This window comes from Telmatherina bonti (assembly GCF_933228915.1).
Source record: "Telmatherina bonti genome assembly, chromosome: 20".
In the NCBI taxonomy this organism is placed as follows: Eukaryota; Metazoa; Chordata; class Actinopteri; order Atheriniformes; family Telmatherinidae; genus Telmatherina; species Telmatherina bonti.
The window spans coordinates 11,979,900-12,124,078 of NC_136618.1; the positions used below are offsets into that span (position 1 = coordinate 11,979,900).

The 144,179-nt window shown below is 40.4% G+C and overlaps 4 protein-coding genes across 5 annotated transcripts in view; 2 read left to right on the forward strand and 2 right to left on the reverse strand.

The window, feature by feature from the left end:
• LOC306770713 (enoyl-CoA hydratase EchA19) overlaps positions 1-14,141 on the forward strand; it is a gene marked incomplete at its 5' end in the record, with an annotated part of 20,463 nt that extends 6,322 nt beyond the window's left edge. Inside the window, 4 exons of the mRNA XM_079259614.1 lie at positions 291-435; positions 10,634-10,783; positions 11,690-11,805; positions 13,295-14,141. Coding sequence (XP_079115740.1) covers positions 291-435; positions 10,634-10,783; positions 11,690-11,805; positions 13,295-13,402 — 519 coding nt within the window. The 3' untranslated portion in view covers positions 13,403-14,141. The remainder of the gene's footprint in view (positions 1-290; positions 436-10,633; positions 10,784-11,689; positions 11,806-13,294) is intronic.
• A 4,484-nt stretch (positions 14,142-18,625) lies between these two features.
• On the forward strand, positions 18,626-80,280 carry bmp6 (bone morphogenetic protein 6). The gene is made up of 7 exons (XM_079259846.1): positions 18,626-19,478; positions 51,874-52,066; positions 63,266-63,414; positions 63,568-63,765; positions 73,721-73,797; positions 76,912-77,022; positions 79,215-80,280. The coding sequence occupies exons 1-7, from the start codon at positions 19,070-19,072 to the stop codon at positions 79,362-79,364; spliced, it is 1,287 nt and encodes a 428-aa protein (XP_079115972.1). The 5' UTR covers positions 18,626-19,069; the 3' UTR covers positions 79,365-80,280.
• A 315-nt stretch (positions 80,281-80,595) lies between these two features.
• On the reverse strand, positions 80,596-90,673 carry txndc5 (thioredoxin domain containing 5). Of its 2 annotated transcripts, none has more exons than XM_079259368.1 (10): positions 90,452-90,673; positions 88,609-88,761; positions 87,474-87,579; positions 87,298-87,394; positions 86,460-86,575; positions 86,134-86,220; positions 84,447-84,605; positions 83,721-83,803; positions 83,410-83,539; positions 80,596-82,188 (listed from the first exon to the last, which is right to left on the reverse strand). In XM_079259368.1, the coding sequence occupies exons 1-10, from the start codon at positions 90,631-90,633 to the stop codon at positions 82,066-82,068; spliced, it is 1,236 nt and encodes a 411-aa protein (XP_079115494.1). In that variant the 5' UTR covers positions 90,634-90,673; the 3' UTR covers positions 80,596-82,065. The 2 variants fall into 2 exon arrangements, with proteins under 2 accessions (XP_079115494.1, XP_079115493.1); XM_079259367.1 differs by having other exon boundaries at positions 80,597-82,188; positions 83,721-83,806.
• Positions 90,674-114,707: 24,034 nt separating this feature from the next.
• bloc1s5 (biogenesis of lysosomal organelles complex-1, subunit 5, muted) lies at positions 114,708-119,575 on the reverse strand. The gene is made up of 5 exons (XM_079260038.1): positions 119,305-119,575; positions 119,044-119,126; positions 117,544-117,673; positions 117,349-117,407; positions 114,708-117,215 (listed from the first exon to the last, which is right to left on the reverse strand). Exons 1-5 carry the CDS (start codon positions 119,321-119,323, stop codon positions 117,042-117,044), a joined length of 465 nt encoding a protein of 154 aa, XP_079116164.1. The 5' UTR covers positions 119,324-119,575; the 3' UTR covers positions 114,708-117,041.
• Between the last annotated feature and the right edge of the window lie 24,604 nt (positions 119,576-144,179).

Here is a 144,179-nt window from a genome sequence, read left to right on the forward strand (position 1 = left end):
CCTCGTGCAGAACACACAGCGCTCTGTTTGCTCAGCCCCAGCCAAAACGTGCATCAATTCTTACTCTTTTGTTTGACAGTCTGAGAAATGAATTAGAAAATGAAATCTGGAACCTTTTAGCAGCTAAAGGCATGAAACAGCATGAGAGAGGTAGATAACATAGCAGCTTGGTTTTGGGAATGTTTGTGCCTTGTTTTCACTGTTTATTTCCTGCACAGTTGATTGTAAGTCATTTGGCTTCGTAAGCGTGCTTGTATGTTTGGATTTACTGATCCAGCAGTTTCCTTCAGGGTCCGTCCCGCTTGCAGCTGTCCAAGCCGCTGATAGCAGCGGTAAGCGGCTTTGCTGTAGCCGGAGGCCTGGAGCTGGCTCTGCTGGCAGACCTGAGGGTGGTGGAGGAGAGCGCTGTCATGGGAGTGTTCTGTCGCAGGTTTGGTAAGTCCTCGCGATGCTGCTGTCATGCATCATGTGGCTCTGCTGAGGACTGTGCAGTAAGACCAAACAACCTGACAAGCTATTAATGATAACTATAATAATAAAGGTTATTTTGGAAGCCATAAAGAGGAGAATAAAGCAAAAAAAAGTCAAACTGTGACACGTGTGTGTGATCAGACCATTTAAACTGACAATAAACGAACGTCTTAAATAAACTACAGCAAAGACAAACTTGATCATTACAGTGTTATGTAACCTACGAGGAGAAGAAATAAGCAATCATAACTCGCCCAGTCAGAGAGAGAGAAAAAACAAACAAACAGAAAAACCTAAACCTTTCCCACGCTGCCTGAAGCGTTCGGTAAAATCAAGCACCAGCCTTACTAAACACATAGCCGGGACTCCTTTCACTGGCCCGACAAGTCACTTAGAGGACTTTTATTTCAAAGAAAGTTGTCTTGACCGTGTCTTCATGTCTAAATGCACAAGCTGCATGAGTTCCTGCCATGTGATTGGCTGGTTTGGTTTACAAGCAACTGAACAGATGTACCTAAGAATGATATGCTTTCGTCCCAATTTGATTCCAATTTTTTTGGGTGCCGATTCGATTTAAATTGCGATTCTCAAAATTCTTTGATATTGCTGATTTTCGTAGATTAAAAACAAAATGAAATGTATAAAACATTTTTTTTGCGAGTAATTTTTCTTGATTTTAGTTGGGAGAAAACAACACAGTTGCCAGACCATCATTCTGCTGCTATAATGCCCAAGATGACAAGTAAGAAGATCAATAAAAACAATAAAAATGACAAAAATTTTACAGTGGATTAATTTTATTTAATTGAAGAAAAAAAAAGATTTAAAAAAACAAAAAAAAAACCAAATCCATTTTAAAATTGCAAAACAAAAAGTCTTGATTATTCAATTTTTCGATTTGATTTTCCCACCCCTACTAACAATGTTGCTGTTGTGTGTATGTTTTGCAAACTCCTAAAATTTTTACAAATAACAATTTATTTATAATACCATTATTTTTCTAACGCTTCTTCTGTATTTTTTCTCAGTTACTAAAAAAAACAAAAACAAAAAAAAACTTGTTTTCTTTGCTTGAAAACATGCATCATCTGTCTCTTAATACCAGGAAGTTGACTGTGTTTCTATTTTTCTGCTTTGTTACTGTGTTCTCTGTTATCACCCAGCCTCCTCTTGTTTATGCTCGAGGATGGAGCCGTGTGGCGATAACGCCGGTGACCGTGACCTTTTGGCATCACGGCTGCAGTCTGCTGGGCAGTCTTGATAAGTAGAAGAGGAAGCGACCAACTGCCAGCTTTCCACTACATGGATTACATATTATTTATGTCACACCAGTTCCTCATAAACAGCATTTTCCTTTTTTGGCGTGTTGCTACATGGTTTGCCCGCTGACTCAGCTACACTTTTAAAATACGAAGCAGTATTTTAGATCTGTAAACACGTTAAGCTGATCCTGATCCCAGAAAGCCATGGTCCCCTTCACTCTGTGTTAAACTGTTGCAGCATCTCTCATTTAGCTCTCACTCCTTAAACCATGCTGCTGGAGCACTTAAAATACAACCATAGTGTTTATAAATGTAGTTTTGTACTATAATTTACTGTCAGTACGAGATTTAGAGGGTAAACATGCAAGGATTATTGTCTCAGGGCTGTAATTTCTCAGGAGAATATGCTGGCAGTGCCCTTGTCTTTCTGTGTGAGTGTTTGCCTTCACGGTGTGATGGCTGCTCACTTTAAGTCTTTAGACTTCATGCTTTTTTTTTTTTCTTTTTTTTTTAAATTAATTTTTAAAAAATATTTTGATATAGTTTTATGTGTCATTGGCCACATTTAAATAAGTTTTAATTCTGCTTTATTTCTGAATAAAAGTTGAATCTGCTTTAAACTGTTAAAATTGACCATGTAAACACTTTATTCTGAATGGAAAAAGTCAATTCAGAATTAAACTATATTTTACATTCAAACTGATTAATTTCTCGATCACGTAAACATTGTTTCCACTCTAACTTAATTCCGATCATTCTGCACATGCTCACTTAGTTGACGCTCAAATTTTCCTTGCAGTGTTCTGCCTCCTATCTTCGGTACTTTATCTTCCTTCTCCTCTTCAGCTGCTGAAAAAAGTGAAGCACTGTGCTTATGTCGAGCTGGTTCTTCAAAATTATAACTAAAATAGAGTCAAAAATGTTACTTATTTGCAGTTTTCCATGTTACGATAAAAAAGACGAGAAGGAGGAAGTAGAAACAAATAAAAACAACCAATAAACTTTGTTAATTTCCGGTAGATGTCTATACATCACATCCACCTTCTGTCCAATCAGAAGGCTTCCTAACCTCTAAATTGCAATAAAGTAACAACGTGTTTCCATGGAAACCTCAGTTTGGATTGACTATTTCTATGTAAACTTTCAGGACAGTAATGTTATTCAGAATGATTAAATTCCAAATTGAAAAACACCATGCAAGTGTTGTCATTGTTAATTTAAGGCACTACCTTTTCATTCTCCATGTTGACCGAAAGGGGAGACAAATCTTCAGCTAAAACACTGACGGAGGAATTCTCTTACTTTCTTTAGTCAAAAAGCTGTTGTGAGCAGGGTTGTCCTGTTGGAGCATAGATGGGACATCTCCGGCAGAACTGACTCCTGAAGTAGATTTTCATTTGTTGGTGTAGTTTAGGCTTTTCTGATATGAACACACTTTTGAACGTGTATAAAATATACCTGCTGAATCGTAACAGGCATGAGGAAACAACCATTTCTTCGTATGACATTAATGCAAAAAAGGCTTATGAGTTAGCAATGAAACATGACTGTAGTGGTTGTTATGGTGCGTTTTGGTAAGACTCAAGGTTTGCTGGTTACCTGCTGTCCCTCCACTGTTTGTTTCCACACTTTGCTCTTTTTGGTGCCATCATGGTGGAATCAAGCGGTTCAACTCAACCACATTACAGCAGGATCTGACTGAATGTTATGCTGCGATCTTGTTAACTGATTAGTAGACATCAGTCAGAACAGCTGCATGCTGAATATAACCAAATCTGTGATGCTGGCTTCCTAGCTTTTCAGTAAAATCACTGTTACCATGGCAGCCGTTGAACCCCCATTACTACTTGATACAGGAGTAATACATTTATCATAAAAACCCAAAGCTTCACTTAGATGTTTTTGACGTAAAGATTTTAAGCAGAGTATTGTGTTTAGCATCATTATATCTTTGCCTGCTTCAGGTTGTCTTTATACTGAAAATGAGAAAGGAGACTTTTAATGGCGTCATTGTGTTCTCAGCACTTAAATATCTGGAGTTGTTTGAATTAAAAACATGTCAGTCTTCACTTAACGCCTCTCATCCAGCGCAGTGTCTGCTCTAAAACCTCTTCCATCAACTCAAAAGTATGATTGGAAGGCAGTAAGAGTCGTCGCTGTGGTTTTTGCACATTAAAGTCGCACATTTCCTCCCAGTAATTAATTCTCAGGCTTTTCATTGCCTCGCATTTCCAGAGCTTGTTTGTCAACACATTTGAGTTGATTCCTCCAGCTGTGGTTTTTAATTCAGATGTTCATTTAGCAGAGTGATAATTACTTTGACTGTTGGTTCATTGGCTAGGGGATTTTCTCCATAGTTAAAAGCTGCACAGCAACATTTTCACCCTTTTCAAGCATCCGTTTGTTGTTAATATGAAGATTAAAGCAAGAGAATGCTGGAAGGATTGATGAGATGGGACAAGTAGACAACATGGCATGCTTATAACTTTAAATGATTGAAAACCAAACTTCTCTTGCCTTTTTGCATCAAATATATTTCTGTGGGATGGACAGTTTATTTAAAGAACCACTACCCCTCAGCCTTTATTTCCTTTAAATGGTTGAATTCTGGTACCGATTTTTTGGGCCGGGCACAGATGGCAGCAGCCCGAGGGAATCCCTGGTGGCTTTGGAGCTGAAAACCTCTCAGAGGCATGCCGTGCTGCTCTGATGTGGGCCACCGGCCACCACAAGGATCTGACAGCTTTCTGGCAAGTGATTGGCTGCCAAAACCTGTGGCTTCCTGTCTGAGGCCCCTCTGCCCTTCCATGGAGGAAATGAGAGGGAGGAGACGTTTGCGTCACAGGAATCTGGTATTAGTGTCAGCTGCTCTTTGAATTTTCAAAGACCTGAATGAAAAACCATGGCGCTTACTTAATTCCCAAATGTTATTTTGGCTCTTTAAACTGGAGAAACAAAAAGCTGAAATTAAAAAAAAAAAAAAGACTTGGCACAGGAAAATGGAACTTAAAATACTACTAATATTTCATTGAAGGAGCTAAATCAGGCATGGAGGATGTTCAGTGTCATGCTTCTGATATTACACCGTAAAAATGGAGACGCTTCCAACAAACACAGCAGTTAACCTGCAGCATCCTGCAGTCAGTTTCTCTTACCTTTGTCTTCCTGCCAGTTCAGCATCATCTATGCAGCTGAATAAAGGATGAAGAGTAAAAGAGACGGCGACAAATCTTAAAGTCGATCCGCAGTCCAGAAACTGACATGAAACCAGCCAATCCAAACACCTGCTGAGTGAGTTTGAACCTGAGCGGCATAGCCCACCAGTTACATCATCCCACTTCAAACTGGCTCCCTCTCTCACGCTGCAGGATTTTTCATCCATGAAGAATGAATGAACAGAGCAGTTGTGCTGCTGAGATGAAAAACAAGCGCGTGCGTTGGAATTATTTATGTTATTACCGATCATATTTGAGATTTTCAGATGAGGCCAGAAGAACCAAACATTTCCATCCTGATAAGATCTGATGGTGTTAACACTGCCATGTAATGCTGCACTTTTTATGAGCTGCTACACCTTCAGTTTTATGGTTCAAGGCCTCATTTTCAGCCTTGGTGGTCCTGGATAATTGTAGAATACCTTCATATTAAATTTAGGGCTAAATACATGAGACCTAGTTCAGTGTGTGACACTCATCTCTGACCCAGCCCAACGGGACTATTTTCCCCAAATCCTCAGTGAGTGTTTCAAAGCAAGCTTCCGATTGAAGGTCTGATCTTTTGCCTCTGTCCGTGTAGTCTGGAGTTATCCGGAAACTGTTAATCCACATCAAACTTAATCGCATTACCCTCATGGGAGGCCATTGTAGTGGGTTTAGCTTTGATGTGGCGAAGATGCCAGCAGCACCAGGAGCAAACAGGAATACCCGAGTGTGTCATGTTTCACAATGTTCTCGGGTTATGAGGAACTGAGGACTGGAGGATGTGTGGTCACGCCTCCTCCCATAGGACTTGTTGCTGAAGCCGTGATAACTTTTATATGTGCATACAGAGCAGATGTGAAAAATGAAGTATTTCTGTAGTGCACAGAGGTGTTCATGGTCCTCTCATGCGAAGTGTCCAGATACTCTGGCCGTAAATTAGTCCATATCATCAGCTAATAGGCTGTAACTATATGCTTTTGTCCCGATTCGATTCGATTTTTTTGGGTACCGATTTGATTAAAATTGCAATTCTTCAATATTACTGATTTTTGTAGACTAAAAACAAAATAAAAAAAATGTACAAAACTTTTTTTGCTGCCATTTTTCTTAATTTTAATTAGGAAAAAACACAACACAGTAGCCAGACCATCATTCTGCTGCTATAATGCCCAAGAAGACAAGTAAAAAAAATCAATAAAAACAATAAAAATTACTAAAATTTTATAATGGATTATTTTTATTTAAAAAAATCGCGATATTTGATTTTTTGTTTCGACCCCCATCAGCTCCCCACCTTCGTGCTTGGCAGTGGCTATGAAGTGTTTGAGCCGATGATCTGGTTGATTTTCTTCAAATCATTTCACTGCAGCCACATCTCCTTCTGGTTGATGGAGCATCATTCACCAACCGTTTTTACAAATAACTTTTTCTTCGTTAATACCGTTTGGGGAAATTAGGCTCAGCATTTCACCGTCTCTGGATTTCCTACCTACAGAGCAGAGGGCTGCCACGTTTCGGTTTGTCTCTGTCTGCTTACAGGGGACTGGAACGCAGCTCTTCTAGACCCAAGCCTACCTCTGTGACCACTAGGCCACAAGCATATCACCCCGTAAATGTAGTTATCTCTGACCGGCACAACTTCTGGATGTATGTAGTCTCCTGCTGCCCAGGAGGAGTCCACTACTCCTTGTTTTTACAGATCCACTTCCTGCTGCTTCAACAAGAAGCAGCAGATAATAGATGGTACATTTATCCAGATCTTCTAATGATTACAACGGCAGTGTTTATTTAAATGGTCATTTAAACCATTAAGTATTTTCTTAGACATGGAGTTTATGCCCTGCCCTCCTGCTTGATAACCCCCCCCGACATGCCTCCAGACTCACCTGGAGGATTTATTTCATCAGATGCACACAAAGGGACGCTGGTTGTGTTTGAACACAGCAGGTGGAAGTTTGCTTAACAACGTAAACTTTCTTCAGTCACTACACCACATGGATGTGCATGTTTACACGCTCACAACACCAGACTGCAGGCTTGTTTTCCAGGTTCAGGAGTAATTAATGGTCTGTGTGTTCATACAGATACTTTTAAATGATTCGAATATGTTATTACCAATATTTTTACTTAAGAAATTAAGCGAACATCTTTATGTCTCATCTCTGTGTCTGCATGTCTCTTCAGCCTTGTGACCTTTTATGTGCATTCATTCATTCGTCATATTAACCGCTTAGTCCGATTAAGGGCTGCGGGGAAGCTGGAGCCAATCCCAGCAGTCTTTGGGCGAAAGGCAAGGTACACCATAGACAGCTCGCCAGTCCCTATCAGGGCCTTTTATCTGCATTTTCAGGCTTTTAACAGTGCAAACCATGGCCAGCTGGTACGTCCTTTTAGCTTTCGGAGAGATTAATATTCATCAATCTAGGAAGAAAAAAATGAATATCTTCATGAATTTGATAGAAGAGTTTCCCAAAAACTGAAGTACAACATGAGAACAAATGTATGAATATTTATAAAAAACAAATGAGGCCAACTATTCCAGAAATATTGTGTTTTGTTCTGATGACACTTTGCAAACTAAAACCAAGCTAATCTTTTGGAGACGAGGGTTTCTCTTCTTCCCTTCCAAATAAGCCGTACTAGTTCAGTCTCTTTCATATCTTGCTGTCACAAACTTTAACATTTAAAAGAGCTCTTGTATAATTTATTTTGACTGAAGAAATCCTAACAGGAAGCATTCAGGTCCAGATAAAATCCCAAACACAATGTTAGCTACGAAGCCAGAGCTTGAAAATACCACATTTTGTGATGCATCAAGAAGGATTCAGGATTCAGCATCTATGTCAGGGTATCTGGCTGTTGTTAGCAGATAAAATGCTCCTCTTTCCTCCTCACTTCTACACATTCACACATCCTGTGTTTCAGGAAGCAAAGTGCCTCTTCTATCTAATAATAGGCTTTGCTGACTCAGGTTTGTCTGTGCAAATAAAATCCTGCATCTGGACAATTAATTTATCAGCAGCACATTCCTTTTCCAAATGTTTGACTAATTATTGAGCAAAGGATGACAACTCCATGTTTTATTAAGCCGAATCTGACTTATCTTGCATCAAGATCGCTGGCAAACACGTCTTTTTACAAAATATAAAAACAGGGATCTCCCCCTGAGTAAAGCTTTTTTTTTAAAAAAAAAAACCCCACACACTTTAAACAAAAAAATCTGAAGGATTCTTTCAGGAACATGCCTCTCCTTCATGTGGGACAAAGTACAGGTCTGTCAAAGAGCACACATCAGAGAGGAGACTATCAGAGGAAGAAGAGGGTGAAGGGGAGGAGGCGCTGGAGACGGGTGCTATGAGGATAAGAAGGAAGATCCTTCCGGTTGCTGATAGCTGCGGTGCCAACAGCAGCACCAAAGACAGACAGACGCGAGGTCAAGCTGCCTCTTTATCTCTTCTTTGAGTCATGCTTTGTCTTCCTGAGATTCGCGTGGTGTTTAGCCGGCCTTGTGTCTCCGCCACTCACTTTTCTTCCCCCCGTCTGTCTTTTCCTGTAATCAATTCCTAGACGTGACAGAGAAAACCTCCTTGCTTTAATTAAGTTTGTTGAGGATTGAGTCACCGGGGACTGTTGCACAGTTATTATTCAGCTGCTGGTGCTTGAGAGAAAAGCCTCTGAAGGAGCTCGGCTACATGTTGAAACTAAATCGCTGCAAGAACATCAATGCACAAGTGAAACAGCGAAGCCATGAATAAATGTATCAGCGTATAGCGAGCTCTGAGCTGTTTGTGGTCGTTTTATTCATACGAAAGCCTGACTCCAGCGTATCCTCTCATGCACACCCCTGTGCAACAATGATCTCTGCTATTTTTAGGTTTGAGTTGGAGCTACAGGAATCCAGCTGTTATTTCTGTCACAGCTGCAAAGTCAGAATTCTTTCCTGTAACGACTGATGACTAAAAAATTGAGTGAAATCGAGTGTTGCAGACAGGAGTAGACAACCCCCCCCCCCCACCCCTCGTCCTCTTTGCAGCTAACCGCAGTCTTCTGTCTGCCACATTGGACTGACTCTCTGCACATGATCCAGGCCTCTGGACTGGTCGCACGTGGATTTGCACTGATATTCCATGTATTTTATTTTAATTTATTTAAATGACATGGAAAAAGAGGGGAGCTTGCAAACCCCCACCGAATAGGAGGGAGAGACAACATGATGATGATGATGATGTGGGGCTGTGAAAACATGTTGGACACATGTGCTCTCAATAAGAAGTGGTCAGATGGAATCAGTGAGTTGGAGGGAAGCTGGGATTGTGGCGTGGAACTGCAGAGCAGAAAGTGTGCCAGTTGCAGCTGGTGTGCTTTAGAAATTAGGATGGATGCCAGAAGCTCAGTGTACCTTGCAATGTACTCTTTCTCCCTCTCTTCCTCCTCTACTTCTAGCTGTCTTGCTGGACAAGGTTAGTGAAGAGTGTGTCCCGTGAGACGGAGAATCAGAAGGGGAATTTTTACATCCTGGTGTACAGAAAGTAGAGATGCAGTTGAGGAATAAAATAGTGCCAAATGGCTCCCCTAACAGATGTAGACGGTGTTATTCCCAATAGAATAATATTTTTCATTTTAATTATTCATAATAAATTCAAATAAAATGAAATAATGAATGATATAGATAAAAATGATAGTGTTTTTCACCATTGAATTCAGTTCGCAACACTTTAATCTTATTCTTATTTTGAGGTGATCATATTCTGGACTTGCAGGAACAGGAATTTCTAAATGTGGCAGAGCTGTGGTATACATTCTACTTTTGTGTCTTAGAGATGACCTGTGTTCATTTGAGGCTTGTTTTAGACTCTCCTGGACAAGTTTAATGAGGTTAAAATGGAAAAAAAAAAAATCCAGAACAAAAAAAAAACGGTCAAAATGCAGTTGGTTTGTCTGAAAAGTTACCAGGCCAGAGAAGTGGCAAACACCCTCCAACCAACAATAAATCCAAAGTATGAACCCACCGTGACATATATGATGCATTTTACAGACATTTGGCATCACTTTATGGTGCAAACTTTGCTCAGACTCAGGATTTTTGCTTTCTGCTCCTTAATGGACACCAGAATAGCAGAAGATTACACTATAAAAAATAGAAAATAAATAGTAAATATCCCAAAAATTTTTACTTTTTTACTTTACAATTTGTTAAAGGGGACAAATAAAGTCCTCAAATTAAAAAAAAAAAAAATCCTCACATTTTTGCATGGGTTGGGTCTTTATGGGTAAAAACAACTTGAGCACAGTGTGTAAAAACCAGGATAAAAAAGGCAAAAATCTACAAAGATGTGAAAACTTTAAAACAGAAAATCTTGTTAAAAAAATTGCTAGTTTGTAAAAAGAGTTAAAATAATAAATTAAAACGTGTCACATAAGGAGATGCGTGTGTGTGGGAAAAGAACTAACAAAGGTATAAAAAGCACAACAGTCCAAAAGGAATCTGCATTTAACACCTTATCCAGAGTTTTCACTGGGAATTTTAAGGAAACCCCGTTTTTCCATCTTCGTTGCACCTATTCTAAAGATTTTTGTCCTGTTTAAGAAGTTGGACATAAAAAGTTTGAAAAAAACAGACGTGATACGAACGTAAAGGAAGTTGCATGAGATATTTTTCACGCACTGCGATGAATTTCAAAATGTTTTGTTTTGTTTTAGGAGTTCCACTGATTGACGGGGGAACAGTGCGTCTCCCGCGCCTCATCGGCCTATCAAGAGCTCTTGACCTGATTCTGACTGGACGGCCAATCGGAGCGCAGGAAGCACTCGCCTACGGGCTGGCCAATAGAGTTGTTCCTGATGGCCAAGGTATACAAGTGTGTTTGGATTAGTTTGTGCCTTATGATATAAAATATCAGATACTTTTGGACCGTTTTTACTCATTTCAGCGCAACAAACGGCTACAAAAATGAGTTAATCAAGTCAATATGGTCTAAACTGGCCGAGTCATGCAGGACAAATTATCTCTTACTGTTAAGACTCATCATGTCGACGCTGAAGCCTGGGATCCCTTTCCATTCAGGAAACTTTCTTTTCCCTTTTGGAAGAAACTCATAAATCATAAATATTGTAAATGTGCTCCAGTGGATCTCTGTATTTGGCTTCAACACTACAGTGACTCTAAAAGTCCCCATTAGCACTGTCTGCCTCTGTAGATTAAGCTCGCACAAATCTCCATGTGCTGTTTCCTTTGTTAGAGCAGTCCAGGAAAGATCCTGCCAAGTTAATGGCTCCATGTGTTCTTCAGAGGTCAATCACTTCTGATTTCCTCTCCTCCCTCCTTAGTTTAATTCTTTTAGGAAGTTCTTCTTCCCACAGTTGGTCCACAGCCTAATTGCCTCTCTGAAGGATGATCACTTAGCCTAAGTTTAACATCAGAGCGAGGGAAAGAAGTAGCAGCTCCTAAACACACAAAGACGGCATCAAAGTATATCATCAGAATGAGGGTTTGTGTTTCCATAGGAGTGATCTGGATGCCGTCCAGGGCTTTTTTGTGGGTCAGGAGGCAGAGTGGTGGAAAGCTTAGAAACCCAGCAGCAGCCATTAAAGAACCAACAATTTTCTACATATAGAAATGGAGACGGTCGTAGGCCAGAAGTGTGTGTGTGTGCGTGTGCGCGTGTATTTTCTGTCTCGTGAGTGACCACGTTTTAGTGTTCAGAGTTTTAAATCTTTCATGTCACTATGTTGACTGGCCTTCTGCTGCGACCACAGCTTTACAGGAGGCTGTGCAGCTGGCAGAGCAGATCAGCGCCTTTCCTCAGCAGTGTCTGCGGGCAGACCGCTCGTCAGCCATGTTCAGCTGCTACGATGCGCCCACTTTCACACAGGTATACGCACCTTTACACTGCCGCATGTCATCTATGTGGTCCCAGCACATCCAGTAAACTGACTGATAGGCCTTTTGACTGAGCTTTGTGTAATATTGCATATTACAATGCATCTGTTTTTATTAAGACGAGGCTGAAGTTAGCTTCCGATTCGAAATATGTGTAAAGGGCAATTCCACTGAATTTTTGGAAAAGTATACCACATTAGACCAGGTCCTGACAAAAAAACTACAACACTTATACTCTTCAAACCAGGACTGAAATATTCTACATACTATGCAGATTCAAGAAAATGCATTTTCTGATTTGTTAAACCTTTAATCTATTTGTGAAAATGTAAATTAGGCTTATTTTGGGACATTTTTTGGCATCTGGACTACATTAGACCAGGTCCTGACAAGTAACTACAAGACTTGACTCATCAAACCTGGACTGAAATATTCTACGTACTATGCAGAGTCATTAAAACATAGTTTTTTGTCTGGACCTGGTCTAATGTAGTCTAGTTTACCAAAAATTCAGTGGAATTGCCCTTTACACATATTTTGAATCGGAAGCTAACTTCAGCCTCGTTTTATTAAGTGCATATTACAATCCATAGATCTCCACTGATTTAATGATTGATCCACCAGCATCACTTCTGAATAAAAGTATTGACCAAATATGGATGCAGACATCAATTGTGAGATGTGCTTAAAAAAGAAAGGATGGGGTCAGTTTCTTTCAACTTTTTATGATTTGATAGAAATGGAAGTCATTTTGATATAATCTAATATCAGAATCAAGTCCAGTCAAAATTTTGTGGCAGGGTTTGTAATATCAAACATCTCATTGTTTTTGAAATCACAATTAACTTTGATTTCCCTCCATCCTTGGCTATTATTGACATTAGTGGACAAATGGCTTCAGACATCTTAAATTTGTTCCAGATGGGTTTATTTCTGTCAACCCTGCCACATGTTTAAGTCCCGGCTGCTTTGCACATGAAGGTGCAGATAACTTGGTATAAATGCGAAAGGATAAATTTTCTACCCAGAAAATTGCACTCGATAGGACTGGTCTAAACATAGTTAACAGCAGACCGATAACTACAGAAATGGCAACGATTAATGTGGCTTAAACTCCTATTTTACTTATCTGACATCAGCTGCTCCATGATCACTGGTTTTTTTTTTTTTTTAATCTGGTAAAATTTCCTGCTTATATGCATGTTTTGGGTGCATAATATACAACACTGCAGACTTTAGATGCCCAACTTTAGTGAGTCTGGAATGAAACGTGCAGGTAGTGTTACAGTGTTACGTAGAAGCCTTTCTGCTTGGCATGTACCGACGCTTTTATGAAACAAACTAATTCTGTGGCTTGTGCTTGTTGTGTTACATTTGTACTTCATGCACCAGAAAAAGAAGCTAAACTGTTTTATCAGAGTTAAACTCCTCCAGACTTGGTTTGCTCAGTTTTATTGGAGTATTTTTCTTGCTCTGTTCAGGCCATGCAGTATGAATTTGAGCATGGAGTTCCTGTCATCCAAGCAGAAGCCATCACTGGAGCATCCAGATTCACTTCTGGAGACGGAAGAGGAGGAAGATTCTCCTAGGATTTACCTTCCAAAGACCTTTAAAAAAAAGTCTGATTTCAGGTGAACTAACACACCTTCCTCTGCTGTAGCAGACTGTGCTTGTAGGAAATGATCTTTACTTTTGAAGATATGTTTGTTCTTTTGTTGTTGCTTTAAAGTTTCCATGTCAGACTTTCTTGTTTTTAACGACATCAGCAGCTTTTCTCATGTTTTTTCTCTTTTAAATGTCATAAATTTTCTCTTTAAAGCTGAGGTAATGTTGGGGAACTAGCAAGATGTGGAAGTGGCACCCTGTCTTGGCTCCTCCCCCTCTCGTTTTGCTCCTTGCGTGATCCGAGGCTTTTTTTTCGCAGCTTTTTCCACCAGTGATTTTCTTGTTTTCGGCTGTTTAGCAGGAGGAGGCAAATAAACCGAGCCGGGTCGGGAAATCCTTCCTGCATTTTTCCAACCATGTTTACCTTCCAAGCTTCTTCTTCACTACTTTGTATTTTCATCCTAAAACGCTGTTTATATGCAGGATGTGGCTATCAGGTACGCGCTGCTGGAGGGGGAGGAGGGGAGCCGGGAGAAGAAGCTTATGAAATATAAGAAATGAACAACTTCAATTCGGCCTGAACGTTTGGATTGGTCAAAGTTTTTACAGATTTACAGTAAACTGAGGCGTCTAACTATATTTCTTATTGTTCATGATGTTCATGATACAGACTACTATCAGGACGAGGAACCACTTCACCCAGAGTAAAATAAAATGTTTCTGAGCAAGATTACCTCCCCCAGCTTGAAGCACTTTGTTACCAGCAGCCTCTCACAAAGACATCATTTGTTTTCTTTTGTTGGATCTGCTGAGAATGGCTTGTTTAAGACAGTTTGACACACAGAAAAACTTTATTTTATTACCAACACTGATTATCAAGGAGTTATTAGCTGAAAACCTTTCAGTATGGAGTGCAATCTGTTCTTATTATATCTGAGGAAACTGGAGAAGTGGAAGATGTGTCTGTAGCAGATGAGAGGTTGACCAAACTCAGCAAAGACCTGACACAAAACCCTGGAGATGCATTTAATCCATCTACTCTTGGCCAAAACCTAAACAGAAATGCTTTCCATGGAGGGGTGCCTGGCAAGAAGCTATTACGAAAGAGAAACATGAGAAAAGGCTGAGGTGATCCAAATGACACAAGAACTGGACTAAAAACCAGTAGCAGCAGATCTTATGGGGTGATGAATCCTCCCCAGAGCCTGGATCTCAGCATCATTGAAGCAGTGACGGATCATCTGGACAGAGAACAGAAACAAAAAGCAGCCAATATCCCACGATGAGTTTTGGAAAGTCCTTCAAAAAGCCTGGGTTGTTCTATTCCTGAGACTACTTAAAGAAATGACAAGAAACTCAAGCTTGTTCGAATCTGTTTCCCCTTCTGATGCTGCTTTTTCAGTCACGTTTGCACATGTAGAGAAAAAATCCCGCCGTTATTTCTTCTTTTCCTGCCAATACATCAAGAAATGAGCGATGGGTCGAGACTTCTGCACATCATTATATAAAAAATTAGAATAAAACTGTTCTACATCTCTGTAAATCCTCTGAGTGGAGTCGTTTTCCATACAAGTCTGCAAACTAATCGGACGCAAAAGGCTTGAATTCTGCATGTCTGCATACATGCGTGTTCATGCATGTGGAAGTTTGTGTGAACTCTGTGACCTTTTAATTGCCTTGAACAAAAAAAAAAAAAAAAAAAAAAGTCTCTTACAGGAAGAACTAAAGCCAAAAAGTACAGAGGGTGGGTGTGTGTTTGCATGTGTGTGACGGTAAAAGAGATACAGATGGACAAAGACCTCATTAGGTCTAAGAGGTGTCCTGTCTAGACAGTGTGATGACAGGACGCAGAGCTTCTGTTTAATGTTTCCTCCCCCCCCTCTGCTTCCAAATCCACCAAACACACACACATCACCTGCTCTTCCTCGGGAGATGTGCACGCACAAATATGCAACGCTGATGAATGTCCAATCAAAATAAAACATTTCATGTGCTTTTTAAGTCGCTGTCGGCGTTTGCGGCTTGTTTATCCTGGTTGTTGTGACAGCGTTTGAGACATCAGGGTAGAGTTTGTTTAATATGTCACATGTCCAAAATTAACGGGCCGTGAAGTGTTTAACGTGGATCTCATGCTGTTTGTTACCAAGGCGGACTCGCACAGTATGAGATGATAGAAATGACCCCTTTCTTCCATGCTTTTTATCTGTGTTCAGCTCTACAACCAGAAAAGCATCTTGAAAATCTTTACTGTTCTGGGGAAAGAATTAATTTCTGCCTGTGGCCCAGCTTTACCTCTGAATCCCTACTATAAATCAGGAGCAAGCTCTCTTTCAAATAGATGGAAAGATGGAGTCCAAGAAGACTGATAAATGGCTTCCATGAGAGGACGGCTTCTGTCAGCCCAGAACAGCGACTTCGGCTCTGGTTTTGTTGTTTTAGAGTCTGTCTGTTCTCTCAAACACACATTTAGTCACTCGCATATTTTACTCTCAAATAAAATATTGTTTCCGCTTCGAATATCTATAAATATCTGCCCTAGAAAATCATTAAACCAAACTTTTTCTTGGCATTGTAGGGATTTTGTTGATGTGAATGGAGATCATATGAGTGGTATTTAGTCTCAGAGCTGCTCTGCAAGGATTGTGTGTGTGTGTGTGTGTGTGTGTGTGTGTGTGTGTGTGTGTGTGTGTGTGTGTGTGTGTGTGTGTGTGTGTGTGTGTGTGTGTGTGTGTGTGTGTGTGTGTGTTGGTGTTGGTGTGTTTTGGTAGTGGTGTTGGTATGTGTAGCTTTGATGCTGCTTCTCACTCTTCACATACAGATAAGATAGGCTCTGGCAGTAGCAGACGCAGGGAGATATGGACACCTTTGGGTCTTATCATCAGGACCATCGCAGTCTGAAGGCAGCAAGAAGACATAACACAGGGTAGGGTGAAAGGAATGATGGGAAGAAAAAAGGCGATAGGGAGGCGAAAATGGGAAAAAAAACAGCTTTCCTTGAAGGATTCTGGAGCATCTTCAGCTCTGGTATTTTAAGTACCAGTTAAATAGTTTTAATAATTAAATATAAAATGTTTCTTTTATTCAAAATAATTTATTTAATTTAATGTAACATAATTTAAGAGTCACTTCAATTGAGTATTTTAATTTAATTTAATTTAACTGCAAATATAAAAGAAAATTGCGGTACAAATAAATATGTTGAAATATATTATTGGAATTATTTTTAATATTGACTGATTTGTGGTGTTAAATACAGGATGTTCAGACCTTAAGATATTTTTTTTTTGTTTGTTTTTATTCATGTATAGGTGTATTAAAGCACCAAATCTCAGCTTTTCTGTGAGCAAAGGTCATGAGTATTCAGACCCTTTAACTCAAAATATAGCAACAAGTAGGTTGTCATGAAACAGGCAAAAAAAAAGCTTTTAAAGAATCAATTTATTTAACAAACAAGGAATGTCTTCAGACTCAAACATGGTTATAAATGCAGCTGTTCCTAACTTGTAACTGGAGAAACGATAATAGATGCAACGTTGGCTGTGGGTTTAGATTCAGTAAAAAAGCATCAAACTCCACCAGAAAACTTGTCACAAAAAAGCAGGATCCTAAACATCAAACCGTGGAGCTGTGCAGATCTACAAACTTTGCCTGGTTGAGTCAGTCATCTGATATCAATCGGCCAAGCTGCATTCCTTCTGCAAAGACAAAGGCCACCGTATGGCATAGCTGAAGGTGTGTTTTTAAAGGCCTGTGGAAGCATGGCAGTGGAAGATAAAGAGCACCTTTTGATCTCCGTGGGCTGACATTTTCAGGCCATCATTAAAGGAATATTTTAGGTTTTTTAAGTGGGTTTGTGACATTTTTATGGGCAGTCATTGTCTCAGGGCTGATGGGTAAGCCAAGCTAATGTAATCTTTGAGTTGTTCCAGTGCAAAACAAAAGGAGGAAGAGTTAGAACAATTCTCCATAGCATTTAACGTCTAAATATCACATGAAAGCATCAGTTTTCAACTATTTATCCGGTTGATACGAATATTTTTGATGATGAAATCAACACGTTCATATAAGAAATAACAGGAATAATGGAATCCACGTCTCTAGCAGGAGAAATATGTAAAAGGAGGGAGATTAGGGCGCCAGAAAGAACTTATAGATGAGAAACTCTCACAATGCTGTAACAGATCTTGTGTAATTATAACAAGGAGTTAGCTATTCTGGTCACACCAACATTTCATAGCAGGAACTTTAAAAAAAAAAACAATGTGCATGACTTAATTTTACTTCATGTCTATGTATCCAGTTACTTTCTAACCTCAACATTTGGTGCACAAGGGCCTGCAAGTCCCATCTGGTTCCTTTAGCATCATTCAATCAGCCTATTCTGTTATTTACAAACAATCTGGCCAATATTACTCTGGTTTGAACACATCTCCAGATGTTCTTTTCGTGGTTTCAGATCATGTTCAGATGTGGTTTTGTGGGTCAGGTCTCAATGCAACCAAATATTACCACAGATATTTGGTAATGTTGATGGTAGGGATTTATCATCCATTGTGCACGTTTGCATCACATTTATTGAGGAGAAAATATCTTGCAAAACGAGGAAGGTGCAGCCACGTCACGATTTGGCTCTCTTCTCCTGAGAGATGCTGAGTGCATTCAGCTTGCTGTTTCCTACTCCATCGTTAGGGGTCGTGCCACAACTGGACATTGCAGCTCAAAGGAAGACATGATGCCCTGAGCTGCTTCTGGAGTCGCGCAGCTTGGCAGTGTTGCAACGGAGAGACAAAAACACAGTGAGACGCAGCTGGAAGCCTCAGACCTGAACTACAAGTCATGTCGATGAAAAGTGATGTGACAGAAACCTAAAACGGAGGCTCAAAGTAGTTTTTACAGAAATGATGGAGTAAATAAATCAACTTGCACATAAAAAGGACTTGGCGCATTGGGTGGGTTGAACCAGACAGGTGGCTCCTCCGTGGTGCGCAAAATATGGAAATATGGACTTAGACTTGGGGGTTTAAAGAGCTCCACCTCTGGCTGAGCGCACGCAGAGTGGGCGGTTTCTGAACTCACACACTCGCAGAGAGAGAGAGAGAGAGAGAGACGTTCCCACGTACACGCGCATTTACGCATATTATGGACTGCAACCTGCTGAATCCTTCTAGACTTTCACGCACAACCTGTTGGAGTCAGATACCACCGCTCAAACTGCTGGAAGACGGGCTTTGTGGAGGGGTCGCACATCGGAGGGTCCATCTGTCCGCTTCAGTAGAATGGCATCTTTCAGAGGAGTCCTTCTGTTGTTGAATGTGGCATTGAACCGTGTCTGCTGAGCGACATGCCTACGCGCTCACAATAAAGTTTCACATGGTGCACTTCATCCTGGAGCGGCACAGCGCGCTGCGACACTCAGAAATGAAAGCAGGGGCGACACTTTTATGCGTGTTTTGCCTCAGGGAGTACCTCAAATGGCTTGAATCGAGACTATTTTTCTGTTTTTGATCAGTGGTTGCATCAGACAGAAGCGCTTTTGGATTGATTTTGGTTGCCGTTACGCGCGTATTGCGCATTTTGCCGTCGGATCTGCGGCTGAAACTCTTTAAGCCAGGCACACTTGGGGACTCCGAAGCGCACAGCGGGACAGCACCATGACCAGCTGCCTTCTCGCCTTGCTCGGATTGTGGTGGAGTGTTTACTACTGCACGCTGGCTGTCGCGGGGAGTAACTTTTCGCTGGATGGAAACAGCGAGGCGCACCCGAGTTTCGTCCACCGGCGGCTGCGGACGCACGAGAAGAGGGAGATGCAGAAGGAGATCCTGTCCATCCTGGGGCTGCCGCACAGACCACGGCCACATTTGTCGCAAGGAAAGTTCAACTCCGCTCCCCTCTTCATGTTGGACTTGTACAACACCATATCCAGCGATGAAAAAATCCAAGTGGAAGGCGTCCTGGACAGATACCGATCCATGCGGACGACCCCGAGCCCTCCTCTCACATCAAATCAAGAATCCGCCTTCCTAAATGACGCAGATATGGTGATGAGTTTCGTTAATTTGGGTGAGTCATTCTGCTTGCTCCAAATGAAATAAAACAACTTTAAAATGTGATAGAGAGACAAAAAGATGAGATTGAATCTAGTTTAAACCACCTGTAGAGCCGCTCCTCAACTTGACCCTGCGTTGGGGACGCCCTGACTGCTGCGCACCATTACGCACATTTGGTATTTTAAATAGTGTTAACAACACAAACTAAACAACTCATTCTTTCCCCTGTGGTTCGACAAGTGAGGTTTGTATTGTTTGGCTAATTCATTGTTACGCGTCCCCTTTCCGGATAGATTTGCCTTCCACAGTTTACTTAAAGGACAGAAATCCTGTGGTTGGACTTGCTGTGCAATCTGCTCCAGTGATTAATGTTGTCGCGGGAAAATAAGCCCAGTATCCTCAGCAAACCATCAACCGCCAACCAATGGTATTTCGTATATGAAGTGTTATTCCTGCTCTTGACCTCCAGTGCACAGAGTTGCGGGTTCTTGCGCGTAAATTGCGTCGCATTGTTTGTGTTTCCCAAGCAGATTAGTCTTTAATTAGCTCCAGCCATGATAAAGAGGGACACTTTAATCACAACGAGTTGGGAACATAAAAGCTCAAAGGCCTTCCTTCCATTAGCAGCCCCGGTGTTTACTGGGAGAGTCTAAACAGAGCGACTGGAGATAAACAGTCGCAGCCTGGTGGACAAGCAGGCTTAAAACCAGACTGATTGTCCTTCTGCTTGGGAACTTGTTGGTCATTCTCATCATCTTTGACAGCAGTGGGACTTTGTTTTTAATTACTTCTGAGACAAGAAGACTTTTAAATGCTTTAACCTTAATAAACCATGATAGTCACTCAGTATCACATGAAGAGAATCCAGTTGGAGGGGTAGAAAACGCTGCTCTGCTTATTGGTCCTTTGAGTGTTGGTGTTGCAAAATGTGATGAAAACCAGATACTCAGAGAGAAGGAAGCTGTCGATTTTTTGGTCTGAAATATCGAAGCCCATCCGCTGGCTTCTGTGGGGGAGTGTGATGGTGGCAGCACGTTGTTTGTGTGTCTGTGGTTTTGTTCTTCCTTTGCTGTGTTAGTTTTGGTTTATACTCCTGTGTTGTTGCACATCTGGCTTCTCCACTTTGATTAATCACGTCCTGTGCATCTTTTGACAATTCCCTCAGATTTCTGCGGTGACCAGGGGGATTAGGTTGCCATCTCCTCCAGCCGTACACAGAGTCCTAACCGCCCTGGAGGAGGGACGGCTTCCTCTGTGAATGTGATTGTAATTAATGTTGGACAGGCCAAGGCTTTCCATCTGCTTTGCAAATAAAGCCGTGCACGACTACTGTGTGTCACTGCCATCCGATTAGTTTTTAATGTGTCTTGTGCTCGATTGGAGCCTTTTCTTTCTTTTTTTTTTTTTTTGTGGAGCAACATGGTCGAAAGAGGCTTGAAACACTTCTGGGTGGTCCTTCCTATTGCTCAAAAGTCTGGATATCATGTGTGGCCGAAGTGAAACTGCAAATTAAAATGAAGATAAATGAGAGAAAGAAACGCGAAGAGGCCTAACAATCTGTCTGAAATGATTAGATAAATACGGAGCAAGATGAACTCACACACACACACACACACACACACACACACACACACACACACACACACACACACACACACACACACACACACACACACACACACACACACACAACAGAGAGCTCCATATTTGGCAAATATTGTCCAGTGCAGGAGGCTTTAACAAGTTAATCCATCCAATCAAAGCAGGAAAAGAATACACCGGCTCCTCTTTTACTGATTTAAAAGCTTGATTCATCTGTCAGTGTGAACATATCCTCCCTGCGTGCAGCTAGATGTACAAATCTCAGACTTTAAACTGACCCACAGCAAAGAAAACAGTGACAGTGATTTAGGTTTAGTTTAAACTGATGTGTTTCACATCCAGCTGAAGCAGAAACACAGACAGACAGCTCATTTTCTGAAGCTATTCTCACGGGGCATCCATAGATTTAAGAGGCTCTGTGTTACATGGAGTCTCAAATGGGGTTTCTGTGGACCATATGCCTCTTTGCCCACCCCCCTTGCATGATTCATGTCGACCTGTTGTTCAGTCATCCGTTCTCCTGTGCTGTCATCACTTTTTCAGAATCACTCATTTAAAAAAAAAAACAAAACAAAAAAAAAACAGGCAAGCAAGTTGTGGAAAACTTAGAATCAGGGGAGCAGAAGCACATTTTCCAGCTCCTTTTTCATCTTCATTCCTAGAATAGCACGTTCATCACTGTTTGCCTTGCGGACGTCCTGGTTTCCACTGAGGTCCGGTGGAGTGACGCTGTGTGAGTCATGCAGCTTTGAACATGTCCTAATGCACACCAGCGTCCTTGGGTCAGTGGCCGCCGTCACTTTTAACAAAGCTTTTGTGCTTGTTTATTGTGCATTTCAACAATGTAATTCCTCTACAAAGGTTTGGATAAATAGTCAGAAAATTGACCTTTTCACCTCTGATCTCAGACCGTCTCTGAATCTCTCATAAGGTCCTCCAGTGTGGTTTAAGTTACCAGTGTCGGGTTGAGTTGCACCCCGTTGGAGCCGATGTTCACTCCATTAATGAGGAGTGACACTGTTGAATAAATATCCAAAGCCACAGTGAGGGCTCCAAGAGAAATCTGCTGTTCCTATCGGGTTTGGTTCTTGTGGTTCTGGTGATTCAAAGATGCACAGAAATGGCTGGTCGCAGAGCAGGATCTTCAAATGTTGTTCTTGTGTCGTCTGCATTTAACTCTGACGAGTTTGCTTCTCTCTTGCACTTCAGACACACAAACAGGTGTGAAGGCCTCTTTACGCTTGGCAGCCTGATCCCGTCTGGTGTGTTTATTTGCTGGAAGGTATGAGGTGGAAGAACATGGGATAATCCAGGAAAATCCAAACAGGGCTTTTGGCTCTTGTTTTAGTTTCCCTGTGTGCTCACAGATTAAATCAAACTTCTCCTCCTGCCTGCATGCCCTTTGCCAGATGCACATGCTTGTTTATTGACAGTAGTGGTGCAGCTGAGTGTGCATGTTGAGGAGACTTACTCACCATCTTGGTACTGTTTGAACACCTCCTGGGGCCATATGCTACGATTTGTTCACACTGAACCAACACAAAGTATCATCCAGCCACACTGTAGATAGACTGCTTCTGTTGATGTGTATTTATATCTTTTCTAATGTCTTGGTAGGATGCATCTCAATCTCAGGTACACCTTTTTAATTGCTTCTTAATGCAAATAGCTAATCAGCCAATCACATGGCAGCAGCTTATTGCATTTAGTCTTAAACAGAGGAGAATGGGAAGACTGCTTCGAGATGATAGAAAGTCAACAGCAGCTGAAATAACCACTGATTCTAGTCATCGTATGCAGATTAGTATCTCTGAACACAAAACACATCTGCTACAGCAGAGACCACACCGAGTGCCACTCCTGTCAGCTTAAACCAGCAAACTGAGGCTACAGGTGACACACACTCACCTGTAGATGGGAAAATGTTGCCTGCTGCCTCTGATTCTCCATTTCAGCTGCAGCATTCAGATTTAGGGTCAGAATTGAGCAGAATCAATGTGAAATTATGAATCTACCCTGCAAGAATATCCACATGACTTCACCTGCCCAGGGACTGTAGACGGAAACCAGCTAAAGCTAAATCTGGTGTGAGGCATCTTTTGATCATGTTTTTACGTTTGCCCCTGACATTCAAACTTAACTAAACTTAACTAAACTAAACTAAACTAAACTAAACTAAACTAAACTAAACTCAACTTCAGGCTGGCTGCGGTGTAATGGTGTGGGAGGTATTTTTTTGGCACATTTTGAGCCCATTAGTATCGTTTGAGCATCATGTAATTACCAAAGCATACATTTTTTTAAGGCATCTTCCAGCAGGATAATTTATCACGTCACAAACCAGATCTATTCAATTCAATTCAACTTTATTTATATAGCATCAAATCACAGCAATGCCATGTCAAGACGCTTTACAGACAGGAAAAAACAAAACATAATGAAAGCCAATTCATAATAGCCTATACAAGGAAACGAACCAACTTTATTGGATCTCAGTCCAATGAAGCACCATTTGGGGTTTGGTGGAACAGGAGATTCTCATCATGGATGTGCAGCAACTGGGGGATATTTTCATGTTAGTATGGAGCAAAAGCTCCATGGGATATTTCCAACATCTCATTGAAGCGATGACACCAAGACTTAAGGCAGTTCTGAAGCCAAAAACTGAGTCCAACCAAGGTGTGCTTAATAAAGTGACTAGTAAGGTATTCAGGGATGATCCTGAATGGCTCTTATATTCATTCAGACTCAGTTTTTCCAGCCTGTGGAAAGTGAAATTGTATGCTATTTGTAGCAAAAAAGCAACTATGCATCACCACTACCGTCATTTTCTCCTTTTTTTCCCCCCTCTCTTCTTTCCTTCTCTGGACACTTCATTGCATGGCTGAAGCTGAGCTGTCACTAACCCTCTTTCCTGAGTCAACAGCCAAGCTTTATACCAACCTACCTCCCACACTTTAAAGACAAACAAGCCAGAAAGCTTGAAGAAGTTGATTTTTTCGGAGATTAGCCGCGTCCAGACACCCCTATGCTTATTCAGAAATGAAGTGCCCTTATTAGACGGCTGTTTTGCTTGTCTTATGATGCCTGGCTGCACCTCTCAGTGCCTAAGCCCAGGTAAGCCACTTCCTTTGCAGTAAAACATATCCCAAAGCCCCAGCCTGATCAAATAATTAGTTTGCTCCAATCAAAGAGCCAATTGTTTGCAGCAAAATGTAGCATTGGAAAAATTTTTCCCTAAATCGACTTGAAACACTTCCTGCAAAGCCTTGGAGACCAGAACAGAGGACCACCCGTCACTTCACCCCAACCCTTAGAATACTCTAAACAGCGTCAGTCAGAAGTTAAGCAAGGAGTTCAAGTCGTACAGCGGAGTAAAGGATCTCCTCGGGGACATAAACTTGGCACTGGAAACCTTCTTGCAATAGTGAGAGAAATGGCATTTACCAACATTAAGACCTCTGTTTGTTTTCTTCTGTTTACAACATAAAATATGCAACTGCTGCCACAAATTCACTTGAACTTGCAGCGATGTTCAAGAATGGCCTAAGATATACAAATAATTCTGCCTATTGAGTTTCAGTCTTTTAAAGCACTTCCCTTTTTCTCATGTTTGGATTGTATTGGATGTCAGGCTCTCTGGCAAAAACACGGCGCTGCCTCGCGAAACAAACAGGCCTGATGTCGGAAACATCTCTGATTAAGCCGATTATGCGTTTTCCAGTCGGACTCATATCTGCCATGAGAGATGAAGTGTTAGAAAAACCATTCTGTTGTCCAGCTTTTTTCTTACTGAGGCTACTTTGCTGTTGTTACAGTGTGTGGCGGGTGAGCGGGACCGCAGTCTGTTATGTGATCAGTTACAGGAAGAACCGATGCGGCTAACGTTTTAGAGCAGGACAGAGATGTGCACACGCGCATTTATAGTTGATCTTATGATCCCAGGAAACTGTAAGAGACAGTTCCTTGTAAAGCTGAAGTCATCTGTGTCACACGCCCTGCTCCAAAAGCCCAACCACGTACGCACATCATTCCTCCTCCTCCAGCGCCCACCCACCCCGATCATATCTCTCCCTCTCACGCCATAACTCTCCAACTTGACGAGATGGCAGACCAGATTGGGGCTAAGTACAGAGATTACACCTTCTGCTGTGCCCCTTTCCATCAATCCTCATGTCTTCGTCAGGCTCAATTCCAGTTCAGAGCGATAGTGGTGTGGGATGAAGGAGTGTGACCAGATAAGGAGGTGAAGTGCAGCACACTCCCTGCTGGTAACGATCCACTGAACAGGGCTGATAACCCTGGAGGAACATCTGATTAGGACCTGCTGCTCCCATTTATCACCTCAGGGTGCAGGCATGGAGGAATTCGCTCTGCTTGCTTTGTGGCAGATGAGGTTGAGCTTCACTTTCTCTCACACATCTAACTTTTTTCCTTTGTTGCACCGGGTCTCATATGGTTACTGTATTTTCTTTAGGATTATTTTTTTATTATTCGGATAGATAACAGCTTTCTGCCTCTGTGGTCTTAAGGTTTGGAGATTGTTGCAAACTCTTGTGTCAGGACATGAGCGCATGGGTTTCTACTTAAAATAAACTGATGGAAAGTGCGCGCCTGCATTTTAACTCCAGCTTTGCTATTTCCTCCTGAACAGGGTTTTAAAGCTGTCTGTCTTCGTGTTGTGTTTAGCTGTCTTTGAGGAGGCCATCCAGAGGAGATCATTAAGAGGGGATCAGTGTTTATGCTTTGTTTGTATCTCTTAGTTTGCATATGTGAAAGGAAGGAGACAGCGCAGCAGAGATGCAAACACGTTGCTCTTTGTTTTAGCATCTGCATTTATCTCCATTTCGGAGTTTTAAACTACAAATTAAACCACATACCTGTTTATTTGAAAGATAAAACCACCTGCTTCCAGATGCATTCAACTCCGTGTGGAGAAAGAAAAGCAGAAATGTTCATCCACATTCTTTACGCCACATTTATAAAGCTGTATGCGTGTTTGCTTCTCTTTCATAAATCTCAATCATTGTAAAGAAATGAGCTCATGCACATGAACCTTATAAGCATGAATGGATGCACTCTCCCTCAATTGGTAATTTCCATATAAAAACATTGTATGTAAGGCGATCAACCTCTACAGTCTGCAGACTTTGCATGGAGATAATTAGGAAGGAGATGCGGATGTACAGATGGATCGTGGAATGTTGGTTGTTTTCTGAAACAACCTTTGGAAGCCCATAAAAAAGCAGTTTTGTGCCAGTAAATCAGAACAATCTCTACTTTCTTGTTCTCCTTTTAAAGCCTCATTAGTGTCATCTTCCACAGCCATCATATCTGTCCGCAGCCTGTTTCACTTTACTCAGAGGTGATGAAAATGGGAATTTTTTTAAATGATAAAATGCAGCTAAAACGTGATAAGACAGCATGATGGAGGACGCTTCAGGTGTTTATGATTTAAAAAAAAAAAAAAAAGTTTTTGTTGATTTAAAGGTGGAGTATGTAAGATTTTCAATATTTTCAAAATAAATTAACTAATTAAATAACTACAATCACAATTAGAAAGTTTTTTGAGCATGTAGGTTCCAGTCTGTTCATATTTGATGCGTTATTAAATTACAAGTTTAATTGATGACAAATGACAAAAAGCACATTTCTTTTACTGGTAGGCAAACATTTAAGAAGGGTCGTTGTCATTAATTAAAATTGTAATTTAATAACACATCAAATATGGACAGACTGGAACCTATATGTTTTAAAAATAACTATCTAATTATGATTGTAGTTATTTTTTAGTTAATTTTTTTTTAAATATTGAAAATCTTACATACTCCACCTTTAAAGCCCACATTTATTCCATATGTTCCATATGACAACCGGCCCACATTGGGTCACAGGACTGTGAGAGGTTGTAGGACAAAGCTGCACCACTTTTTCCTGTAAATGTGAGAATGACAACTGGAAAGAAGTGTTTTTGGCATGTTCCAGTAGGACTGGGTGAAACTGGATCCTCCAACTTTGTTTCACCTGCTTTTCAGAAGCTTACTGGGACAGAAACAGGATAAAGTTAGTTTCTGTTATGCAACGTAGCTCCTCTTCGATGCTCTCCACTTATAAACCTGTTTCCTTCTCAAGAGACTCCTTTGCTGAGCTTGGTGAAGACTCCTGGTGATGGAGTCAGTGTTACACTACAGGGCAAGAACTTTTAGTGTCAACACTGCTGGTATGTCTTTGGAATTTGTGAGTGGATAAAAGGTTGTGAACCTGTGACCTGCTGAACTCCAGCAAGTGTGTCCTTGTGTGCCCAGTAAACGCCATCCATTATCATAATGACCTCAGCGTTTCAAGGCTGACAGGAGTGGCGTAAATGTCATGTTGGATGTTTTCTGCCGTCACATTCTTCTGTGAAAGCACCGGGAAGCCTGGAGGGATTTATCTCAGATCAATAAGGAGGGAGAAAAAGACAGGAGGGGAGAGAGGAAAAGAGAAAGGCACACCCAGCCCAGGTTTGAAGGGTAGGACACTCAGGGGCAGATGTCAGGTGATTTAAAGTCTCTGCTGACCTTGAACGAGCAGAGGCAGGGAGAAATGTGTGTGTGTGTGTGTGTGTGTGTGTGTGTGTGTGTGTGTGTGTGTGTGTGTGTGTGTGTGTGTGTGTGTTTGTTCTGAGGGTTTCACAAACACTTTTTTTTTCTGCAGATGCTTGTCTTCGTGCTTGAATATGTGCAAAACTGTTCCTGCATTGATTTAAAGTCAGATTCATGGAAGGTTTTCTAAAGCATCTCTGAACCTGATCTGAAAACGTCTCCTGCTGCAACATCATCTGCAGACTTCTCAGTTTCTAGCAACTCAAACTGGACATGTTAGAAAACTGGGCTCTCTTTATGTCAGTGATTATCAGACTTTTTCTGCAGTGCTCCATCCATTAGAGGAGTAAACACCAAGGTTTGGCAAGGTAAACCCTGACCTGTTAGACGAAGCTGGATTTTCTTTTATCCAGGTAACTTCCGGGTTAACCCTGCGTTTCTGTACTATGAAGCTCGTTCAACTCTTACCAGGATAAACTTACCTTAAACAGCTCTGTAACTCTGGAGCAGGTTGTGTTTATATTGATCAAGTATCAAAGCACCACCTCCTGACTGATCCGCTCCCCTGGAAAATGACCTGCTCGTAAGAAGAGCGAAATCAAAAGGGTTTTTAGAGTTTGATGCATCCTTTTGATGAAGAAATAAAGCTGTTTTGAAGTATTTTTTTGTGCTCGTTTGATATGATACAGACTGGACTCAAATGCAGACAACAGTTCAGGTGCAAGAAAGTATCTTTTCAGCGTGCTCAGGATAACGCTGAAGACATAAAACCACAGGGAATCTGGTAGAGACACGAGGTGACAAGGGGGATCATATACCTAGACACAAGAGGGAAGCAGGTGAGACATAGTGAGACACATGAGGATGGGACAGATAATTAGAACAGGAGTCAACGTGGGACAAACCATGACTTATTCCCAAGTCCACTCAGCTCTACCAGGGTTGCGTCTGAAAAATGATGTTATTAGTAGCTAAGAGTCACACACGGCTTAACTGCAGATCCATAAATTTATAGAATGCACAACTAATCATGCTGATACGGTGAGAAATTAATATTCCATCACAAAACACGCTCACCCAGTGTGCTGAGCCTCTAAAGAACTGATAGGAGCCGTTTGGGAACCACGGCTTTAGGTAAAAATTAGTGTGTGATACTGATTTTGTAGTTACTCCATTAAAGGTGATGCTTATTCAGTACTCATATAATATTCATTAATGTTTTAATTGTTTTGGCAATGTTACACCTCTACTTGTTTTACAGTAGGAACTTTAACACCTTTGGCAGCTTTTTGCTCAAACCAACACACACTCACAGAGACATCGTGTTATTTGGCTTTGCAACTAGATGGATGACGTTATTTTAAGTTTGTTTACACCACTGTCCTCAATAATAGTCACTTACAAATCACGGTTTAGCTTTTTCCTCATTCCACTCCAAGTTTTATTGCAGTTTTTAAAGCTCTGCAGAACCAAGAAGGAACAGGATTTTTTTAATCAGGACACTCCCCTTTTCCAACATATTGCACCTGTGATATCAATGAATATATTTTTTTATTCAAGGTTTCTGGGATTTTATACAACTTAGAAAATGCTGATGGCTTGTTGACTTTATCTCAGTAATGAATGCATTAGCTTATAAGTGAATGCTAGATAACGCAAACATGTCAAGATATCACATGTGCTCCAGGTAGTTCTCTAGATAACACAAGTATTATCACCAGAAAAACTCAGGCCAAGCCCACACAGACTTGAGGTAAGGTGCATCTGCTAGTTTATATATATACATATATATATATATACATATATATATATATATATGTATATATATATATATGTATATATATATATATATATATATATATATGTATATACATATATATATATATATATATATATATATATATATATATATATATATATATATATATATATATATATATATATATACATATATATATATATATATGTATATATATATATATGTATATATATAAACTAGCAGATGCACCTTACCTCAAGTCTGTGTGGGCTTGGCCTGAGTTTTTATATATATATGTATATACATATATATATATATATATATATATATATATATATATATATATATATATATATGTATATACATATATATATATATATATATATATATATATATATATATATATATATATATATATATATATATATATATATATATATATATATATATATATATATATGTATACATATGTATATACACATGTATATATATGTATACATATATATATGTATATACACATGTATATATATGTATATATATATATATATATGTGTGTGTGTGTGTATATATGTATACATGTATACACCACACACCTGCTGGGGGGAGCTGAATTTGAATGGACAGCTAATTCTCAGCCATTTTAAAAATAGTATTTTTACTTGACATGCCATTGTTACCATTTATCCTTAAAATTTTAAAAAATACAAGCCTTTGAAAACACAATGGCCATTGAGACGTGAGGCAGTAAAACAACAGATGTTTGTTTAACAGTGATACGTTTGTTAGGCTGGAGTTTGCCCACAAGGTTAGGGTCAAGGGTTAGAGAATATATGTGGCTACTTAACATTGACATGTGTGACTTTGCTTCTGTGTGTGAATGTGTGTGTTTGCACTCATTGTTGTAGCACATTGTATGGATTTGGTAGACAGCCAGGACTAACACAAGAGGTCTTCATCACACAGTGCTGTCACAGAGAAAGCCGTACCCCTCGGTCTCTCAGAGGACGTGCCTGAAACAACAACCATGGCTCCGCGGTGAGAAAAAGGCCCCGCGCTAGCGCAAACGGTCCTGACCCTCCAGAGCAAGTAGCCTCCCTTACTGTTGTACAGCTGCTGACAAATTTATGAGCTCTAGTTTGACCGACAGACTGACTTTCCAAGCATGATACTGACAGGAAAACAGTCGGAGGGATGGAGGGAATCTGTAAGATGAGGAGATCAAAGGGGGAGGAGAATCTATGTCTGTTTCTTGTTTTTTTAAACACAGAATATCTAAAGTGTTTTAACATCTATATCATCCCGCCGGAGGCATTTGGGTAAAAGGATCTTATCACTAAGGATGTGCACGGGAAACTCTGCCCAGCCCTTCCTTCTGTACAGACGCTGTCCACACCTCCCAGCAGACGGTCTCCTGGATTCCTTATCTGGCTGACTGTTCAAAAGTCCAGCATGATTCCTGTCCCAGGAGGAAGTGTCCAATATCTTATTTTGGTCTATATTGCTCAGAGTTGTGCTTAAACACGTGCATGTACTGCATATACTATCTGCTGTAGAACCCCACTAGTGGACTGTGGAGCTTTCCATGTAGCGTTTGCAGCGCCAGGGAAGACGGACATCCACATGATTCTCAAGTGAGCACTTTTTCTTATCTTTTATGGCCAATTCTGTATGCAAATAAGCACACGACCTGCATGGTTTCTTTTTTCATTTATACAACCTGCACAATTTCTTCTTGCAAAAGACCTGTGTTGCAAATCCCCATCTAGCCACACACTCACAGCATAAAACTGCAAACCTGTGATAAAACACATAGACTTTCACACTGAATAGATTATATATACGCTGATGTGTGATTATAGACCATCAGATCAGCTTAATCAAAACGCATGCAAATGTCAGGCGTAGACGTGCTTAAAGCAACAGGACAGGTCTAAAACATTCCTAAAACATGTGTTTTTGTCCTGTCAGATACTGATTCTCCATGATAAAACCTCTTGTCCTGTACGGCACTATTAGTTTCAAAAAGACAAAAACAGCAACAGCCATATACCAAACTTGACGTCTCGAGACAGAAGTTAATGAACAGAAACCTCTTTTATTCACTTCATGGTTAATACAAGATTTAATTAATATGCCAACAGGAGCATCTTTGTTGAAGAGTGAGAGAATCCATTCATCTTTAATAAACTTGGGAAGCGACACGTCCTTAAATCAAGACTTGCTGGTTAAAATGAGTAAAACTGGTTGTTGAAAAAAATTGCTGTTAATGGTACATATTTAATCCACTTAAATGTCTTAATTTAATTGTTTTATTTTGATTTGATTTGGAAAATGCTGATCCAAAGTTTTAATGATAAAGTCCGACTATATTACTTTTTATTAAAAAGTACAATTAAGTTACAAAAATGTTATGCTTGAAATTCTTGAAACTCAGAATAGGAGTGAGGTTTAAAGTGGATCCTACTTTAATGTCTACAATAGAAATCTATTCTTTCAAGTTTCACACAGTGTTTTTTCATTATTTTATTATTACATAGTTTTTATTTAATGTGTGACTTAGCTCAGAAATAAGATTATTTTAGCATATTTTAGTCCTTTTTTGTGATTGAAAGCAACAAACTTGTTATATTGTCGTGTATAAATCGCTGGCTACTGAGTCAATTCCACTCACAATGGGAAAATGTGCAATTATTGAATTTATGGCCACTGAAATTATATAATTTTGAATTGTGATCAAATTTGTGATTTACAGCCCAATTGCAGCATTTTATTGGCCCTAAAACTTTAGTATTTTTGTGGAGTCAGGTATCAGTTGTGCAACATAAATCTTTTGTTTCTATCGCTTCTAAAAGACAAAAACAGCAAACGTCAAACTTAAAGCTTCAACACAAGATTTTACCAACCAAAGGCTGATTTCATGGGGCTCTAGAAACCTTTTGTGTCAGGAATCCAGAGTCCTGGCCCTCCAGGGCCACCATCTTGCATGTTTTAGAAGTTTCTCTGCTGCAACATGCCTGTAATTACCTGTAATTAGCAGACTTAAGACCTTTACACGTGGAGACCAATGCAAATAATCAGCATAAAATTGCGCATAATTTGGAGGTGAATTACCGTTTCTGTCCATGCACACCAAGTACGATGCAAAATTGTGAATAAATTATGGAAATTTCAAAACAAGATCACAAGGTGGATTTCACATTAAGCCACAACAACAATGTGCTGCTGCTGCAGAAGAAAAGAGAAAAAGAAGCGCTGGCTTCATCCTGTTCTGGAAAAGAGGAGAACTTGGGGAGTTTCATTGTTTCGTCCAGGAGCTGAAGCTGGACCACGGCCACTTCAGGATGGACTTTAGGACGTCCATGAGGTAGGATCTGCTCTAGCAGCTAGCTCTTTGCTTTAAGATGCAGAGAATAAACATGCTCACCATGGTGACACAGAGTTTGAATGAAATAGCAGCGAAAGCGACACCCGCATAACTCGCAACAGGTGATCGATCAGTCAACACGCCTCTGATTGGTTGATTATTTATCTGATGCGAATATGAAAAAAAATCTACCGCAGTTAAAAAAAAAAAAAAACTTGCAAAATCGATGGACAGAATTTTGTTACTGGTTTGAACGTTTCCATTGACTTTACACTGATCCGATGAAAAATATTGCGGGACGATTTATTTGGATGAAATATTCGAAGTAGGTGTGTAAAACCCTTTATGCAGAACTTAACGTTAAACTCTGCATAAGTCTGAGTTTCAGTCGGGTGTGTTACAGCAGAGGAAACTTGTAAAACCTGCAGGCCCCTGGAGGACCAGGATTTAGGTTCCCTAGTCTATATGGTTAACATGCCCATGTGAGCATGTTAGTGGATGTTTAAGAGCCAAACCACACATGGTTACTTTAGGCAGCTGTCCATTTGTTACTGTTAGTGGTTTGTGAAAAATTAGCCAGGTGTTGGTTGTGATCCACAACTTTTCAACACTGTTGCTTCAGACATATACAGTACATGTACCGTCTACTGACTTAGTTTCCCCCTCAGGTTAGATTTTTCCTATATTAACCCACAATGCGTAACTCTGTATGTGTGCAGCATGTGTTGTACTCAAACTTGGCCCTTCAGTTCTCCAAGCATAAACCTGATTATATGAACTGGTGTGTAGCATCTCCAGCTTCAACTTTGCTACTTTTCATCAACTTATAATGACTCTAAAGTAGAGCTGGGCGATTAATCAGATTTTAATCTCAATTACGATCTGGGTTTTCAACGATCATAAAAATAAAAGGGTGCGATTATTTTTTCCCTTTGCAGTTTCCTCTCCTGCTGTCTTCAGCTGCTAATCGAGCATCGCTGGCATTGCAGCGCTGAACTGTAAACTCCTCCCACAGCCGCTTTGGTTTCATTCAGACACTGTTCTCGCTAAATCTGGCAATTTTTTTTTTTGTTAAAAGCAACTACTGACAACTCTACAAACTTTTATTGGAGTTATTAGAGACTTTTCTGGTGTTTTGGCGACTGACTTGAAGCCACATAATGTTCTGCAGTTACTGTAATGGACGAGCAGTGGGAGCCTCTCCCCATCCTAAAGCACTCCCAGGCGGCCAGTCTCAGTCGACTCCGGCTGCAGGTCAATGTAGAATAACTGCAGTAGGTTGTGGAAGTTCACGACAACATAGTTTATACCATTGTCAGTGTGAACTGGCTGCATTATTTTTGTATACATAGTTCGGCGAGTTAAACACTGTAATATCCCTTCGTTATGGGGCGTTACCATAGCAACGTGTTATCAGCTGGTTCAAATCAGTTGTCTTTTCACAGGCGAATGAGAAAAACGTGCTGTAGCCTGACAGCGGTTGTTTGGCATAAAACGTACATTGAGGTCAACATAAAATAGTTCCTATATAAGCTGTAAAAGTGGATTAAACAACCCGGAACCGTGCATTAGACGGGTATAATGCGCGACACAAAGTTGAGAACACCACGACGCGCAGCGTTGTTTAAAAATACTGAATAATCGTGTTAAATAATCGAGATCTCAATTTCAGTCAAAATAATCGTGACTATAATTTTTGTCATAAAATCGAGCAGCCCTACTCTAAAGTAATTATATTTTGAAAATCTTAAAGATAAATCTTCACACATGATTTTAAAATAAGAATTTTTGATTTTTCCCTTGCTTCCAGTGGAAATTGAAATCATATGGAGAGTGCCAGAGATTTATCCGCTTACATGTTACCAACACTGTGCTGACATTGTAGACAGATGTATTATTAGAAACTTTGATTATTTTTCTCCTGATTTTCCTCAAGACCCACCTGCTTTTTGAATATCCAGGTATCTAGTTACCATCGCTGTTTTTGGAGCTGAGCCTGCGTGTAAAACAAGCAGTGGGTCTAACATGTAAGTCCGCCCAGGGGGGGGGAACTCAAGCCAGCTTACACTGATTTATCAGTGGATCATATGCTCTGCCTCTAAGCCGCTGAAATGTGTTGTGGTCACCGCAGACTTTCCAAAGGGAATCACGCTGAGGCCCAACTGTCTTTCTGACATAGAGAGTGGAGGGGAAAGAAAGCAGAGGTGAAGATAGGGAGATATAGTCTTAGAAAAGGGAAGAAAAGATGTGTGGGGAGGAGAAAATAAGTGTTCACAGAGAAGGAAAACAGCATTACAGAATCGGCCGGCCTTCTACCTCGCGCCTGTGGAATGCAAAGCCACTAGTATTTTGACTTCTCCTTTGGAAACAGCTGTGTTTCCCTTTTTCAAAGATATTTTTTCCTTATTTATCGGATCCCTCAGGAGAGATTCATCTCTCAGCCCTGACACTGGTTTCCTCCTCTAAATCTAGGACCAGACCAGCCTAGCTCTAACACACACACACACATATGCACATGTGCACACCTGCTGCCTAAAAGCAGACATTAACAACTAAAGCAGGTTTCTTTGCTGCCTGTCCTGCTGCTCCCTCAGATCCACATAAAGGCGCACATGCAAAAACACGGACACAAACGACTTAAACTTATCAATAAATAGGCATATAATGGCAGGTATGAGCCTGTGTGAGTCCTCGGATGGCTTCCAGCTAACCTTGACAAGTCAATAAAAAGAGATTCTTGAGGACACTGTGATGACACATAAATAGCATGAGGCCTGGTACAAATTCAAACCCACAGAAATGTTTTGTTAAAACCAGAAGAAGTCATTTAACGCTGAAAATTGGCCATTTTTCTGACAGGGACTGCAATCGTTTGGAAGGCAAACATAGAAGATGAAGATATTCTCACAGAGACGGAACAAAAGTCCACGATAAATTTTCATTTTAATGGTAGCCTAGAAAAGTGGGTTCCTCTCCATTTGGAAATTTAACTACAAGTTAAAAATCTCTTTCTTTTTAAAAATGACAGATTTGTGGCTTAAAGGAGACGGTCATGGACACAGTCGAGCAAGGCAGATGTTATTCCTTGATAATTTACGGCAGTGAAAGAAAACCATGCAGAATAAAGCAGGATTTATTGTTCCGTTTCAGGATTGCTGTTTCTTAGTCTGTTAACTTGTGTTCAAAAGTTGTTTGTTTTTTCTGCCAAATCAGCTTCTGCTCCTTAAGAGATCAAAATGTTGAAGACTGTGCAAATAAACTAGCCTTTCTAAGCCTCAGCGGAAATCTAGTGCTCCACGCACTGCAGGAGTCCATTCAATTATCTCATTTCCCACAAACCAAGTGAGTGGAATTTAAGTGAGCTTTGATTTGCACCGTCTCTGTCTTTCGAGCATCTGGCTCTTCTGTCTACAAAACCAGATCCTGGGGCCGCTGGTCTGAGTGGAAGCGAGGCGTAGGCCATTTTTATCCTGACTAGAGGCTGTTGTGACAGCTGCTCTACTTAAGAAATACATTTTTATTAACGTCCCATAAAGTTTGGGAGAAAAATCGCTGTTGTTTATTTTCCAGCTCATTTGCCTTGATTTTGTGGAATTTCCTTATAAATGTGAAAAAGATGTTGCGTCGTCTTTTGTTGACAGCTCGCTGGCTCAAGCCGATGTCCAGTGAAATGAGCACTTGTTTCTACAGAGACTTTAGGGGAATTCACAACTGCCCATTGATATTGATAAGTCTTCATCTGTGGCCATGTAGACCTTAAAACTTAACAAAAAAGATGCAAATGTTGCATTAATCAAAGATACACATGCAGTCTCGTAGTACATGTAGGTTGTTTCTGCTTTACACATACATTTCCCTTTTCAATAACTCAAACACTGACTTATTGTCGTTTTCTGTCCAAGAATCAGCATGCCAGAACTCTGCAGGACTCTCACATTTTGACTGGAATTTGCAAACAATGATCTGTTATGATCTTGAACAAAATCCTTGCAAAACTGTTTTGGTGAAGAGGGGAAACCTTGAACCTTTGCTCCAGTGCTGAACCTTTCTTCTTAAGTCAGAAAAAGTGAAATAAAGAAACCCTTCTGAGGACCGATCAGCGTGCTCCCAAAAGCGTTTGAGTACAGAAAGGTTACACCTAATGACCGTAAATTCAATTTGAATTACTCCATTATCAAAATATATCTTCACTCTTTTGCCAAAACATGCAGTTAAAGTAGTTTTTGTATTTTATTTGATGTTTTTTTAGTCTTGCTGGATCCCAAGATCTTAAGTAGAAGACATCTTTGTCTCAAAGGGAGTCTGGTTTTCTACAGCTTGACGTTGTGAACAAAATGTTGATATTAATGCTCGCTTTAGTTAACAATTACAAGAAATGAACAGTTGTTGTGCATTATTGGTGTGTCACCAGGTCGCTCTCCACCCTCTCCCTCCTGGCCCGGGTGGAACAAACCAAGTGCTGCCATGGAGCAGAATAGAGAATCTTGTGAGCTTGGATAAAAAGGGTTAAATGAGCTTGTTTATCTGGTTGTAGTTATCAATTCATTCTTCTTGATTACTTTTTTCATGTTTGTGTTGGAGACGATTTAAAATTATACATATTAGGCTCAGTTATGGTATCATTACTAAATTACTTATTCTGATATTTACCTTTAATTCCACTCCTGAGACGATACCTGGGCTTGACCAACCTGGTGTTTCTTTTCCCTTGGTTTCTTATCCTACCAGCTAGGGTAGAGCCAGAAGGGGCACAGACCACACTTAAAATCGAACTTCCTCCATGTTTCCTCCATTCATCCACCCCACCCCACCCCACCCCCCCCAAAAAAAAAAACCCAACAGAAATTCAGAGTAAACTGATCTTTAGTTAGGTAAAACTCAGATGCCCAAGTGCAAGTGAACACAGCTTATAGTGTATATCTACATCAACACAACGTGTTCTTAGCCACAGTGCAACAATTGTATGTCGTCTTCCCAACTGTCTCCATGGTGATACTATTTATCTTTACAAAGTGTTTACATTTTACAAAGGGGATGTCAACGTCATGTAACCATCAGATGTGACAAATAATTGCGTGATGATGAAGAAGCTCTGATAAAACTGCTGATTTGGTTCATTATCAATTAAAGTACAGGTGTGTGTGCAGCAGTGGTTAAAGCCACACAAAGCCATGCCATCATCAGGAAGCAGTACATGACAGAATAAAAGAAAAAAATGGCTGTTTACTTTTTAAAATGTACCTTATTTTATTTATTTATTTATTTTTTTACGTCAGATGGCCACTATAGTTGTAACAATCTGTTAACTATGAAGTAAAAATCTTCTTTTTAAAGGTCTCATTTACACGCTGAACCCTTTTCCCAGTCCTCACCCCCATCTGCCCTCCCACTGAAATCTTCCACCCCTGCTTAGCAAATCTCATGAGAGGTTTTCAGCTGGTTGTTTTACAGCAGACTAAAGACACTTAACACCCCAAAAGCCCAAAATTGCAGCAGCAGAATTAGAAACAACAGGATTGATGGCTTCTGGGGGACACAACAAATATGTCAACATTTTAGTTTTCTTTACAGATGTGTTCATCATCATCATCATCATCAATCTTTATTCCAGACACATCGGTCCATATCAGCAATTTAAAAAAAAAAAAAAAAAAAAAAAAAATTATAAAAACATCATTCTAGCGCTTCTAAAAACTGGAGATATATCTTGTGTCACTTAATTTTGACTCAGTTATAACCATTACAAATACATTTTTTGAGTCCATTAATTGACACGAATTATATATAAAGTTCCTCAACACAGCATTATTTGATACAAGCATGTGGCTTCCACTTTTCCACCTTGGAAGTGTTATCAGAGATGCAAAGTTGTAATTGACACTTTAGTAGATATACACAAGCCAAAAGGGTGAAAGGTCTTAATTACACCACCTCATTTTGTATTGTTTATATGACAGTACAGAGCCTTTCCTTATATACAGTGCATTACATTTCCTTGTGTATGCACTTCACCTTACCTTATGTCGCATCACTTTATAGGATGGTAGATTACTCAGGAAGAAGAGCAGAAGAGGACAGATATTCTCATACCTGCATGGTTTAAATGCCCCCCAGCCTCTGAGTTAAGGGGTCCACATCTTAATCCTGAGTAATAGTGGTTGAAGAAATGGAATAAAATCTCCTACTGACACACAGGTATGACATATCCAGCTACCTGGAGGCCATCTGGAGACTCAACAGAGAGCTAAGTCTGAGGCTGCTACCACTCAGCTGTCAGTACATTGATGGAAAATACTGATACTACACAGCCGAACAGCCATACCTCGGATATCTATCTGTTAGCAAAGCCCCAGCAGAGGAGCAATTACAGCAAATTATCCTCCTACCCTAGAGGTTTGGTGCACACACACACACACACACACACACACACACAAACCCACACACATTGCGCTCTGGCTGAAAATCTTAGAAACGACAAAAGATAGATGTGATTCCAGACTTCATTTTATCATCTTGCATGGAATGCAGCACGGTGGTGATAGAGCCTGGGTGAGTGGGAACAAAAATCAAACACTCTGGAGAAATGTGTGCGTTTGTGTGCATTCTGGGACAGTATGCCTGACATTACGTGTCATGGTTTTGGATTGGTCTTCAGAAAAAACCCAAATGGCTTTTCAAGGATTATATGGAAGATAATGGCTGTAGAAAAATGTGATTATATGGTTCGAATGCGGCCTTTGTTCCTGGGGATGCCTGTCCAGTGAGGTCATTGTGTACTGCAACCTGTGGGAGGTAATAGAAGAGGAGCAGGATGGATGTCCAGCCCATCAATGAATGTGCATTTGTGTGCAGTTGGAATTGTCTGGATCTCATAAAGTGTTGCATTTGCTTCTACTTTTTGCTCTTTGCAAAAGTTTCCCTGTCAAATTTTGTGTCTGTTGAGTTTAGTTCTTGCTCAGTTTCTGTTTTATTGTTTCCTTTAATCTGTTCTCAGGTTGACAAAAGATGCAATGAGGCCAAGATTACAATTATTCAGTTCTGAGATTTATTTTCTGGATTTGCTCACAAATAAGCATTTTTATACAGCCTGCTTTGAATATCATAACATGAAATAAAAAAAAAAAATACAATCCAAAACTAAATGAGTAAATAAAGACATGCCCTTAAAGCTATTCAATTTTGGCAGAATTTCAATCAATCAATCAATCAAACTTTATTTATGAAGCGCTTTTCCAACATAAAATATGCAACTCAAAGCGCTTTACAGTTTAAAATCAGTGTGTGTGTGTGTGTGTGTGTGTGTTTTTTGTTAAATCAGCTAATGGTGCATGTCCAAAACTGTCAGCGTCTTGCTATCCAGTTGCTGGGGTGTGACATGGTGATGTAAGCGAACTGCATCTGTCACATGATGCTCTGACTAATGTCGGGATGCTGGAGGGAAACGGTCCAGGAATGTGCATAATAAATATTAGTGTGCCATCAAAACAAGTTAAAAGCAGAGTTTTAAGGTTAGGAGCTTATTTACTGTTGCTTCAAGCGAAGGATGTCCAGTGTTGCACTTAAGGGCCTGCTTGTTTCATCTGTTTCCATGCTGTAACACACATGATCCAAATTAAATGGATATCCTCCACAGCTTGTTGTCAAATTCTGCCCGAGCACGTTAATGACCCATCACTGAGTCAGGTATGTTGAAGCAGGAAACATCTAAAAGCTGCAGGACGGCAGAGGTCCTTAAGAACTGGAACTGGACATCCCTGCCTTAAGCTAAGTTCACACCACATGATTTTAAAACGACTTTTCGTGTTGAAGGCGTGATCAGGAAACACTAACTCTGGACCTCCTTGGACAGTGTCCTGTGTGAGAGAATATAATGTTGAAAACCTGGGAAAGAAAACATACAGTGAACATGATGGAGTGCATGGCGAGGAAACTTTTTCTTGACAGGAAATGAGTCGAATTGTGGTTGAAATTTGACGAAAATTCCCCAAACCCCCATCTATGTTTCCAACTTACAATATCATGATCGACACGAGTCGAGAGCAACAACCAACCAGGCGAGTAAAACCGGAGCTGCAAAGAGACCAATTGTCTGCATGACAGCTGGATTTGCTTAAAAAAATAGATGATCCAAGGGTTAATTCACACACACACACACACACACACACACACACACACACACACACACACACACACACACACACACACACACACATCTTGCATCGACTTACCTGCTGCAATGACTTCAAAAAGCTCAGTCACAATATAAGTGTAAATATCGAATCAGTCCAATTTAAACTGAGATAAAAACATGCATTTATCCACAAGACAGATAAAGAATATTAAAGTCTGTTACCTTAACGTGTGCCTGACCCGCTGAGCATTAAACATATCTCTTCTGCCTGTCAGGAACACACAACAGTCATCAGTAAACTCTAATGAGCTAAAATCACTCTGCAAACTCCTGCTGGACACACGGCGTAGAGCTGTTGGCTGCTGTTCTCCGTTTGCTAATGGAGCTTGACAGTCTGCAAATGGGCTAGTCTCACTGCCTCATATCCTCTCTATGGACGGATGCTGCAGCCTGGCTCGGAATTCTCATACCGCCAACATCTGCAACTGTGCGCATGTGTGGTGGGAATTAAATGAAAGACCTTCCTCTGTCTTCGATATTTTGGTGCAACTGCGATGTTTTAATACAGACCTGTGCATGCATGGGAGCTGTTTTTGTTAGATGTTTCCATACCTGCGTTGGACATAAACTCTCACTCTTGCCTGTGGCCCTCTGTTGGTCCTGTGGTGCTCAGTGTGTCAGCTTTGATCCAGGGTCAAGGGAGAAGATCAGAGACAGGATAATTCTCCAAAGATGAACTCACACACACACATATATATATATATATATATATATATATATATATATATATATATATATATATATATATATATATATATATATATATATATATATATATACACACACACAAACCCCTTGCTAACAGTTGATGATGACTCCCAGCAGACGTCCAGCCCCTTCATCCATACCTCAGCCCCAGGAGCTGCACTGCTGACTGACTACAAAGAGCTCCTCAGCAGAAGGTAGAAGCAGCTCCTGGTGGCATCACGGCAGTGTGCACGCAAAGATCAAGAGCTGTCTTAGGGTTTTTACTTTTCCAAACTGCATCAATGCCAGAGGTTGAAGAGTTCAAAACAAAAAAAAAAAAAAAAAAAATATGGCTTTGGCTTCTTTAGAAAGACTCGTGTTTACACCGTAAAGTTTTCCACTTAATGAGATGTTTTTTCTTTGATTGGAATTGCAGCAAAAACCAGTTTGGAACTGTGTCGGCTTGCAGAAATTTCCAGAGAAAGTCTGTCGGGCCAAACCATTAATTAGATGGGGACTTTAGAGAAATTAACAATAAATTGAGGGCATGGATATATGTGACCTCTCTTCAGAAACCATCGAGCCTGAGAGAAAAACCAGACAGATTATGGGCTGTAATTACATAAACACAGATGGATTCTTCTCATGCCTTGGACATCCGAAGCATTTTTTATCGGTTAAACCATCCGCAAAACTTTTCAACAACGTTGACAGGTTTTTGGTTGTTGAAGTGTGTGTTTGTTAAAATTTATTCTCACTTTATTTTACTGTTTGCTTTGGTTCCAGTGTCTTTCTTTCACACTCTCCTTTAGCACAATGTTCATGCATAGAAGGGGAAAGTTGTTTAGAGAACTGATTAAAAACAAAGTTTTTGAACTATTTATTGTATGTTGCACATTTAAACCCACTTCAAAGGCTGCTTATCAGGTGAATGTTAGGAATGTAAAGCCATCTGTCTGTAAAACACGGCTGCATGAGTGTTTTACATGTCTTTAACTGTAGGAGGATGAAAAATTAATTTAATTAGTCATCAGATTAACTGACAGATTTAATAAAAGCTCCCTTATGACTCTTGTTATTTGGGTCACATGTTCTCTTTCCTCCATGATTTATCTTGCATCTCTAGAAGAAACTTGCTGGACTGTAAGGGGAAAGAACACAAGATGCAAATTTAATAAGAAAGTATTTATATCCAGTTTGCAGCTGTTCTGTTTAAGGCTCTAAGATGATTTTATGATGATTTCTTCTGTACTTTATGGATCTTTATGGATGATCCTGAACTTCTTTAGCATCCACACTTAAGTTCCACATACCTGTTATCTTTTCACCTACCGTTACACACCTAACTCGCATGCGTTGGAGCAGGAACACACCTAAAACCTACAGGAAAGTGGCCCTCTAGGACCAGAGTTTGAGAATCCTGCCTTCAGATTTGTTCACTGCATCTTTAAGGACTTCTGGTCATTAATGATCTTGTGGTGGCTCTCAGATTGTCCCTTGTCTTTTCCTCTGTCCCACTTTTTAATGGCGGAAAGATTTGTTGCTTATCTCTTCCATCACCGTTTTCCTTTCCCGTTTTTGACTCCTCAAAATTACACTTCTTTGCTTTTTTTTAATGTGGGATTGCGTGAAGTTCTTAAAAAAAGAGATGGAATGGTCTCCCCCTTTCTGTGAGGTCAGCTAGGACTATAAGTGGTTTTACAAACTTTTCAAAAACTAATTTTTATGTTGACTTTTACTCTAAAGAGCGTGACCACTCGGTCTTTTCTGTCTTATCTTATCAATTTTTTTATTTTCTTTTTAGCTGTTTTTCTTTATGCTATTAATGTTGATATATTTTATTTGACCAATACAGCACTTTGGTTACTTTTTGGTGTGTGAAAGTGCTCTACACATAAAGTTTTGATTGATTGATAATGAGACAATTAAAAAGGGACTTGTAGCAAAAGCTTTACAGTACGATGATCGCTTTCACATAAGTTTTTTTTTTTTTTTGTCTTGTTGCTCCACATCAGGGAATATAGGATGGCTTCCAAATCAACTGTGACTCCCAGTTCCACAGGTCTAATCCCAGAGTACCAACTGTAAAAGAGGAGAAAAACACAAATGAGGAGTGTCATAAATATTTGCAAAAGCGGCCAACAGGTCTGACAAAGTCAGTTAATCAGCAGAGAAACATGCTGCATCATCTGGTATGTAAATAACTTATGCAAGAGGAACCTGGTCTTACATATGTAACTTTTTCTCAAACAAAAATGACGGTTTTTTTATGTTAAAGTTGTTTAAATTGAGAAAAAAAAATCTTTTTCCTGTCCCTGTAAAGGGTCTTTCCTTGTCAGACCCCCTCTCTGCTCACAGCTCCGGTTCATAAAAACAGACCTATTTCTTTACAAGCCCACTTCAGAATAATCCTTGAGTCTGTTTGTAATCATTCAGTGATTTCATCTTATCTTGGGCTGCATCTAAGAGCCCCATTAAAGCTGATTTATAGGCTAAAAGATTGAAATTCTGCACAGTTTACTGCAAACTTCTGTTTCTCAGACACGTTTTATGAACATTTCTTGTCAAATAAGAAATGATTTAAGAAGGAACTTGATTTTAAAGCCTCTTTTTGAACAGATGAAATTCTCAAAAACACCTTATAAACCTTTATACTGCGTCATTATCTCTCAGATACATGAAAGATAATAACTCTTTGAATTCATGCTTTCAATAGAGACCATATGGATCCACATGGGAGCAGAAGATACTCAGGATCAGAAGATTTTCAGGCTGCGCTTGTGTGTGTGTGTGTGTGTGTGTGTGTGTGTGTGTGTGTGTGTGTGTGTGTGTGTTGGGGGGGTTGCAGTAATACCTACAGCAGCAGCAGAGCCAGATGTTGCGCAGGTGGAAACGAGAGAACAGCTCCTGTCAAATCGTCCAAGCGAATCTGCAAATCCTCCAACTCACCTTCTTTCTGTCAGCAGCTCCTGCTCCTCCTCTCATTGCAGACCAGACGCTCCTCTTCCTCCTCTTCCCCCATGTTTGTCCCTCTATAATCCTCACTGTGACAACAGATTTTTCTCTTTCTTTGTCTGGTTTTGTCGTTTCATCCGCCTCATTACTTCTCATCGTTCTTTATCTCTTCTCTTTCTTTCTCTCCTGTTTCCTCTCCTTTATTGCCCTCCGTTCAGTTTCAGTCTCTCGTGTCGTTTTTGTTTCTCATACCAGATTAAATCACACACTGTATTTTGGTGAATCATCAGGAAAATTCCCCATCAGTCAGGGTTTTATGGTTAAACTGGGCGTAGGTGTCCAAAATGGCGAGAATGAAAGCTGTTTCAGTGTCCGGACACTCACCAAGTGTTTGTGCCAAATTAACAATATAATCCCTCTCCTCCCATCTTTTGAGTCACTTTCCTGCCTGGATCATCCAAATCACACTCACTTCTCCCTTTTGTGTGTTCCTGTCTCAAACTTAGTGGTGGATTAGCAGAGAATTTATGCTCCCTGCATGGGCTATGTGACTTCCTTTTGATTTTTGATGCAAAACCTCAGCGGATTTCAATCGAGTTTCAAGCTGAGAAGGTGGAGAAGCAGCTGGAATGCTACTTAGCGGCTAACGCTGTGGCTCCCAGGCTGATTCAAAGAGGCTTGCAGTGATAAAAACCCAAAAAAAACAAAACAAAACACCATAATGTGAGATGTGAGACTGCGGCTGTCTCCATATTTCATCAGTTTAATTGTTTGTCTTCACCTGGATGCAGCGGAGAACGACTCCCCTCTCTGAGATTAACCGAATGATTGATTGATGAACAGGCTGGTGAGTTGTTGAGTGAGCGAAGGGGCGCCTGGAGAGTTTGCTTGGATGCGTAATGAGAATAAATGTTTAAAGAAATGTGTGCTGTGAAATTCATTTTAGCCTAATGAAATACATGCGCATATTTTTCACCTCAGTGAAAACGGCTTTCCACTCTAATGGAATCTTCTTTTTTTCTTATTCCTCTTTTACAACCCTTATAAATTTTGAAGAAGTTGTCTGGAAATGCAAAGTTAAAGTTGCCAACTTGCTACTTTTTACTGAAAGGATCACAGTTATGATAAATAACTCTGTTTGTGTCTGTGTAGCTGGATTTTCACAGGATCTACATAATCCCAGTTAAGAGGCCTTCCCGAACAAATGTTTGGACCACTTGGCTTCTTTTGCTGGCAGCTTTTGGGTGGTTTTTAGGCGTGATTGTATGAGACGTCAGCTGTAATTCACAGACTGGTTTTGCTTGTAGCTTTTTATTTATCTGATTGTCTGAGGTTTAGTCGTGTGTTGCGTGACGTAGTGGTAAACCTGGCTTATTAAAGACCAGCCCACATGACACGAATGTGTGTTTGATTTAGGAAAAACATGTTATGTTCATATTGTTTTAAAATGCTCCAATCATGAAATTGATTAAAGTTGCTTCAGGGTTCCCGGGAAGTCGCGAAAAAGGGAAAGCGAGCCAAGGATTGTGCGTAAAGTTGATGAGAAAAGTCGCTTGGGATCAAAAATATCATGAAGTATGCGGTGATTACTTAGTCAAAGGTATGCAATATGGCTACGTACGTTGTTATCTTGTTTCTGTTGAACATAGTTGGAGCATAAACTGCTAATTTGGTAGCTAATAAGCCTACAAAAGGTACAATATCTGAATCCTGCCCGTTGTTTATACTCCAGCTTTAATGTTGTTTTTTATGCTACCTCTGTCCTTTTAAAGAAGAAACATAGTTTTCTGCACATGTGCAGATGTTTATATGCATTAAAACGTCAGATTATTGGGACAAAATCCACGAGCCTGTTTACATCCACACTAAAAATATGATTTCTGAGGTTATCAGATAAATCAAGCGGTCATGGAAACACCAAAATCTCAGATACTTTTTCAAATAACTGTCATTAGTGGATTATGAGAGACTGGATTAACACATTGATTTCTCCCCATTAATCCCAAATCTTTATGCATGTAGACCCATGTATCAGATTCATTTATTCTTTCTACGCGTGTACATGTACAAAAAGAGACTTTGCGCCTGTCTTTTCAGTGTGTTCAAGCAAAAGCACTAAACAAAATAATGTGGCGTATAATGTAAGTAAATATTCACCTATAAACTATTTAGCAGCTTATTACTTCATATCAGCCCTCACAGCACATGTACGTACGCAGAAATAAATTTGATAACGGTCTGCTGAATGTTGACACAGATTTATCAGTTTCAGATGTGCATGTAGACACGTCAGGTCAGGTTATTACAATTATCTGATCATTTCCCGACGTCAGATTTTAATGGTCACATGAACAGGCTGATGCATGAAGACATCAGCCAGTCGGGGAGACATGAAGACAAGTTTATTTGTTTTGCACGATTTAACAACAGAGTGATTAAAAGTTCTTTACTGAAAGATTAAAACATTGGAAAATAAGAATTTAAAATGAAAATGAGAGAAATCAAAATGAAAGAATATTAGATTAAAATCTACTGAAAACATGATTAGTTAAAACAAATCAAACTTAAACCAAACGGTGCAGAATTTGACTTGTAAATAAAAACTAGAGAAATGCTGCTGACAGGAAGGTCTTTCAACTGGTTGGAAATAAACTGAGTGTTTCAGCTGATCTGAGGCTTTCTGGGAGTTTGTTCCAGACATGTGGAGCATAGAAGCTGAAAGCAGCTTCTTCCTGTCTGGTTCTGACTCCAGGAGTTGAGAAAAGACCAGATCCAGATGAGCTAAAGGGCCTGGTAGGTTCATACTGGGTCAAGAGGTCACCTCATGTATTTAGGTCCTAAACCATTCAGAGCTTCATAGACCAGCAACAGAAACTAAAGTCTGTCCTCTGGCGGACAGGCAGCCAGAGTGAAGACCTCAGAACTGGACTGATCCGGTCCAAGTGATGACTCGAGCAGCAGAGTTCTGAATGAGCTGCAGGTGTTTGATTAGATCAAAGGTTCAATCTGGTTCCTCATAATCAGATAACCGCCGTTATCCGATAAAGGATTTTAAAAATTTATTTATTTATTTATTTATTGATTTATTTATTTGATATGGACAACTGTGCTTCATGGATGATGTCACATACCACAGCATTTTAGCCAAGACTAATTTTCAATACCCGTCCCTAGTTGGACTTTTGCACTGAACCAGAACAGTATACACAGTAAATTACATACAAAAGACATGAGATTTAAGATTATAAGATTAATATCAAGATATAATATTAAGCTGTCTACATGATCACTTTAATAATCTCCAGAAATCAGGTTATCATCAGATTTCTGGAGTCCATGTGAAGAACCAAGAATCTAGTTCATGATATGGTTGTAACTAACCAGCTTGGGTTTGTTGAAGCCAAACAGCTCGTATGATGTTATGTAAACACTGTAATGTGTAGTTATCAGAGCAGAAGCAATGACGGATCTGTTCTAAAGGGTCCAGACTGCCGTCACACATCCTCACATGACGTTTTAAGCTTCCAAACTCTTCCATGATTTCATCTGCGTTGCCTTGTAGGAGGTTTCTGGTGGGAAAACTTGCATTTAAACTTTGAAACTAGACAAACATCTTGCATATTCCTTGCATGGCATCAGTCATTTTGCTTTGTTTAACCAGCACTTAGTTCACAGAAAGTACAAGTAACACGTCCTCACACCCACTTGGTTCACCGTGAAAGCGTGTGATGGTTTCGTTTTTTAGTGATTGAGACATCAGGGTGACCAGTACTACACTGGTTCTGTTTAAAAAAATGGCTCCAGCCAGTAAGAAGATGTCTTTTAACAACCCTCAAGATTCATTTCTAAAAATCAGAGATCGTGGGAACTGATTTAACTGCTCAAAAGTCGCTTATAATTGTTGTCAAAAGTGGCTCATTTTTCATTTCCTTCCGATAAAGGCGCAAGAGCCTTTTCCTTCATCTAAAAATCATCACAGCTAACAGAATAAATATGCGATCCATATAAACTCCTCTTGACCTTCTTGTAAGCCCACCGTTTATCAGAGTTTTCGAGCCTAAACGCCACTAGATTGTTAAATGGGGAATATAAAGTTTCAGTCTGTTTGTACTCAGGCCACTGGGTGTGCAGCAAGTGTTGTAAAGTCATTTAGAGTACCATGACCTCCGTCTGAGGCCTCCACACACAGACACACACAAGCTCTGCTGATCTATCTACCCGTCATCGCAGGAGCAGACCTGTTATCACACACAGTCGCTGCAACGTGTGTGTGGGCAGCTTGTGGAGTAAGATGATGAAATGATCACTGTCACATCTGATAGAAGTCTCAGCGACGCTGATGTGAATAACATCTCGTTCTCAATCGGCGGTTTCCTTTGCTTCAGCGGAGAGCGTCTGAAGTGCAGAGAGGCAGAGTTCTCACACATAAACTGAGATGCTTCAGTGGTTCTGATTTGTTTTGAGTTGCAGCAGAGATCCAGCAGAAGCAGAACGGCGTGTATTTTCTCTTCAAGCTCTCTGCTGCGTTACTTGAGTTGGACATTTTGCATGTGTGTGTGGAGGAAGGGGAGCTTTGACCTTCCTGGGTGTGGGTACGAGGTGGGGCTGGCACTTCTGGGAGAGCCTGATTGGTTCCAGCGTTCTCACGTCAACGCAATTTTCTCCTCTGCTGCGGCTCTGGGAGCTAAATGTGTCATGAGTCCATTTAGGGTGGGTCCACAACTCATAAAATTACCAGAAAGGTTTAACAGGCCTGGCTCGGGTTCAAAATGAAATTTTCTCACCTAATTTTTGTCTGTAAGTTTATTTGTAATGAAATACATTGAAACAAAGTAAATCTGTGGCTTCATGTCATCGAGTCAGAGGTGTCTTCGACGGGAGAGAGACTGCCAGCTGTCCTCATGTGAGACAATATTAAATCATAAACATTTTGCATATGCATGTTAAAACTCTTCAAATGACTTAATTTGCCCTGAAAATGCTAATTATCATGCAGCTATAGGTTTTACACTTCTTCCTGCTCCTTTTCGAACATCAAGATTGTTCCCTTGTATATTTATATATGTACATGTATGTATATATGTATGTATATATATATATATATATATATATATATTTTTTTTTTTTGCGTCACATGTGTAACCTCTTGATTTGCTCGTCGTTTTATATTCATGTTTGAATTATAATCTAATTAATGTTCGAAATAAACAACAACAAAGCTATCAGTTTGGCCGTCATACAAGTCTCCATTCAGCAAACTGATGTAAAAAGCCTCATTAGAAAGATGCAAAGTTGTCACTATGCAGGTGTTTTAGCTTCAGGACAAAGTAGCTTCCCCACTTTTTCTAAGCTAACCAGCTCCACTAACAAAACTACACTCAGAGCGACATGTTTTTATGTCAAAGGCAGCTTTGTTCTGCAGAAAAGTACAAACTCCTGTTAAATGTAAAGGAAAACGAAACAGGACGCACCAAACCCAACACTGCCAGTAATGCAGAGAAGTCATATTGAATGTTGATATTTTAAAACCCAGAAGTGTTGCATGTGAATAGTTTTTGTTTTGTTCCCAGCAACAAGTTGGAACACTTACATGCATCACTACCTGCTTTATTAACGCTGAACTTTGAGGAAATTAAGGCACACATGGCTGCAGTTTCGAACAATTTCAGATGTTCAGCCTGGTCAACACGTCCGTTTGCAATTTTCCCATGTTGTAATGTTCCAGCTGTATCCATTATGACAAGTCTGGACTGCAGGCCGGTCGGTTCAGCACCCCGACTCCATACAGAACTGTGCTGTTCTTATGGTGCTTTGGCAATATTGTGCTAAAATAAGAAAAGTCCTCCCTGACAGAGATGATGCCAGATGCTGGTTTGATCCTAAACTCATATCAGCATCAAGCCATCTTTTTGCACTGATAAAAGTCACATGGTTCCTCATTTTAGCGATGGATGCGGTTTTGGTTCCACCTCTAGTTTGATAAGTAGACATCTGGATAAACCTCCAATGGGAAGCAACAAGAAGGTATTCTCATCAAATGCCCAAATTAACTTCTTTCACTAAGGAGGAGGGCAGATTTATGAAAAGTTCCCTCTGAAACGAGCACTTTTTAAACTTCTTGTATCCACCATCTCACTGTTATACCCGCTATCTCCTGACCATTGGTAATAATTAGTCATTATCTCAGCTTATTTATCTCAGGATCTTGTGCATAAGTGAAGCTAAAATGATCAAAAAACAGAAATGCTGACTGAGGCTTTGTCAGAACAACATTTTTACTTTTAAGCCTTTAATTTATTGGAATTTTTCCTGAGAAAAAAGTCCTTCTTTCACCTTCAGCTAATCTTAATCGCGCTGGAGAGGCTGAAGTGGGCGGATGAAAGGGATGGTGGACAGATGTTTGGTATCAGTGTCTGTGAAAATGAGGTGATAGAATAGATCCAGTCCTGGTTCCCAGTCAGTCTGCTTCTGCAGACTGTGGGGAAACCACAGAGAGGACTGGAGATGATGGTGTGTGCGTACTGGTATGTAGGATGAACGAAGCAGTTTTACAAATTAGAGGTACGTGTGCCGGATTTGGATGTTTTTTTTTTTTTTTTTGCTTATATCAGACATGTTTTAGGCTTTTCAGGTCTTTCTGCAGAAAAGCATGTAAAAACATGCAACACTCCCCTCTTTATTCACATCCCCGTCTTGCTCTGTGTGTGTCAACTCTACAAAGCCTTTGCTGTGGGAGACAAACCTCCAGCTGAGACAGGAACCAGTTCCCCAGAGAGCACATTATCATTATGGTGCATATTGCTCTTAAAAGCATAGGAGGGACGACATTTGTTGGTTTTTGTCATTTCTGGCCGTCAGAAGTGGTCACACAACGTCTCTAAGTTTGTTGCTGCTGAAAAAAAAATCATGAGTTTTTTTTCTTTCTGCAAACTGATGATAACAGGGATTTATTTTGGGAATGTGGGCGCCGCAAAACCTATTAGGCTTTATGTATAAATCACATGTTTGACATGCTTGAAAGACTTGTGTGGCTGGCATCAGTGCGATGTCTGTGAAAAGGATATCCGCTCATCATTCGCTCCTGTATATTTACATGAAAACCCTGTTTGTAAATATAGTCAGGTCCTATTTGTAGATCTCGAAAAGCTAAAGACAATAATTTAGCTGGTAATTAGCGGATACGCTTGAGCAGAGACCTAATCAAGCTGTGATGAACGCCGGGATTTAACGTCCCCCTGTGTGTCTGTGTGTATTTCCATCCCACAGTGGAGTACGACAGGGAGCTCTCCCCGCACCGGCGTCACCACAAGGAGTTTAAGTTCAACCTCTCGCAGATCCCAGAGGGCGAGGCCGTCACCGCAGCCGAGTTTCGCCTCTACAAGGAGTGCGTGAGCCAAGCGTTCCGCAACGACACCTTCCTGATCAAAGTCTACCAGGTGGTGAAGGAGCATCCTGACAGGTAAGGTGGAAAAGGCGACTCACTGCTCACCGCTGACCCGCTGTTCCCAACATCAGTACAGATGCTGCACTGCTCACTTTTTCATTATAGGAGTACAAGTTGACTAAATATAAAGTCATGTTTAAAGATGGTTAAATTTGTAAATCACAAGTTTGATCACAATATGATTGATAAGATCAGTGGTTAATAATTCTGCCACATAGCAAGCAGTCCACCAAGGTTTTGGACTTTTTCTGGCTGTGCTTCATGTTTGTTGAACACACTTCTTGAAGAGGTGAGGACAGTAGAAACTGTTAATGATGTTAAAAACAGACTAATTTCCACATTTTAATTGCTGAATTTATTTTAATGGATAAAAGAAAACTAATCTAGCTTTTTAAAGGATTTTATTTAATAATTTATTGTGCATTTAGTTGTACTTTGCTCTGTTTTCATTTTTTATTTATCTGCTATGTTTTATTTTCATCTTTCTTTATTTATTATATTTTTATTTATTATTTAATTTTTATTTTCATTTTTGTTTAATAGATTTTTTTAAATATCATTAATTTGTCTGAAGTTTATCCTGACTGTCAGTGCTTCCTCCTCCAGTTTCACACTGCAGGCTCAGATCATATGGTTCAGTGTGTTTGTGTGTGTGTGTGTGTGTGTGTGTGTCTGTTTGTGTATGAGACAATAATTAATAGATTCTGAACTTTTTGGCTGTTTTTATTTTAATTTTTTACATATTTCTTTAAAAAAAACTTTGATTTACAATACGGAACCAAAGGTTTTATATATTTAAAGTTGTATTGATTGATCGATCAAACACTTACTTGTGGCATTATGGACCAAAACCAAGTGGTACAGATGGCTTAGACAGGTTTACTTCCACTACAAATGATTACTGTATTAATATTTGAAAGATATTTTCAGATTCAATCCGTTTAGCTCATTTATCACAGAATCAATGCATCAGTGTTGATCGATGTATTGTTACATTGGTAATATTTACACGGAAGTATTGATGCTTAATATCTCAGATCAGACGAATAAACAGTGTAGACTAAATACTCATCATCAAACAACCAGTAAAGGTTTGACTTTTGTTGTTTTTTCAAGTTTCTGCTTTTCATGAAACATCACAAGCATAAAAACGGCTCAAATCCACAATAAAACATTAATTTAGCCGGTGAAGTTCTTGCCACCTTTAAATAGATTTTACAGAAATACCTTGAAAAGGAAATGCAGATTAAAAATGTGGCCCATAAAATCCATTTCCAACAGACTTGCAGCTGCAAGTTCGACAATGTCAACACAAAACTGTGCTGTGTGAACACAGAACGGCAAAAATGTTCGTTTCCTCTGCTCGTGTGTAACTTTCATGTTTATAATGTCAAATCCAGCCAAATAACTTCTTTCAGAAATAGCCCCAGTTTTAAATCCTTCCGTCCTCTAAAACAAACGCACCTAATTCATGCCAAACGTTAGAAAAAAATTCAGCAAGATGTCCGAATCATGTTTATGTTTTATAAAACTTTCCCACTGAAAAGAAGCAACGGGCATATCCTTAATATTTTCATCAGCTTGTTTCAGTGACATCGTTCTTTTTTTGTGTTTTTGTGTTTAAACACAGACAACAGTTCCAAGCTAAATCCTTGGGCTGGAAAAACCATCAGCTATATGTTGGTTTAGTATAATTTTCCTGTGTGTCAAAATGTTCATATGGTATCAAGAGCTGCTTATTTACTGCATTCCTTTTATCACTACAATGAGTGGTTTGTGTGCTCCAGCCTGGGGGTTAAACCATTTATTTTGAGAGATATTTGGAGATTAAAGGGCCCAGATATGCCTTATTTCTGTATTATTATCGGTCAGGTTTTGTACCTTGAAGAAAATAACAGCCTGCATTGCTCAATATCAGGTGGAGAAACGTGGTGTGCAGCAGGGATTTGTTGGAAAACAGTATTACTTTTTTTACACTCCAATCCTCATTTGCCTTAAAAAAAAAAATCAGCATTCATGCACATTTTTTTAAGTTTTTCATGCTGGAAAGACCTTGCTTCTTTTTTGTTTTTTTGCAAAACTATACTTTGTAATCGCTCAATCAGCAGGAAGCCTATTAACTTTCCCGTGTGCCCCCCCCCCCCCCCCCCTTCCCGTAAAAACCTGACTCCTGTTCTGGCTCTGAGCTGTAATGATAGAGCGCTTAATTAGCTTGACACCCTTTGTACTTATCATTTGATGAGAGTGGTTTCTCAAACAGCAGGCAAGGAATGTGAGATTACAATGCCAGAAATGTAGCAGGCCTGACGTGAGAAAAGGCAGGCCGCTGCGAAGGCTGACCAGAGCCGATCTGCAGCTTTTTTCTGTCCACAGCGCTGTGAAAAAGTCTTGAGCCACCATTTATTTCTTTATATTTTCATTTTGAGGATCCTGACTTTGTTACAGTCTTAAAACTTCTCCAGACTTTCTGAAGTTCTTTAAAGTTGTCTTCAGACTTTGGCTTCATACTCGTTCATTTCCAGTTACACCAGGAGAATCTACTAGACTCGGTTTCTTTCATGCTTCCCGACTCGAGCAGATGCATTGAGTTCATGTTGAAGATGTTGAGTGTTTGAGCAAACCTCTTTGAGATATGCTCAAACAAATCAGACCTTTTGAATCACGGTGGAGAGACATTTTTTCTTCTCTGATAGAGGCGACGCTGCATCAAGAATTACTGGAGGAGAGACGACGAGATGCACATAAAAAAAGAAAACCTATTGGCTGATGCAGGACAACATCTGTTTCCACCACACCGTACGAGCGGAATCACTTCCTAGCCGTCTATGGTTCATCAGAAGCTTTACAGAGTTCTTCGTTCTGAAAGCGAGCCTTTTGTCTTGGTCTGAGCCGCCTATCGGAAGTCTAAGCGTAGACGTTTTGGTTGTGTTTACCCACAATGCTGTGCGGTCAACACACAATTCCCTTTCTTTTGCAGTCTGCTTCCTATATTTGGTGCATTTCAAGTGGGCCAAGACCTGCAATTATTGCTTAGCCGAGCCAGAATTAGTTTTTGAAGTACCCCAAACAAAGCTGACTTTCGAAGCAAACAGACCCATTGCTGGGTCCCATAAATTGCTGAAGCATATAAAAAGCTCCTAACTCATTGATGTTGCCGGGACACATAAATGTGAAAATTGTATTTCTGTTCCAGCTTTTCTTAAATGTAGCTGTTTCCATTCCATGTTTTGTTATATTCAGGTTTTGTGCAATTCTAGAGGTAATGGAAACGCAGCTACAGAACTATGAAAAATGTCAAACATAGCACACAGTTTGATGGACAGATTTCTTTTTTTTTTTTTTTTTACAGTAAATATGATTTTCAAAGCGCTGTTGACAAGCCCAGCATGGCGGAGAGGGTGTCCGTAAAACTGAACAAGTGGAGGTTCAAAGAAGAAGTGTCAGGGTTTTTTAAAAAGAACTATTTGCAGGAGAAGAATAGGATCTGAAAACGATGTGAAATGGCAATTCTTGCAAAAAGACCTGTGAGATGCATGTTGACCTTCAGATGATCCATCTGAAGGTCAAAACTTAATCAGAAATTATCTCCAAGGCTGACTGTTAAAAAGCTCCTATAAAGGAAGGGAAACAGGGACAAAAGACTCAGGCGTGCCCAATGGCATAAGAACTGGATTAAAAATCATTGGCAACAGGTCTTATGAATCCTTCCCAGAGTCTGAACCTCAACATTATCGAAGCAGTGTGGGATTGGCCTTGTTTCCACCAAGAGCTTTGGAATTGGGATGTGGTGGTTCTAAAACACCCTGATCTCTGTTGCATTTCTGTAGCCAGCTGTACCCTTACCCATTTACAATCCTGACAGTGATAGAGAACTGCGTTACAGTGTAGCATGAAGAATTCTTTAAAACATAAACATACAAACAATGGAGGCGAATGGATTGGGAGGGTAATGGTGGACATCCAGCAGATTGTGTTCCATCTTCTTTGAATGGGGGTTTAAACAACAAAAAATCCCAGTATATTCTAACAGGGCACCCTTCTTGAATTTCCCCTCGGACTTGCATTTCCCCTCAAGGATTAATAAAGTATCTTTGATTTGTTTTGATTACTGCTTTGTTCTTACTGCTTAGTTGCAAGAGAAATTACGATTCTTCCAACCGATAAAAGGATTACAGCTTGTCAAGCTCCACAGTCTCCAAGAGTAGGACCCCAAAAAAGTGGGACTGCTTGAATTGGATATTCTGGCCTTTTACCAGGTTTTGTCTGTGGAAATGCGCAAAAATACATACTGTCCTGTCCTGTACGAAGTCAGAATCCTTGGTGGATACAAAAGGCAGCAAACATCCAAGGAAGAACCAAGGAACTTGTTGGAGAAGTCTGCTAATGAGCTGCTCAGAACAAATATTAACCAGAACGCTGCTACCGAACACACCAGTCCTGTTCTCAGACAACTCCACTGGCTTCCTGTTTAACAGCACATTAATTCACAAACTCTTCTCATCAACGCAGAAGCTCTCCATAATCTTCCTCCATCCTGAACTTTCGGAGTCTCTTCTTCTTTCCAGCTTTCCACTCCATTTGCTCACACGTACATAATGGGATTCAGGGTGCGTTCACATCAGGATAGTCCACTAGACTCGATCCGATTGGGAACTCAACTCCGTTGTAGAGGGGTGTATCCATTCAGACCGAGATGGCATTCATGTTACACTTTGATCAAATGCGCTAAACCTTTACGATAATATATCCCCATTCCCACTAAAGGTGGCGCTTCACAAGTATTTAACAAAAGAGAAAATAAAACGTCGTGAAGAAGAAAACTGCAAGTTAAACAGGGAGACGAGTTTTTGGTTTTTCGTATGCAAGTATGCAGCAGAAACACACTGCAACAATGACCGCAATATGAACAACAGATGAGGCAGAGGACTCTTAACATGATCGTTATGTGTTTACCCACAATGCAATGCTACAACAAATGCAGGAAGTGACTGTTCTTTGTAGTCCAGTTCCTGTATTTGGTCCACTTGAAACGGACTGAGACCTGCGTTTGTAATTGGACTGAGCCCACCTCTTTGGTACGAATCAGGATTTGTTTGGCACATTCACAGCTCCCCAAAAGAAGCGGACTTTCCAAGCAAACTGACTCAGATCTGGATCAAAAAGGTTGACGTGAATATGCCCTAAGGGATTTCAAGTTTATTAGAATTGTGGAAACATTATTAGGAATTTAACTTATCATTACGAATTATTATATAACTGCATAATTTCTCTCAAGATTTCTTACCTTTGTGTTGGTTTTTATAGTTTTTTACACCTACATTTTGAGCATTTTGAAAATGAAAATGTGTGAAACAACCACACCAGCTGTAAGACTGGTCCACTCCCTGACAAGACTTAAAGTTGGTTTATTGTTTGGAGAAAAAAAAAGCAGTTTTGACTCTTGACCTCATTGTTCCAGCTCATTTAAAGAGTCAGCCAATAAGAAGTTTTACAGTTTGCTCTCAGGTGGCTGTGTGAGGATGATTAGGCAGAAACATCAGTGTGCTGGCCTGGCTGTGACAAACACACCAATCCTACGGCAGAGTGAAGCTGTCACAAACACTCTCATTAATGACCAATAAAGAGGGGCTGCAGAGGCATGACTGCAGGGGCATTCTGCGAACACCTGGATGATTGCGAGGCTTTGAAGTCTGTTCTGGAGGAGAGTCCGACCAGCCCGCTGCTGTGTTATTACGCCTGTAATGTGACAGTGGGAGGACAGACCCTCTTATCACTCAAACACTACCTTTTCCTTACATCTCCTCTGTTCTCTTCTCATTAAATAGTCCCACTTTTTCCACTGGTTCGACACATTCCGTCACTTTCAAGCTGACTCATTCACACTAAATATTGTAAATGATATTAACATGCATGAAGCTTTGTGCCAAATTTTAACTTCCTTCCTCCTTTTGGCCCTTTGAGAGGAAGACGTTAAGGTCAGGTCTACAGTGAAGTGGAGTACAGTCTATCCCAGCGTTTTCTGTTAAGTGCAGCGATCCATCTTCCTGTCATTTTGTGATGATACTGTTACCCCGACACAAACCAAGAGTCTCTCCATTTCCTTTGGCTTCCTAAAAAAGTAGACCTGTCATCTCTGTTATCCTGAGAGCCCAATGATCCACTTCACTCCAGCAGTTTATAGCTGTTGAAAAACAAGTAGAGAACATAAATATGTAAAAACATGACAGAACAGCCATCTGTCGGTTTTCATTGTTGCTCGTTCTGAATGCAGCTTTACTTCCACAACAGTTTATGAGCAAAAACCAACATTTCATCCATAAGTTTTGGGGTTTTTTTTGCTTTGTTTTGTATTGTGAGGCCATCTTAAATGAAAACATGACAAATCATGTAGCTCATTTCTTGCACAACACAATTCAACATGCCTTACATAAAAATAATTACAAGCATTGTAGCAGGGTGCAGCAGAAGCATTAAAAAGGACATTAAAAAACATAGAGGTGAAAAATCACATAACATAAAGAAGATGTGCAGAAATCATAAGAAAATTAATTCAATTGATTTACACAATAAATAAATGAGCATTTATCTGTTATTAAAAAAGTTGAAGAGTTATAGACATACTAAGGACAAAGTATTAAATAAAGAGAAAATAATCAAAACAATTATAAATTTGGAAATTGAAAAATGATTATGATTCTTAAAAAAACCCAATATTTCTATTATTTTTATTATTATTATTCCTCCTCCTCCTCCTCCTCCTCCTCCTACTACTACTACTACTACTACTACTACTAATAATAATAATAATAATAATAATAATAATAATTGAAAATGAGAAATATCATGTTGCTCTCAATAGTTTGACACTGTCATTTCCTGTCAGCATCAAGGTGCTTAACTTCATATCATCAGGTAGTTTATTCCCCCAATGTATTCTAGCAGAATGGTGAAGGTAAAAAAGATGTGGAACTGCATTAAAAAAAAGTATTTTAAGAGATTGAATTTCTAAAATTTTGTAAATGTAATAAATAGCAAAGTAAATTTTGTTAGATTTTTAAGAATGGGTATACATTATGTGTTATGCAGCTTAACACACACTAAGACATGATGCTGCCAGTAAACCATCACATTTCATCGCATTTCAAAGAAGTTTCAACATCTTCTGATTTCATAAAAACATGCTGCATATTAACAAATAAGGAAAAATTAGGCTTATTTAAATATTTATGAGATATGCAGGGATGCTGCAGAAAAAGAAGCGTGAACAGAATCATGTGACTTACTTACCTTCAATGGAAATATGGGTAAAAATATATTTATTGAATATGGTTTTAAAAAAAACAACATGAAATCAACAAGAACTCATAAAATCATTTATCAAAAGCTTTTCAGGTCTGTTCACAGGTTGGTCTTCAGTGGCTTCACATGGGAGACTTTTCTGGCATTTCATTTAGAAATCTGCTTTTGGTTCGTTGCCCTTTTTTTTTTTTTTTTTTATCTGATTATTTTTTTATGTGATGATTATATGCCACAAAAAAATGTAGTTATTGTCTCCGGTCTCAGTTTTTCTGCTCCACCAAACTTGTTTGATTTTCTGCTGCATCATCATGGAAACTGCTGCATGGTGGTGGCACAGTGGTTAGCACTGTGGCCTCACAGCAAGAAGGTTACTGGTTGGCTGGGGAGGGGCTTGGTCAGTGGCCTTTCTGTGTGGAGTTTGCATGTTCTCCCCGTGTATGCGTGGGTTCTCTCTGGGTACTCCCGCTTCCTCCCACCATCCAAAGACATGCATGTTAAGTTAATTGGTTACTCTAAATTGCCCATGAGAATGAGTGTGAGCGTGAGTGGTTGTTCGTCTCTATGTGGCCCTGCAATGGACTGGCGAGCTGTCCAGGGTGTACCCTGCCTGTCACCCAAAGACTGCTGGAATAGGCTCCAGCTTCCCCGCGACCCTGAATTGGATTAAGCAGTTCAGAAAATGAACGAATTCCATTTGTGAAATCATCTCTGGAAAACTTGTTCGGATTTTTAAGTTGTTACAGTGTTTAACGCCCGAGAGCTGCTTGTCCTGTGACCTGATGGTCAGCGGTTCGAGTCCTGCTCCCCCATGCTGCTGCAGTCCTGAGGAGGACACGGTCCCAATCCCGGATAGATGCAGAGGGTTGCATCAGCAAGGGCATCCAGTGTAAAATGTGCCAATTCATAGATAGATAGATAGATAAATACTTTATTAATCCCCCGTAGGGGAAATTCAAGTGTCCAGCAGCTGTACATTCACACAAATTCACATTCAGTACAGGTTAAAAAGTTAAAAGTTACGAGCAATAGTAATAAAAAGTGCACATGATCAGACTGAGCTGTTATACAGTCTTATAGCAGCAGGAACGAACGACTTCCTGAACCGTTCCGTTCTACACCGTAGGGAGAGAAGCCTGTCACTGTGGTTGCTCTTCTGAGCAGACAGACATTGGTGTAGTGGGTGCCTGGTGTTACTCAGGATGCCCTGCATGAGAGACCTCATCCTTCTCTCCAGGATCTCTCCCACAGTGTCCACCCTCCTCCCCGTCACAGAAACACATCTCCTGATCAGTTTATCCAGCCTGTTCCTGTCCCTCAGGGTCATATTGCCCCCCCCAACAGATGACCCCGAAAAACACTGCACTGGCTACAACAGACTGATAGAAAATATATAGCATGTCTCTGCTCACATCAATTCACCGTGCGATGATTCGCTGAGGCACTGCAGAGGGACTTTCAGAGGGACGAGCCAAAAGGGGACAACAACTGTGTTTCACATCCTATGGATACTTTAGGACATTATCTGCTATTTATCGTAAGGTTTTATGTAATTTTCCGGACTTTGATTGGATCTTTGCAGCAACTTGACTCTTTTCTCTTTCAGCCATGTTGTAGATCTGCTGCTGTGTTTGGGATCTTTGTCATGTAGCATGAACCACTTTCAGTCAAGCTTCAGCTCTCAGACTCATGGTCTTTTATTGGACTGTGTCAGTATACAGAGGAGTTTGTGGTCCATGCAGTGACTACAAGGTGTCCAGATCCTGTAGATGCAGAACAAAGCAGGTTAAACTGTACAGCACATTTTATGTACAAGACAGCTCAGAGTGCTTTACAGAAAATGCCGAAAGCATTACATCAAGATGCAGAAAAAGCATTAAAAAGTACAGTTAAAAACTTTAAAAGAATAACAGATTAAATAGAAATAGAAATAATTCATTTAGAATAATATAATATACTAAAATTAAAGTCTGAAGAATGAATGATTGATAACAAATCATCATCCCTCCGCCGCCATGCTTGGTAGTTGTTATGCTGTTTGCTTTTCTCCAAACATGCTGCTGCGCTTCATGACCAGTTTGGATGTTTTTCCAGGAGGGTTGTGGTTTGATCGGATGCAGTTTAGCAAACCTAAGCTGTGTTCTTTTAGAGAGAAGAGGTTTTCTCCTGCAGCTCATCTGAACAAAACATACATGTTGATGCTTTTTTTTTTTTTAAATTCTCTTGTCATTAACTTTAACATTTAACATGCTAACTAAACCCTGTTGAATCTGACATGCAGCCCTAATGGGCCACCATCCTGCAGCTTTTCTCTGCAACCCTGCTCCAACACACCTGACTCAAATGACATTTTACAGAACTTCATAGGCTGCTGGGTCCATTCAATGTAAACCAGGTGTGTTGGAACAGAGCTACATCAAAAACTTGCAGGACAGCAGTCCATGAGGACCCACTTTGGACACCCTGCTGTAGATGTATGGATTCCATCTAGATTGGAAATAACTTCATAAGCATTCTTACACTGATGTGCAGCAACATTTGTTTCTCTTAAACCACAGCTGATAACTTTTCTCTTGACATTGTGTTAAAAAACAAGCAAAGGCTGCAGAACAACAAACCGAAGTTAGAGGCACTCACATTGACGATGATCAGTGAACAAAGTGCATCTGATCAGCAAGTCCTGGCTACCACAGACCATCTTAACCCTCTGATGCGTGAATTATTAAAAGGCAATAATGCCTTCTTTTTTTTTTCACATACAATAATTTATTTCTACAGACATGTACAGAGACACATATCTTTCTTTAATATGTTTTACTTTTTATTTAGTTTATTTGATGGATTCTGTAGAAATATGTATAAAATAAAGTGTTGTCATTTTTATAGAATAGAAATATTCTACAAAAATGGACTAGTATTTTCTTGTCCTGTTTATTATTTATGTGAACTTGGTATTGCTATTTACTTGCTATTTATTCAACAAAAGCCGAAATGAAGAAGCAATGAATGAAAAGCTTTGCCCACCCCCACTGCATCCCCGTAGCTTTTAACCCTTTGATGCATCATGTGGACACCTATTTAAAGGCTGTTTTTTAGTATATTCATAAGTCAAAACAAATATAGTGTAAAATTTCATATATATATATATATATATATATATATAATTATAATTATATAATTATAATTATATAATTATATATATATATAAATTTCATATATATATATATATATATATATATATATATATATATATATATATATATATATATATATATATATATATGTATATATATATATATATATATATATATATGAAATTTTACACTATATTTGTTTTGACTTATGAATATACTAAAAAACAGCCTTTAAATAGGTGTCCACATGATGCATCAAAGGGTTAAAAGCTATGGGGATGCAGTGGGGGTGGGCAAAGCTTTTCATTCATTGCTTCTTCATTTCGGCTTTTGTTGAATAAATAGCAACGCTGTGTAGTTATGTTTACCTCATTTTAAAAACTTTTAAGAATCAGGTCATTTTGTTCTAAAATATACATTTTTATATGAGTGAGAGGCTACACAACCCTTTTAATCTGGGGTCTCCAACTCCAGTCCTCGTGAGCCACCATCCTGCAGGTTTTAGTGTTTCCCTGGTACAACCCACTTGATTCAAATGAAAAGTTCTCCAACTACTCGTAGTCATCTTCTGCACCTGCCTGTTAATGCGTTGGGTGTGTTGCAGCAGGGAAACACTGAAACCTGCAGGATGGTAGAGACCTCTGCTTTAGATTCTATATCAGCAATCATAATTCTTTCTTTTTATAATGTAGCTGCAGGTTTCAGCACATTTGTGTCTTTTTGTATCAAAAAGTTGACCTTTGTTTTCTTTTGTTTTGTTGTTTCGCCTGCCATGTTGAAACAGAGAGGCAGACCTGTTCCTGCTGGAGTCCCGCCGCCTGTGGGCTCCAGACGAGGGCTGGCTGGAGTTTGACATCACTGCTACCAGCAACCTGTGGGTGATGAGCCCGCGGCACAACTTGGGTCTACAGATCAGCGTGGAAACCAGCAGCGGTACGGGAATCTCCTCGCTCTGAATGTCATAAATGAATGAAAATAATCATTTAAGGAAGTTAGGTTTTTTTTTTTTTTTTTTTTTTTTTTTTTACAAAAATCCTAGAACAGTAAACAAACTGAGGAAATCCTACTTTGTGCTTTCTGGAGCAGGACGGAGCATCAGCTGTAAGGAGGCCGGCCTCGTCGGGCGAGACGGTGCACTGGAGAAGCAGCCGTTCATGGTGGCATTCTTTAAAGTCAGTGAAGTGCACATCCGCTCAACCCGCTCTGCTAATGGAAAACGTAGGCACCAGAACCGCAACCGGTCCACACAACCGCAGGAGGGATCAAGAGGGCCGGGCCCAGCAGGTCAGTCTGCATGAACACTAAACCTCAACTGACCTCATCACAGTTCGACCGTGAACACAGTCAGACATGAAACCGACCTCGACCTGACCTCACCACATCCAGAACCTGTTGAGATCAGTGGATGTGCAGCGTGTGTTTGAAGTCTGGCTCAACTGATTCTCTTTGAAAGATTTGTCATATTGGACCTGACTCCAGCTGGATTTGTCTGTAATCAGCTCCCGTTAGATGAATCTGTAGCTTCTGGTTGATGTCCAAACTCTGACTTTACTGCAGCTTCTCTGTATGGCATAAGGAAACTATAATATTTCCTATAAAATCTGCATCCTGATCAGGAAATGTAGCATTTTTCAGAGAAAATTTGATGTACGAAGGAGGTTTCTTTGGGGGCTGAGTTTTACAAATAGTGGGAGGATTTGGACATCAATTTAAGCTGACAAGAAGTATGAGATGTAGGATGAATGCATGGTGTTATGTAAATCACTGGTTCTCTAACTGGGAGTCACAAAATAAATTCACGGGTTTGCCAGATGATTGTAAAAAGTTGGGTATTTTTTTACCAGGACTGTCAAAATGAAACCATTGGTACAGATATAAGTCTGTGCAATCAGCTTCTTCATTTAACCACAAGTTAGTACACATGCTAGATTAAAAATCTAAACTTGGCATTGTCTCTACATGAGAAGCTTATTTTGGTTATGTAGGTTTTTTGTCACCAAATCCACAAAAAACCACTTTATCCTTCTTATTTCTAAAGATTCTCAGCCTTTCAAGCCTTATGTTTACAGCAGATGTGTCCAGCTCCAATCCTCGAAAGCCACAATCCTTCAATTTTTCGGTATATCTCTGCTTCAACACTCAAATTACTCAAATGAACGAGTCATTGTGCAGAACGACTTGCTGGATCCATTTCATTTGAGTTGGCTGTGTGAGAGCAGGGATTCACTGAAAACCTTCCGGACGGTGGTCATTGACAATCAACTTTGGACACCCCTGATTTAGAGGATGGCTACAAGCTGACCCATATGATTTATCACACAATTCATCACTCAGTCATCGCGTAGGGGGAGGAGTCACAAACACCAACTTGTTGGTTTGAAGGTCGTGGCTCAAAATTTTTGAGAACCACCGATGTAAAGAGATCAAGACGGAGGAGTTTTAGACATAATATGTGTAAGTTCACTATAAAAGGCATAGAAACACCACAAAACATCCAGCGATTTATGATGAGTTATACTGACGACCTCACCTTTGAACCTCAGTGCTCTTCTTGCTTATTGGATGATGACGAAGTATAATCCCGATGTTATGAACTCTGCAAGCTTTTTAAGAGAAATCAAACCCTAATCCAGCCACCTTTCACCTGCTGTATAACTCTGGCCAGACTTCGTAGTGCTTAAAGCTATAAGCTGCTGCTGTGAGGCAGCATTGTGTGACTGAATGAGCCTGCTGTTTGTGTCGGTTTGATCTTCGTCTAATTTGACGGATGAAGCATCATGTTACCAGTAAGCCTAAGCAGCACCAAATGTGTCGCCTCATAGCATAGCATACCATTCCTGTCTGTAAGGGAAGTTTTATTGGTAGGAATGGTCAGATATGGGTCATCTGATCACAAAGAATGGTATTCATTTCCTGCCATGACATATAAACAGTACAGAGAGAACAAACTTATTTTGCCCAACAACAATCTGAATCAATGCACCTGCTCTGCAGCCATGAAATAAGCAACATGCCAGAATCAGCCATGTGAACTTTTGCAAATTCCAGTATTTGGGTATGTTTCATGCCAACCACAGAGCTGCTAGCTGAAGCTGCACTGGAGAGGCTTAAACATACTCCCCTCAAAATCTTCTCAAATCTCGGGCAGAACTGACTGGCTTTTCGAGGTGTGGTGCCAGAAGCCAGCTTACTGCGCTAACACACAGCCGCAAACAGAACCATGTTGGCCGGTTACCTGGGAAGCCATTTACCTCTGCTTTCCTTCATCTGCTCCGTTTAATGGTTCCACCATCTGCTTGGCATCCAGATGGATTTGCAGGACAGGTTGTGTCTTTGTTAGCTGTGTTTTTCTGTTTGTTCGATGCATCTTCGGCGACTCTGTCAGGAGGTCGCACTGCTGTGAAAACAAGATGTGAAATCCCTGCAGGTTTTGGTTTTTTTTTTTTTTTTGCTTCTTCTCTTCTCTGGGTAATTGCATGAGATGAAAGCTTTGGCAGACACCACGCAGAACAAAGACTCGTCGTTTGTTCTGCTTAGTTTACCTCAAGTTCAGATTTGGCTTCAAGAGCTAAAGTCTCCTACGTATCTGCCCCCTCTGGCTTGAGGTGGCAAAGTGATAACAGCGTTTAACAGCTTATTTACTACGACTCTAAACCACTTTTGTCTTAGTTTGTATCAGGAAGATGAGAAAGCGTTCAGTGCAGCGAATCTGTTAGAAGATCTGCTCCAACAACGGCAATCTGTTAAATATGCACTTTACATAACCCAAAACATCAAGACCTCTCCGCCTCGCCACTCGGGACCACTGGGAGTGTAAATATTTACATCTTACACAGGAAGCAGGGAGGCCCCCCTCGCGACAGCCGTGTGTCCTTGGCCAGCAGAGGACTGCTGGGATTGGATGGGATGGGAGGATCCGTGAGGAATTGAGGAGGGCATATGGTTTCAATACCGCATCACTCACTCCAGAGACCGGGAGGGGGCCGCCATGGCTGGGGGGGTGGGGGGGAGGGAGCATCCGTCTTGTGAAGCGCTCACGAGGAGACGCTGTCCCCTTGGTCTCCACTTGGAGCTGCAGGACGTCACTTCGGTCCACCCGAAGTTAAAGGAGCATTTCACCCAAAACTCACCCTCGCACTTTTTTTCCCGAATAACACGAGATCTGAGGCCGGAAGGCGGCGACATGTTTGTTTTTAATCGCTAATGTGTGCACTAGCTTCCACACGGCGGCTTTTAAAACTTTCTTCAGTGCCAGTTGATTTATGTTTGGTGCTTTCTAAAAATAACTCCCCCTCTTACCCTGGTTACTCTACCTGCAGAGTCCTGACCCCAACGCTGCTTTCGTTTAGTCTTCCGATTCATTTTTGTCACTTTTCATATCTTCATTTGAGATATTTGTTCTTGCTTTGTCATAAAACCCTGAAAGACTTTCACTCGGCTCCCTCTGGCTGTAAATCAGCCTTTTAACTAGGAAATGTTCCCAAATGAAATCCCTGCGAGGTTCTGGCCCATTATTTTCTCATATTCACCATTTCAGCCTGCTGGATTTAAAAATCCTTGTGATATGAAATATCTTCCAGATGATAAAAAATGTCCGCTTGAGCCACATAAAGTTCTGCAACATTTATCCTGAAATAATGATGTGACTGTGAATGCAATAAATCATTTTTGTTTTCCCCCTTTTGCTCTTAAAAGTGCACAATTAGCAGAACGGTTGCCTTTTTTTTTTTTTTTTTTTTTTGGAGCTTTCTTTTAGAGCACAAACACTTATTTTTGGGAGTTATGCGAAGGAGGCTTTGGAATTCTTGACTACGAGTGTGATATTTCCACCCACTCTGGGTGTGTCTGATTTGTGCACAGTGGAAAATGCTCTTGTATACCTCAGCAAAAGAACAATACAACACCTTTAAAGGTAATTTGGGGTTTAGTGATCGAGGAAGGCTGGGGGAGGTAATGGGAGTTGGGTTGGGCCTTGGCTGTGGGGGAGGTTAACAACCATCCGGGGAAGGAATACTGCGTCCCGGCACAGCACTGGCGGCCTGTAATTAGGTCTAGCCAGTCATTAGCTGCACAGCTAAAAGACTGACCAAGCTAACAGTATCGCTCAAAGAATTATAATAACACGGCGCTCAGCCAGCTGTGTTTTTTCATCTGTCGCTCCTCTCCTCCCTCCTCCTCGCTCTCCTCTCTCCTTCTCCACCCGACCTCCTTTTGTTTACCGTTGCAGTAATTAGACATGGCGGAGCTCCCTCGCAGGGTTTAATAACCTCTGTGATGAAAGACAGGAAGAAAGATAAACTTCAGTAGTCGTGGTTGAAGGGAGGGAGAAAAAAAGAAGAGAAACCTCAGAGACAAGAGTGACATTTTCCTTTCATGTCTTCACGGCTGTTGGGACGCTCTCCTTCCTTCTTCGGGGTTGAGGAGGAAGGTTGCGCCTCCAGAAATGGACTTTTCTGGGCCGTCCGTGGGAACTCTGGGAATTTCTGAATGGGGAATTTACAGGAGCAACCTATAAAAACCTTTTTACGCCACTAAATCTGACATCTGAAATGGCAGCGCTTGATTCTTGTATTTTCGGAACATGTGATAAATATATTTTACAGCTTTTTCCTCCTCACAGAGGGGGCTAGTTTTAATGAATGGCAGGTAGTGTAGAGAGGTTAATATCAGTCCAGCGTATCGAAAGTCTCACAGTTGGAGACACAAAGCTCATGTTCAGGGAGAAACCGTTTCCCCTGCTATTGAATAGACAGGGTGGGAACCCCAGCCGCTGCCCCACCTCAGTGAATTCAGTGTGAATTGGGTTTTTTTTTTTAGCGGAGCGTTGGCGTATCACATGGTCAAATGGGATGTTTGTCCACTCACAGAGAAACATTTCCAGGTTAAACACTGAGTTAATACAGCCGTAGAGCTCTGTGCCGTTTGCATTCACATTAACTTCTTATTAAAGGATATCCTCTTTTTTTTTACCCAACGGGAAACTCAAATATTTAGTTGTGACTGTAGTTCAGGAAGAAGGTAAAAGTAGAAGTTGTGGTTTGGTTTGTGAAAGTTAGAAAAATCCCATAAATTCAGTATTTTCTTCTAATCACTGTCTCTCATTGGACTAAGATCCACCAGAGTCTTAACGTCATAAAGAGCAACAATGACTAAAACATGTTACAGATGCAGCCGTGACGGAAGAATTTATGGGAAATGCAGGTAAACGCTGCACGCTCTGGACATTTGAGTTTTTTTTTGGGTTTTTTTTGTTTTTTTTGCAATCAAACTTTTGCAAAAGCAGAACCATTAAACCATAAAATTCAGCTAGAATACCAGTTCCCTCCCAGAGCTACCGTTCTCAGGACCGGGGATGTGTCACTCTGTGGGGTAAATTATGAAGGATAGTTTACCCTTCAGGTCAGAAGTGCTCAGTTCGGTCCTGCAAGGTCTGAAATCCAGCAAGTTTTCCATGTATTCTTGCTTCAACACACATGAATCAAAAGACATGGATCAGGTTCTGCACAATGACTCATTAGAGTCAGCTGTGTTGGAGCAGGGATACATGGGAAACCTGCTGGATGACGAACCTTGTAGGACTGAATGGAGTACCCCTGCTGTACGTGATCTACAGAGGTTTTCCAGGCATTTAAATCCAATCCAGCCACAAACTGAATTGATTGCACCACAACGTTTCTAAACAAAGAAACAAAAAAAGATACACAACAGCAGAATAAGAGCCATCTCAGTCCTGGTGGACAATCCAACGCAAATAGGACCAGAAATGATGCAGTGCACATGCCAGGCCTCTAGTAGGCAGTAAAACTTCAACGACACATCCATGTGTGCGCTGCTTCTTCTTAAACACAACGCAACAGAAGCGTTGCATGCTAACCGCTAGTTACATGTAACCTCTGCGTTGTCGCTGACCGCATAAATGTTTTACCAGGTTTTACTTTAATGGATCAAATTATTAAAAAAACATGCAGGTGCACAAACATGACACAGAGGTACGCCATTGTTGAGGTTTTTCATGGGTTAAACAGGGTCTGAGTGCGTAAGTGTAAGACGATGTGGACGTCACCGTCACCCAAAGATTACAATTAATCTCACCTTTGTGTTGCAAGAAGGTTTCACTCTGGAGGCCGTTGTTTAATCTTTGTGTTTCTATTCATACAAATCTCTGTAACCATGTAAACAGGCCAGAATGCAACAAAACTTTTCCGTTTTGTCTCAGCGTTCTGGTGTAAACAGGGCCTTAGAGACTCCATATGGTAAATCCGTTATGACTATGATAAAACCATTATTTATCATAATTTTTAATTTAAAAAAAAAAAAAAGATTGTTATCACTACTATGTTGCTAAGAGACCTCTGTTTTGATTTGGAAGTTAGGATGCAGTGTCTTCCTGTCAAACTTTCCATCAATTAGATAACTTATCGCCTGTGATTTCCAGTCAGGAGGATCCAAAGATCAACAAGTTATAGAAATAAGTTCTCTTTCTGACTGAAAAAGAAAAGGATGGTCATCTGTGACTGGAATAACACCACAAGGATGCTTTATATCGATAGATAAATTTACTTAAGGCCCATAATTTGACAACTGAGGCTGTCTTGAAAAAAAAAAATCTGTATGTTATTTGTGCTTTAGAGGTGTTGAGGTTCTACGTCAGAAAATAAAAACAGTCTGACTAAACACTGCGGAAGTTTTCAGGGTTAACTGCAGTGACTATACCATAACACGTAGAGTTTTCACGCTTTTTCGCCACCTCTACTCTCTGTCAGCGAAAGGAAAAAAGAAATGAATGGAAACCTCATGGGAGCCGGAACTCAGCGGTAGCTGTGTGGCATTAAATTTTTACAGGCAGGAAGGAGAGATGTGGTTTATGGGCACCCCAAATCTGGGTCTTTACACTCAATGAAAGCCCACAGTAAATATCAGCTTTATTCCTCTTAAAGAGCCCCTCAGACTGTAAATGCTGATGTCATTTGAAGGCCAGGAGGTGCAAGGAGAACGTGTGGATGTGTGAGAAAGGGAGGAAGGAGGAGTCCTCTGCACTGCATGACTTTTCAGCACTTCAGTTTCGTTTGAATTGAGATGTAGGTGCAGATGCTTATTTGTAAAAAACATTTCAAAATCCTCTATTTTATTTTGGGAAACAGGTTGCAAGTGAAGAAATCAGATTATCAAACATTTGCATGATTTATGTTATAAACGGCCTCTGGTGCTGAGGTGTGACGTGTGTGCTGGCAGCACTCCTTCACCCTCCGCCCTGGTCTGCGATTTGACCCGAAGCTGAATGTCATGCATCATAAAGCAAACCTGGATGTGGGAGCAGGGCGTTACTGCAGGAGTGTGTGTGTGTGTGTGTGTGTGTAACCTGGAAGTTGTGAGTACATCACAGCATTTAGAAGTATTGCATACAGTGGCATACCTAAATGGCTATAAATGAGCTCTTTCTATAAAAACTGACGCTACAGGAATGCGCCATTTCTGTCTCTATAAACATGGACTTCAGGCTCTGATCAGGTCAGCCAAGTTTTCCAGCCAATCAGCTTCATTCTTCCAGCGGCACTTTTCCTCCATCCTTGGATACTTCCTGTGTATAAACACTGTACGTGCTATTACGGCTCCACACAACACAAAGTCAAGTGGATTTTTCTTATTACATTTAAAGGAAAAAGCTGCATTTTTTAACGCGTGCTAATCCAGTCACTATGCAGTAAATCTGTTAAATCCAAGCGCTTTCTGCAGGACCAACACACGTGACCCTACCCCCGACCTTGTCTGCTCCACACGCTGATGAACATGAGGCTGAATGCTTGTACATTCACAGACTGACTGCACAGACACGTGTACAGTAAACTACGTGTTTCCACATCAGCAGACACCCAACGAACTGCCCTTCCTATTGGAAAGGAAGGAGCCTTAACTGGGGAAACACCAGACTGTATCCGCCAGTCACATTTGGCCCTTTGACCTCAGTGCACCACCGACCGACCGCCGCGCTCTGTCTCACCTTCCTGAATGAATCCATCCAATCTGCTGCCATAAATGCAACAAAAATAAATCGTTCCTTCACTTTTTTTCCCATCATTAAACATAAACACTTTCAGCTCAGGAGGTAAAACATGTGTTTGTCAGGCAGTGTTTCTTCTTGCATCATTTCTTAAATGTGGGACTGATCCAACTTTCTCTCCTCCTTTGTCATTTTTTAAAGAAAATGTTTGAGAGGAGTCCAGCTAAAGCACATGGGTCTGGGCAGTGCGGTCAATTTGTCCGTTAAAATGAAATTCAGTTTGATGACGACATCTTAATGCAACCCGTTCTGGGGAATTTAAATAACAAGTTTTTGCTTTAATGAGCAGCTGAGCCGGTTTGGGGCATTAATCTGTGTGTCTGCGGTGGTGTCATTCTGTGTTTTGTCAAGTCCACTGGTGACAAATGTAGACATACAGATGTAAGGAACTCTAACAGAATCAAAATGTGTTTGCATATACTGTCTGTGTGTCCCTCCACCTCCAGCTGAGTAAACAAGGCTGCTGTCAGTGAGGTGAGTGGTTGGGTGGTGGCTGTGACTGAGTGACAAATCTCAGACGAGGGTCTGACTCACAGCCTCTCTGACGGGCACAGACACAAAACTTCTCTGGAAAACAAACAAACAAAAAAAAAAAACCTGAGATGCCTTTTGGATGCGTGTGCAGCTCAGATAGTTTCATAGTAATTTAGCCTGTTTATTTATGCAAACGCTTCAGGATTTGCCAATTTTAATGAGGTATGCTGCAGGAGGAATGACAAAAAACAGACATAGAAAAAAATAAACAAGATTTCCTCCTGAAGCATTTCAACGGTGTGGTCATAAACAAGCCAACAATAACCTGTAATTACTAGTTTTTACTTAATTTTTTTTTCATTGTCTGTTTATTTAATTTAGATATTATTTATTTAGCATTTTATTTATCCTTTTGTTTTGTTTTATTTCTTTTGTCGTATTTTTATTTATTTAAATCATTTTGATATTTATAGTTTATTATTATTTATTTATTTTATAACATTTTTATCTTCTTTTAATTTTGTATTGTAAAATTTTATGTTATTTATTTTATATTTTTTATATTTAACATAGATAATAAAAAATAAATTTATTTAGAAAAAATCTAAATAAATGTTATATTTAGATTTATTCTTATTTCATATAATCATTGAAATCATATAATCATTTTCTATAATCTTATTATTAATATAAATTAATTTATTTATTTAATTTACATTTATTTTATTAGATTTTTATAGTTTAAATACATTTAGTATATTTTATTAAATTATTTTACCATTTATTTTACTATCTTATTGTCAATATTTATTTATTATTTAATTAAGTTTAACAACTTACAAGTTAGATGACAGGTTTGAGCACAAGCCTGGTGGATTTCTGAAGATGTGGAGAGACCACCAACAGATAGATGCCTCCTGGACCTGAATCAGGACCTGAACCAGCACCATAAACTGACTTTTCTCCCTCTCATTGTCTCTCTTTGAAGGCTAAGTAATAAAAACAGAATCAAAACAATCAAATCAATGAGGCAACACAGAGTAAATGAGCAAAATAAAAAAAGAAAAGAGGCCTGAAACCTTTGCTGGAAAGTGTGTGTCAGCATCCTGACTTCAGCGCGGTGACCAGTGCCAGCAATGACCTCTTCAACTTCAACCCAAAGCTATACCTGTCTGCAGGGCGGCTGCAGAACGGAGCACAGATCATTACCAACAAACTGCGTAGAAGCAGCAGAGTCCATAAACACCGTCGTCACTGTCTCACCTCTTGTGTTTATGCCAAGCGATCGCTGACGGCTCATGAATTCAGTCAGGCGCGCGTTCAGACGCATCAGCCGGCAGATGAATGAGAAGACCGTACAGCGCTGCAGCCGCTGTAATGAGCAGTTGTGCCTGTGCTCTGGTTTACGCCCTAACATGTCTCTCCACCCAGCGCATTACATGAGGCGTGTTGTGTTTTCCTCCTGCACTCAGGTTCACAAGGCAGCCTTCATTTTCACTGGATTTAATTGTGGGTTTTTACAGCGTCGTTTAGACAAGAAAGCGTTGTATCATCATCACCACAACCACCAGGCAGTCGGATGCACTTCAGACGGCGAGAGACAAGCTCAGTGATGCAGAGAGAAAGATGTTTGACACTAAAACCAGGAATCCTGAAGCAGGTCTACAGTAGATAATCATCGTTATGCAATTTCTTCTTCTGTTTCAGATTATAACAGCAGCGATCAGAAAACGGCCTGCAGAAGACATGAGCTGTACGTCAGCTTCCGAGAGCTGGGCTGGCAGGTATTTCAACACATCTTATCAACACCCTGCTGGTCACTAAAGAACCTATTTAGTTCTCATCAGCGTCTTCTGGTCTATGTGAGGCAGTATTGAATGTGAAACTGTACATGATCAGGTTCATCAAGTCACGGCAAAGTCATCCCAAGTACAATTCACTGTAGTCCAGTTATAACAAATCCTTTACATGAGCTATTAGTCTAATGAATGACAGTTGTAATGTATGTTTTTACAGGGAAAAGAAAGAGAAAAGGGGAGGAAGTAGCTCACTGCATCGCGGGATGTCGATGTACCCCAGCAGTCTAAAGGCCCATTTATGCTGCTCATACGCAGACTGTCCGTCAGTCTTCTGCTTCAAGCATAAATGGGCCTTTAGCCTATAGCAGCCTAACTAAAGGGGTGTCTAAGGAAAATAATAAGTCTTATCTGAAGGTAGAGTGTGTCTGGTACCTGAACCTAAATCAGGAGCTGCCTTCTATCTTACTTTAAGAAGCTGTAGGAACCACAAATACACCTGTAGTCTGTGCTCCGTTGGAAAAATATGGAATTATGGAATCTTAAAAATACAACAGAGTTTTGTCACTAAAAGTTTTACACAAGTGTTATTTATTTTTTATTTAACAGAGCCAATGAAGAAATGCTTGGGTTCGTCCTACTTCCATCAGTGGTCCTTAAGAGCCTGGATCCTTATCCAGACATGTGCATCACCATGTTGCACATGACTGGATACACATGTCTGGATAAGCTGTTAGTCAATGGTGTATGCCAGATTGAAAATGACATAAAGACAAGGGAATTATCAGCAGAGCTTTGAGACATGTCTGTGTAAAGGTGCAGATCTGTGGAGGAATAAAAGAAACACAATATTGTTGTTAAACTAAAATGGAAAATGTTAGGAACCACGCACAAACGCTATAGGTAATAAGAAAACGTAATAATCCAGGACAGACGGCTTTGGTCAGACAGGTAGCCATTAAACCTATTATCTATTCTATTCTATTCTATTCTATTCTATTCTATTCTATTCTATTCTACAGTCATTTAGCAGACGCTTTCATCCAAAGCTACTTACATATGAGTGAGAACAACACAAGCATGAAATCAAACAGTAGAGGACATCGTAGGAAGGTGCTAGTGGACTGTCCAGTTGCATGCAGATCCTTGCATCCTTGATTATCATCACAACCAAGATGCCGAGTTCAGAACCTTCCAGAAGTTCAAACATCTGTCCATCAGAGAGATCTTATCACTAACTAAAGCTTTCATGACAGTCAGCTGGGACTTCAGGCCCTCACACACCTACTCTGAATATTTCCTCCTAATAATTCACTTCAGCAATATTTTGTTATTGATTCAAAGTCAAATTAACCCATAAAGACCCGACCCGTGAAATAATTCTCAGATAAGTCCAGTTTTTTTAACATGAGGTCTTTATTATCCCCTTTAACAAAATGTGAAATAAAAAAAATGTACCAACATTTATTTTAAGGAAATTTAAAATTTATTACCATGTGATGTGAGAAATTTTTATGGTTTTATCTTTTGCTTTCTGTTGTTCATGAAGGGGCAGAAGACAAAACTCAGATTGTGTTCCACAGGATTTTAAGCAAAGTTTGTACCATAAAGTGATGCAAAATGTCTCAGAAACTGTGTGTGTGTCATGTCATGCTGGGTTCTGATGGGTTAGTGAGAACATTTGGTGACTAAATTCAGAAACTAAACAATTAAAACTCCCCAGGTTCTCCTCTTTTCCACAACAGGATATATCCAGTCAATGCTTCTGTTTTTACACTTCAGCACGATATCATCATGATGTGGACTGCATGTTTGCTTTTGCCACCTTGCCAATTTGTTTTAGAATCTTCGTCATTAATTCGCAATTTTGCATCTTAGTTTGTGTGCATAGACAAAAAATGTCAATATTTTTCAATTTTGTGTTGTTTATATGCGTCGGTACCTTCCAAACTCAAAAATGGTGGTGGCAGCATCATGCTGTGGGGTGGAGAGAAAGATGGATGAAAGTATGTAGACACGTTGGGAGAAAATGTTTGATTTTACAAGAAAACTTCCTTAAGTTCACAGGAATCAATAAAACCTATTAAAAGTCCGACAGTGACCCTGACATCTGAGAGATCTGGGAAGGACTGCAAATTCACACTCCTTGATAAACCGAGTCAAGTTTGAGCGTTTCTGTCTAAAAGAAGAAGAAAAACTCTGAGGGTCTGAGTCGGACGTATTACGTCCATATTTCAGTCTTTTTTATAAAATTACAGAACACTCAAAAGCAGTTTTTGCTTCGTCATTTCCAATTTGTATATAAATCTTCTGGATTAACCATAAAATTCAACATATTTTTACACAAAACAAGATTATAAAGACAAAACAAAAAGTATTTAAATAAGCTTAAAATTACCTTTTTACAACTCGAACTTTATAAAAACACAAGAGTGCGAAGTAACTGGTACCAGCAAGCAAAATATGATGGGCAGGACACGGCTGGTTATGTGTAGCTGAGTGGGAGTAAACCCAGATGTCAGACTGCAGGTGTGGGAGTGTGTTTTTAGATGGAAAAAGTAAGAGGGAGAAACAGAAGAGAAGGTCAGAGTTCCAAACATCTTTCCAAACAAGCTGTTAGCAGATAACACAGCACTGACATCTAGAGGGAGATTTCCAGCAACCTTTCACGTCTACACAACAACAACACACAAACAAACAAAAGCTGCATCAGCATGACTACCTTTTTATTCTGACTTCCCCTCCTGGGCTGGTTTATAAACAGATTTATGTAAATGCACACAGCTAACAGGGAAGGAGATTAATAAATGGAGAAAAACATGTCGCTTGTTGGTCAGAGGGAAGCAGTTGGACACGGGAAGGAAGGATGAGGGAAGTATTGCTCCCTGAGTGATGTCACAGACAGCAGCATGTAGCAGGAAAATGGTCTCTGGAGCTGTCAACCTACAGGTGGTCCACAACGTCAGGCGACACGCTGTGGAACACGAATCCCACTTGTTTATGCCTGATAACCGACTGGGAACCAGTTTGCTGCTCGGTGTTGCACACGGCGGGATACACAGGCAGGAACTGCCTCAAACTGATGTCATGTGTGTCTTTTAGGACTGGATCATTGCACCTGAGGGCTACGCAGCCAACTACTGTGACGGAGAGTGTTCCTTCCCTCTGAACGCCCACATGAACGCCACCAATCACGCCATCGTCCAGACGCTGGTAAGACCAGCTCCATACAGTTTGCCGTACTCAGAGAATGTGTGTTTTCCAGACACACCTGCAGAGGGACAGTAGTTGTGTTTGTATAGGTCATGATGTGGAGGAAGGACTGCTGCTGCAGGGTGGAACAGGGTATAACAAACTGACCAATCGCTGTTTCCTCACTGAATCTGAATCACTTTAAAAATAACTATGATACTGATGTCTTTTTTATTGATGCTTTATGTATAAAGATTGGTAACTTTACACAACCAAACATTTATAAATTACTTTTATTCCATTAGTGTTGTGAAACAGGGAGGTCAGCCGAGTTTATTGTAAACCAGAGTATGAGTGGTAAACCTGTTGTTGACGAGTGGAAAATACCTCACGTTTGCGTTTGCTTTGACTGTTACAGTCATGAATTGGGTCTAGTTTACTTCAAGGATCTTTGTGAAGTCAAAGCAAAAGAAGGAGTCAAAAAAAAATCTAGAAAAAATTCATCAGGAAAAGTGGCTTGCAAACTTTAAGATTAAATGTAGTTTCAGGGGTTTTAAAGATCAGTAACTGAAAAGAAAAATAAAATAATAATAAAAAAAAAATCAGTAACTACAAATGAATAGATAAATAAATAAAAATTAAAAAAATTAAAATGAAAAATAAATAAATAAAAGAAAAAGATCAGATAACTGCACAGATGACATCTAGTGACTCAAGTGATTTAACTTCTTATGAGGACTAGTAAACGTAGAAATTGCTTGTATTCACATGACGTCACATCCACCTGATAAGTTCTGCATCTATGAAGTTGTGGTCAGACCAGCTCTTTGCAAATCAGCCCATTTCACTGATTGCTGGAAAATGTCTTACATTTGTCTTGTTTTGGGGTTTTAATCGTTAAAATGATAAAATGTATCCAGATTACTGAACGGTTCCTTTTTAAGCGAGCTGAGGATTTTATAACAAAACTTATTGAGCTTATTTTAAGCTGAACTAAAGTTTTAGTTCGTTTCAAGACGTTCTTTACAATCTTCATTATAAACATTAGAGTTGTGACGATACGCTTTTGTCCCGATTCGATTCAATTACGATATTTTGGATGACGATTTGATATAAATTGCGATTCTCCCAATTCTTCCATTCTGCTGAATTTTGTAGATTAAAAACAAAATGTACAAAGCTTTTTTTTTTTTTTTTTGGCTGGTCATTTTTCCTGATTTCAATTAGGAAAAAACAACCCAGTCGCCAGACCATCTTTCTGCTGCTATAACGCCCAAGAAGACAAGTAAAAAGATCAATAAAAACAATAAAAATGACAAAAATGTTATGATGCAGTATTTTTATTTAATTCTTAAAAAATTATTTTTTTTAACAAAAAATATTGAAACAAAAATTCCTGATATTCAATTTTTTCGATTTGATTTTCCCACCCCTAATAGACACAGTGTAAACTGGCATCCTATGAAGAGAGAAATATCCAGTTTGAGCTTGTTTCCATCGAGTAAAGATGCTTTAAAATCAGGATTTGCCATGAAGGCTCTTCCTCTCAGCTGCTTTCATCCATCCTCACAGATGTTTAATCTTCACCTTGTACAAGCTCGTTTGATGCACCAGTTAGTTCCACACATCGGGGATGTGAGCTTACTGGTATCTCTCCAGTTAAAAATGGAAGTCTTTCTTATTGTATCAGGATCTGCTCCATCTCATCCCACGTTCTTTTTGTTGGAGCAACTTGCATACAAACTGCGATGTTTTGCATCTTCTTTGCACAACATCAGACACCTTGGTTTGTTTGACCACTTTATTTACCAGAGTACATGAGAATCACAGTTTGATACAAGGATAGTTACAAAATGTCCATCTTAAATGAGCCGGGATGAAACTACACCAAACTTAGGGCAGGGGTGGGCAACTCCGGTCCTCCAGTGCAAGTGTTCAGAGTTTCCCTGCTGCAACACACTTGCAGGACTGCAGCCCTCAAGGACCGGAGTTGCTCACCCCTGACTTAGGGCATTGATTTTAAATATGTATTTCTGAAATTGCTGGTGAGGCATGATGGGAAATGTAGGCTCTAGAATTTTGCAGCCTTACAACCAAGGAAATAAATAATCTAGCTGTTAGCTGCTGTTGTATCCAGTCAACTTTAACGACTTGTATAAGTTTAACTGAGTGGAAACAATGTCATGTCTGAAAGTATGTTGCCGCCATTTCAGGTGCACCTGATGAACCCTGAGAATGTACCGAAGCCATGCTGTGCCCCCACCAAACTCCACGCCATCTCAGTGCTCTACTTCGACGACAATTCCAACGTCATACTGAAGAAGTACAAAAACATGGTGGTGCGCGCCTGCGGCTGCCACTGACATCGCCGAGGACTGGTCCCACCTCATCGAAAGATGGACAAAGTTGACCTCCGGTGTTCCTCAGCCTGAAAGATTATCAGTGGGTTCTGTCTCAGTAATCAACATCCAAACCTTAACAAGGCAACGAAGAGGACCAATGATCTGCAGTGTTGATGCAGTGTTGAACCAGCTTTTCTGTCTGACTGGAGCCGCTTCTTCATGGGTCTGAGTGTAAATGCCTTATAAACCCCTCACCGAAGGAGGTGGGGGCGAAACCAAACTGTTGTGGGACCAGTGAGAACGCTGCTTTCTTTTCCACCAACAAAAACACGGCATCAGTTGGACGATTCAGTTCGCTGATGTACAACCTGACTCCTTCGCCAGCTCAGATGACAGAAAATGTGTGTAAATGCTTCGAAGCAAACAGGAATACACAAATCCAGTTTTCTTCTTTTTTTGTTTTTTCAGTGCAAATATTAACTCAATCATCTTACATTGGAGTCAGAACATCCAGATTTCCTTCCTCTTTCCTAGTTTTTTTTCCCTCTCCAGCCATATTTGCTTTCTCTAAATATAATATGGACTGAACCAGCGACCGCAGGCTATTTTAGCAGCGGACTGCTCCGAATAATCCCCTCTGTGTCAATATTTGCCGGGCTCAGGCTGCGCTGCGATTCACCAGGCTGGTTCAACATGATGCATGTTGTGGCTAAACTCGTGTTTTTCTTCAAAGAACTGAAGAATACATCCCTATCCCTCCAACATACCACAAATGTCCATTTCCATGTTTCTGCACTCGCAAAGCTAACAAACTTGTCCAGCTCTGACAGCTCATCAAGATTGTGGAAAATTATTTGGCGAGTCGAAAAAAAACAAGCAGCTGGACAGTTTCTGTCACCTTCTCTTAAAAAAAAAAAAAAAAAAAAAAGAACCTCTTTGCTTTTTATTCCAAACTCAGAAGATGAAATTATATCGCTGCATGTAACTGTGAGCCTCCGATGACATGGAATCTTTTAGAGAACATATCCGAACGAAAAAACTAATATGATTAAAATACCTTACGTGCCTAACCAATCCTAAAATACAGAACATACCTCTGGTAAGCTGCTGTTTACATTTGTGATCATGTTTAGACTGTTTTTTTTTTTTTTCTTGTAAATACTTGTACATTCTCAGCTTATTTATTGCACCTTTTATTAAGAAAACAAAAATCCACATTAACTGGCAAAATAAAAACCCAAACTTATTTTTGAAAAGTTTATTAGGAAATCTCATGTTACAACTTGCCATTATTCACTTTTTTGTACAAAATGTGTGGGTAAGTGCACAACCCACAAGCCAGGAAACAAGAAGAAATCCATCACTGGAGTTCCTTAGACCATGTGCTATCCATAAAAACCTTGACTGACTAAAGAAAAAAGAAAAAAAAAGGAAAAAAAACTGTTGTGTCTTTGACTGTTTGTGTACCTGGGATGGACAATAAATGGTGGCCCGCATCACGCGGCACACATTTTTCACATGACCTGGGTCAAAGAGCATCCGCGCAGGTGGATGCAGTTTACTACACTCTGCTTTATCACACTGACAGAAAAGTAGTACGGCTGTGGCAGACGACACTTTCTTAGCTGATTTATTTCTGAAAAAAATCAAACAGAGTTAGTTTGATTAGTTTTTTTCCAGTAGAGCTTCACCAGTCTGGAGGTCTCGCTGCCACATTAAATCATCCCGAGTCCAGGAAACTCCAATGATACGGAGCCACAGATGCACCTGATTCACAGGCAAACACATGATGGCAGCTAGTCCATGTGACGCAGAGCGGCTGCTTGTTTACAGCTTTAACACTGCTTCTGCAGGCCCGATGGAGATGGTAAAAAAGTTTTATAGTAAGCAGGATCAGTTTGAGACACATTTCAAAAAGTAACTTAATCAGAAGTGTTTATTTTCACCAGATGGTCCAGGCCTGAGGCAGAGTCACAGAGAAGGATGGCGGGTGGAGCGCACAGAAGCCGATAATTACTCAGGTTTTTACCAGTTTGCATCACTTTTAAACAAGTGATGAGTCTGGCTGGAATCTGTCCAGAAGTCATAACCAGGATGGTGCGACGAGGATGCCCCCATCGCCACGTCAACGCCGAGTCGGTGCTTCCCTGAGAGTTAAATCATCAGCGGCGTGGACAGAAACTACTCTCAGCTTAACACTTACAACAGTACCGTGACGTTAACAATCAAACTGATTAGTTATATATTTAGCTTTGAGCAAAAGTAAAATGGCTACAGATTGTTGTATTTTTCTTAAAACAGGGAAAAACCAGAGTTCCACCTTTTAACACACATTAGTATCCAAAAAGTTTTTGGTTGTAACCAACTGAGAAGTGCTTGCAGTGGTCGTCGGGCTCGTTTAAAGGCCCACCTGAGGCCCAGAAAATTCAAGCTGGGCGACAGCGAAGAGAAATACATTCACATCCCAAACACCACTCAATTATTCTGTCATTAAAACAAACAAACAAAACACAGGAGGTGTGACCAAATACATCAGTCCATCATTGTCTGACTCCTTCCGGAGGAGAACCGGAGTGGAGAGAGAAAGAGAAAGCGAGAAAGAGAGAGACAGAGAGAGAGAGATCCGCCTGCTGCAGGACGAAGAGCTGGCGTCCTGCTGGCCAGATGTGCAGAGTGGGGGATAACCGTGGTGCAGAAGAGTTAGCGCCGACTGATCCCGTTTCTACAACTCGTCTCTCGCCTGCCTCATCACGAAGCTGTGCAAGCTCTCCAAGTCCCGCCCACCGTGATGCTCGTCGCCCTGCTCGCCTCCTCTGAAGATGATCAAGGTGGGGTACCCTCGCACCTGAGAAAACAGGAAACCAGCAGGGACTTCCATTATCGCTAACAAACCAACTGGAAAAAACATTTTCAGACATGATTACAATAAATCTAATGATGCAGGACAACATGGCTGCTGGTTCGCTGTGTTTGAAGCCATCTGGATGAGCAGCTTGTGTTAGATCCACTTAGTCAAGCTTGTTCACACCAGTAGCTTAACAGCCAATCGCATGACAGCAACTAAATGCATGTAGACATGGTGAAGATGACTTCATGAGTTCAAACTGAGCCTCAGAACGAGGAAGAAAGAAGATTTAAGTGACTGAACGTTGCACGGCTGTTTCAGAAACAGCTGATCTGCTGCAACATTCAGACGGTACTGTCAGAGTTTAGCCATAAAAACATGAAAGCATGGATCCATCCTGGCTTCTATCAACAGTCCAGGCTGCTGGTGGTCTAATGGGGAGAAGGCTGTTTTCTCGGGCACTTTCCAGCCTCTTCGCACCAACTGAGCAGTGGTTTTAACACCACAGCCTACCTGAGTCCTGCATCCATCCCTTTTTAACCACAGTGTTCGATGTTCCGACATCTGCTCCCTGCAGGATGATGCACCAGGTCACAAAACTCTCAAATCATCTCCAACATGACAAGGAGTTCACTGGTCTCCAACGGCCACCCAGTCACCAGCTGCCAGTCCAACTGGGATGTGGTGGAATGGGAGATTCTCATCATGGATGTGCAGAAACTGTGCGATGCCACTATGTGGCTCTGGAGGGAGAGAAGTCGGCTTGCAGCTGGAAAGTTGGGCGATCGATTCCAGGCTTCCACTGATTATGTGCAGAAGTGTGTTTGGGCAGGACACTGAACCCTAAGTTGCCCCCCCCCCCCCTCACTCATTTGAGCAGCCGGCGTCTAAAGTGACGGCAAGCCGTTCTTCTTTTAGTCTCAGTGTTTGAGTCAACTTTAAGGCATTTTTTGGTGACAATTTCTGACTGGAGTACCGGAGACGCCTTCCAGTGAAGCATCGTGCAGTGGGAGCTAAACGTCTGTGAGCGTCAGCGCTCCTGGAATCTGCTTCAGGCTTTCAGTCCGACTGAAATGCGTGTTGTTAAATTACTTTATGGCTGCGACATAAATCCTCATCTTTGTTTTATTATACGCATGATAACATGCTTCAGTCAGCGAGTCAGAGGGCAAAAGGTTCAGTTTTATGGCCATACGGTGGATGATATGCAGAGACACTTACGGAGTACTTGTTGCAGAGCGTGCGCTCCACGGTGCAGTCCACTTTGGCGATCTTGACGTCAGTGAGGCCGGGAAACTCCTTCATGGAAAGATCCTCCCATGTTGGAGCGAGATTCTTGCAGTGGCCGCACCTACGCAGCGCGAACACAAAAAAAGTTACACGGCTTTGACTGATTGTTCAGAAAAAACACACATCACAGAGATGTTTATTATTTAATACCAGAAAACCATTAAGGAGCTGTTGTAAATGCTGAAAAATAAATTTAAAGAAAATTTATCTGAGATCATGACAGGATCATTTGAAGAGCTTACCATGGAGCGTAGAACTTGATGAAGGTGAAACCCGTAGCGACCGTCTCATCAAAGTTGCTCTCGGTGAGGACCACCACATTGGACTGCTGATGGAAAGGGGGAGAGGAACGCTGACTTTAAACAGCACGGATCCACGTTAGCCTGATCGGGAGCACTGCTGCAGCTGAGAGTCTATGAGTCGTGTGCATGATTTAGCATTAGAGGCGAGACCATATCAGGGGAGCTGCAAAAGAACGCCAGCCAGGATCAACAAATCAGGAAAAAGGTAGGTATTTGCAGGGTATTGCAGTCAGTTGTGCAAACATGCACATGTGAAATTCTGGCATCCATCAGCAGGAAATGGCTCACCTCACCGAAAACAGTGGTTAAGCGGGTATCAAGTTCTGCGATCTAGTGTATATGCAGGTGGTCCATTCCAAAGAAACATGCCTGATTGTAGCTGGAACATAAGATCAGCCTCCCTTTTCACAGCTGCTCGTGCTGATTTCCACCCAAGGTGCTCATAAGAACAATGGATGAGCCTGAAAGCTTTGATTGTGGAGTTAAAAGCCTGCTGAGCAGGGAGGGAGACTCTGTAAATAACCTGATGGATAACATGATCATATTTGTGTGCAGCTCCCATAATGAACAAATAACACTGGAGATGTAAGCTAGCAGCCCAAACGAGCTGCATTAATGCACCAGTAAAAGACAGTAAACTGTGCGTGTGTGCGTGTGTGCACATACCTTTGCTTCCTCTTTGGCTGGCTCATCAGTAGGGATCTCGTTTGCTTTCTGCTCCTCTTCTGGCTCCTCCACATTCTCCTCTGTGAGTGCCGCCTTCAGCTGGCTGTCCACAAAGTCTTTAAAAGAGTCCAGATCTCGCTTCCCTTTGTACTGTTCCTTCTACAAAACACCAACATCACATATAAAAAGTTAGTAACTCTGTTTCAATCATCACATAAAGTTGTTTAAATGCATTTTTTATACAGTGCAGATGTCAACACAAGTCAAGTCAGGTTCACTTTCCTCTAGAAAAGGTTGAAAAAAACAAAACAAAACAAACAGTCTGACGTTATTTAGCCATTTTAGGTGCACAGTTTCAACCCCATGCGAACTTAGACATGTGCACACACGGGTGAGCACACTCCCACCTGTAAACGGAGACGGTATGTTGGAAAACATGACAACCACCGAAAGATCTGACAAAAATAATCGTTTTTTGAAGCTGAGACGATGGAGATGCTTGTGCTACAGCGAGGACTTCCCGCCCATCGCTGGAACGTGCACAAACAAGCTGGATCAGACCGTCATTGTGGCCACTTCTGAGCCGCATCATAGCCTGCAATGAATTCTCAGTAGGTTCTATTAATGACAATTCATTATCTAAGATCTGGACTTGACGTATATTTAGCGTCTCCGTGTGCTTATTCATCTCAACAGGACTGTTGCAGCTAACTGTCCAAAGCTACCATCTTATCCAGCCGCGGCAGGCTAACCACAGGAGATACTGATGAGGCGCACTAAGTTGCATCTTCTCCATCTTATGTTTGTTTATTTTCATTGTTACAGCGAAATAAATCAGCTAACAACAAACTAACATCATGCAGGGTAGTAGACACATAAGTTACCTAGTTTGCAGTCAACAAAAGGTTTACTCCCGAGCTCACCCCACCTCTACATCCTCCAAGACAAGTGATGCGCTCAGCTGAGTGCAAGTATTTGTAACTTCAGCATACACACACACACACACAAAGTTATACATCCTCCACCCAAAGTGCCAGTCAACTGTACACCTCAGTGTATTCCCAAACATCAATAACTTACATTATGGCTCCTACCAGGACATTTCAGCAGTTAAATCGTTGCTTCTGCTGCTTTACGCCGCAGCATTTCAGTCAAATTGTGGAAAAAATGAGTCTGATGACGTTTGACTTCACAGATGAGTAAAATCTTAAATTATGCTGTCATTATCTCACTGAAGGGTCTGAATAAGTGCCAAATGTAGCGACAGAGTTGCTAACGTGACAAACAGCAAAGACTATTACAGCAAAATGAATTTAATAAGAATATATTTTTGACCATATTACTGTGTAGGATCATTTAAAGCTAAAACCAACACTGCACAGGCTGAGCCGCAGTAATATGACGCCATTGTGCCAGAAATGTGTGATCAAGCGATAACATTTTACATTTTCTACTGGTGTAAAAAAAAAAATAAAATAAAAATTGTCAAAATCTCCTCTTTACTGATCGTAAGTAACACAGAGGAAACTCCAAGACAGACCAAGCAGGGGATTCTCCTTTACAGTATCAGCTATACTATTACTGCGATGCAGGTAGAATGCACAGTTACTAAGTTATTATACTATATAATTACTGAATTAAAAAGAGCTGCTGGGATGAGCTTTTAGGAAAACCACAGTCTTCTTACTTTCTGTCCGTTAGAGAAGAAGAGCAGCGTTGGATATCCTCTCACGCCGTTCTCAGAGCACACCTCATAATGTTGCGTGCAGTCCACCTGAGTTATAAAGAAATAAACATTTTATTCAACAGCGATGACAAAGCAAACACAGACCCTGTGAGGTGTTAAACCCACTATGCAAACATGCAGCTTCTCATATGATCAACATCCTGTTCCATCAGGTAGGCAGCAGGATGATCAAACTAAAGAGAACAAACTCAGCTCCGTTTATGAAATTTAACAACGTTTCATTATCTGTTCTGAACAACACAGACAGAATAAGCCTGATGACCCACCTTTCCTATTTTTACATCGTCCGAGTGCTCAAAGGTGGTGGCCAGCTGCTCCCAGGTTGGTGCCATGGCTTTGCAGTGGCCACACCATGGTGCAAAGAACTTAACGAAATGGGCACCTGAATAAAAGCAGACCAAATCCAGGTCATGAAACAGGTGACAAAATGATAAAACACCCCATTTCTGTTGGAGTTTTTGATTTGATTAATGAAGAAATTCTGACTCCACTATGAACTCAACCCAGCCTGCTGTAAATGTAAATATACACGCCGTTCGGGTTATGTGCAACTAATTACACTACATTTATTGCAGCACTGTTTCCAAGATGTGAAGGCGGGACCTATAAACACTTTTTAAGATGTTTATGTCATATCCTGCCCCCCCCCCCCCCCTTTTTTTTTTTTTTTTTTTTTTACATATCCAAACAAGAACTCATTTATTTTACTTCAAAACCAAAACATTCAACTCCAGCAAAGCTTAAGAGCCGTAATTTCTCCGAGACAGTTATCCTAAGCGCTGTTTATTTTCCTGACAATCCAGAAACTTGATGTGACAGGACAGGGAGGGTTTCGCTGTCGCTTCGTGTTGACCGACCCTGTGGATCGTGGCGCAGGTACTGTGATGAAATGTCACTTATGTAAATCGAGGCAATGAGGTGTTTCCATTCTCTAATGGGGGATGCAGAAACGCCGCGTAGCGTGGCTGAAAACTGAAAGCGCATTCAAAAACGGGAACAAAACAGAAACTGGCCATCTGTTAAGGCAGGAAGCAGCTGCATAAACACACAAGATGGGGTTAACTATTACAACTACCTTTTGATGAAGCATTTAAACATCTTTACCTTTGGATATATGGTCCTTAAAGTTGAGGGCAGTGAGCTCATACATGCCCTGTTTAGGCTCTGGAGCTTTAGGAGGCTCCAGCTCGCTCTCTGGTTCCTGGAAGGTGCAGACAGCAACAAGCATGAGCAGCGGTTTTAAATCAGAAAAGACTGATAAATGAATGAGCAGCACTCACAGAGGGCTCATCCTGGAGGGTTTTTAGCATCCACGTCTCAAGAGACTGCAGATCTCTAGGACCTTGGTACTTTACTGCTTCCTGATCTGGCTTAAACAACTTCAGCCTAAACAGAAACAGTACGAGGATTAGTAACGCAGAATCAATGAAGTAAAACATCTTTGCATCCTCAAAGATCCTGTAATATTTAGTTATAAAAATGGACGATCTGTAAATAATTATTCAGTGACTGCTGCGTCTGCAGGTGAGACGTCAGCAACATCCAAAGTAAAGAGAGAGAAAACAGGGAATTCTGGGAGAATATTTAACCGAGTCCAGGTTAACGTGTCGCATCTGTCAATCAATGATGAAAACAACCATTTATTGAGTTCATTTTTAGAAGACTTAACTTACAATTGTATCTATTTAAGCTGTTAAACTAAAGAGAGTTATAGCTAAGTGATGGGATGACATGCACAGCTTTCAATTTAAATTGAAAAATGATTTGCATCATTCATTATCTGTATCCATGCAGATATTTTAGGAAGGAATGAACAAAGTTCACCAACTACACTCAATCTGTTTGTAATACAGCTTATTTTAAATACAATGCTGCTCCACTGACATCCTTTACAAACCTGCTGGCTTAGCGTTAGCAGCGACTTCCAACCCTCCTGCTAACCACGTCAGAACATTTAGCCCAGTTCTTGCAGTAAAGTGTTTTTTTTGTTTTTTTTTTAATCATACAGTCATTTTTACCAGGGTGTTGGAGCGTTTTGGAAGGTTAAATGGGGGCAACTCCTTGACCTGGAAAGGGAAAACCGCATGCTAAAGCCAAGTTGTGGAACTGTGACTGCATTGTCTTCATTTTTCTGCCTCCTACTTTAATAATCATACGTACAAATTTAGAATTACAGCTTTGAACCCCTGAAGGCATCCGTAAGCGACAATGACTACTCAACTTCCCACCATGTAGATCCAAAACCAGCCTGACTGTATGACTGAGTGGGACGCACACCTTTTTGTGGAGTTTTTACTGTGAAAGATTTTCCCTCTATAATAGACATGAATAGTGTTGGACCTAAATCCTGATGATCGTTCTTCACATGTTAATGAAATGAGGAGGTTTGAGAGTTGACGTTACCATGATACTTACGTAGGATATCCTCTAACACCATGGACATTGGAGCAGAACTTGGTGTCCTGAACACAGTCTACTTTGACCACATATGCAGGTGGGTCATTCATGCTGTTGTATTTGTCTGCTAGTTCGTTCCATGTAGGCTGCAATCTCTGGCAATGGCCGCACCTGAACACAACAGTGGTGAAAATGCTTTATGGACACCGTGAGTTCACTGTAAACTCAGTTAAATGTGATCAGTCACTTGAACACAACATCTATGAATCCAGACCCTTTGAAAAACTTTATATCTTGACACACATATTGGTGTTTTCAGCCAGGGGGGGGAAAGAATATGAGTTAAAGATGTGACGACGTTATCAGATGGTGGTACTTTTGGAAATGGTGCAAAACAGAGACATCTGATATTGCATGTTTCTACTTGTCTCTTTAAATTGAAGCCAAAGATTAATGGAATTTTAACATTTTTTTGTTGTCTATTTAGCATTTTGCTATTTAAATAGATCAGATTGTGAACACGCAAAATCCAACTAATCTGTACTGAAAATGGTCAAAAGGTGAGAAAGAAAAAAAAAAGATTATTTTTGTGGCGCTATTCATTTTAACACTGCATCTCTTTAGTTGCTGGAAACTAGATATAATATTAATTTATTCTTTTATTCTGTTAATTTAGTCTCAATCTATCTAATCTTCATGCATGTGCAGTACCAGTCAAAGGTTTGGACACACATTCTCATTAAATCCACTGGGAAAGTGTGTCCAAGCTTTTGACTGGTAGTGTAAATTAGATTTTACCTACTTCCTAAGCCAAACGATTGCAATTTTATTTGCAAAAATTGCCAGATAATTCCTAGAGGCCACATTTGCCAGCAAACTGGGGGGATTCCAAAGTGTCCCCATCCCAGTCGAGAGTTATAATCCCTCAATGTGTCCTGGGTCCTCCTCCCTGAGAGGAAGGTCTGGGTTTCCCTACTCAGCATTTATCTCTGCAACCCAACTCTGGATAAGCAGAAGAAAATAAATGTATAATAAATGGATGGCCATATCCACATACGATGGCCACATAATTTGTATTTAGCAACTGATGATATTGTAAATTAATCTGACCAAAAGGTTTTTTTGTCAATGACCAGGACAAAAAAATACTGATAAGAATCTGATACTTGAGCTTGATAGTTCACAGGCTGTTTTGGATAAATGAAACTCTGCATAAAGATCTGATTACACTGTCAATGACAACAACACCTTGCAGGAATGGCATTACATAAGGTGTTCACCGATGACACTTTAACACAAGACTTTTACTCAAAATATTACATTATCATCAACTCTTTTTCATGTTGCATTGCACTGCAGTTATGAAGCACCTCTGGAGGTCCACGAACCCCAGTTTTGAAACCGCTGACATAACATCGGTCAGTGTGTGCCACGTAAGCGCTACTTCCCAGGGATAACTTTAAATTTTCTGGGCTTTAAAACAATGTCATTACATGTTAAGATTGCAATTTTGAACTATCTCACATCACCTGACACGTCTTAAATAACTACCAAACCTAAAAAGTCTGTTTGTACGATCCATTTAGGGCCTACGTTAAAAGAGCTTTTACAATCCGTTAAGCTGCTATGTCGCTAGGCTAGTTAGCAGCTAAGCTAACCGTGCCGGTTTTTTTAAATGGAATGAGCTAACCGGCTAGTCTGCTACCTAGCTTACTTGCTAGTTTGCCGGTCAAATCTAATCAGCCTGTAACAATAAGTATTTTTACATCTTCCAGCGACAATAAATGTTATTAAAGTCCAATGTTATTGTCAGACACTTTGTTTAACTTTATTCTTGCACAACTTGCTTACTGTTACTTACCATGGGGCATAAAACATGACAAAGTGGGGTGCAGTTGGTACCGCTTCGTTGAACATCTCCACCGTGTACGTGTGTTTGGCATGCTCATCTTCTTCATCAACGTCGCAAAACACACCAGCAAACAGTAACGATAAGCACAGAAAATAAAACATAAAAGGTATATAATTCAGTGCAGAAGCCATGGTGAATCTCGGTAGGTGAGTAGAGTCCCTGCTGGTGTGAAAGGACTGACTTTGAAGGAGCACGCCCCCTCTGCAGCCTCACTTTATCCAGCACACTCTGGATGGGACGCGGGTTGATGGAGATCATTGAATTTGCATAGGAACACGCGGTCATATGATATGTAGATCAGTGACAACCGAGAAACGCTTTGCAGCTGTTTTTACACGACAGAATTACCGCTATGAATGCTGACATATGTTCCTGGAGAATATATAGTAATAGTATAGTAGTTGGGAATTTATTTCGCATAGTTTCTGCAGATTTCTACAAATGTTAGAAATGTTAGCTATGGCCAATGCATTTCACGTATTAAAGAATGTTAATGAATGTAAAACCAAATAAATAAAAATAAAACATATCGTCCAGTCTTTCTTGATTTGAATTCAAACTGCTTTATTTTTCTTTCTTTTTTTATGTGCCCATTTGTTTTGAATTAGTGTGTTTTGGCAATTGGCCATTAAGTTGTGTTAATTATTTATCTAAAATATCTGGGCAAGTCTTGCTGAATTGAGCAAAGTCCTACTTAAAATAGAAAATGGTGGCATATGTTCCTTTTGACAGAAGCTGAGAGTGGCTATGCTGAGTAATTATTATCATTATCCATAACAGTAGTTGGATCATTTGTCTAATTTTCTTGATGAAACTTCCTGTTTTTTCTCACAGGTTTTCCATGTTGAGTCAGGTGTGTTGGAATTTGATTTCAATCAATCAATAAAAACTTTATTTGTAGAGCACTTTCACATACCTCAAAGTAACCAAAGTGCTGTGCAGGTAAAATGAAATAAATCGACATTAAAATCACTAAAATAAAGACAACATAATAGTTAAAAGACTAAATAAGACAGATAAGACCTAGTGCTCCTGCTCTCCGGGGTTAAAAGCCAACATAAAAAGAGAGATTTAAAACCACTTAAAGTCCCAGCAGACCTCACCGAAAGAGGGAGACTGTTCCAGAGTTTGGGGGCTACTGCAGAAAAGGCTCTGTCTCCACGAGTCGAGTCCTCGGGACCACTAGAAGCATCTGGTCTTCTGATCTAAGACCTCTAATGGGACAAGGATGCTGCAGTAGCTCAGAGAGGTACAGAGGTGCCAGGCCATTTAAACATTTAAAAGCCAAAAGTAAAACTTTAAAAACTATTCTAAATGAGACAGGCAGCCAGTGAAGAGATTGCAGCACGGGGGTAATGTGCTTGCACCCTCTTTTCCCCGTTAACAGACAGGCAGCTGAGTTCTGGACCAGCTGTAGGCGGTGGAGGAGAGACTGGTTCATCCCAGTATAGAGTGAGTTGCAGTAGTCCAGTCTGGAGAAAATAAGAGCATGAATGACCCTTTCCAGGACATTATGAGGAATATAAGGCTTTTGTATTTAAAAAAAAAAAAAGGATTTAAACTAATTCGTCACTGTGCAGAACCTTATTGGCTGCTGGATATCATTAATGTGAGCCAGGTGTGTCAGAAAAGGGATACATCAGAAACCTGAAGGACATCAGCCCTCAAGGAATGACTGTTGTTGTGATCTGTTGTGTTGAGCAAAAATGACAAAGAAAGAGTAAGACATCGTGACCATCTTGCTGTGGTCATAAAGGCTAGGAATATTTGTCATGAAATGTATTATATTTGAGTCAAATATAACTTAACTGAAATAACTCAAGACTCAAGTAACTTAACTAATTTTTGGAGTCAAATAATTTGACTCCAAAAATTAGTTAAGTTACACTCAAGTTGAAACAATATCATGACTTTGAAACACAATAAAATTGTATTTACTTAAGGTTAAGTATTGTTTACATGGGTATTGTCTGTACAGCTAATTGTTTTGTGGACAGTAAGAATCAAGCTTATGACTCAAGAGACATTTAGTAGTTTGTTCACCTCTGGTAATATAAGAAAAAGCCAAAGTGGGCAATTACAAATAGTCCAGTATGTCATGGTCGACTGCACCCCCTTGGCAGGTGGTGAAAGTTTCCTTCACATCGAAGGCTGCCTCCTGAGAATGAACTGACAGCTTTATAACAAACGGTGGTGTAAATCTGTTAAGACACACATTAAATGATGATATATTAATAAAACAGACTGAGTTATAAGAGCAGACAGTTAACATTTTGCTTTATGTGTAACAATATGAACGTCACAGATCAGGTGTGAGATCGCTGCTGGTTAAAACAACAGATGGATTGTTGTGTTTTTTATACCAGTGTTCAGATATGAGTCAGACTTGCCTCCTCATCGTCGTCGTCACTTCAAGCGATGCTTTAAAATGAAAACAAATTAATCCTGCATATTGCTCTGGATAAATGATGCATCTTGTGTGAGGTGCCTTGTGTAACAGCGACAGTGTTTATAAATCCTGCATTCATTTCCCACAGTGTTTGTGTTTTTCTGTTCCCAGAGTGCAAAGTACCTGCAGGCTGGCTGGACTGACAGCTCTTTGGAAAGTCCTCTCTTTTAATATACTTATGATTTCATGACACCAAATGTAGACAGCGTTGAAAGTAATACCAACTGTCTTTAATCAGCCCTGTTTTTCTCTTTCATCTGTTAACAGGAAGAGTAGGAAAAGGAAAGGAAGAGGTTACAGCATGGAAATAAACTGAGTATTTGCCTACAGACTTGTGGCATTGAAACTAATGCAAACTGTCAGATCAAGCCAGCTTCTTTTGACTGTTTTAAATAAAATAGCTGGAATGATTCTACCATACAGAGCAGCTAGGGATATAGATGTATTACGTTGCAAGCAGACATTTGTGGTCTGTAGACGTCTGTGTGTCCTGTAGTTCCATACTGTAATTCACACACGATTATTCAGCCCACAGGGAGCACATCCAGTCAAAGAAGAAGCAATATACTTTTAAGAGACTCCAGAGACGGATGGTTCTTTGTTGACCTGAAGGTCAACAAGAGATGAGATTAAATTTTCAACCTCTGACTATGAAAACATTTATCTTCCAAAAGAACTTCAGGAAATGTGACTTCACTTACAGTTAACTGGCAAAAAAAGAAACACAACCTGGATACTTGTGATAACATTCATTTGGTGTAAAAGCTAATTAGCTTAGCACAGCAGATGAATGAATGAAAATACATAAACAAAAACACAGACAAAAAAACATAGCTATTACGTGTTTTGATGTACACAAACTGCTGAGAGGACATTTTTTTTCATGTTAGCGCTAAGGCTAAGAAAATTGTTCAACTTGTGGCATTTAATAATAGCGTGTGCAACAAATGTAAAGATAACATAGCTCGTTAGCTAGTTTGTTAATAAAGTGAAAAAGCTAACAGAAGCTATTAAATAGTTTTATTTTATATTTGTTTTAGCCTTTTAACCCTTTTAACTCGCTGTTTTTAACTCATGAGGATCCTCCACATCAGGGTCTCTGCCTGCCTGGTCCGCAGGAATGTTGCCACAAGTGGCTGGGGGTCCTGCACTGCAGCCCTATGGTTGTGCATTTGCCCTGCTCCTGTAGTGGTGCCCTGGTGTGACTGGATCCCCAACGTCCCCTTTCCTCACTGCAGCATCAAGCCAGATGTTTATTTCTATTAACAATTTTATGTCTACATTCAGTTAAGAGACAGAAACTACGGATGGGAGTTCATGTTTGTGTAGAATAGAAGGAGGGTGAAGGGGGGGGGGGGGGGGGGGGGGGGGGGTGAATGTTGTTTTTTATGTTTGTGTATGAAGATTTGAAGGAGACTGTTATGTGGTGTGTCCTTTTACATTATATTTTATATTATTTTATATTGCTATGTTATATACTTTAGTGTGTAAATCCTTATTTTAACATGGAGATATTAAGTACTTTGTGTTGCATGAAAAATGCCTTATGTATAAAGTTTGACTTGATCTGAAAGATGTAACAAGCAGTATGAATCTGATGAATTTCTGTGAGGGGATGAATTAGGTATTTTTCATTTATTTTATCATTCTTATTTAATAAATTTCTTTTTTCATTAATTTTACCAATTAAACTTACGTGTCTTTATTGCATATATTGTTAACTGATTTTCTGATTAAACTTTGTGGTTAAAAAGCAAATAAAAGGTTTGTTTATCATCAGCAGTCACACTGTACAAGTAATTTATTTTAATGCACGGAATTACTTTGCATGATCTAATTGATTTATTTAAAGGAGGTAGGCTTATTGGTAGACGTTTGTACCCTTTAACAACAAGCTGTTGTTAGCAGCAACAGTCATAGTTAAAAAAAAAAAAAACAGCATGCAAACAGCAATATCAATATCTAATACTCTATTAAATAACAGGAACCTTTGGAAAGCAGATTTTGTTGCTTTTTTTTCACAGATGAGAATCAGGTCCGGATGTTGTTTGCAAATGCTTTTTCACATGTTTTCCATGCAGTTTTTTGAAACTGAAAATACTTCAGTGAGTACAGGAAGTTGGAAATGTAAACTGGGTTTCACCTAAAGCATATTGAGGACAGCAGACGATGCCTCTAACACATGCATTGCATTATGTAACAGGTTTTTCTGGACAGTCACCAACTCTTGGTTCATACTTTATGGACATTTGTCACAACCAGTCTGATCAGAAATTGCAAAGAAAATCTCAGCGCTAAAGTTTAATCTTGAAAGTTTTGCTGCTTTTTGCACAGTTATGTTATAGTTGTGTTGTAAGCTGCCTAAATGTGACTAAATGGCAAACTGCACGAGATTTATATCATACTTTTACTTTATTCTGCAGTTGCTTTGATTAAGAAAGTGAGTAATTGCAATTCTTGGGATGTAGATACTTCTTCTTTTCCTTTGTGCTGTTCTTTTCTGGAGTCACCACAGAGAATCATTTGCCTCTCTTTCCATATCAAGGCAGTGAAATAAACAGCATTGAATTCTTGAACTCTTGAATTTATTTCTGCATGTAGGAGTTCAGCACCTCTTTGTGCCATGGAGTGAAATACAAAGTGAGAGCTTTCTCGAACATTTTCATTTCACATCTGGGGTGTTTTTGACTGTTATGACTGCACTGATTATATTCTTGCCCTGATTTAGTCTGCTGTCCGGACACCAAGGTGTTGGCAGAATGAGAGCCCCCACCCACGAAAGCTTATCCAACCTGTTGAATAAAAAGAAAAGTGGCCTCGACTGATATCTTTGACAGACCAGTCTTGCCACCACCTTACATTCCAGATGGAGTCTACTCAGTCAAACACCTTTATGGCAAACTGTAGAAGAAAAATTATAAGGTTATTTCCTCCTTTTATTTATTTTTTTCTTACATGACAAATAAATCTGAGCCCACTCAAAGAGCTCTGTTGTTACTATGGTGAGCCTTCATTCACACAAAATCATTTAATTTGAACAAGTCATATGGTTTTTGTAAGTATGACCAAATTACTGCTGACATATTTTAAATTTAGCCTGCTGAAATGAAGGCCACATAGTTGAGGGTGTCTACTGGTTACCCATTGTTGCAAGCTAGGCACCTTGCCAGGCCAGCTATAGCATGTTGTAATATGGAGAAAAAAAGTGATGAATGGACTCTGGGGACCCGGGGACATTGTGTTTGTTTTCTTAATTGCCTGAACTTCGTGGCTGAGCACGCAAGAGTCAGCAGGCAGCACACGGGGTGAAAAGTGAGAACTAGGAGACGATAAATGGCAGGGCATGTGCATGAGTTTGTGAATTTAGTTTAGTTTAAATAGCCTTCCCTTTTAGTCCAACTTCTCTCAGCCATACAACAGAATTCACACAGCAATTCCTTAAATCATTTGTAATTGCTTTCATGCTATGAGATATGCACATCACTGGATTCCACACCAGAGAACCTCCACATGACCTCCTAACTTGCTTGTTTTTCCTTGGTTTCTCCCATATTTAAAGGCCATCTCCTGCAGCCTGCCCATGTTGTTGCCTCTCCTGGAAAACTCCAGTCATCTTTTACACCCTCCACTCCAAACGCCAGCTCTTGGACATTGCCAAGGAGACGCCGAGAGAACCTTTTTTGGACAACTTTCTGAAACATCTCAGAGGTTATTTCTGACCAGTTCTAATTCTGTATTGTAAACATGTGGGAATTACCTTGTTGGACATTCGCCCTGTCTGTAGAAATGCTTTATGCCTCGTCTTCCCACAACTGAACACCGTGCAATACAAAGCCAGAAGTGTTTCCATGAGGAACACAAGACTCATGGCAGTATCATATCCGGGACACAGGATGTGACCAGCAGAGGGGAACCAATTTCATTTCCAGACAGCTTGCGAAAAACCACTGCTGCATGCACCTGTGCTTGGAAAAATGATGGGAAAGGACTCTCCCACATCATTGAATCCTTCCAAGAAAAAAAAAAAAAAAGGAAACATGAAAGCATGGAAATCAGGAAGGACTTTGTCTGTTCATCTGGGTGACTAAAGAGCGTAACGTGGGAGTAAGAAAGCAAGAAAAAAGTTGGAAGAAAGGAAATGAAAAGTGAAAGAAAGTTGAAGAAAGAAGAAAACTTTAATCAAAGTGAAAAACAGGCATAGCTGATAAAAGCAGAGAGACCTCAGATGATTATGGTGCTTATGGGTTGCCATGACAATACCCTCATTTGCCATGAGGGTTGATCATTTGTGGGTTCAGTTGAGTTCCTACTGCTGAAAAATCCCTGCAAATGTTGACAGGTTTGATAATGACTTAAAAAAGTTAAATGATCAAAATAAAAAACATTTTATCTGCTTAGAAACAACAATATTCCAACAATAAAATACTTTTTTTTTTCTTTTTAAAACAAGCAGAATGAAGATCTGTCTGCTACGCTGTGTTGAGAAAATTTAGGTATAAAGATCTTATTGATAAGGTGAATTCTTATTCTATTTGTTTGTTTTGAATCATTGTTTTTATGGAATTCACATGGTATTCCTGGACCTGACCAGGGGGGACAAAAAAGGACAGAAAGAAAAGAGGAAAGAAAAGGAAAATAGACAGAAGAAAGAAAAAAAGAGGAGACAAAGATAAACCATATAGACGACACAGGAACCCACCACTCCAGACAACCTGTACAGAGACATTACAAAGGACATCCTACGGCCGCTGCAGCAAGGCAAGTCAACAACTGTCAGGAGCACCAGAGTTGTCCAAGTTAAAGAAAAACCTGTATTATAGATAAAATCAGATACACACACAAAGAAACCTAAATGAAAGTGGCTGGTAGTGAAGAAAGAGGACAACACAGTGACTGTGTGAGCATGCAGATGGGACAGGTGTTGAAAGAAGAGTGATCAAGCCAATGCGACCCCGCCTGCACATAAAAGTTTGTTAATGACTACAAATGGTGAAACAATGTGATAAAACAGTCATTAATGGACACACAACGGTCAAGGGCAAACAGACAATCTTTAAAAAAAGAAAAAAAAAATCACATCAAATTTGGACATGAATCCTCTCAGAAAAAATCCCCCCAAAATTCAGAACTGTACATAAAGTTATTGTTATCATCAGTTTATTAAAACCATTTCTAAAATAATTTATTCATTTAAAGCAGCCATCACCCTGCAGAGAAAGGGGATGGATTATTCTAATTAGTTATCATTGTTTTATTATGAAAAAAAATATTACAACATTGTAATTTTCCTTTGAAACTAATAAAATATCTTTTCTTTTATGAATATTGTGAACAACATCATATCTGACTTAAAAAGAAGTTGCTGACTTAAAAATGTTTGACGTGTCTTTGATTGTTTGAGTCTGATGGAGAAACTGGGGTTCCCTCTGGGAGCTTCAGTTGGTAAAGCAAAGCCCATCATCACTGATCTTCATCGTGTGCTTTCTAGCGCACCATCACCACTACCGTTCTCCTCACTCGGTATCTTTAAAGCTGTGAGTTTTGCTCTATCTGGAGGACAGAAGTGGATTTTCCACAGTGATAAACAGAATAAACTAAAAACCATGCTATCCTGCAAAGCTGCTTTGTGTATGAACCATCACAAAATCTGCCTCAGTTTCTCGCAAGCCAGAACTTTGAGACTCATGATCGACGGCATCATAACATGAAAACTGCTTCATTTCAGCTTAGCTATCCTCTGTCTGAAATGCCCCCCACCATAACTTGTCACTTAGCGCTTGGGGCAGAACAGGTCAATGAGAAACAACACAGGGTGGGAGGTATTGTTAATATCTTGAATAGCTGTTATTTATTCCTTTTTTTTTTAACCCCCTCCCCCTCCCCTCTGAGATAAAAGTGGCAGGAGGGAATAAAACAACACCCATGAGTAAAACACACGTCACCGAGGAGGCATTTCTGATTTGTGAGGGAACAATGTGGGATTTTTGTAAGAAGACAAGCATGCTCATGAGAGATCCATCCACTGGGTGCACAAATGTAGCTCAAAAGGCCTCGTAGCAGCGATGAGCGGGTACTGGACTGTCTCAAAGCCTGCTCAGCTTCTTAACTGAACATTTCACAGAAGAAAAAAAAAGAGGTTTTATTGTCTTCAATGATAAAAAATAGATATAGCACCAGTTTATGTGACAGGGCTCAGGAACAGACCGCTCCCAGCCAATTCATCTCCTGCCCCTTATTATCATTATACTGTACATAGACTTTATTCTGTAGGTAAAGTCAGCTCTGTCCATTGTAAAGATTAGCATGTGTTCCATTCATAGGCATTAAAATCACGACTTATCAGTTCCCGCATTGCTTAAGAAAATGTCTTATGTACCAGTTAGGGTTATCATAGTTTGAATGACTGATAATATGCATCTGTGTTTTTTTTCCTGTGTAAAATACAGGAAATAAAACATGTATGTATGTTAACAAGTGTTTGATCCAGATTTCATGCTAATTGTGTCCATGCTGGTCAGCAAAGCAGTGTGATGAATATGCAGACCCGTCACCTGAGGTGAGACCATAGACTGTTTATAAAGACATGGACGGAGCCTCTGTGACGTCACCCATAGGTTTTTGAAGAGCTGAATTGAAGCTCTGTGGGCAGTTCTTACTGTCGCCATGTTGGCCGCGTCATACGCGTCGTTCGCCCGGAAATTACAAATTTGGGCAAAGAGGTGGAGCTGAGAGGGGAGCCGTGAGCGTCATGGTAAATGATTGACATCGAGCGAACTCCGAGCTTTCTGTAGCTAAAAGCTAACCCAGAGCTAACAGGAGCTAACCAGCTAACGGACGTAAGTGGGCTAAAGCTAAGTCACGTTGTTAACCGGCTAAAAACCGCGGTTGTTCCACGTTCTTCTTACTTGAAGCTGGAGATTGGTACCTGTCAATCAAAAGGACACGCCCCTAAATATGACGAACTTCGAGATTAAATTACTTTTGAACAGGCAAGTTAGAAAAAAATTCACTCCCCCCACAGTTGTCATGAAGGTAAACCTGAACTATAAACCGAAAATGGATTTTTGAACCAGGCTGTAAACATGTTTATTTTTGCTGTGAAGTTGGGTCTTTTTAACATGGGAGTCTATGGGGATTTGCTCTTTTTTTGCAGCCCCTAGTGGATGAAGGGGGAACTGCAGTTTTATGCACTTCTGCATAGGCTTCACTTTTAACCGCCGGAGGTTGCCGCTTGGGTGAGACATGGTAGGTGGTGATGGGACTCATCTTGACTTTCACAGTCACAACTTTTTTTTTTTTTTTTTTCATTTTTATAAAAGGCCCACTTCCTGCTGGTAAAGCCATCAGGATGAACAGACTGGAATGTGAGGGGGCTGAGAAGAAAAAAAAAAAAAGAAAAAAAAAGTGAGCAATGAAAATGAGTAGATAAATGAGGATTTGGATCTTCAATAGGATGTAGTGCCTCTTGAAAGAAAAATGTCTAAGAATGTGTAGAGATGCTTTTTATTCCCACAATATCCAGTATTTAGTGGTATATTAATCTAACACTACTATTAGCAAATAAGTGTTTGGATATGAGGAGGTTACCAGTAATATTACATCCACAGCCTGTGCTGAAGCATCTTTACACAATACACTGAATTACTATCAACTCCATATGTTTTCCTCTGAAGAAACAGGATTTCCTTGTGAGTAGAGGTTGACATACTGCTCGCAGGAAAAGAACAAGGTAGTCTGCTCTCATGCACGATGCATCCAAATATACATGAACATCCACAAATCAAAGAACTGCCATTGTGGTTGCAGGGCTCTAAAGCGAAATTTAAGCAGACGGTATATCATCTGAGGCGAGCCATAAATGTCATCAATAACCAGTGAGACTGCATTTTGTCTGAGCAAAAGCCATCTATAAGGGCTGTCTGTGGTTTTATTCCTTTTGGCCGGACTGCAGTGCACTTTCAGAGCACCTCAGTACCTGTAGCCATTGAATCAATGTTTGTTTTTATTTTTCCTTTTTTTTTATTATTATTATTTAAAAAAAGAAGTAATTACAGATGCTGTCACTGTTACTTCTGCTGGCTCTCATGGAAAATGTAAAAAGGGGCCCAGCCTTGTTGAGCTCAGGCTGACATGGCGAGCGTGTGGTGGCCAAGTCACAAAACAGATGTTTACTGTTTTTCTAGGGATGATTTGCTCTCCCCTCTATATTGACTCAGGTCCAACCACAGGTCACTTTAAGAGAGTGCTGTGTTGGAGTGGGCAGACTGCGTTACAATGCTTGAACCAGGTGATAATGTTTTACTGCAAAAGTGGGAGCGATTGTGTGTGTGTGTGTGTGTGTGTGTTTAATCCGTGGGGGAGTTTATGATTCTGACAGGTGGCTGGATTCGTCCATAATTCAAGCAGCTGTGCGATAAAATGATCAAATGGCTCACACGCTGGAAAACTGCGGCAGTGTGCGAGCTGTTCTGAACGTGTCACCCTGTGTGAGAAAGAGTTGTAAAAGTGTTTGTGTATTTCTCTGTGTGCATGTCAGCGTGGGCTGCACCTGGGAGAGTCTGCAGAGGCAGTCACGGACCCGGGAAAGGTCGCTCCACAGAAGCCATTAAGCAGTGCGTCTGTTGGAATAATGTGTTTGACTTGGCTGCGGGGCAGCAGCAGGTGCTGGGAGGACCGGCTTGGAGGCTGCTGCTTCTTCCCTGCTTTGATCTGCAGTCCAGGGACCAGTTTTCCCCTTTCGCTGTCCCTCTCTTCCATCCCTTCTTTGTCCTGCTCCATCTGCATCTTTGTTCCTCCCACTTATTTCCATCTTTTTCTTATCAGTTGCTTGTGTTTTTACGTTTTCGTTTCCACCCATTTTAAAATGTTCCTGTTTTAGATGCTGTTCTCTTTTTATTTTCCTATCCCCTTTCTGACTCCCTCTCTATATGCAAACTGTTTAAGAGCTCAGTTGTACTCCAGCCACACAGCTGCTACACATCATCAACACTGCGAGGTGCAGAGCAAGGAGTGTAATATTAAATTCATGCATGGATCATTGAAAGAGAGGTAGCTGGAAGCTCCTAACACTGATTTTTTGTTCTGATTCATTATGCAGAGCGGACAAGTTGAAGGTTAAAAATTGGATGTAAAATGTTGCCTTACTTTTAAAGGAAAGAATTTACTGAAATATTATTTAGATGGCAGTAAATGAGAAGACTGTTGTCTCTGTTTTGTCTGTTCCAGGTATGACCAGTTGTCTTTATGAGCACAAGAATCAACTATGAGGCATAAAGTGCATCAGATGAAAGTCAGGTGAGAAATGCAAGATGCTGGCACTATCAAAGACCAGAGAGAGACCAATACTTGTGTTCATCAAACTGGATATTCTGCATAACTTAGAAAGGTTGTGTTCTAAAGCACCAAACTGAAAACTATGTCAACAAATGCAGTTCTGGTGGGTATTTTACTGGAAATGTATAAACTCAAACAGAATTGTCAAAAGGCCACTTCAGAGTTGAGGCATTTGTGACGTGTGTTGTAACTACACAGTGCTATTTAAAGGGACGATGTATAAGAGTTACTGGCATTTAGGGTGTATTCACATCAAGATTGTCCACTAGACTCAGTCCGATTGGGGACTTGGTTCAGGTGGGGAGAAGCTTCACTTTTCAAACAAATCAGATCTTTAAAAAAAACATGTGTGACTCTCCACCAGAAGCAAAAAATAAATGGAGCTGCATCCGATCGTAGTGGGCCAGTTGATCAGATTTCTATAAGAACTTACCAAACTCTTCCACATTTTCCCCATGTATAATTTCTCTCATTCAGAGCCATGTGTTGTTCCATAGGCGTAAGTTTTGGTTGCATTTACTTGTGGTGAGGATAAAGATTGTAGCTGAACCTACAACACACTTTGTTTCGTACTCTGCTTCTTGTATTTGGGCCACTTGAAATGAACCAAGTCTCTTTCTTTGAGCTGAATTTGTTTCTCACATTCACATTTTCCCAAACGAAGTGGACTTTCCAGGCAAACTCACTCAGATTTGTGGTAAAGATGGGCACAGTTGTGAATGGACAGTTGGCGCTGTAACTCTAAATCCCAAAAGAGCTACAGTCCTTCAGGACTCAAACCAAACGTATCCAACAGCCTATGAAATGCTGCACAACGACTCACTCTTTTGAGTCAGGTGTGTTGGAGCGGGGATGTATTGAAAACCTGCAGGAATGCAGCTCTTTGCAGCCCTAATAGGACCGAACTGTTGTCCTGTTCTAGCAGCTATAAAACAAAGCTGGTATTGCTCAGGTGGTTGTTTGTCCATTCAGAGACACTGTTGTAAAAATGGTGTCACAAATATGGCAGCTACAAGGTATGTGGGCCCACTGCAAGTAGATATGAATGACTCATTCAATGAAAGTAACAACATTTTACTTTAGTTTATTGCAGTTAATGTAGTTAAAACAGGAAAGTTGACCAAAGTGCCGCATTGTGTAGAGTTAAAAAAACACCTGAATAAATTACATAAAAGAGGACAATTAAAATGTAAAATACGACAACTTACAGTAAAATAATTACAATAAGCTAAAAGCAATGAAAATATATACAATCCAAATTAAATCTGATAAAAAAAAATGTCTACTTATTATTATGTAGAAAAAGGCAGTGTAAACAAATAAGTCTTCAGCAAAGATTTAAAAACAGACACAGAAAAGGCCTGTCTGATATATAAAGGCAGCTCATTCCACAGTTTAGTTGCTGCCACTGCAAAGGCCTGGTCCCCTCTGAGCCCTGAGAAAGCGATTAGATACTGATAGAAACAGCGTTTTAATGATATATCAGAATGTTCCATCACTGACCTTTGACTTTGTTACAAGCTGCTGTCCTATAAGGCCATTGCAGGCTGTACTAAGCAACAAGCATCTGTTGATGCTGGACATGATGGTGTTTGATGCATACAATGTGAAACCTGTTGAATTTAATCAAGCTGCAGCCATGAAGAGTAACTTGGATAAAGAAGGTCTCATAACCGCATAGAGTAAGAAAAAACATTGCAATTCACTCGAATTGTTATAGTTCTATTTCCATCTGTACTGCATATTTCATGGTATGAGCTGAACTACACATCATCGGGGTCATGAAGGCTTCTGCTGCCACATTTAAACCAGACTTCCTTCCTCAAACATCCTGAACATATGAACTCTCGTTGAATTAGCCAGTAAGGAAATCAGCCGAAAGCCATAGGACCGTATAAGAAACCAAATAGTCTGTGTGTCGAGGTGAACATGAATGATTGGGATTGTTTTGACAATGATGAACCCCTGTTTCACTGTAGATCATCTTTGTTGTCTCTCAGCAAGGAAGCAGATTCAGAACTGTCCCTTCAGGATAACATCTGCTCTTTAAAGTGGAATAGTTGTTTTACAAAGCTAAACTTTTCAACACTCGTACACGTCTTCTTCTGTGTTTCGCATGAATTTTTGGAAAATCCTTGTTTTGTTGGTTTCTGTGTAAACCGGTGCAAAATCTGCGAAATGAAAAGAAAACCCAGACCGAACCCTCGCAGATGTCATGACACCAAGTGCTTAACATGGGCATGCAGTAGATGAGTCATAAGCTGAAATGTGGAGCCATCCTTTTCATACTGTGTGTTTTTGTCTTTTGGTCAGCCTCAAGGTAAAGCCATTATGCTTGAAACGAAGGAGCTGCAACAGCAAAGGCAGCAGCCCACTTTGGTTCAGAGACACTGGGGAGGAAAACCATGAAAAGTAAAGCGCAGGGCTGTCCAGGACCCCGAAAGAGAGTTGCCTTTATTGAAGAAGCCCACTCCCATGCATTCCTCTGCCAAGAGCCGGGGCCTCCCTGGAGAAAGCCAGGATGAGAGGCTGAACTCGCATTCGGATGGGGGTTCATGGGTTGGAGCTGCTCCAGTGATACACAGACACATAAGTGTAGCAGAGACACAAAGAAAGTGTGCAATCACATCCACATTGTTGCATGCACCTTGTTCCTCCGCCTCCCGTCTCCTTCATTGTTCTGTCAGTCAGGATACTTTTCCTAGCTGTGATCCACAGCAGGGAATTTCTAGTTCATGAATGGTAACGCACATGCAGCCTTGTAAAAGGATAACTGATTGATTTATTGGGTTTCAGGGGCTGAGGTAGGTGGGATATTAGATGCTCCTTGGAGATCTCATTGTGAGATCATTGAGTGAGAGCAAAGACCCTGATCTGGGAACAACAGGAGAGAAATTCCACGGCCTAGGGACCAAGTCTCCCCAAACTGACAGTGAGATGAAAGTATTTTTGAAAGGACATCAGCACTTAGTGAGCTTTGTGAAATGTTCTCTACTTATTCTCCTATTATAGTTAAGCTTCCAAAACATATTTAGGGATGATCCTGTTGTTAGGATTCCACCATGAGCTTTTGAGAGCAGCTTTTGTGCATACCAGAAAACAGAATGTCACTCCATTCAGGCATCCAAATTTCATTTTCTTCATTGCACTTGGTTTTTATAAGTTATTTGCATTATGATTTTAAAAAAAAGGATATTTTGCTTGGAATCCCATACAAATTTAATAATAAATTTGGTGAGGAGGACATGAGTTTGCAAAGGGAAACATGTTAATTTTTTCTGATGTAATTCCACTTCTCGTAGTAACACAGCTTCGGGGTTGGTCAGGCAAAGTTGTGACTACAAACTTAAAATCTGGATACCACATGTTGTGCCTCTTCACTGAGAATGGTATCTGATTTTATGGACTATTTTAACTTTTACTGCTATATCAGTTTTATTTTATGATGGTTTTACAATGCTAAAAGTGAAAATATTCCTTTAAAAAAAAGGCCCGTGTGTATGGTTGTAGCTTACATCTTATTCATAAAAACCCTTTGAACATTTATACAGACATACGACACATTTAAAAGCTCAATTTTTTCTTTTAATCATGGAAAAGTTTTGTAATATTTCCTTGAGAATATCTGTATGGTAACATATGTTACTTCAGTTTCTGCAAAGGTCAATGTATGCTGATGTAAAGCCCTGGATCTTTCTTTTATACTGTCTACCACAACCTTTCTCTTTACTGTTCCATGACTTCTTTCCTTAAATCAACATCCAGAGAATGAACTATAAATAACAAATCAAAGAGATCAGAGAAAATACTTTCTCATGAACAGTGCTTAAATTGCTATTGGATATTGTGTTTCCAAAACATCTGAACAAGAAGAACAATTAGAACTAAATCTGGACACAAATGAGCCAGCAGGAAGTTCAGTGATGAGTTTGGGATCAGACCAAAGTTGAATATTTTTTTAGCTTGCTTTAGATTGTCTTTTTTAAGATTGTGTTTAAAATATGCAAGTTAGGCACATTTCCATGGCTGGGATAAAGGGAATGAATATATCTTGTTGCTCGTGTTCTTAAAAGAACCAAAACAAAACAAAAAAGTGTCCTTAATAACATGAAGTGGTTCAGACTGCAGGAATCAGGTATGTTTAAGTGTAACAGCGTGCCTTATCTCATGAAATAGACATTATAAGGAAAAACATAGACATAGATAACTGTCTATGTGAATCCGAAAGGAAACTGAACTAAGTTTTTTTTTCTTCTTGAACTGATTCTAGTGATTCTAAAATAACTCTCTTTGGACTTCTCCTCACTATTCTGCAGCAATCTCCTTTAAAATGTCACCTTTTAGTCATACCAAGTCTTCATAAAACATGTTCAGTCAAGATAACGGCAGAAAAATACCTGCTAGATACAGAGAAATGGAAAAATCAAAGGCGTAGAGCAGGCATGTTGGTTGGCAGTGGAGCCAGACATTCCTCAAAGGTTCAGGAATCCAGACGACAACAAGCCTTGCTGCTGGTAGCTGCTGCTTGATGACAACCTGTGTTCAGCATTGTCTCTGGCTTTTGTTTAGCCTGTGATTGACTGAGGAAGGTGTTTGTTGTTCCTGGACTCTTTATCTGTGTTTCTTGGAAAAGGCAGGAGAACAGGGCTGATGTATTAGCGAGGCCGCTAGTTGAAACTTAACAGATGCAAAACATCATGCACAGTTCAGCTGATTAAACCATGGGGAAGGTGTCTCCTTAAACAAAAAAAGGAGACAACTCTTGTCATATGTAGCCTCCAAGAATGAGATAAAATATGCCTTTCTACAATGAAAAGAATAAAAAAAGTGGCAAGTTTCACAAGGGAGCACATTAGTTCTTGCTAATAAGGGAGGACTGGCATTTATGGTGAGACGTGGGATATTTAATATCCAAGTCTTTTCGTTCCATTGATCGCTTTTATTTGCCACCCAGTGCTCATTTTCTAAAGCTTCCAGGATCTCAGTCTATCCAGCATGCTTTGCAATCATCCCCTCGAGAAATATCAATTTCATACACCAGCTTTGAGGGTTCTCATTCTCTTATATAGTGATCCACTGGGTGAATGTTTACTATTGCCAAAGAATTCATATTACCACCTGCATCACCATCCACCCAGGACCCATCACCGGCTCCCCGAAGTGTTGTTATGCTGGGTTAATAACTTGGAGGCAGTGCTTTTTTTTCATTGGCATTTTCATTTGGCACCCTTAGTAATTGAGTAACAGGGGCCCAGAATGTGACACAAAAGAGAGAAAGTGAGCGTGCAGAGGCTGAAAATTCCCATAAGCTGTCAGGAAAGAGAAGGTGACCTACCTCCTCTCTTTCTATTGTTCCCTCACAAAATGCTGAAATTGTGCTCATGGTAGAGCTGCGTTTTCTCATCACTCAAGTGAACTGAAGGGTGGCCAGAAAGAAAAGCTTCTGCTCAGGTCATGTGCATTATATATGTTACTTCGGAGGTGCAGTCTCCAAGAAGAGGGGGTGCATATTTAGATTTATTACATGAGATTTATTTGACTTGACTAAGACTCAGAAAAATGGTGAACTTTTTGTTTTTATGCTAAAAATAAGAAATTGAGCGCACACACAGACATGAGGATTTAATTTATGTGACGTTAAAAGAATCCTGTAAGGTATATAAATGGTCCTTCTCAACCTTTGTTAATCTTAGTCCAGTTCTTTGCAACAAACTTTATGGGATTAATTCTTTGTATTATAACATAGGGGATATTATGGGGTAGGAAGGGAGTAAACAAAAAAACAAAACAAAAAACAAACAAACTAACAAAACAAAAAAAAAAAAGAAAAGCCTGTAGCACTTCATGGACGGATCTGTGTCCAAGTGGACAGTCCACTAGCATCTTCCTACGATGTCCTCAAATGTTTGATTCCCTGCTTTTGTTGTTCTCACTCATAAGTCGCTATAGATAAAAAAAAATTTCAATAGAATAGAATAGAATAGAATCTTAAAGGTCCAAAATTCTTTGATTTATATTTTGCATGTTTACAAAGCACTTTAACATCCAGCATAGATGATCCAGAAAAGAGGATATTATAGGAGGAATCATGGAAAAGGAAGAGAGGAAGTGACTGAGCAAGAACTGAGATCAGATTGATGTTTACTGGCTGGAGAGAGTTCAGAAAAGAGATGGGATGCAAGATGGATGAATTAGATGTCACTAGGGGGCGCCAAAGTGCAAAGTCCTCTTTAAAGTCAGCTGATCTCTTTGTCGTTCCTCTATTAGTTTCTGCAATTTAGCTGTAAATATTAATTTTTTTTTTTAATAAAAAAAATGTGTTTCTGAGAGATGAATAAAAAATGGACTATAAACGACTGCAAAGACACTATAACAGTCTAATATCAAATCAAGTTTGTTCCTGTCAAAAAAACCACACACACACACACACACACACACGTATACAAAGAAACCCCCCACACATCCCACGTTATAACTAGGAACTGGTAGGATTATCTTACTTCATCTTTTACTTTGACTCTGCTAAAACGACAATTTTACTGACAGTAAATGAGGGTAACGCACCTGAATATTGTTTAAGACACATACATTACATCTGTTTGTCATGTCTGACTAGAGACAAGTAAGTGACACTGTTGATCTGTAAATCTGCTGAGTGCAGAGATGTAGGTGTGTTCTTATTCATTTTCCAAACAGCTTAGTCTGTTTTCTGGGTAGTGAGAAAACTGGAGCCTATCCAGGAATTAGCCGGATGTGCTTTTATTCATTCATTCATTCATTTTCCTAACTGCTTAATCCAATTGAGGGTCGCGGGGAAGCTGGAGCCTGTCCCAGCTGTCTTTGGGTGAAAGGCAGGTCACAGCCTGGACAGGTCACCAGTCCATCGCAGGTTGTGTTTTTATATGCATCAGAATCCAACTTGTGTTAATCATATGAAAAAGATCCTACTTCTTTGACTTGCAGCTATGTTTTGCAAATCCAGCTGCAGCTCTTGCTTTGGGACGAAGCAGAGTATAGCATTTATAAACAATCACAGAAAATTAGCTTTGCATATGTAGCCAGGTGAAAAATTACTAAAATAATTTCTCACTTTAGCATGGGAAGTCTTTCTACGAAATGTTGTGGTTTGTTGGGTTTTGTGACATTCATGGTTTGTCTATCGTCTTCTGCAGTTTTCATTGTTTTGATTCCTTGTGATGTAAAAGCATGCCATTTTGTAGATCTTGGCCACCAGATGGCAATGTCCTAGGAGTAGAAACCTTTTCTGCCAACACTTCATGAGAGGTATTTCGGCCCTTCTTCCTGTTTGACCTAACTGGAAAGGAAAGAAGTTGCTAGTTAAGAATCGAACCCTGGTGATTCAAAGTTTGTCTCTACAAAAAAGGTAAATAAGTGCTGCTTTTGGCAAAGTGTGTATTTGTGGTTCCATTTGAGATGTTTTCTGTCCGTATCTCAATGTGATTGTTGATGGTCTTGATGGATACTACCATGCTGAGGAGTGATGAGAACTGATTTCTGGTGTAAAATATTATATTTATCACGTGACAGTTAATTGGCTTTGAATAACCAGTAAATGAGTGTCTTTTGTATGTTTTTCTGCCAGTGCCCAGAGTCCACTGCTTTATTTTTTTTTGTTTCTTGTATTATCATTGCTTATTTGCCAAGTAGATTGTACCCCGGACTGGGGACAGTTGGATTGTCTAAGATAATAAGCAGCTGCAAGAGAACCCAGTTATTGAGTCCTGTGAAGAAACTTCTTGTCCGAGCTACACGTACATTTAGAAAACATGTTACAATAGTCCCATATATAGCAGAGTCCTTGACAGCCCTGGTCCAACCAAGCCCAGTTTACGGTTTAGTCCAATAGAATAGTGATTCTGTGCATTGACACCTTGTAACATGAAGCTTGCTGTTTCAGATCTGGACTCTGGTTTGTCTTGCTTTTTTTTCCTCACAGTTCAAAGCATGCAGGTTATACCACTTTAATGGCTACTAGTACTGGGTTGGACCCCCTTTTGCCTACAGAACTGCCCTCACTCTCGTGGTATGGCTTCAACAAAGTGTTGGAAACATTCCTCAGAGATTTTGGTTTTTACTGACATGACGCATCACACAGTTGCATTGTTGATGAGGATCTCTGTTTCCATCATATCCCCAAAGGTGATTTACTGGACTGAGAAATGGCGACTCCAGAGGCCATTGGAGTACAGTGAACTCATCATCATGTTGGACATGATTTGAGCTTTGTGACATGGTGCGTTATCCTGCTGGAAGAAGTTATCAGAAGATGCTACACTATGATCAGAGCAAGAGGAAATAGTCAACAATACTCAGGTAGGTTGTGATGTTTAAGCTGTGCTTAGTAGGCACTAAAAGGTCTAAATAGTGAGAAGATAAATTTACCCACCCCAGTCTTTGGCAACACTAGCTGCTAGAACCATCAATATAAGGCAGGCTGTGTTTGGAGGTAAATGTACCTCGTAATGTGGATGTAAGTTAACTGGTGTTTCTGATTTTACATCCAATATCTGTTTCCATTTCTGTACCTGAAAGTAAAATTGTATTTATGTGTTATCATGCTTGAAGCTGGGGTAGGTACTGTTGGGGAGCTAGCACCCTGTCTTGGCTCCTCCCCTCTAGTTTTGCTCCTTGCGTGATCCGAGGCTTTTTTTTATTCGCAGCTTTTTTCCACCAATGATTTTCTCTTTCTCGGCTGTTTAGCGGGAGGTGACAAATAAACCGAGCCGGGTCGGGAAATCCTTCCTGTATTTTCTCAGCCATGTTCGCCTTCCGAGTTTCTTCTTCACTACTTTATATTTTCATCCTAACCCGCTGTTTATATGCAGGGTGTGGTTATCAGGTATGCGCTGCTGGAGGGGGAGGAGGGGAGCCGGGAGAAGAAGCTTACGAAATGTGAGAAATAAACAACTTCATTTCGGCCTGAACGTTTGGATTGGTCAGTTTTCCCAGATTTACAGTAAACTGAGGCATCTAACTATATTTCTTATTGTTCATGATTACAAAATGTATAGACTACTATCAGGATGAGGAACCACTTCACCTAGAGTTTAAAAAAAAAAATGTCTATGAGCAAGATTACCAACTATATCTTTAAAAGGAGCATGGTGGCATAGTGGTCAGCACTGCGGTCTCACAGTAAGAAGGTTGCTGGTTTGAGCCTCAGCTTGGGGGAGGTTTAAACAGCAGCCTTTCTGTGTGGAGATTGCATGTTCTCCTTGTGTATGCATGGGCTCTTTCCGGGTACTCCACCCACAAGACATGCATGTTAAGTTAATTGCAATGATTAATTGATCTCTTATCACATGTTAGTTGCTTTGGATAAAAACATCTGCAGTTTGACTGTAGAACAGATGTGTAGTTTTATTTTTGTTTTTAGGTTACAAACAACTGGTAAGAAAAATGCACCAGGTTTTAGAGGTTGCTTGTTTCCCTGTGAGGCTGCAGCTGGAGCTTTACTGTTGGACATCAATGCAAACATGCTGATAGTAATACGTAAGCTTAAAATGTAAGCTAGAAGCTCAGCCATTGGATGTTATATCATTTCAGTCTAATTTATGCAGCTGCAAATCAATCTCCAAATGACTGCTGCACAAGAAATGCCTCTTTTGTTGGACATTTTCATTTCTGTTTATTTAAGAGCTGACGGAAGAAATTTGACAGGCTTTGAAGGAAAACAGAGAAGACTGCAGCAAAAGCTCCTATCGAATGAGAACCAGGGACGCTGCAGTCCTCTGCTTGTCCTCAAATGCCCGCTTTTAGGGTCAAGTTTTGGTGTACAGACAGGAGTTGGGAAAGTTCCGATTTTCATCTGCATAAAAGTGTTGACATCCCCACATTCTTTCGGAATGAGTAGGTGGGTCATAACTTCTTCCCTGCGCTGTATTTCATCGGCAGGAAAATATTTCATACCAAGTATGAGATTGCACCGATAGGAAAGCTCTTTGTATGCTCCCGTCATCTGATTACACACACCAACACACCCTTTATCTCTGTCCCCTGCCTCGTGGAGCTCCGGCTGGGTGCTACTGTTCCCTTTACCATTTATATTGGCAGCAGCAACAGCAGCTCCGCGCTGCACTCCCTGCAAAACAGGAAGAACACACTGCTTTCAGATAGACACAGGAGACAGAAAACAAGCCAGAGACGTCAGGCGGCAGACAGAGGAAGATGATAACATGAAATTGCAGTCGGTGCCCTCGGGGTTCCTGCACATGGAGTCATCTTACAGAATTAGAAGAGAAAGTTCTCTGCTGTGTCACCTACAAGGAGACCAGCTTGATACCCGATGCTGCATTTTTTCCAAGCTTCCAGCTTGTTTTTTTTTTTTTTTTTTTTTTTTTAAACCCTCATTTTTCCATTTCTTGCTGTTAAATTAGCTTGGATTGGATGCGTGTGATTGGCTGTTGAACAAAAAGCGGTCACAGAACAACTACTTGACCAGGTGCTGATGTTTCAGCGTGTTCTCTGACTTTGAATGTCAAAACCCGGTGCTGTTGCAATCCTTTATTCACAAGCAGCTGCTGATGGAAATCCCAGATTGCGTTAATGTTGATTTATTTTGGCTCTCAGTGTGCCCTTATTGACAGCAGTTATTTAGCTGTATTGGAATAAGATGGTGGAAGGTTGTTTTCATGCAGGAGTTTCCCACGCTGCCTCAGTCTCATTAATGGGAAGGATCTTGCAACAGAAAAGATCAGCTTGTGCAGATCTTAAAATCCTTAAAGAATAGAGGTGGGACAATCGAATTGAAAAATTGAAAATCGGGATTTGTTTCACAATTTTACATTTGATTTTTTTTGTTAAAAAATAGATTTTTTGGTTAGAAAACAATATTTTTGTTGTAAAAACTTTTTTTTTTTCAATGAAATAAAATTGATCTACTATAAAATCTTTGTCATTTTTATCGTTTTTTTAATTGATCTTTTTACTTGTCTTCTTGGGCATTATAGCAGCAGAATGATGCTCTGGCAACTGTGTTGTTTTTTCCTAACTGAAATCAAGAAAAATTACGAGCAAAAAAAAAAGTTTAGTATATTTTATTTTTGGTTTTTAATCTACGAAAATCAGCTATATCGAAGAATTTTAAGAATGGCAATTTAAATCGAATCGGCACCCAAAAAAATCAGAATCGAATCGTGACAAAAGCGTATCATCACAACCCTATTAAAGAGTTTTTTCCTTTCACAAAAGGTCATCTCTGCCTTACTTCCACATCACCCCAGAAAGTTCTGCACGGCTTTTCTGGCTTCGGTTTATTTCTAATTCTGACTTTAAACAGCGACGTCAAAGCTCATTACAACTCATATAAATCCTAAACTTATCAGGCCCACCAAGTATTTACTGGAAGCCCATGACCTCCTGCTCATGAATAGCAAACACTCACATGGCTTAACCAGCGACTCTGTTTTTCTTTCTTCCCACCGAAACCAAAAAAATAAGCAAGGGCAGATGAAAGGATGCCTGGCTGGCACGGGCTGGTCATGTTTCCGTTTTGTCACTCCTTGTTAGCCGATGATGGACCGTCTCCATGTCGGACAGCTCCCGTCACCGAGGCAGAGGGAAAGCATGCATGCACATGCAGATGTCGACGGGGCAGAGAGGCGCTGGCTTGTTGATTAAACATCTGCTGGCATGTCTTGGCCTCTGTGATCTCTCATGACATGCCAACCACCGTGCTTTGCTCTCTGGTGCCAGATTTAAAGACATGTGTATGCACCAGAAGTGAAGAGGGGCTGGGTATGTGTGTGTGTGTGTGTGGGGGGGGACGGGGTAGGTCACTGTGAGCCAAATTGTGGGGTGGGGGGGAAGTTGTAGCTTCTGCAAGAAAATCCAACATTTAGTTGGAGTCGGGAACTCCCTTTCTTCCTTTTCCCACAGATACTTTTCAGAAGTTTTTTTTTTTTTTGGGGGGGGTGGGAGCTGGAGTCAAAATTCGCCCCTTTAGATAATTACAGGACTTAAACGTTCGCATGTCGAGCTTGAAGGAGTGCAGGACAGAGAGGTGTGAAGGGAGGTACCACAAATATTTCTTCTTTATGGCTCAAAATGAACTCTGCTCTCAGCCATGCCAGGAATTTGCCCCTTGTGCCATGAAGCATGCCATTGTGCGAGGAAAAGCAAACAGCTCATTAAAAGTGCTGCGTGTGCTTGCATCAGAGTGATGGACAAGGCCAACGCAGATGATTGTGCTTCTTCCTCTTCACTGTTTTTTTTGTTTGTTTTTGTGCTCTTTGTTAACTTCATGTTGGTGCAGTGAGAACTGCAGCCCCCCCCCCCCCCCCCCCCCCCCCCCGCTCATCACAAACACAGGGCTGTTGTGCAAGATGCAAATAATGTGAGTCATCTGAGAAATGTTCATGTTTTCTTTATTTTCATTGTTTTTTTTGTTTTTTTTTTTACAAATGTGAGGAATTTGCAGAAGAAAGCCAGAAAACCACTGTAATAACAGCTGGAGTTTTAGAAAGGATTGTTGCGGACCGGCAGCTCCTGGATGTTGTGGAAAACGTTCACTGTTTGGGTGGGAAAATCAAATCAAACAATCAAAAATTGGGATTTTTTGCTTCACAATTTTAAAAGGTTTTTTTTTTTTTTTTGTTAAATCAAAGTTTTTTAAATAAATAAAAATAATCCATTCTAAAATTTGTCATTTTTATTGATCTTTTTACTTGTCTTTTTTGCGTATTATAGCGGCAGAATGATGGTCTCGCTACTGTGTTGTTTTTTTTCTAATTGAAACCAAGAAAAATGACGAGCAAAATAAAGTTTAGTACATTTGTTTTTTTGTTTCTAATCAACAAAAAATCATCAATATTCAATAATTGTGAGAACTGCAATTTAAATTGAATTGGCATCCAAAACAAAAATCGGAATCAAATCAAATCGGGACAAAATCATATCGTCACAGCCATAGATCACTGTGTCAAATTTCAAGATTTTACTAAAAATTCCTTTTATTTGAGTGCATTCACTTCTTAATCAACTAATGTTTTTATGGATTATACAAATATAAAAATGATAAATTTCATAGACACAATTATCAGATCGGTATTTGGTATCAGCAAGAATCGGAATCAGACAGAAAAAATGGCACCAGAGCATCCTGAGCCTGATCCATCGATACAAGGCAGGATGGATTCATGCTTTCATGTCGTTTCCGCTGAATTCTATCCCAACCATCTGAATCTGGTGCTGGAATGGAGCCTCATGGACCAGATGATGTATTGTGTAGTGTTGGTGTGTGTGTGTGTGTGTGTGTGAGAACTGTTGTCAGTTTCCGGTTTGTAGCTGACAGGAGGGGCACCTGGTGGTCTTCTGGAGCCCATCTGCTTCAAGGCTAGATGTCTTTTGTGTATCAGTGTTCTGCTTAACTTGTTTTTTAACCAGTGGGGTTACATCTGCATTTCAACCCAAAGTGCTGCTCACTTGATATTTTCTTTTTTTCAGACCAATTTCTATAAACCCTAGAGTTGGTTGTGTGTAAACCCCAGATCAGCTGTTTAACAACATGCCACGTTCAGTCACTTAAATCCCTTCTTCTTCCTTCTGATGCTCAGTTTGATCTTCAGCATGTTGTCTTCACCATGTCTTCATGACTACACGCATTGAGTTGCCGTCATGCGATTGGCTGATCAACCAATCACTGTTACGTGCACAGGTTGAGTAAATTAATCTAAGAAAGTAGCTGTTGAGTATAAACTGGAGATTATAGACAATCGAAGCTATAGGATGCCAAAGCAGATATTTCCAAAAACATGCTGATCTGAAATTAATTTGGCCCAAAAGACAAAAAGGCAACAAGGTTTGATGATCGAATAAAAAGTAAAAAAAACTTAATTATTAATTAATTTGAGAATCTCAGTAAATCTTTTCTAAACAGTCAAACTTTAACTCACCTGTTACCAATTTCATGGTAACAGGTCACTTTGTTTTCATATTTCATGTATTTTTTTTCTCCTATGTTCAACATGATGAAGGTGTTGGCATGACGTTTATGCACAAAAACTGACAGATTTGTGCGTAAAACACAAACAAGACTGAATTTCAAGCACAAGCACATCTGTATGTTTACTCAAATGCAAAAAGCTGCATTTTCTTTTATAATTTACATTCATGACAGCAGTTATTCTTTCCTTGTGTGCATCATTCTGCAAATGTTAGACTAAAAACACATTGCAAAGCAAACAAAACACACATGCTGCTGTGCATCCAGACTACTTACAGCGAAAACATTCCATGATGAAAGTTATTTCACACTCACTTTACTTAAAGTCTGGGTCAGATGTCAAAGGTCAGAACAGATGAAGGCTGATTTTTTTTGCAGAAACTTCAGTCTGAACTTTGGCTTTTAACTGTAAACACACCTGCTCGGAGGAGCGTTTCAGGCTCAGAATGATCTCGCCTCGATGCCAAACTTCGGGTTCCTTTCAACAGCTTGTTCATTTATCATCAGAAGCCTTCAGGCAGCCATCCATTAAATATCTGAAATGTTGAAAACTTCACAGCCAAGGAACAATCAACAGGCTGCTCGCTTAAAAATGACATATTGCAGACTTTTCATCCATCTGCCTGCGACACAAACCGCCACACTGTTAATCAGCATTTCATATTCATGATGTGGAAAACTCAGACTTGTAGAGGAGCAGCGCTCCTGCCAGTAACAGACTACGTCAAACGAAGACAGCAGCTTTGTTCGGCGCGTGCAGAAACGAGCGTGCGCGCCTGTAAAAAGTGTCTCCATCAGATGAGTGAAAACTGAGCCAAGTCCTCCTTCTTCTCACTGAAGCGAGTGCTCAGTTCTCCAACCGCTTTGGCGTGCTCCTCATCCACCTCCTCCTTCAATCTCTGCTGCTCCTTCAGAAACTCTGCCCAGTCCTCCTTCAGTTTCTCCATGTTGGCCTGCAGATGGTTGCTCTGGAAGGACACGAGGATGACAAGTTGGGGAAAAAGGTGGAAGCAGATCATGTGTTGCACCGAGCGTGAAGGAGCCCAGCCTGATGGAGGATGGGTCTGACACCTGCTGTCACTCCCTTGCTTGCATTTTTACCTGCTGTGCCTCTAGCTCCCTCTGCTGGACCCTCTCTGCCATGTGATTGGCTGCCTCTACTGTAGGACAGAAACAAAACATCCCATAAAACAAACAAAATCTCAAAATGCAATCCAATTATATAACAGACGAGATAATAAAAAAAAACAAAAAAAAACAAAAAACTCGGGTGTGAGTGTGGAGGAGATGACTTACGCCGTTTAATGACGTCAGACAGCTGCTGAGTCACGCCCTCTAAATTGGTGGGCAGCATCTGCTCGTTCGTCCCGTGCACTATCTTATTAAGGTTCTCCAGCAGCCGGCTCTCCCTGTAGCCCCGTTTCTCCTGAACAGACGCAAAGAAAAGTTATTTCACTCAGTCAACATGGCTACATGTTGAAACAACAGACAGATCAACAGTAAACTCAGTTATGGTGCTGAAACTAGTGTTTCCAGCCCGGCACTTCAATGGAAGCACTGTGGTTACGGTAAATAATTATATTTATCTTTGCCGTAAAACCTCAGAGTTTTTTCTGTATTAAAGTTGCATTACAGAATGCAAATGAACTGATGCGACACCATGTAAAGAGTCGAGATGGGCTTTTCTGTCTTTGGTCCGGAGGCCGCAGCTTCAATTCCACAGATGTATCCAGGCCTAAACAAACCAATGGGGTCGCGGAACAAGGATACTGTGTGTTTCGTTTTTATACAGTAGAATTTATGGTAATATTTGTAAATGTAACTATCGCAAAGCTTGTCCCACAATACTCCCACTACTATGCAGTTCTATCTCATACTGATGAAGGACATTGGTTGATGCTGCCGTTCGACGAATCAGTGATCAGGTTTGACTGGTTGACTCTCATCAGATTCATTGGATCTTTTTTTTTTTTTTTTTTTTTTTTACTGTTTTGGAGTTGATGAAAAAGTAAAATGAATCAGTCAGCAGTGTCATTCAAGCCATACTACCTACACGAATTTATCTAGTAAGAAACTTCAAATTTAGATGTTTTAGATTGTCTTTTTTGTAAATTAAATTTCTGACTCATTTATTGAAACCTGGGTGATAAGTACATTTATCACGACGAATCAGCTAATACTTATCATTTCTTCTAGAGGTGCTACTTTCTTACATATACTCAGTATGTGAGTGGATAATAAAAAATGTTTTGAGAAAAATGTACTAAAATGAATACTTGTACTTGTTAGTGTTCATCAAAATGCTTCAGTATGATGGTAGCTTTAGACTTAATCATTAACTGACTGTGAACAAGTGATAAATGATCAGCAACAAGTTGCAATAGCATTTTATATAATAAAAAACTAAACTTTTGGAATAAAGGATCCAGGTCTTATACTTTCTGGTTCATGGGGGTTTCTTCATGGGGGCAACTACACAACACAAATGTCTTATCAGAATATGTTAAAGTGCTCTTCGGGGGGAATGTCACTGTGTTAAGTGTCTGCAGCATCATGTTTGGTGTATGAAGGACCAGGCTGCATCTTCATGTCTGGTGTATGGAGGACCAGGCAGCATCATGTCTGGTGTATAAAGGACCAAGAGCAGCATCATGTCTGGTGTATGAAGGACCAGGCAGCATCATGTCTGGTGTATGGAGGACCAGGCAGCATCATGTCTGGTGTATAAAGGACCAAGAGCAGCATCATGTCTGGTGTATGGAGGACCAAGCTACATCTTCATGTAATGTGAAGTACCTCAAACTCTCTGACAAAGTAGCGGACTTCTGCATTGATGACTGGTCTGTGGTCCAACAGCCGAGACTGGATATCACCCACATCTGCAGGATCAACACAGTTCATATAAAATGTCTAAATATGACATTTTCAGTATTTTAATTAGAAGATATAGATGCAAATATTGTTATACAGCAACATATTGATTAGCTCTGTGCTGCATTAGGTCAACTCAGTGTAAAACAAAAAAATGTAAAGGTTTAAAAAAGGCCTTTAACTCACCTTTAATAATCTTGTCCATAATTATAAACTCTACTAAACGTCGTTGTTGTGAAATATTTTCTTCAGCGAAGCAGCTCGTTAGCTTTGCAACTGTAAGGCGTTTCAGCTAGCATTAGCTTCATGCTAAGGCGACCTAGGTAAACTATTAGCAATCAAAGCTGTCAGTTCACTAGAAGGTAATAATATAGAACAGCTACAGCTTTCTCGCTTCTTTTGTAAATAACACTACAGGACCTGAACTATAGTACCTAATTAAAGTCAGGTGACTGAAATGGTCAATATTTACAAATACTTCCGGGTTCCGGGGTTTGGACGGAACCAAACAGCTGAAAGAGGGGTGTAGCAACTAACACTGTCCTTCCTTTCGCAGTTTGCGCACTTTTTAGAGAACGCTGCACGAAATACACTCTTCTCTGAGATATTATGCAATGACATTTATGTAAGTATGTGTCTTTTATTTACCTGCTTGTCTATGATGGTGACTTGTGAGTCTGTTTTGCCCATAGACTGTATATGTTGACAGCAGATGTCAGTGTTGCACTATGGTGAAGAAGAATTGGCAACAACTTCACTATTTTAAACACATTTAAATCAATAACGGCATCTAATGAAGTTACAAAGGAATTTTCTAAGGCAATTAGGTTTTTTATTTAACACCCCGGAAGTTTTCCGAGCAGCACTTGTAGTTTATTTGTAGCCATTTTGATATAACTTTTTTTTTTTAATCTGGAAAAACCGGCAGAATCTGAGTGAAATTCTGTTTATTAACAACCAGATAACCTAGTCAGCATTTCAAATGATTGCATAAGTAAGATTGTATAAGTAGTGTTAAGGTTATAGTATAATATGTAATACAAACTCAGAAGCTTCATAAAGGATAAATCTTATATTAATAACTATCAAGGATTATTTCAGACTTACACAGTCACGTGGAACAAAAAAAAAAAAAAAAAAAAAAATCACATCTTGTTTGAGTTGCAATGTTTTAAAGATTCATTATTACTGTTTGGCCCTAATTATATGTTAAAACATCACATAACATTTTCTACTGCACAAATTTTACGCAACAAAAGTTAAACAATAATACAGTAACGGACGTCCATTGTTCTGCCACTTGTAGAGCTACTTTTAGCTGGAATATCTTGAAGTGATCATTTTCTGGATGATGTTATCTGTCTCAGACATGGCTGTGGAGGGATTTTGGTCTGCTTCTTTACAGGGTTCCTTTGGTTTATTGAGGTTTGCAGCATTTGTTTCTAAATAGCTCATATGTCACATCAGTGTGGTTGAGATCTGGACTTTGACTTCATCATTGCAACCTTTTGCTGTCAGACAGATAGTATCACATTTGACTTGATGATACTTTGATATACAGCTGAGTTCATGGTCCACTCAGTGACCGGAAGGTGTCCAGGTCCTCCAGCTGCAGCACAAGCCCAGATCATTATCTCTCTGCCACTGTGCTTCACAGTGGTACGAGGTGTTTGCTCTGTTATGTTGTGCATGGTTTTCTGCAAACAAGCTGCTGTGATGAGCGAACATCTTCACTTCGGTCTAGTCTGTCTGAGGCGCATTGTTCCAGAGGTCTTGCAGTTTATTCAAAGCAGCTTTGCAAAGCTAAGCCATGCTGCCATGTTTCTTTTTGAGAGAAGAGGCTTTCACCTGCAGTCCTTCCAAACAAACCATACATGTTCAGTCTTTTTTCTAATTTTATTGCCATGAACTTAAACTTGAACATTCTGACTGTATGTAAAATGTAGGTCTTTTTTTTGTAGTTTCTCTGAGCACTGCACAGTATGAAACTGAGCTGAACTTGCTGGAACATCCTCTACTGGGAAGACTGGCATCTATCTTGGATGTTTTTCCACCACTGTTAACTTGAAAACGTGTTTTAAGCTTTTTCACCATTAGATGGCACTAAATCTCTCACATCCACAGCTGTTAACACATGAGTGCCTGATTTATCCTGGCTTAACAAATGCCTTTATTCCACTTTATGATATTCAAATATATTGGCATAAATGTATTAATAAACACATCACTCGTGGCAAGAGCAAATTAATTCAGCCAGAGTGAGAAGAGGCATTGTTCGGGGCAAACGTTGCATATTAGTTGTCAAAAGTTTGCTCCTGAGTCCCAAATTCAGTCGAACTGTCGCGCTCAGTTAAGGCAAAATCATTAAGATGCCACTTAAGTCGCCCCCCCCCTTCACTGTCCACATTTGTTTACTTAAACACTTATTACATGCACCATTAGTTTTGATTGGGGCCTATTAAAGAGATTAAATGATTGATCAACAGCCGAGGGACAAACTGGAGTCCTTTGCTGCTGCCTCAGGTTTGCTGTGAAAAGCACGAGAGGATGTCTGACAAGAAAACATGTCAGGACCGACAGGAATGTGCATTCTGTTGTTTCTGTTTATTCATGATTCTGCAGGGGGAAATTAAAAACATTAAGATCAACCCTGGCATTGGTAGAGGGGCAAGTTAAACCCAGCATTGATTAACATATTTATACCACAGAGCAACATACTTTTTAAAAAATAGTTTACAATGTAAATGAAAAGAGTTTGAATTAAAATTAAGCTTTTATTTAATATACTTTGTCACATAGATATTTAAAACAGGCAAAACCTCAAGCAAAGAAAAACACTTTATTCTCTATTTTAGATTAAAGTCTGGGGTGCATATTAAAGGATTTAAGTCTGAAATAAATTGAATTAACACGAAATTATTAATAAAAATCTCTTGACAGAATGAACACAATATTAAGCTTAATTTAGAGTGTTGAATGCATGATTAGGAATAACTTTCATTTGCATTTTAAAGTATAAATTCACTGATGTTAAAGATGAGAAAGGAAACGCAGAGTGCTCCAGTCGGAGCGAGAAAAAAGCTGTAAAACTTCTCCAAAGTTGAGATCTGCGCAGCGTTACAGGGTTAGGAGAGGCAGGCTAACATCAGCATAACGAGGAAATATCTGTCCCTCTGCATCATCATGTGCAGGCGCTGGGATGTTGGGCTGCAGCTTGCATGCGCTGGCTCGTTGCACGAGAGGAGATCGGGTTTCGCTGCATTTCAGTCTCACAGGTCTATTAAGAGAATTCTACTTTTTTCATTTGACACCCCTGCAGTGCACAAAGGCTTTCTGGGACACTTACCAAAACTTAAAGAATAAAAAAACACAGAAAAAGAAAAGACAGAAAGGCAATGTTCAGAGTTGTTAAACCTAAAATAAATAATCTTTTTCTCTCTTTTTTTTTTTTTTTTACATTCTTGTCCTTATTTTTGTTCTGCTCACAGTCACAGTGCTCACCTTCATTTTTAATTTCTATTTATTTAATTTATATTCTTATCAAGGATTTTTAACAAATATTTTTGTGCTATTAATACCTTTGACAAAGCCTAAAATATAATTATAAAAGGACTGTAATAAATATCCGTGTTATATTGTTTGTATACAAATTTAAGCAAACTAAAGATTTTTTTTAATGAATTTTAATTATTTACAAAAATATACAATGCACAGATGTGTAGATGTTTTCTTATTTATCCTTCAACCTTTCTTCTTTTTTTATGTCTCTACCATGGTGTGTGTGCACGGTGTGTGTGTACGAGTGTTTTGTCCCCTGTGAGTTCCTACTCGGCAGCATCCAGATGATCTCCTGCAGCACTTCCACCAACGGTGCTTCAGCGCTGCGGCGGGATGTGTGTGAGTTTGCTTTACCAAACATGCCCACTGGCCCTGCGAGCTCGCCCCGGCGACGCTCTCGCCTCTGTGTCTCCTCTCTACTCCCCGGCCCCGACCACAGACCCCTGTAACAACGGTGCTCATGCGAACCCACCGGGTATAATTATTCTGCATTTAGCTTCTCTGCGTTCTCTCTCCCTCTCATGTTGACTCTGTCTCTCTCTCTCTCTCTCTCTCTCTCTCTCTCGGCTTGGCTGGGTCTTGACACTGAGGTCCAGGCGGAGGGCCGCGGGGCCGTTGCATTGTGTTCACAACACGCTGAGCGCCACTGACTGCACCGTGGCTCTGAACAGGTGGGGGGGGCGGTGATGGGAGAGGGGGAGGGGGGGGGGGGGGGGGTGTTACTCACTGGATGCCAAGGCCTGTGGCTAGAAGGAAGATGGGGGAGGAAGGTTGGTGGGAGAGGACCTGCTGCCCAGCAGCCCATCTACCTGCTTTTGCCCTTTTTTTTCTTTGCGTATCTAGATTCCCATTTAATCTAATGTCTGTCTCGCTCTCCGAGGCTGGACAGGAAGCAGGTCACTCATCTGGGCGCCACCAGTCTCCTGTCCCTCCGCCTGCAGGAGGAAGGATGCTTCAGAGCTGTTCACCACGGGGGTGAGGAGGTGGGAGGGTGAAAGCGGAAAATAGAATAAGAGGTAATATAGAAAGGAGAAAAAAAAAAGAAAAGAAGAGACACTTTCTGTTTGCAGTGAGTCCGTCCCATGTCATGCTGTCCTGCAGCCTGATGGGCAGACTCGGTGTCAGCACGCGGCTTCCGGCCTGAAAATCAACATATGTAGCCAACATCCTGCGCTTTTCATGTGTTTCGCCTTTTTCTGTTTTGGCGAGATGGAAGAAAAACCTAGTCACATCCTGCGAACGCTGCCCTGTCTGCTTTCAGCTGGAGATTGGCGCTCATGCATTCAGGCAGGACTGGAGAAGTGTGTGTGTGTGTGTGTGTGTGTGTGTGTGTGTTTGCACAGAGCGAGAGTAGTGTGTCGCCTACGATTAACATTTCCAGCGAGTCCCTGCTGCCATTTTGGGCCCCGTCCCAAGCAACTAGGAAGTGCGTTGTCATGTGAAGGGCTGTCTCCTTGTCCTCTCCTGTCCAGCCATAGGGAGGGATTGCCTTTTTTTTTTTTCTCTTAAGTGTTGAAATCTGCAGAGGCAACAAGCTGGAGGAGCTTGCAAACCTGTTGAAGAAGAGCGTCTTGCAAAGTGTGTGTAATCACAGCAACAGATGCTGGACGGAAGGATGGAAGGGTGGATGGATGGCGCTTCTTTTAGCTCTGGTTCTAAATGTATAAACACAAACTGGGAGAACGTATGTGTTCATCCAACTTGAGTAGAAGTTTAGACTGTCATGATGCTTTGCTTTTTTTTTTTTTAAAGTTTTTCCATCAGTTGTGTGTGTGTGTGTGTGTGTGTGTGTGCTGGGTGATATTGGACGTGGGACAGCAGAGGAGAAAGGCAAGAAGTAGGAGGGGGGGAGAAGGAAAAAAAAAAAAAAAGGGGGGTCTGCCCTGGGGGTCGCACTCACATGCGCATAAACTCAAACACACACACACACACACACACACACACACACTTCTCAGGCTGCTGTGGCATGTTTGGAGCAGTGCCTCGTCAGATTAGGGCCATGCTGGCTGTGTTTGATGGCCAACCTGGACAGACAAGGCCTGCCAGGCACAAACTGCTCAGGCACATGATGTCAGGGCGGACATACATACACACACATGTACGCACACAAAAATTATCCCGCGCCAGACCAAAGAGACAGATGACACCCAGCATGAAGCTAAAGCCAAATCTGTAAGCATCCGCTGCGATCCAGCTGGCTAGCCCTAGGGTACCTGTCTCTGCGAAGTGGAATCAGCGTCACCCCCGTGAGCTGTCAAATTAGCTCACAGGGCTTGAAATGCTGAAGAGATTTGGCCCCTTGTTGTGGAAGAGCATAAAGAGGGTGGGGCGGGATGGGGGGGGCAATAAGGGAGGGTTGTATTAAAACATGTTATTAATTCATTCTCCTGTTGGGAAAAGTGATTGAACTTCAAACAACAGAGATCGGCAAAGGTGGAACCTGTGGAATAACCATACACACACATGCACGCTCATACGTGCATACGTGTGCTGAAATGCAGCAAAACGGACGTCAGCGCACGCACACATGCTTCATGATTTACACACATGCACCCTGCTCATTCACACATACACGTTTAAGCAACCTTACACACACACAGAGCCAGGGGCAAGTTTTCAATTACTGCCAGAGCTAAGCAGTCACCTGGGAGAGATGTACCACGCTGGAGTGGAAAGGCATTTCCACCAAGACTTTTATTTATTTCATTCCCTCTTTTTTTTTTTTTTTTTTTGCCTTCACTTTTTGTCCCAGTTGTTAGACAGCTGTGAATGTCAAGCACGTGATCGAAGATGACGTTAGAGCAAACCGTAAATGTATTCTGGGATAAAAATGTTTAGTAAATGGAAATCACGAGGAGAAAACGGTTCCAAAAGCGAGACGAGGAGAAACTGTTGAATGCATTAAAAAAAAAAAAAAAAGTTGCCATAAAGATCAAGTTTCTCAGTTTGGTCGAGTTAGGTCACGCAGCAAAGTTCATTTACTTCATGGCAACAACATCAATGGAGGTTCTGCGTATAATACAAACATGGAACATATGTAGACATTAAATATACATTCACTCGTCACTTCGTGTGCTACACCTGTTCAACGGCTTGTTAACACAAATCAGCCAATCACATGATGGCAACTCAGTGCATTTCGTCATGTAGACATGATGAAGATGATGGGCTGAAGTTCAAAGTGAACATGAGAAGGAGAAAGAAATGGGATTTACGTGACTTTTAACGTGGTGGGTTGTTGGTCTGAGTTTACTGGGATTTCCCATAGACCGTATATGAAAGATGGACGGAGCCTCCGGTGGTAAAAAGTGAAGCCTATGCAGAAGTACATAAAACTGCAGTTCCCCCTTCATCCACTAGGGGCTCCAAAACAGAGCGAATTCCCATAGATTCCCATGTTAAAAAAGCCGACTTCATGGCAGAAATAAACGTGTTTACAGCCTGGTTCAAAAATCCATTTTCAGTTTTATAGTTCAGGTTTACCTTCATGACAACTGTGAGGGGAGTGAATTTTTTTCCAACTCGCCCATTTAGAAGTAATTTAATCTCGAAATTCAGCATATTTAGGGGCATGTGCTTTTGATTAACAGGTACCAATCTCCCACTTGAAGTAAGAAGAACGTAGAACAACCGCGGTTTTTAGCTGGTTAACAATGTGACTTAGCTTTAGCCCGCTTACCTCCGTTAGCTGGTTAGCTCCTGTTATCTCCGGGTTGGCTTGGTTAGCTTTTAGCTACAGGCAGCTCAGAGTTCGCTAGATGTCAATCATCCACCATGACGCTCACACCCCCCTCTCAGCTCCACCTCTTTGCCCATATTTGTATTTTCCGGGTGAGACGACACGCATGCCGCTGCCAAGATGGCGATGGTAGGAACCGCCCACCGAGCTTCAATTCAGCTCTTCAGAAACCTATGGATGACATCACGGAGGCTCCGCCCATCTATATGGTCTATGGGATTTCCACACACAACCATCAGAGAATGGTTTGAAAAAGAGATGATTTCAGTGAGCGGCAGTTGTCTGGAGGTTGGGGGTAGAGCCAGTTGTCCACTGGCCTGAAGGTTGGTAGTTCAAGCCCCCCCATGATGCAGCCCAGAGGAGGGGCACAAGCCAGCGTTGTCTGAAAGCCAGTCCCAGATAAATGCAGTGGTTGCGTCAGGAAGGGCATTCAGCATAAATGTGCAAACAAAAATGAGTGAATACGGCTTCCGTACTGGATCGGGGGGGGGGTGGGAGCAGGTGATGATCTGTGGCAACCCCTTGAGCGAGGAACAAAGCCAAAAGAGGAGGAGGAGCATTTGTCTGGAGAATAAGCAGACTAGCTGGAGATAGAATAGAAACAGGAACTCAGTGGATAACCACTGGTTTCAACCAAGACATCTCTGATGTCTGAATGTGAAATATGTTGAACGTTGGAGCAGATGGGATACAGCAGCAGAAGAACACACTGTGCGCCATTCATGTCAGCTGAGAACAGGACACGGAGACTCACCAAATCTCCACTGCAGAAGATGGAAAAACATTGCTGGTCTGACGAGTCTCAGTTTCCACTGCAGGATTCAGAATCTGTAAACACCTGACGCACTTTGGGCTCTTCAGCACCAACTGAACCTGACTATGTCCACCTCTTTATAACCAGCATCTTCTGATGGATACTTCCAACAGGACAATGCACCATGTCCCATAGCTCTAATCATCTCTAATCATCAATGACAGTAAGTTGACTGTCCTCCAACGGCCTCCACGGTCGCCACATCTCAGTCCAGCAGCTCTGGGATGTGGTGGAACGGCACATTCCCATCATGGATGTGCAGCAACTGTGGGATGCTTCATGTCAACATGGAGCAAAATCTCTAAAGAATGCTTCCAACACCTTGTTGAATCTATGGTACGAAGAATTAATGGAGTTGTGAAGGCAAAAGGGGGTCCAACCTGGCACTCTAATATTTAGATGTATGTTTTTTTAGGGCTGTGATGATATGCTTTTTTCCCGATCCAATTCGATTCTGATTTTTTTTTGGGGTGCTTGGATTTTTTTTTTTTCTAACTAAAAAAAGGGCTTTTAAAAGAACAAATATTGGTTACAACAAACAACAAATAAAATAAGCTTTTTAAGTTTGAAAAAGGGTTTTTGAATAAGTTGGGCATTAATCTAGTCCAAAACCCCCTTATCAATGACGCTGAAAAATTTTCACAGCATGAAAAAACACACATTAAATTCCATTACAATGAAACTTAAACAGTATACTGTCATAATACACTCAATAAATCAAAGAATTCAACATACATTGCTTTAAAAAAAAAAAAAAAAGATCCTATTTGCCTCATAACTTTTAAATATATTATCTTTTATCATTTGTTTAAATTTTCCTATTGATTGACATGATTGCTCATTTTTGTAGATTAAAAACAACAACAACAAAAAAAGACCTAACTTTATTTTGTTCATCATTTTTCTGGATTTTAATGAGGAAAAAACAACACAGTAGACAGACCTGCATTCTGCTGCTATAATGCCCAAGAAGACAAGTAAAAAAAGTTCAATAAAAACATGAAAAAATGACAAAAATGTTATAATGGATTATTTTTATTTAAATAAAAAATGTGATTTATTTATTTATTTATTTTTTTAAAAATATTTTAAAATTGTGAAGCAAAAAATCCCGATATTTGATTTTTGGATTTGATTTTCCCACAGTTTTCATTACATTTCAGTTTAACTGCAAATGTTACCCACATACAGTACATGTTAAGACCAGAAAAACCGCTTGCTGACATTTAGCAAAGACTGTATGTGAATAAATAAAAGCGAGCTGCCTCGTTTCAGCCAGAGTGAAGCCCCCCGAGGTCCAAAGCGCCCCTGCCATGCCGGCATGCTAATAGTCCCAGCAGGTGTGTGTGAGGTGACATGGACAAAATTAAAGAAGTTGGAACTGCCAATAACAGCATGGATTCCTGGTGTGTGTGAAAACACGGTGACCCCCACAAGGAGCCTCACCCGCCTTCAGACAGCACAGTGTGTGTGCGTTCGGGTGTAAGATAGAGCCTGACAGGTGTTTAGCGCTGACGACCGCCACAATGAGAGATGCTCAACCTTCAGGGAGAGGCCGTCACTCTTCAGAGTTACGCTGTCAACTTTTAATAAACGCTTTCAGTGTCAGATTGTTTTTTTGTTTTTTTTTTTACCAAGCAGAGACAATGAAAGCTGTATGTCAGTGACAAGAGGACATCCTACAGTAGTCCACCCACAAATAAAGACCATAGATGCAGCTGAAATTACGGTTGGGATTGTCATGTTCATCTGTTGGATGATGAGTAGAATCATCTCAGAAAAACTGTAAAAACTCCAGGTTTCAGTTTTCCAAGAGGATAAGTCCTACTGTATTTGAGATTTTGGCATTTTTGCCTTTTTATTGAGCATCTCCACAACTCTTAAACGAACTCTTAAAGACATTTATGGTTCCCAGATATTGAATCTTAATGCATGTGGACAACAGCACAGAGCTGCTAAAGTTGCTGCAGAATCTTTGGCTTGTTCAGTCTTCAGTTAGGTCAAGTAGGAGCGGCCCAAGTTTCAGGCGGTACAGATAATATCTGAGACACTCATGATGTCCTGATGTCTGCACACAGCTTTCTAATCTTCCAACAGGGTAAAAAATAGAATGTGAATATGACTTATGTATTGAATTAGGAAAAGAGATGCAGGAGATATGTGCCAAAACTGAAGTAGAGAAGGAATCAGAGGTGAATAATGCATCAGCAGACAATAAACTTGTTCTTCTGCAGAAAGGCCACAGAATACATCTGTAGGAAGTCACTGGACTCCAGTAGTTTATCTGTTTTCTTCAGAAAACCAAAAGAAAAATAATCTTTTCTCTCTACTATTTTAATTAGATATGAGCAACAGCATGCAGAACATATGAAAACATTCAAGATCCAAAGTCCTAAGCAGAGATCAGGAATTTATTTTCATTCCCCCCCTTTTTACACCCTCCTATTTTTTTTAAAATTAGTTCCATACATCATTTTTGACAAGCTTAAGCCGTTTTCATAAATGAACGCTGATAAAAACGTGAATGTCTGGAAGATCAGGGGTGAGCAATAAGTACACAGTAAGGATGCAACATGGTCTCCCAAGTGGAAATACACAAAAAGAAAACACATAAGTCAGTGTGTGATTGAAAAAATCATCAATGCATCCATCCATACTTCCAATCATATCCACAATATTGATAAAAACATATGGAGAGGAAATAATTGCTCCTCAGAAAAAAAAAAAATTATTATTGCACACAAATATTCCCTTGTTAAATCTCAATGTTGTATTCACACACGCATATATATTCTGAATTTTAATTCATTCATTAACTTTACCACTAAGTCCAATTAAGGGTTGCTGGGAAGCTGGAGCTCATCCCAGCAATCATCAGGCGAGAGGTAGGGTTCAACCTGGACAGGTCGCCGGTTCGTTCCAGGACATTCAGATTTTATTTTCTATTATTTAGGGTCAGGACTCTGACCATGTGGATCCAACGAAGTCCTGCAGTGTGACGCAGGACACAAGTGGAGCTCAAATGAACTGATTAGAAGAAACAAAAAGCAGCAGATTTCCTGCTCCCTCATCCGGCGTTGGCTCAAACCATCACAGTTTCTATTTTCAATCAGATATAATCCTGAACATTTTATGTTAACACGTGTGGATCCCAGTTAAAGAAAATATGTACATTTATTTATTTTGATTTGCAAACCAGTAACATGCAGATGGAGGGAATTATAGAAGCTCAATCGCCTTTGAAAATGCTGAAAGTTACAGACAACTTTAAGGATGAACGTGATTCTGCATCTTAAATCCTCTCCTCTCCTCTCCTCTCCTCTCCTCTCCTCTCCTCTCCTCTCCTCTCCTCTCCTCTCCTCTCCTCTCCCCTCCCCTCCCCTCCCCTCCCCTCCTCTCCTCTCCTCTCCTCTCCTCTCCTCTCCTCTCCGTCGATGTCTGACCCCTGGAGGTGCTCTCTTAATGTGTTTGACTAAACTTCAGCGAGTCTTGACAGTGACGGTGCCCCATAGGAAGCAAGTTGAGAGGATACCAATATGATTGTAATGGAGGGTTTGCGGGCAGGGTCTATCACACTGTGTCACTTATAAAAAGCACAAAAAAGCCAACTGGCGGGGTGCATGGCACTTCTGGCAACAGACATGGGAAAAAAAAAAGTGAGCTGTTTGTGTATTTTTATTAGAGACGCTGTGAAGTGAGAGGACGTCTTCAGTCTTGTCTGACCACCAAAGCGCTTAAGACTTCGGTGTTACATTAACTCAAGAGGGACGCTTACGGAAAGGTGACATGAGCAGATTTTAGTGTCATAATGAATGTTTTTACTTGATTTGGAGAAATTGAATCCTCTCATTAATCCAGCCAGATAAAATCAAGCTAACCTAAGTGAAGCCGAGATCAGTTTGACACCTCTGATGTTTGATAAAGCTTCTACCCAGAGCACCTACTTGATAACACTCCGTATCATTAGTATTGCAACGGCAGATCAGATTGTGAAACATCATTAGGACAAATAACACACTGCATTAACACCATGTCAGCTAGAGTCTCGGCTTCTTTACTTGTATCTGTTGATTTCTGTACAATGATTGTGTTTGTGCGTGTGTGCGTGAATGTGGGTGTGTGATGTGCGAGGCATCATCACATGCTGCTGTCCCTTAGGTTAGTGGATGAATGAAGGCTGTAAAGAGGAGCATGACAGCTGTAAAAGTCACAAGGGGAGTCCACCAGTGCTGTAAAGAAGACAAAGTTTCCCTCCCTCTGGGTATGACCTGGGTATGTGTGTGTGGATATATGTCTATGAGGATGTATAATCACTGTGGTATGTATGTGCGAGCTTTTTTTTTTTTTTTTTTAAAAAGCAAAGCCACATTGGGTATATGTAAAGATTTGTGTGTGTTTTCGTGCCTGTTGCAAGCGTGTGGCTGGTCCTGAAGCTAAATGCTCCACACTGGAGTCTTTTGTTGAGACTATCAGCGCCCCGTATCCTCAGTCTCCTCGCCCATCCATTCGCCTCATCAACGGCATCTTTCATTGCCGGCTCATGCTCCCACCTTCAACCCTGCAGGCAGACAGTGTGTATATGTGTGTGTTTGAGAGGGCGACTGTTTGTTCATATCCTCAGGATTTACTTCAAAGACTAGTGGTTTCAGATGGGTCAAAGTTTGTGAAAGGGAGAGGCATATTTCAGATGGATAGATAGGCCAATGTGTGCGCGCGTTAACCTCAGAAGTGCAACATTAGCGGATCAGGAGATACAGAGATGACTTTGTGTTTTCCTGTCCAAATGTCGATTTCACGCCACCCTCGTTTACGGGTTTTTTTTTTCAAAGAAGTCAGTGATCAGCTGTGTGTCATGTGCTGGTAAATTTAGCCTGAACGAGTGTTTTCGGGTCTCCCCCCCCAAGATCAATTGCTATGAACGCTGCTCTGAAGCACACAAATCAGCATCTGTCCCTCTGGGTCACTTTAAACAGGAGCTGTTTATGGGGGAAATATTTTCTTATGACATTTGAACCCAATCAATGTCTATTCAGCTGATCAGTTTATTGAAGCTGCCGTCCCCTGAATGTTGTCTTTTCAAATGCAACTCGTGTTTGGATTTGAAGGGGCAAATCAAGGACCCCCGCTGGCCATCCACTTTGACAACAGCGCCCACTGGCTATTGTGCTCTACAGTCAGGCTGTAATTCATTTCATGGGGCACAGCCAAAGTAAATAAAAGTGGTACTGAACATTACGCTCTGTAATTTGGTGAATAGTTTGCTTTTAACCTTTTTGTGATCTGTTTGTCTACTGCTTATCCATGCCTGTCACTGTTTAACACTCAATCTACCCTAAAGCTGGAGTTTTGTTCTTAAAAAAAAGATTTGTTTTGAATGGCCTTCATCAAGATATGAATTTTGTACAGATGCCTATGATCAGACTTGAGTTTACTCTTATTTGTGTTTTTCCATCCATCCATTCATTCTCCACCGCTTATCTGGGGTCAGGTCACAGGGCAGCTGCATAAGCAGGGAAGCCCAGACTTGCCTTTCTTTGGCCTCTTCCTTCAGCTTATCCGGGAAGATGCTACATATTTCCCAAACCAGTCGAATGACATAGTCCATTCAACATGTCCTGGGTCAACCCCAGAGTGTCTTCTTGGTGGGACATGCCTGGAAAACCTTGCTAGAGAGGTGTCCAGGAGGCATTGTAATCAGATGCCCAAGCCACCTCATCTGGCTTCCCTCAATTTGGAGGAGCAGCGGCTCTACTCTAAGATCCTCTTGAATGACCAACCTTCTCATATTATCTCTTAGGGAGAGTGCCCTTTTCGCTGGGATACACAAGCCCTCCACCACTGTAAACTGACTGTCCAGGGAGGGGATGTTATTAAATCTTACATGAAATTTGATTAACAGGATGTTTGCCTGACAAACAATAATATCTGCATCCTTTGGTTTGCTCCAGCAATAACTCAGGAAAATGTGTGTAACTAACACATTTGGCGTTTGATTACATTCCCTACAAGTCACCATTTTTCTTCCCTTCACATTGGCGTACATTTCGGTAAATAATTGCAACATATGGGTTAAAGATGTTTCCACTCCCTCAGAGGATCGATGCCGAATGAACAAACTGACAAATGGAAGCAACTGCAGCAAAATGATTTAAGGATTATTACATATAACACTATTTGAAATCACAATGACCTTTAAAGAAGTCCAACTACAACACATCTTAATGAGCCTGGTTCTCTGTGAGATGTCGTTTACATCTTTTGGTAACATGTGTGATGGCAAAAGAAAGCAAGACAGAGGGAGAGCAGTCATCTGAATACTCTCATTCAGGACCCCTGTTGGCATGTCTTGCTGTGTGTTCAATTATGTGTGTGTTGGTGGGAGACTGTCCCTGCCAGATTGCGGCTTTATGCCCTAAGTCCACTCTATATGCAGTCAGCAGTGAAGCCAGCATTCTAACTCACACAAAAAGTGGAAGACAAGAGTGTGTCTCTGCTTCATAATTAAGATAAATTGTTTAAAGCACTGTTGAGTGGCTGCTCTCTCATTCAGCTCACGTACATCTCTGTTTTTGAAGTTAGTCACTATTTCTGTAGAAATGTGAATGATGAGCACCCGTTTTCACTTGAAAAATCTAAGAGAAGTGTAGAAGATGGCTAAACTGACATGATTTTTTCCTGATAACCCGTACATTGTATAAGATTAACTCCTCTTTCCTTGTGAATGATGACTGGTTTGTATAAATGTGTTGATGCTATGAGTCAGCTTTGTCCAACAGAACATTGCCCTGTAATTAAATTAGATGCTTAAATGTTTAAATAGTCGTTTGATTGTAAGAAATGAAGTAGCTTTTGCTATTTGATACTGTTTTATCATGCAACTGTCTTGTTTTAACCACCTCCTAGTGTGTCACTACCACTGCAGGAGTAGCAACTTAGCTAGCTGTCTGCCAGTCATCAGGAAAGAACAGCAGAAGAGCGCTGCACTGTCGCTAGCTTCTGGCAAAAGCTAAAGACATGCTTCTCACCAGTTTTGTTGAAGGTGAAGGTTTCTGAAGTTTGATGGAAATTGTTTTACCGTAGGTGAGTAAGTGTTAAAAAGCTGGCATCACAACAGATTCATGCACATCAGGAACTGATGCAGTGATCATATGTAAGTGATATGTAAGAGCATGATCAATTTGCTTACATTACTTTATTCTAACATCTATGTTTTTAATGCTTTAAAGGCATAGTATGGAGAGACTAAAGCCTGTTACATACTCCACGAGAAGCAAGAACTGAGTTCTTGTTCTCGAGGTTGCAAGAACAAGAAAAAACGTCTTGTTCGGCAGGTCCATACATACTACACGAGAAGCACGTCTGCAGCGGGGAGGGACACTGCTGGGGGCGATGTCTGCTTTATCTGCAATGAACCCGGTTGTTACCTCCGCCGAGGAGGTTGTTTTCCCCGGCGTCTTTTTGCTTAAGATAACTTAAAAGGTTACGGAGGGATTTTATAAATATTTCAAGAGTTGTTGCAAATGTAAAAATGAAGAACTGATTCAATTCTGGTGGTGATCAGGATCACCGTTTGGATCCAGGAATGTTTTAAAAGGATTCTTAAACATTGTGCTTGGTGGAGGTTTCTGCTCTCCGAGTTTCTAGTTTCATATTTAACGAGCAGCTTCGTCCGCAGGGCAGGGCGGGTCGTGCACGCGGCTGGGTCCGAGTGTTTTATTGCCACATGTAAAAATGTTCGTACTTTCTCACCACCTCGATCAGCTGTTTTATCAAAACAATCCGTTTTGCCGGCAACAGCAAACACACGAAAGCAGCAACTCCGCTTCATGCTTTCTCTGTGTTAACGACGCCCACCTCCAATGTCCGACCAATCACACGATACTTCTCGCAGCCCCGCAAGAAAAAAGTTCTGCCAGCCTGATGTGTCAAGAACTGTCCTCAAACACGTCCGCGAGAACAAAATGTCATTTTCTTCTCGGAGACTCATTTCTGGAAATATTTGGTTTGATACTCTTTATAGGAGTAAGGTTCTCACTATATTTTGCTGAACTTTGTTGAAGTTTCTCATTGAGTTGCCCTCCCTAATGATGGCCAATTTGGCATCCATCTTGCATCCGACCAGTACTATGAGCATGCAGTAAAAGCCAGTTTGATGTTGACTCATCTTATCGTTTGCTACGTCCCTTTCTCTTTCTTTACCTTGCTTTTCACATGTTGTGCTTTTGCAGGTCTTTGATGAATCACCCACAGTAGACATCCAAAAAGGCTGATGTGTTGAAACATGGTCGCCATTGGTAACATAAAGTGAACTGCTGTTGTGAAGTGTAAAACTATAAAACTTGGAAAAAAAATAAATTGTTGCAAAGAGCACTTCCCCAGTCTCAGGATGCTCCCAGAGAATGACGCCACCCCCAGGAATGTACACAATAAATGTTTATAAGCCAACAAAACAAGTTTACTTTAACACACACATATAAATGTATTCTTTAAGTTTTCTTTTACCTGATGTAAACATTTTCAAGCTGAAAATACAGAGTATAGGAAGATGTTTCCCGTTCGACTTTTCCTGTTGAAGGGGGTCGCCATAGTCAATCACTGGTTTCCAGCAGACGCTTCATTCGCACGCTTGTACTTTGGCATGTTTTACACCAGATGCCCTTTCTGACAGAACCGTCTGCATTTATCCGGGCTTGGGACCAGCCCTCAGAGAACACTTATGTCCACCTTGGGCCTGCAGCATAGGCAAGCGGGACTTAAACCGCCGACCTTCATTTTGCAGGACAACCAGCTCTATCACCAGAGCTACTGTTATGACATAGCATGGACCATTTCTGTTAAAAAAAAACAGATTGTTTTTCTTCTGAGTGTCAAATTATATTCAGACATTTTAGTTTTTTTTATTTTTTATTATATGATTTTTATGTATAATTTTGCCTCTGATTGCAGGTTCCTGAATTTAATCCTAATTGTACTGTGGCAGAATTAAGATGCTGGGAAACACTGAACTGAATTGACTGAGATGATGTGGTGTATCAGGAACCAGCTTGGGACATTTACACCCGTACCACACACCTGCATGATGTGAGTAAAAAGAGTCCCAGCTTTCCCTCTTTCCCAGTGTCGCTGTGTTTTTGTGTAATTTAACATTTTCATTCCTGCCCCGTTTAAACCTTGGTTATAATGAATTTGCTTCAAGTTACTCATTTGCTGTCTTATTTTTAAACTGAATGAGCCATTGTTGGAAAAATTAGTAATAGACAAAGCACAGAGAGGATGACGTGGAAAAAAATTAACCCCATTTAAATAAAACGGTCAAGGACTATTAAGGTTTGTGTTGTGTTCAAGAAGCGGACGTGTAAAGCTAGAGAAGAAATTAGACAATTAATGGTGATTAGATTGATCTGTTAAATGGAAACCGAAGAGCTGTGTAGGAAAAGTACTTTTGTGTCCTGAATTAATCCCTGCCCAGGGGAAACCGGTGATTCTGCAGGGAGAGTTTACGTTTAGATTACTGGAACTTTAGAGCAGTCTTAAATTGTCTGCAGATGGCCTTTTCCCCTCTCTGTTTAGAATAAAAGCTTTTGTTTGTAAGGGGGAAATATTCTGCCAGGTCATTTTTCTGTGTCAGCCGTAACCAACACACACACGCACACACATGCCACATCCGTGTCCTCATTAAAAACAACTAGCTGGTTTGCACACAGGAATAATAAACTGAGGGTTGGGGGGGTCATTAAGGTAACCACTCATATTCAAAGTTAATGATATGAAACCTTGTTTATGTTCTGTGAAATGTGTTTTAATCACGGAGGAAATGAGATGCATCACAACGGAAAGAGCGCAGTGCTTTAACTCCAGGTTTAAATAAATTTGTCACCTCAAATTAAAACCACGCTGTAATTTTTTTGTTAAAAGACAGAGACGTATGCAGATGAGGAGAAGAAATATGCAAATGAGGAGACTGTTGGTAGGTTTTTTTTTTTCCCATGGAGGTCAAATTACAGGAAAAGGCCGAGGGCACCGGTCTCCATGCCCCCCTCCCCTCACTGCTATCCTCTGTGCTGATTTCAAATGCCATCCTCCCTGTGTTGCACTCTCCATTTTACCCCCCATTTTTTTCCAAAGCACACTCCCCTGTCACAGGGTTTCAGCTGCAATTACTTTTAGTATCACTTCTCAGTGAGAAGTCAACTTCCCCGGAGCTTTTCTATCAGAACCTATTACAGCAGGGGGGCTGGCTGAAGTTAAGTGGCATGACCTGTGGGTTGGATGGAGTCGTGAAGGGTGGGGGGGGGAGTAAATGTATGGCTAATTTATGGAACATTTGAATAAAGGGAGAAGGATGTGAGCCTCACAAGGGAAACATCTTTAATCTTTAAAATTGTACATCTAAAACATTTCAAACTTTGTGTATCTGTGTGTGAACATTTTCCAGCTACCGCTACAGGCCAGTTTTCTGAACTCATTCAGCCGAGCGGGTCCATCCCCGTCCCGTCACTTCTCTCTACCCTTAATTCACCTCTTACACTCCCCCCCCCCCCCCCCCCCCCCCCCCCCCCCCCTCCAGGGCTAAAACTGTAACCCCCATGAAAGGGTGCATGACAACGCACACATGCACACACGCTGACAGAAAAAAGAAGAAAAAGCTGCAGCTGAGGTAGATCTGCAGAAAGAGGGCGAGAAGCAATCGAGGCGGCTAATTCAGGAAGAGTCATCTGTGCCTGTGTGTGCAGGGAAGACAGAGACGGTGAAGGTGCAGGCTTGTGCAGTCTCCTTGCCCCGGGTCACACATATGTAGTTTCGCACCTAGGTGCCGAGTCAGCCACCCATCTCTCTGATTGATGAGCTGAGCGGTTGCATCTCGGAAGACTGATCTATCTGTACACCTGGGATCCTTACGCAACCCAAAGAGAGGCTTTGTCTCGACAGAGAAAGATAAGAAAAGGAAATAAAAAGAGCAAGCGAAGTTCCGCTGGGATGAATTTATATGCAATTTGTAAAAGTTTCTTTTTTTTATTTTTTTTATTTGGTTAATGTGCTCTGAAAGTTTAATTAAATAAGCGCTCAGTCTTTATTTACAGCTTAAGACTTCATTTTTTTTTTGTTAAACTGAAATCCTGTGTGTTATGTTGTAAGGTTTAAGTAGTTGGAAGGAAGTTTGTCTTGTAGCTTTTTAAGTCAGGTACTTTATCTTGTTACACATTCCACAGGCTGAGGTCGCCAGAACAAGAAAAAAAATCGTCTGGTCCATTCATACTCCATGTGAAGCTTTGTCTGCAACGGGGCAGGGATCACTGCGGACGGCGACTTCCGCTTTTATGCAGTAAACCTTATTATTTCATATTTAATGAGTAACTTCATCTGCAGCACGGCGGATTGTGCTCCTCAAACAATTTGTGTACTTTTCTTACCACTTTGATCAGTTTTAATCAAAACAATCGTTTTACCTACATCAGCAAAAATGCAGAAGCGACAACTTCATTCTTTTCCGTGTTAACCACACCCACCTCAAATGTCTGACCAATCACACGATACTTCGCGGAGGCCCACAAGAAAAAAAGTTCTGCCAGCTCAATGTGTCGAGAACTGTCTATAAGCACTTCAGCAAGAACTAAATTACATAATTTTCTTCTCGGTGCTTCAAGAACAAGAAAAAAGTCCTAGAGTATTTATCAGGCTTTATTTGGCTGACAGCTGAGAAGGGTCCGTATGGGACCATCAGCTGAGGGCAGTCTTATACTGGAAGGGCCTACAGTGTGTAGAGTGCATGGTTAGGACAAAAGACTCCTTGTAACACATGAAGTGTTTCCTGAGTCATTGAAACTGATCTTTTTACACTACCTTATTCCTCAAAAGGCCAAAAACAACTTTATCATCTTTACACATAGAAAAAGACTTTACCAGCACAACTCATGTCAGTAAGTTAGGTCCAATTAAACACAGAGAGAGTATACATAACAAGCAGATTCGTGTGTGACATAAGGGGTGAGAGGAGTCTGGTCATGAGACGAAGCCTTCAGATCAAAGCTCACCTTCTGATTTTGCTGCCTGATATCAGCAGAGCTTCAGCAGACCGATGATCTGAGGGTCATCAGACTACTTCAAAGTTCATCACTTTCCTTCATTCGCCTTGTGAGGTAACGTTTTGTTACTTAAAGAAAAGAACAGAAACTGTTTGAGACCCGGTTGATAAAAGCGTGTACTTCTTGTCAACCTGTTAAACTTCTTAAAGTCACCTGAAGGTTCTGTTGTTCTGCTTTGTCTATTCATGGCTAAAAAAAAAGAAAAAAAAGAAGAAAATTCATATCAGTCACTTGCGGGTCAGTTTTAGGTGTGATGATGTTAAACTGCGCTAGCTTCTAGTCACTGACTTCACTTGAAGAGCTTCATCGATCTGATGCGTGAAAGTTTGTCCCAGGAAGACAGGAACAGAGGAATGTTTTACTCAATCCTCTCGCTGTGTCTGCTGGTTTTCTTGTCTCCCCAAAGGTGCATAGATGATGCACACATACAAAAACCATGTGTACGCCACTGAAAAAGAAAGTTTTTACCAGAATAGCATCAAATCATGAATTCATTTCTGATTTTATTTCTTATAATTAGTTATTTTGACATATAATTATACAAATAGTTAACACTGTGGCCTCACAGCAAGAAGGTCGCTGGTTCGATACTCGGCTGGGGCGAAGTTTGGACCGTGGTCTTGTGTGGGGAGTTTGCATGTTCTCCCCCTTGTATGCGTGGGTTCTCTCCTGGTACTCCGACTTCCTCCCACCGTCCAAAGACATGCATGTTAGGTTAACTGGTTACTATAAACTGTCCTTAGGAGTTAGTGTGTGCATGAGTGGTTGTTTGTGTCTGTGTGGCACTGCGATGGACTGGCAAGCTGTCCAGGGTGTACCCTGCCTTTTGCCCAAAAGGCTGCTGGGATAGGCTCCAGCTTCCCCGCGACCCTTCATTGGATTAAGCAGTTAGGATAATGAATGAATGAATTATGCAAATATAGGAAGAGCAATCACATATCTTTGCATCAGAGTCCTGATAATCTTCATGGAAGATTGTTTACGGTTCAGGTTATGAGTTCATTAGTTGTTGTCTGACTTCTTCTGCTCTGATGCTGATGGGAGTTTTATCTGGGTGGATCTATAAAGGTCTGAACTGACAGACTTGTCACTGCTGACACATTTTTTTTTAATTTTTTATTTTTTATATGCAGCTGTTTTATTCTGTTCTTGCTTCCAGGTCACCAAATGATTAACATTCAGTTAAATTGTGCTTCTGTTTTTAACCTCCTGTTGTTGTCATGCCTGTTTTCTTCTGCTAGTTTTATATGCAAATCATTAATTAGGAGAGTGTCTGCATTTTATCATGACTGTCATGACTTATGTTTTAGAAAGGACAAGGAGGAAGACAAAAAAAAAACAACGTTTCAGGTTGGAGTAAGGTTGATGTTGGAAATCAAGAGGTTGTTTGGTTTTTTTTTAAGTCTCAGGTCCAGACCCATAAGGATCTGCCAACAAGCAAAGGAAACCAAGGAGTATTCACACTGAGGTAGCTTATGACATAAGGAGCACTTGTGGCAATCAGCATAAAGCATCAGGTGAAACAGGGAAACAGGAAGTACACTTAACAAATACACATCTTTGGTAATGATGTTTCATTGTGTTTTATGCATCTGGCTCCTAGCATGATATTATTAACTGCAGTGGTGCGATAACTCATAGGAACACCTGTATAAACTTGTAATAAACCAGAATTATCCCTCAGTATCTCCTGCCTCTAGTGCACAGCAGCTGAAATCCAGTGAAACTAAATCTGACTTGCCTTCTACGGACGTGATTTCTTGGTTTTTATGTGTTTATGTCTCTGAACTGTGGAAAAATAACTGTCTATAGGAGTGTTTCAGGTTTTAAAGATCTGCAGTGGACCTGTAGGCTGAAGGGGTTGGAGCAACAGGTTACTTTAATCCACTTTCCACCACGTAACAAAGCTCCATTTTAACTTAAGGAGCTGTCCTCATTGATACAAAGTTCGAGTGAGGGCATAAAAGTGTGCAGTCTCTTTGTAACTGTATATATTATCAGATCACATGCTCCTAAAACCATGAGCACACAGGCGCCTGGTATCTCCAAGGAAACATTATTCACTTCCACGTGTCTTGTTTGTGGTCTTTGGAAAGACTTTTCAGGCAACTTTTATTGTGCACGTATAAGCAGGGTCAGTCACTCTTTGCTTTCATATTTGACCTATGACCTGCTATCTGAAGCGATGAAAGAAGATATTCTCTCTTCAAAGATTTGCTTCATACGCAATCAATCACTGTTTTTTGACACACAGTAAACAAAGCAACAACAGAAAACAGATGAAAAGAGGAGCGAGGGCGGTGTGTAAATGATGGGATTGCTTCTATACAGCAAACAGATTCAGCAATATGTGTGTGTGTGTGTGTGTGTGTGTGTGTGAGAACGTGTACATATCTCTCCTTGAGAGGTAAAGACACACATGTCCACAGAAATAAGTTAAACTAACAACATGCTGTGAAAAACACATGCCCCCCTTCCCTTCCCTCTGTGCCCTTCGTTGCTGCATCCTTGCTCATACACTCGTATAATTGCAATGGACAATCAGATGCCATCTTTATGGGAGCATGGTACAACTGTCACAACGTGTAAGTGCACGATAAAGCGTGGTCGATAAGTCCTGTCAAAAGAGCTTACGACATGCTAACGCTCCCCTCGCCACTGCACGGTGTTGATTGTTCCACCGAATCAGTCAGCGAGAGCCGGCCAGCCTTGTTCTTAGCAGATGTCTTGGCTGATGCCTCTCCCTCAGTCTGACGTTGTTAATAAGAATTAATGAAGGATGGTGGCGGCTGAGTGACGGTTTGTTGCGTAGGTGGGGATGGTTTGTCCATCTTATTAGCACACTTATCTTGACTAAAGCGTTGGTAGAGGATGAGGGGGGATAAAATCTAAATGACACCAGGAAAAATCCTGTAGTTTTTTGTCTCACTGTCGGCCACCTTCTGCATTGCTTTAATGCTTTTAGGGGAAAACTCAAGTCTTGTTATTGATCCTGATGAAGCTGTGAACAGTGGGGCGTTGGATTAGCTACTGAAAGCCAGAACCATCAACACAACAGGGTCATGCTCCAACACACAGTGCAACAGGAACACTCATAATGTAATTGCACAGCATAGTTTTTTTATTTGGTTCTATAAAATTCTTCGACGCTGTTTGTGTCAAACTAATTTAAAGGCATTTTAGCTGCGAAGGAATCCCAGCGAGACTAAAACAGCCACAGCAAACTGATCACCTTAAGTTTCTTCTGCTCCGTAGTTGTGCCAACACACCAGTTTCATCATCATCATCACTTTGATTCTAAATGAAGGGATTTAGATAACTGACATGAACTTGGGTTGATTTTTAATATAAACCGCTTATATCACTGTATCTCTTCATATTACTGTTAGATTATTTGCTACAATCCAGGATCTTTCGGCAGGTGGATTGCTGATGACTTCTGATGCTATTGTTTGCTGCAAATGAACTGGTTTTGTGATGCTGCGCCAAAAAAAAAAAAAATCTTGTTGGAATAAAGCTGTTTTTACAAGTCTGCAAGTTACTCTGCACAATAAATTGACTTTTTAGATCTGATTTTATTTTTATTGTTTTATTTTGATAGTTTTAATTTGATTGATTTTATGTTTGATTGCTTTTAGCTGACTAATTTTTTAATTGTGTTCGTGTATGTTATTTATTCCGTTTTTTTTAACACCCCACAATGTTGCACTTTGGTCAACATTGTTGAGTTTAAAGTGTGTTATAAATAAAGCTGTATTGTATTTATACTCTAACCATGTGCTAATGCTGAATTTTTAACTGTGTGCTGTTAAAAGCCAGGTGGTCCATGAGCTCTTCAGCCTGGAGGACAATGTGTACATGATTTCTAAATATAATTTAATCTTTAGATTTGCATGTAGTATTTATTAGAAGTCGAATTATAAGTGTACAAGACACTAGAAATAGAAAATAATTGCTTTTTTTCCAGCAGAAAGTGGTCAGCGCACTCACTTTAGAGAATCTAAGAAGCTATATTCTTGGTTTTTAAACCCACTTTACATATGCTAGGTGTAAGTGACGTGTCCTGCGCTAACATCATGGCTAGCATAAAACGTTACAGCCTGTAGCGACCAGGACAGACAGGCTACATGGAAAATGTGTAGCAATTTAGTCTACAACTGTATGAAGCAGAAATGACACGTAAAAATCTATAATGAAGCTCTCCTTCAAACTTTTTGTTTTAAGTTTGAGGTGTTGTATATGGGTTAAAATATGCTTTAGTGGCTGTTAGCTTAATTAGCTTAGCTGAATCTCCACACTTTGTAGCGCTCATTTTGTATACTGAAGAAGTTTCTGCTTTTTATGTCTAGACTGAGACAGGTTGGTGGTGGGCTCATCAACTCATTCTAATTATAGTTATACTTTACTGACCCTTAACCCCTTCCTCACTACGCAGCAAGCTAAATTTCCCTTTATTTGGCTGCTGGCTAAGCAGCTCAGTTGGCATAGGTGGTGGGACTTGTATGTGCTGAACTGTGGTCTCTATGGTGGCCCACCCCTGTGGAGTGTAATTCCTTTGACCCAGATGTTGGTGTGAAGGTCATCTTTAATTGATACCTCTGTCTTGGTTCCCTACTGTGGCCTCATGACTTCATCGCTTTGAGTCTGTGTAGGTGTGATGGGGAAGGAACCAGGCTGTGTGAACATAACCATCAAAGCATTCTGAGATTATGCCAGCAGCCTCTGCAAAGAGGCAAGAAAAAGTGAGAAAAGTTTTTAAATGTGCATCGATGATTAGTCTGAGCTGGAAGCGTCGTTTTACTACAAAAGCCGAGAGCAACCTGCAATTATTTATTTTGATATTGTTATCTGGAGATCACAAGTTAAT

Excerpts from the sequence above, each read along its gene's own strand:
- bmp6 (XM_079259846.1), top strand. The coding sequence starts at position 19,070 with ATGACCAGCTGCCTTCTCGCCTTGCTCGGATTGTGGTGGAGTGTTTAC. Across the intron at positions 63,415-63,567 it reads CAGCGTGGAAACCAGCAGCG|GACGGAGCATCAGCTGTAAG; the intron begins GTACGGGAATCT and ends TTTCTGGAGCAG. Across the intron at positions 63,766-73,720 it reads AAGAGGGCCGGGCCCAGCAG|ATTATAACAGCAGCGATCAG; the intron begins GTCAGTCTGCAT and ends CTTCTGTTTCAG.
- txndc5 (XM_079259367.1), bottom strand. The coding sequence starts at position 90,633 with ATGGCTTCTGCACTGAATTATATACCTTTTATGTTTTATTTTCTGTGC. Across the intron at positions 86,221-86,459 it reads ACGATGTAAAAATAGGAAAG|GTGGACTGCACGCAACATTA; the intron begins GTGGGTCATCAG and ends TTTATAACTCAG. Across the intron at positions 83,540-83,720 it reads ATCAAGTTCTACGCTCCATG|GTGCGGCCACTGCAAGAATC; the intron begins GTAAGCTCTTCA and ends CGCGCTGCGTAG.
- bloc1s5 (XM_079260038.1), bottom strand. Across the intron at positions 117,674-119,043 it reads ACTTTGTCAGAGAGTTTGAG|GAGAAACGGGGCTACAGGGA; the intron begins GTACTTCACATT and ends GCGTCTGTTCAG. Across the intron at positions 117,216-117,348 it reads GGGAGCTAGAGGCACAGCAG|AGCAACCATCTGCAGGCCAA; the intron begins GTAAAAATGCAA and ends GTGTCCTTCCAG.